Raw genomic sequence first — 121,896 nt, forward strand, 5'->3', positions numbered from 1 at the left:
TCATTCCTGGGTTTCTTCATAAGACCACTGGTAAATCTGCAGCATAAGTTAGAGACAAAGCACATCATGGACCATTAAGAACTTTTAGCAATTGAAGGCGGAAAGGGAGATCTTCTGCAATCAGTATTTAAAAGCCCTGTTATAAAACAATTGAAAATTCTCAGCACAGACCATCACATTTGATAAAGAAAAATATCAGTGTATAAAACAGAATAAGAACAATAAAATAAAATATGAATCAGAACGGAAAATGTAAAACAGAATGAAAATATGAACTGAACCCTTAGCCACACCTGATTCAGTTTTTCAAAATTCATGTGTGGGAGGATTTGAAGTCAGTATCAAAACCACACAGTATGGGCTTCCCTGGTGGCACAGTGGTTGAGAGTCCACCTGCCGATGCAGGGGACACGGGTTCGTGCCCCGGTCCGGGAAGATCCCACATGCCACGGAGCGGCTAGGCCCGTGAGCCATGGCTGATAAGCCTGCGTGTCCGGAGCCTGTGCTCCACAACGGGAGAGGCCACAACACTGAGAGGCCTGCGTACCGCAAAAAAAAAAAAAAAAAAAAAAAAAAAAAAAAAAAAACACACAGTATAATAATTGCATTTATTTTTTATTTTAACTGTAACTGTATAAAATACCTATAGGATTCTCATTGTAGTGTGGGTTGGTCACCTCAATTTATGCTTTTGCTGTATTAAGAAATTTCAAGTCAAAAATGCCTTTAGGTATCATCATAAGTAAACGTCTGATAGTTGGGCTACTTCCAAATGATTACAATCAAGACAGGGTGGAGACAGTGGGAGCGATACTCCTTACTGTGCAGTGGCTTAAGTTAAGTACTTTCTTGCCTCAGTGGACTACTTATTCTCTAAGCACATATGTAACTAAAACGACTGGTGTGCAAACAGTTTTATGTTTTTTAAATTTAACATAACACATAAAATGTATTGTTATATGTGTTGCTTAGTTTATGAACAGAGACTTCTTAAAAAATTTCACGTTTATTATCTTGCCTTGAAAAGAGAGCAAAGGAAGAGCAAAGGATTGTTTAAATTGTTAGGTTTTAGAAGACATTCTATGGGGTAAAAGAAGTACAGACTGTACCCCAAGACAGAGATTGCCTTCTTTAGTTTTGCTGTTTCTAAACTTTGTGCTGTTAAGCAAGATAACAGAGTTAAAATAGTAAGGAGCAGTTCCCATCCTATGATATTTTTCTGGGCATGAATAAGTCAATTAAGAGGAGGCCTCTAAAAAAAAAAAAGAGGCAGCCTCTATCTATGTTGTCTTATCTTTAGGAAGGATGGCTCATAGCTCCCAGTTCTGATGACAGAGCAGGAAAACAGACATTAAAATGCTGAATCTTGGTCTCACTGGGCCTCAAGTGGCTGAGATATTAGGTCCTACTTGCTCAGATGGCAACCTGAGCTCCAGCTGTCCTTCTCAAATTTCCCACCAGCTAGAGCCGACAGCAGGAACTTCTGCAGATGTTCCCCCCTGAATCTCAAAGTGTCCACTCTTCCCCCTTGGGGAGACTCCCACACTGGGACAGAGGGTTGGGAGAAAGACAGGCAATCATATTGCTTCCTGTGTTGTTTACTGAACTCTTTAAAATACAAGAATCTACTTTAAAAGCCTGGGTTCTAAAGTTGGTTTGTCCACACAAGTGTGTTAGGTCATGGGCGTGGAAGAATACGAAAATTTTAAAATAGAAACAGCTTATTTCTCCCATGAGTTCTGCACCAGGCCTAGACATTACAATTATTATCCCCAATTGAGAGATGAGGAAATTGAAGCTTAGAGAGTTAAATAACTTGCTTGAGGTCACACAGTAAATAAGTAGCAAGTACAGCACTTGAATATAAGTTCTACCACCTCCTGCCACACTGGCTTGGAATACATGCTTCCTAGAAAAGCCATTATCAAAGCCCTTAATGTCTAGGGACAAGAAGGCCACATAAGAAGAGATCAGGGGAAGAGAATGGTTATGACCCTATGCCCTCATTCTATCACATTCTTTCTGGGCCCTGTACCCTGTATTCTATATATTTGTCCATAAGTGTCTATGACTCTTGACTTCTTTAGTACTTCCTGTCCTCTTCTTAGGGACTGCCTCCATTTTGACGTTAGGCTCCCTCTTTCTCCCCCTCCCTCTGTCCCACTCCCATTAGCCCTTTGAGCTCTCTAGCTCCCAGGACATTTCTGGCCACTGGTCCAGGTCTGTGATTGCTGCCTTGCTAGCATTTTCAGCTGCCAGTGTTCTACAAAGACTCATTCTGGGCATGCCATAAGCATGGTTCTGCTTTCCTTGTCCTCAATTTCACATCGAGTCTCCACAGGTCCTGATTCTTACTCTGTCTTTTCTCAGAAATCTCTATCTAGGACTTTCTTTTTTTTCAATTGAATTTTTATTTTATATTGGGGTATAGTTGATTTACAATGTTGTGTTAGTTTCAGGTGCACAGCTAAGTGATTCAATTATACATATACATATATCCATTCTTTTTCAGATTCTTTTCCCATGTAGGTTTTTACAGAATATTGAGTAGAGTTCCCTGTGCTATACAGTATGTCCCTGTTGATTATTTTATATATAGTAGTGTATATATGTTAATCCCAAACTCATAATTTATTCCTCTACCCCAAGTTTCCCCTTTGGTAAACATACATTTGTTTTCGAAGCCTGTGAGTCTGTTTCTGTTTTGTAAATAAGTTCATTTGTATCATTTTTTTAGACTCCACATGTAAGTGATATTGTATGATATTTGTATCTAGGACTTTCAATACTTGACCTCACTATTGTTCAAATTCTTCCTCAAAGGATTAATGTGTATGACAGCTTATACTGCCACCCAAGCACCTGAGGGTTCGAGTTCGACTTTACGCTAGTGGAAATTTTTTTCCAAATTGCAAAGGTGTATGTAGTCAAAGGGGGATGGAATCAGAAAAATATGAATTTGAACCACAGAGTTTTCACTCACTACTTGTATAAACTCTAGGATAAGTCACCTTGTTGGTGGAACGCAGCTTTTCTACCTATAAAATAGTGCACTACAAGTTACCTAGTATATACTGTGATGTGCTGCTCAGACCTCCTCAGAACAAAAGCAATCATTCCCCAGTTGCTGGAAGCATTGGTGACTGACAGCTCTCAGCTGAGTCCCACTTCTGGAGCTGCCCTCAGCCAGTCCCTTCCCTGAGGGCCACCCACAACTAACAACTGGTCAGTTGGTCAATGAAAGGATATAGAAGTCCAGTCCCTCTGCCTCAGTTTAGAGCAGCCCTTCAGGAGCATCCCAGGTCAAGAGTTCCTCATGGAGCCAGCTGAGGTTTTTGCTGTAACTGCATTCAGAGTTCAACTCCTTTGTCTGCTCAGTCCTACATCCTTTGCTTCCCACAGGCGTTGATTCCACAAGTACTCCCCAATAAATTTCCTGCACACACATCTCCATCTCAGTCTATGTCGGGAAGAACTGACCTAAGATATAGCATATATTTTTTGAATGTTAAAACAACATCGGGACTTCCGGGTAAGATGGTGGAAGAGTAAGACGCGGAGATCACCTTCCTCCCCACAGATACACCAGAAATACAGCTACACGTGCAACAACTCCTACAGAACACCTACTGAACGCTGGCAGAAGACCCCAGACCTCCCAAAAGGCAAGAAACTCCCCACATACCTGGGTAGGGCAAAGCAGAGAGATTCCCGCACAGAGGAGCGGTGCCGAGCGGCACTCACCAGCCCGAGAGGCTTGTCTGCTCCCCCGCCAGGGCGGGCGGCGCAGGAGCTGAGGCTCGGGCTTCAGTCAGAGCGCAGGGAGAGGACTGGGACTGGCGGCGAGAACTCAGCCTGAAGGGGGCTAATGTGCCACAGCTAGCCGGGAGGGAGTCCGGGAAAACTCTGGAGCTGCCGAAGAGGCAGGAGACTTTTTCTTCCCTCTTGGTTTCCTGGTGCGCGAGGAGAGGGGATTAAGAGCGCCGCGTAAAGGAGCTCCAGAGACGGGCGCGAGTCGCGGCTGAAAGCGCGGAGCCCAGAGACGGGCGTGGGACGCTGGGGCTGCTGCTGCCGCCGCCAAGAAGCCTGTGTGCGAGCGCAGGTCACTGTCCACACCGCCTTTCCGGGAGCCTGTGCAGCCTGCCACTGCCGGGGTCCCGGGATCCAGGGGCGGCTTCCCTGGGAGAACGCACGGCGCGCCTCGGGCTGGTGCAACGTCACGCCGACCTCTGCCGCTGCAGGCTCGCCCCGCACTCCGTGCCCCTCCCTCCCGCCCGGCCTGAGTGAGCCAGAGTCCCCGAAGAGGCTGCTCCTTTAACCCTGTCCTGTCTGAGCGAAGAACAGACGCCCTCCGGCGACCTACACGCAGAGGCGGGGCCAAATCCAAAGCTGAGACCCAGGAGCTGTGAGAACAAAGAAGAGAAAGGGAAACCTCTCCCAGCAGCCTCAGAAGCAGCGGATTAAAGCTCCACAATCAACTTCATGTACCCTGCATCTGTGGAATACATGAATAGACAACAAATCATCCCAAATTGAGGAGCCAGGAGTCAGTGCTGTGCCTCTGAGGTGGGAGAGCCAACTTCAGGACACTGGTCCACAAGAGACCTCCCAGCTCCACATAATATCAAACGGCGAAAATCTTCCAGAGATCTCCATCTCAACAGCAGCACCCAGCTTCACTCAACGACCAGCAAGCTACAGTGCTGGACACCCTATGCCAAACAACTAGCAAGACAGGAACACAACACCACCCATTAGCAGAGAGGCTGCCTCAAATCATAAAAAGTCCGCAAACACCCCAAAACACACCACCAGACGTGGACCTGCCCACCAGAAAGACAAGATCCAGCCTCATCCACCAGAACACAGGCACTAGTCCCCTCCACCAAGAAGCCTACACAACCCACTAAACGAACCTTAGCCACTGGGGACAGACACCAAAAACAACGGGAACTACGAACCTGCAGCCTGCAAAGAGGAGACCCCAAACACAGTAACATAAGCAAAATGAGAAGACAGAAAAACACACAGCAGGAGAAGGAGCAAGATAAAAACCCACCAGACCTAACAAATGAAGAGGTAATAGGCAGTCTATCTGAAAAAGAATTCAGAATAATGATGGTAAAGATGATCCAAAATCTTGGAAATAGAATAGACAAAATGCAAGAAACAGTTAACAAGGACCTAGAAGAACTAAAGACGAATCAAGCATCGATTAAAAGCACAATAAATGAAATAAAAATTACTCTAGATGGGATCAATAGCAGAATAACTGAGGCAGAAGAACGGATAAGTGAGGTGGAAGATAAAATAGTGGAAATAACTGCTGCACAGCAAAATAAAGAAAAAAGAATGAAAAGAACAGAGGACAGTCTCAGAGACCTCTGGGACAACATTAAACGCACCAACATTCGAATTATAGGGGTTCCAGAAGAAGAAGAGAAAAAGAAAGGGACTGAGAAAATATTTGAAGAGATTATAGTTGAAAACTTTCCTAATATGGGAAAGGAAATAGTTAATCAAGTCCAGGAGGCACAGAGAGTCCCATACAGAATAAATCCAAGGAGAAATACACCAAGACACATATTAATCAAACTGTCAAAAATTAAACACAAAGAAATCATATTAAAAGCAGCAAGGCAAAAACAACAAATAACACACAAGGGAATCCCCATCAGGATAACAGCTGATCTCTCAGCAGAAACTCTACAAGCCAGAAGGGAGTGGCAGGACATACTTAAAGTGATGAAGGAGAAAAACCTGTAACCAAGATTACTCTACCCAGCAAGGATCTCATTCAGATTTGATGGAGAAATTAAAACCTTTACAGACAAGCAAAAGCTGAGAGAGTTCAGCACCACCAAACCAGCTTTACAACAAATGCTAAAGGAACTTCTCTAGGCAAGAAACACAACAGAAGGAAAAGAACTACAATAACGAACCCAAAACAATTAAGAAAATGGGAATAGGAACATACATATCAATAATTACCTTAAATGTAAATGGACTAAATGCTCCCACCAAAAGACACAGACTGGCTGAATGGATACAAAAACAAGACCCATATATATGCTGTCTACAAGAGACCCACTTCAGACCTAGAGATACATACAGACTGAAAGTAAGGGGATGGAAAAAGATATTCCATGCAAATGGAAACCAAAAGAAAGCTGGAGTAGCAATTCTCATATCAGAAAAAATAGACTTTAAAATAAAGACTACTAGAAGAGACAAAGAAGGACACTACATAATGATCAAGGGATCAATCCAAGAAGAAGATATAACAATTGTAAATATTTATGCACCAAACATAGGAGCACCTCAATACATAAGGGAAATATTAACAGCCATAAAAGGAGAAATCGACAGTAACACAATCATAGTAGGGGACTTTAACACCCCACTTTCACCAATGGACAGGTCATCCAAAATGAAAATAAATAAGGAAACACAAGCTTTAAATGATACATTAAACAAGATGGACTTAATTGATATTTATAGGACATTCCATCCAAAAACAACAGAATACACATTTTTCTCAAGTGCTCATGGAACATTCTCCAGGATAGATCATATCTTGGGTCACAAATCAAGCCTTGGTAAATTTAAGAAAATTGAAATTGTATCAAGTATCTTTTCCGTCCACAATGCTATGAGACTAGATATCAATTACAGGAAAAGAGCTGTAAAACATACAAACACATGGAGGCTAAACAATACACTACTTAATAACGAAGTGATCACTGAAGAAATCAAAGAGGAAATTAAAAAATACCTAGAAACAAATGACAATGGAGACACGACGACCCAAAACCTATGGGATGCAGCAAAAGCAGTTCTAAGAGGGAAGTTTATGGCAATACAATCCCACCTTAAGAAACAGGAAATATCTCGAATAAACAACCTAACCTTGCACCTAAAGCAATTAGAGAAAGAAGAACAAAAACATCCCAAAGTTAGCAGAAGGAAAGAAATCATAAAAATCAGATCAGAAATAAATGAAAAAGAAATGAAGGAAACGATAGCAAAGATCAATAAAACTAAAAGCTGGTTCTTTGAGAAGATAAACAAAATTGATAAACCATTAGCCAGACTCATCAAGAAAAAAAGGGAGAAGACTCAAATCAATAGAATTAGAAATGAAAAAGGAGAAGTAACAACTGACACTGCAGAAATACAAAAGATCATGAGAGATTACTATAAGCAACTCTATGCCAATAAAATGGACAACCTGGAAGAAATGGACAAATTCTTAGAAATGCACAACCTGCCAAGACTGAATCAGGAAGAAATAGAAAATATGAACAGACCAATCACAAGCACTGAAATTGAAACTGTGATTAAAAATCTTCCAACAAACAAAAGCCCAGGACCAGATGGCTTCACAGGCGAATTCTATCAAGCATTTAGAGAAGAGCTAACACCTATCCTTCTCAAACTCTTCCAAAATATAGCAGAGGGAGGAACACTCCCAAACTCATTCTACGAGGCCACCATCACCTTGATACCAAAACCAGACAAGGATGTCACAAAGAAAGAAAACTACAGGCCAATATCACTGATGAACATAGATGCAAAAATCCTCAACAAAATACTAGCAAACAGAATCCAACAGCACATTAAAAGGATCATACACCATGATCAAGTGGGGTTTATTCCAGGAATGCAAGGATTCTTCAATATACGCAAATCAATCAATGTGATACACCATATTAACAAGTTGAAGGAGAAAAACCATATGATCATCTCAATAGATGCAGAGAAAGCTTTTGACAAAATTCAACACCCATTTATGATAAAAACCCTGCAGAAAGTAGGCATAGAGGGAACTTTCCTCAACATAATAAAGGCCATATATGACAAACCCACAGCCAGCATCGTCCTCAATGGTGAAAAACTGAAACCATTTCCACTAAGATCAGGAACAAGACAAGGTTGCCCACTCTCACCACTCTTATTCAACATAGTTTTGGAAGTTTTAGCCACAGCAATCAGAGAAGAAAAGGAAATAAAAGGAATCCAAATGGGAAAAGAAGAAGTAAAGCTGTCACTGTTTGCAGATGACATGATACTATACATAGAGAATCCTAAAGATGCTACCAGAAAACTACTAGAGCTAATCAATGAATTTGGTAAAGTAGCAGGATACAAAATTAATGCACAGAAATCTCTGGCATTCCTATATACTAATGATGAAAAATCTGAAAGTGAAATCAAGGAGACACTCCCATTTACCATTGCAACAAAAAGAATAAAATATCTAGGAATAAACCTACCTAAGGAGACAAAAGACCTGTATGCAGAAAATTATAAGACACTGATGAAAGAAATTAAAGATGATACAAATAGATGGAGAGATGTACCATGTTCTTGGATTGGAAGAATCAACATTGTGAAAATGACTCTACTACCCAAAGCAATCTACAGATTCAATGCAATCCCTATCAAACTACCAATGGCATTTTTCACAGAACTAGAACAAAAAATTTCACAATTTGTATGGAAACACAAAAGACCCCGAATAGCCAAAGCAATCTTGAGAACGAAAAATGGAGCTGGAGGAATCAGGCTCCCTGACTTCAGACTATACTACAAAGCTACAGTAATCAAGACAGTATGGTACTGGCACAAAAACAGAAAGATAGATCAATGGAACAGGATAGAAAGCCCAGAGATAAACCCACGGACATATGGTCACCTTATCTTTGATAAAGGAGGCAGGAATGTACAGTGGAGAAAGGACAGTCTCTTCAATAAGTGGTGCTGGGAAAACTGGACAGGGACATGTAAAAGTATGAGATTAGATCACTCCCTAACACCATACACAAAAATTAGCTCAAAATGGATTAAAGACCTAAATGTAAGGCCAGACACTATCAAACTCCTAGAGGAAAACATAGGCAGAACACTCTATGACATAAATCACAGCAAGATCCTTTTTGACCCACCTCCTAGAGAAATGGAAATAAAGACAAAAATAAACACATGGGACCTAATGAAACTTCAAAGCTTTTGCACAGCAAAGGAAACCATAAACAAGACCAAAAGACAACCCTCAGAATGGGAGAAAATATTTGCAAATGAAGCAACTGACAAAGGATTAATCTCCAAAATTTATAAGCAGCTCATGCAGCTCAATAGCAAAAAAACAAACAACCCAATCCAAAAATGGGCAGAAGACCTAAATAGACATTTCTCCACAGAAGATATACAGACAGCCAACAAACACATGAAAGGATGCTCAACATCTTTACTCATTAGAGAAATGCAAATCAAAACTACAATGAGATATCATCTCACACCAGTCAGAATGGCCATCATCAAAAAATCTAGAAACAATAAATGCTGGAGAGGGTGTGGAAAAAAGGGAACACTCTTGCACTGCTGGTGGGAATGTGAATTGGTACAGCCACTATGGAGTACAGTATGGAGGTTCCTTAAAAAACTACAAATAGAACTACCATATGACCCAGCAATCCCACTACTGGGCATATACCCTGAGAAAACCATAATTCAAAAAGAGACATGTACCAAAATGTTCATAGCAGCCCTATTTACAATAGCCCGGAGATGGAAAGAACCTAAGTGTCCATCATCGGATGAATGGATAAAGAAGATGTGGCACATATATACAATGGAATATTACTCAGCCATAAAAAGAAATGAAATTGAGCTATTTGTAATGAGGTGGATGGACCTAGAGTCTGTCATACAGAGTGAAGTAAGTCAGAAAGAGAAAGACAAATACTGTATGCTGACACATATATATGGAATTTAAGAAAAAAATGTCATCAAGAACATAGGGGTAAGACAGGAATAAAGACACAGACCTACTAGAGCATGGACTTGAGGATATGGGGAGGGGGAAGGGTAAGCTGTGACAAAGTGAAAGAGCGGCATGGACATATATACACTACCAAATGTAAGGTAGATAGCTAGTGGGAAGCAGCCGCATAGCACAGGGAGATCAGCTCGGTTCTTTGTGACCGCCTGGAGGGGTGGGATAGGGAGGGTGGGAGGGAGACGCAAAAGGGAGGGGATATGGGAACATATGTATATGTATAACTGATTAAATTTGTAAAATAAAAAAAAAATAAAAATAAAAAAAAAAAAAGAAGTCCAACATAAAAAAAAAAAAAAAAAAACGTCGGGTATATAAAGCACAGTATTTGATATAGCGTGGACACTCAATATTTGCTACTTCCCTCCCCTTCCTATTGTTCTTTTCTCTCACTGATTCCTAATGATACTTGACCTAGTGAACCTAGGCCTTCTGTCAGGAGGCAATGTCCCTCCTCCCACCTGATCAAAGCTCCTTTTCACATACTAAGAGTTAAAAACATTCTTGGAAAGTCTTTCATCCTCTTGATGGGAGCCACCAAAAGTTTTAAGTTGGTCAATGACCAGGTCATATTTCTGTTTAGAAAGCTTACTTTGGCCATAGTGTGGGAGAAATTTAGGTAAAACTAGAGGCTGGGAAATGATTAACAGAAATAATGGTCTCCACTAAGAAGTGGCAATGAGGTGGGAGAGAAGGAGACATTTTATAGTTGGGTTTGGTAACGTTTGGTGACTGTTAGGATATGGAGTCTAAAGGAGAAGGACCTCTAAAGTGACGTTTAGACTTATGGTGTAGTTTCCAGGCATATAGCAATGTCATTCTCTAAGATAGGAAGTATAGGAGATGGAGATAACTTTGGATCAAAATTGGGAGCAAGTGCATAAGATTACTTTTTTGACTTGGGATATGTACAGTTGAAGTGGTTTTGGTTCACCCAGATGGAGATTTCCAGGGAGTACTTGAATACATAGAGCTGAATTTCAGAGGAGAGGTATAATCTGGAGAAAAACAGAAACAACAAAACCAAAAAAAACCTTAGAAGCCACTTTTCAAACTTCCTCATCTCACCCTCAGAAAGCTGAGGTTTAGAGGTTACCACTTCTGAGGGATTTGCCAGAAGCCACGTGGCCAGTTTTTGTAAAGCCATGACCAGAAATCAGGTCTCTTGGGTCAGTGTACCCATTCCCTGAGTTTCATTTTGCTCTATTTATATTTATGTTTCCTCAATCTAACAATGCCTACTATACAGTAGCTGTTAAAAGTGTTTGTGGAATGAACATACTAATTGCAACCATTCTTTGAGGTAGGGCTGGCCTCTCCTCTCCATGTCATCACTAAAACTATACCTCAGTGGCATCTTGGAAATCATCAGACCCAGAGAAGTCCTATTTAGCCACCAAATTTGCATTCCCTCAGGTACCTCCTGACCCATCTTCACTTCCTCTGAGAGCCAAATCTCTGTTGTGCAGGTCACACCAATGGGCAGGGTTTCTGTGGAGTCCACAGACCTGAATGGGAAAATTGATAAAAGCAAGAAGAATAGAAAGAAGGTATTATTTGGAGTCACAGAGATCATGTAATCAATTCCTTTTTATTCTACATTTGGAAAAACTTAGGCTAAGACCTTGTTCTGGATGATTTATTGAGGTTATCTTATTTAATCCCGGTGAAAAAATCATCCACTATTTTTACATGAGGAAACTGAGACTAGAAAGTTTACTTTTCCTGAAGTTCTAAAACTGGTGGATTTGGAACTCAAGCCCAAGGCTGTCTGGCTCCAAATGCTCTTTCCCTTATACCATGCAGCCTTCCAGAGGCTCCCATCGAGTGTGGTTCCAGGTCTTAAGTATAAGCATGGATACCAACCATGCCCATTCCAGTGCTTTCTCTAGGTACCAATAGGCCCTTCAATTTTGCCATCTTAGCAAACCCTGCAGAATTCAGTGCTCTGGGGTCTGGGAGAATCCAGGAGACCCTTATGAACATAAAATAGGTAATGGGTCGAGCCCAAGGGAGTGCCTAGTGGGCATCAGCAAATCTCAAAGGAAGGAGAGAACATTTTTGACTTCCAGCCTCAACTCTGCTGGTAACTTATTACGTGGCCTTGGGCATATCACTTCCCTCTCTTGGTCTTCTAACATTGAAGAAAATATGGGGAAATGCAAATTTTCTGGACTTCCCTGCTGATGATTTCCAAGTCTTCTCTGTAATAATCATCTCCATCACACAGGGTATGGAAAGAGGTTATGTATGGGGAAAGAGAGAAACTCATCCTTAAGAAGTGGTTTGGGGGCTTTGGAGTAGCAACAATTAGTTTGAATCTTAACAAATGAGTAGGAGTTTGTTAGGCAAACAAGGAGGGGGAGGGGAGATTCCAGGAAGTACAAAAGATTGAGCAAAGGTGCTGAGTGAGTTTGGGGAACTGCAAGTAGTTCAGGAAGGTTACAGCACTTGCTGTAAGGGAGGAGCCAGGTTAGAAATTAGACAAGAGACATCCACAGAAGCCAAGTCATGTAGACATTAATTAGTAACCTTGACGCCCTCTAAACAGTTTACCCTTGAAGATTGTAAGCATGGAGATGTCACAGTCAAACTTGTGTTTTAAAAAGACCCTTCTGCTCTGATTTCTGCCCTCTACCAGAGAATAGCACAGCAAAGAAAGGAGCTGCTCCTATTTCCTGGGAACTGGAATGGAAAGACATTTCTGGGACAGACCATCCAGAGCCACAGCCAGCCTGTAGCCCCTACTTATCTGTTATTCATGACAGCCCTCTTCTCTTCTTGATTGATTTGACAGAAAAATGGTAAGAAGAACACTGTTATCCACACCTCATAGAGCTGCAGAATTAATTAATTACCTCTATTGTTTTTGACAAACACCCCCAGGGGAAAGATTTTCACACTGTGTGATTTTCCAGCCAGGTTTAATAAAGACAGCCTTGCAGGTGGGGTCTTTCAAGAAACCACCAGACAGATCAAATAATGACAGTTCTCTGGGAATGAGGTTTTGAAAGAGTTCCAATCCCTTTCTACCCCTCCAGTGGCTTCCAGGCTGTTAGTTTTCACCATGATTGTGGGCTTTTGGTTTTAAAGGCAAGAGAGAGGCTAGAGAGAGTGGAGTGGGAGCAGAGCAGGTTAAAATGCCAGAAAGCTCACTGTTCTTACTGGGATTCAGCCATTTTTCTTGAATAAACATTCCTTGAATTGTTGTAAGCCTTTGGTTAATTTCTAGAATTCTGAAAAAGTTGATTCTGATCATTCCCCCCCACCCCACCCCCAGTTTTCTCATTGCTTTTACAGATGAGAGAGTTTTCGGAGGTCCATACTCTGCCATTTTTGCTCACATCTACTATTTAGGGGTGTGTGAAATTCTCTTTCTATTAAAAGGATTCTCATCTACTAGGTTGATTTTTTAAATTGTCATAAAATTTTTACATCTTTTCTTTGTTTATTGAAGTGATTGTATGCTTTTTCCCCTTTAATGAGCCATTGTGATTAACTGCATAAATAGATTGTTCAAAGTGAAACCATCTTTGTATTCCTGATATAAACCTATGGTATATCTTATTGGGTTAAGGAATTCCATTTGTTAATATTTTATTTAGAATTTCTATCCACAAGTGAGATCGGCCTATAATACAGAGAACTAAAAGAAGAATAACTATCATTTGGACAATTGAACTCAGAAAAGTCAGTAACCATGACGTGACTTCTGTGTACAAGAGTTGGCTGTAACTTTTAGTTGGTTCCTCTTGGGAAGTAGGTAAATCCATTTGAGGCTACACATGGCGAATCAGTTAGCGTTAGGATTAGATGAGTTGAAGAAGGCTGAAAAAAAGTGCTTTAAGCGAGATACATGTTTATTATTTCCTCAACTAAACTAAAAGAAGACAAGGGGTAGGCAGTTTACTTTAGTATGGTGGTTCTTTGGATATCTCTAGAATATCTGGGATAGCTCTAGGATATGGTGGTTCTACTATCCCTATGTTGTAACCCTTGTTCTCATGGTCCAAGTTGGCTATTGAAGCTCCATCCATTCATTTTTGTCCCAGGCAGCAGGATGAAGGAAGAAATGAAAAATACCTTCCCATTCATTCTCAGAAATCCCACACAATTTCTGCTTATATAGCAATGGCTAAAACTTAGCTATGTGTAAAGGAGTTGGGAAATGCACCCTTTAGATGAATGGAACACATCCAACTAAACATCAGGGTTTGTTAATTTGAGGAAAAAAAGGAAGATAAATATGTATTTAATAAGCAATTAGGAGTCTCTGCCACCCAGAGAATGGCTTGATCATGGAAGAGAGGACATATTTGTAATCAGATGTATGGGAAGAAGGTGAAAGTGTATGTGCTTACCTGAACATTTGCTTGGCAGTCAAAGAGAATGGGAAGGACATCTACCAACATTACGTGCTCATCTTATTTTCTCTGAGAACAGTGTCACGATAGAATTTATCCCTCACATTTATTAAAAGTTAAACTCAAGTTTCTTGGTCTGGGCGCTAATTTTACAGGTATGTTTACTTTGTAGAAATTTACCAAACACTTTTCAGAACATATGTAATATTCCAATAAAGAAAGATAATGATAAATAGTGACTGGGAGAAAGTACTGACTTTTAAAGTTTTGTTTCAAATCCTTCCCTAATTTTATCCATTTGAGCCACAACACTTTGAACCTGTTTTCTCTCCCCTTTCTATAGAAATATACTATTATTTAGCATATAAATATATTTATATTATTTTATTATCATATATAAATGCATAATAAATTTATATAAGTATATATATTTATCAGGATCATTTCTGAGGCCCACAGGTCTACCTATAAAACCTTGGTATTGCATTACATTAATTATCCCATATCTAGAAAAAATTTATAAAATAAAACCAAATTAATATTCAGAATTTTTCAATGAAATATTTCAAATTTCACAATTTTCTAACTTTCCAACTCACCCTGCAGAAAGTTCACATAGAAACACTTCTATCAATACCTGTAACATCCTTGAAATTTCCCGTACATCAGCGAGAGCAACCTATCAAAGCATGAATCTGGCTGTGCAACTTTCCTGCTCAAAGCCAAGCAATGGATTGCTAATGTTTTTAGAATAAAATTCCCAAGACCCTGCATGATATGGTCCCTGTTACCCCATCAGTCTTGTCTCTTGCTACGCTTTCTCTAGCTTTCCCAGACACACTAGTCTTCTCTCAATCTGAATCTCAGGAGTGGCAAGCTTCTCATGAAGTATGGTTTCCTGAATTCAGTTTTGTATCTTTGGTGCTGATACAAGGCAGGAGGAGGTGGGAATTAGAGCAGTGTCTCTATAGGTGCTGGTCTATGGATCTGTCCAATGGTACCAATAACTATCTCCAACTCTACTTGGAAATTCATAAGAGGATGGGGCTGATTCTCCTTCAGCCTCACCTCTCCAGAGCCCTCACAAGAGATTGGAGAAGGATCACTGGCTCTTTTCAGAGTACCTCCTGCCTTTCCAGTTTTTCTCATAAAAAGAACACCCTAGCCTACTATAAATGTATATAAATTTCTTTACTGAATTGTCCACGGGATCTCAAAAGCCCAGGGAACTTTAGCAAAAACAGCGGTCATAGGAATTTACATATAAAGCAGAATGTCACAAGTCTGCAAGTGAAGCTGATTCACCTTGGTGGGGAACCCTAAAAATTTGCCCATTAAATCTTGCCACCTAGATGCCAGTGTTTAGCTTTTCTTTTGATTCTTCAATTTACTCCAAAGCCCTTCAGTGAGATTCTCTCCCACCTTTTTTGTTTGGGTATCTTGCATACAACCAGCTGATACACGAGGCACAGTTTCTGCCCTTTCAATCCTTTCTCATCTTTTGCAAATACAAATGCCCTGGCTTTGCCCTGACATTGCTTGAAATTCTCCTTTGCTCAATCAAAGTTGATTTTGAAGTGGAGAAAAGTAAATTCTAGTCTAAAGGGTGAGGGAGAAAATGGGTCCATTCCATTCTGATTGAGTCGCCTTGTCAGTGAAATTTTGCAGCTGATTTTCTCACTAGTATTCCTAAGAAATAAGCAGACATCAGTCACATTAGGAAAATGAGATTTTTTTGGGGGGGGAGCTGTGTGGCATATGGAATCTTAGTGCCCCACCAGGGATCGTACCTGAGCCCCCTGCACTGGAAGTGTGGAGTCCCAACCTCTGGACCGCCAGGGAAGTCCCAGGAAAATAAGACTTTTCTTATTGATCTGACCTTGACTTTTGTGAAATTAAAGTCCCAGAATTATTGTGCTAAGGAACATTTGATTCTTTGAGAACTGGTTTATTTTTCAAGAGCCACCGCCCAAGATGGCTCTCTATTTTCCACCTAGAAATGTGGCAATAGCTTATTTTAGATACTTTTAAATTCAGACCTCTCCAGAAACCAGGTTGGTTTTTTCTTCCAGAGCATCCCTGCTTCATGCTCCTTTCCTCTTCCTTAAAGGCTCCTCCACACACCAGTCCCTGACCTATCTAATGTCTGCTCATTTTTCAGCCTCTGATTCCAAGGGGAAGTTCTCTCTGACCCTCAAAACCAGATCCAGTCTTCCTGGTTTGCATATGCTCAGCTCTCACAAGTTCATCTGTCTAGCAGTTGTCATATCTGACACCTGTCGCATTGTCATAATGGAAATTAAATTACCAATTTTCCTTTGTGCTGTCTTCCAGAGTATAATGTAAGCTGCATGAAGGCAAGAACTGTGTCTGTCTTTCTACATGCTATATCTAGAATGGTGTTTGAATCATAGCAGCTGCTCAATAAATACATATAACCACTTTTTAAAATAGTCTGAACTTGGTTGTTTGGACACTAACATCAAAGAATGTGCTTTTCCCCCCATTTACATCAGGACCATGTCAAACTGCCTTCTGTCACTTAAGGATGTTTTGGGAAAATCCCTCAGTTTCATTTTTATCACTTCTAGTAACTTAACAGTACAGTTCAATGTAAAACTCCCCTTTAACCTCTTCCTGTCACTCCAGCTCAGGCTTGCCTCGTGGTCCAAAAAGTCTATAATAGGGAGGGGGGTATGGTTTAAACTCCCCCACACCTCTCCTATTTTACCTCATCAATTTCCAGCTTCTCAAGTGGTTTTAGGTAAGGGAGGAAAGGACCAAACTCTTTCTTAGTTACTTGGCTTCTGTTAGTTATCTCTATTTCTCTGGATAATACTAATCCACTATAGATGCTTTCTCTGACAGCTATCTGAATATTGGCTTTTTGGTGGAGCATGAGTTTGAGTGTCTTGGTGGTGGTGGGGGTGATGAGTTCTCCACTGAAGAGTGCTGATGTGAGAGATGTTCTCTGGCTTTGCCTCTTCCTGCACTCCCCCGACTCAACTCCCACTGATGACGTACCATACAACCTCCTGCTTCTGAGACCTGCCTTCCTGGTGGCCAAGGTGTCAAGACAACTGAAACTTGGTACTTTCTGCAGAGTCCACTGTAGAAACTCATACATGTCAAGGAGTGAGTGTACAGGCTGCTTCTTCTTCTAGCTCCAATGTCGTGTTTCTACCTCAGGGAAGATTAATGGACCTACTGCCCAACTGGAGAGTAAGATGTTAATCTACACTTCCTTTGCACATCTTAAATCTCTCATGTAGTACTTTCAGGGCCCCCTTCATCTGGCATTGTGGAAAGGGGACCACACTCCTGAGGAGGGGAGGAGAAAGTCACAGGTCTCTCCAAACTCCAACAATCTTGATCCTGATGATTTTCTCCTCTCTACCTAGTCTTCTGCTTATATAGAAGGGGGATGAAGAGTGCTGAGTGATTGCTGGGGAAGCAAATTCAGTTCAGTCACCCCTGACTAAACCTAGACATTGTGCTATCCCTGATTTATTTGAAGCTCTACTTAGAATATGAGGTCTCTTTCTTGTAGCTCTAAATGAGAGGCATTTGGAAAATTCCTGCCAGGAACTCCATTACAAATATCTGTTGAGCCAGCACCCACGGAGGGCAGAGGGGCAGGGGATTGAGCTGCTACAGATGGACAAGGATTTAATCAGTAGTGCCTAATGGAAGCTCCATAAAAACCCTAAATAAAGGGGTTCCAAGTACTTCTGGGTTGGGGAACCCGTCCACAATTTGGGATAGTGGCGGACCCTAAACTCCACGGAGACAGAAACTCCTGGACTCAGGACCCTCTCAGACCTCGCCCTCCACCTCTTTCTCTGGCTGTTTATCCTTTTATCATAAATGGAAAGACCTTCAAGATGGCAGAAGAGTAAGGCGTGGAGATCACCTTCGTCCCCACAAATACATCAGAAATACATCTGCATGTGAAACAACTCCTACAAAACACCTACTGAACGCTGGCAGAAGACCTCAGGCTTCCCAAAAGGCAAGAAACTCCCCACTTACCTGGGTAGGGCAAAAGAAAAAAGAAAAAACAGAGACAAAAGAATAGGGATGGGACCTGCACCTCTGGGATTGAGCCGTGAAGGAGGAAAGGTTTCCACACACTAGAAGCCCCTTCACTGGTGGAGACGGGGGTGAGGGGGGAAGCTACTGAGCCACTGAGGAGAGCACAGCAACAGGGGTGCGGAGGAGAAAGCGGAGAGATCCCGGCACAGAGGATCAGTGCCGACCAGCACTCACCAGCCCGAGAGGCTTGTCTGCTCAACCACCGGGGCGGGCGGGGGCTGGGAGCTGAGGCTCGGGCTTCGGTCAGAGCGCAGGGAGAGGACTGGGGTTGGCGGCATGAACACAGCCTGAAGGTGGCTAGTGCTCAACACCTAGCCAGGAGGGAGTCCGGGAAAAGGTCTGGACCTGCCAAAGAGGCAAGAGACCATTGTTTCGGGGTGCACAAGGGGAGGGGATTCATTGTTTCGGGGTGCACCACCCAAATGAGCTCCAGAGACAGGCGCGAGCCACGTCTATCAGCGTGGACACCAGACACGGGCATAAAACGCTAAGGTTGCTGGGTCAGCCACCAAGAAGCCTGTGTGCAAGCAGAGGTAACTACCCACACCTCACCTCCCGGGACCCTGTGCATCCCACCATTGCCAGGGTCCCATGATCCAGGGACAACTTCCCCGGGAGAACACACGGCACACCTCAGGCTGTTGCAACATCACGCCGGCCTCTGCCGCCGCAGGCTCACCCCGCACTCCGTACCCCTCCCTCCTCCTGGCCTGAGTGAGCCAGAGTCCCCTAAACACCTGCTACTTTAACCCCGTCCTGTCTGGGTGGGAACAGACGTCCTCAGGCGACCTACACTCAGAGGCGGGGCCAAATCCAAAGCTGAACACCAGGAGCTGTGCAAACAAAGAAGAGAAAGAGAAATTACTCCCAGCAGCCTCAGGAGCAGCAGATTAAATCTTCACAATCAACTTGATGTACCCTGAATATGTGGAATACCTGAATAGACAACGGATCATCCCAAAATTGAGCCGGTGACTTTGGAAGCAACAATATATATTTTTTTTCTTTTTCTCCTTTTGTCACCGTGTATGTGTAGGCTTCTTTGTGTGATTTTGTCTGTATAGTTTTCCTTTTACCATTTGTCCTAGGGTTCTGTCTGTCCGTTTTTTTGTTATTGTTTGTGTTTCTTTTTTTTTTTTTTTTTTGGATAGTTTTTAGCACTTGTTCTCATTGGTGGATGTGGTTGGTTTTTTTTTTTTTTTGGTTTGTTGCTCTCCTCTTTCCTTTCCTATTTCTTTTTTAATTACTTTTTAATTTTTTTATATTTTTAATAATTATTTTTTATTTTAACAACTTTTTTATTTTATTTTCTATATTTCTTTCTTTTTTCTCACTTTTCTTCTGAGCCATGTGGCTGACAGGGTCTTGGTGCTCTGGGCAGGTGTCAGTCCTGTGCCTCTGAGGTGGGAGAGCTGAGTTCAGGACTTTGATCCACCAGAGACCTGGATCCACATAATATCAAACGGTGAAAGCTCTCCCAGAGATCTCCATGTCTACACTAAGACCCAGTTCCACTCAACGACCAGCAAGTTACAGTGCTGGACACCCCATGCCAAACAACTAGCAAGACAGGAACACAACCCCACCCATTAGCGGAGAAGCTGCCTAAAATCATAATAAGGTCACAGGCACCCCAAAACACACCACCAGACGTGATCATGCCCACTAGAAAGACAAGATACAGCCTCATCCACCAGAACACAGGCACTAGTATCCTCCACCAGGAAGCCTACACAACCCACTGAACCAACCTTAGCCATTGGGGGCAGACACCAAAAACAATGGGAACTACAAATCTGCAGCCTACGAAAAGGGGACCCCAAACATAATAAGTAAAATGAGAAGACAGAAAAACACACAGCAGAAGAAAGAGCAAGGTAAAAATCCACCACACGAAATAAATGAAGAGGAAATAGGCAGTCTACCTGAAAAAGAATTTGGAGTAATGTTAGTAAAGATAATCCAAAATCTTGGAAATAGAATGAAGAAAATACAAGAAATGTTTAACAAGGACCTAGGAGAACTAAAGAGCAAACAAACAATGATAAACAATACAATAAATGAAATTAAAAATTCTCTAGAAGGAATAAATAGCAGAATAATTGAGGCAGAAGAATGGAAAAGTGACCTGGAAGATAAAATAGTGGAAATAACCACTGCAGAGCAGAATAAAGAAAAAAGAATGAAAAGAATTGAGGACAGTATCAGAGATTTCTGGGACAAAATTAAATGCACCTACATTTGAATTATAGGGGTCCCAGAATAAGAAGAGAAAAAGAAAGGGACTGAGAAAATATTTGAAGAGATTATAGTTGAAAACTTCCCTAATATGGGAAAGGAAATAGTTAATCAAGTCCAGGAAGCACACAGAGAGTCCCATACAGGATAAATCCAAGGAGAAACATGCCAAGACACAAATTAATCAAACTATAAAAAATTAAGTACAGAGAAAAAAATACTAAAAGCAGCAAGGGAAAAACAACAAATAACATACAAGGGAATATCCATAAGGTTAAGAGCTGATCTTTCAGCAGAAACTCTGCAAGCCAGAAGGGAATGGCAGGACATATTTAAAGTGATGAAAGGGAAATACCTGCAACCAAGAGTCCTCTAACCAGCAAAATCTCATTCAGATTCTATGGAGAAATTAAAACCTTTACAGACAAGCAAAAACTAAGAGAATACAGCACCACTAAGCCAGCTTTCCAAACAATTGCTAAAGGAACTTCTCTAGGCAGGAAACACAAGAGAAGGAAAACACCTACAATAACAAACCCAAAACAATTAAGAAAATGGTAATAGGAACACACATATTGATAATTACCTTAAATGTAAATGGGTCAAATCCTCCAACCAAAAGACATAGACTGGCTGAATGGTACAAAAACAAGACTCAGGGACTTTCCTGGTGGTGCAGTTGTTAAGAATCCACCTGCCAATGCAGAGGACAGTGGTTAGAGCCCTGGTCCAGAAAGATCCCACATGCTGTGGAACAACTAAGCCTATGTGCCAAAACTACTGAGCCTGCATGCTGCAACTTCTGGAGCCTGTGCCCCTAGAGCCCATGATCTGCAACAAGAGAAGCCACCACAATGAGAAGTCTGCACACTGCAACAAAGAGTAGCTGCTGCTCACCACAGCTAGAGAAATCCTATGTACAGCAATGAAGACCGAACACAGCCAAAATAAATAAATTTATTTTTTCTTAAATGTTAAAAAAAAGACCCATATATATGCTGTCTACAAGAGACCCACTTCAGAGCTAGGGAAACATACACACTGAAAGTGAGGGGATGGAAAAAATTTCCATGAAAATGGAAATCAAAAGGAAGCTGGAGTAGCAATTCTCATTTCAGAAAACGTAGACTTTAAAACAAAGACTATTACAAGAGACAAAGAAGGACACTACATAATAATCAAGGGATTAATCCAAGAAGAAGATATAACAATTGTAAATATTTATGCACCCAACAGAGGAGCACCTCAATACATAAGGCAAATGCTAACAGCCATAAAAGGGGAAATCAACAGTACCACAATCATCGTAGGGGACATTAACACCCCACTTTCACCAATGGACAGATCACCCAAAATGAAAATAAATAAGGAAACACAAGCTTTAAATGATACATTAAACATGATGGATTTAATTGATATTTATAGGACATTCCAGCCAAAAACAACAGAATACACTTTCTTCTCAAATGCCCATGGAACATTCTCCAGGATAGATCATATCTCTTGGGTCACAAATCAAGCCTTGGTAAATTTAAGAAAATTGAAATCATATCAAGTATCTTTTCCAACCACAGTGCTATGAGACTAGATATCAATTACAGGAAAAAATCTGTAAAAACTACAAACACATGGAGGCTAAACAATAGACTACATAATAACCAAGAGATCACGGAAGAAATCAAAAAATACCTAGAAACAAATGACAATGAAATCATGATGACCTAAAACTATGGGATGCAGCAAAAGTAGTTCTAAGAGGGAAGATTATAGCAGTACAATCCTACCTCAAGAAACAGGAAACATCTCGAATAAACAACCTAACCTTACACCTAAAGTAAATAGAGAAAGAAGTACAAAAAACCCCCAAAGTTAGCAGAAGGAAAAAAAATCATAAAGATCAGATAAGAAATAAATGAAAATGAAATGAATGAAACAGTTACAAAGATCAATAAAATTGAAAGCTGGTTCTTTGAGAAGATAAACAAAATTCATAAACCATTAGCCAGACTCTCATCAAGAAAAAAAAGGAGAAGATTCAAATCAATAGAATTAGAAAAGAAAAAGGAGAAGTTACAACTGACACTGCAGAAATACAAAGGATCATGAGAGAGTACCTCAAGGAACTTTAAGCCAATAAAATGGACAACCTGGAAGAAATGGATAAATTCTTAGAAAAGCACAACCTTCTGAGACTGAACCAGGAAGAACTAGAAAATATGAACAGACCAATCACAAGCACTGAAATTGAGACTGTGATTAAAAATCTTCCAACAAACAAAAGCCCAGGACCAGATGGCTTCACAGGCGAATTCTATCAAATATTTAGAGAAGAGCTAACACCTATCATTCTCAAATTCTTCCAAAATATAACAGAGGGAGGAACACTCCCACACTCATTCTAAGAGGCCACCATCACCCTGATACCAAAACCAGACAAAGATGTCACAAAGAAAGAAAACTACAGGCCAATATCACTGATGAACATAGATGCAAAAATCCTCAAAAAATACTAGCAAACAGAATCCAACAGCACATTAAAAGGATCATACACCATGATCAAGTGGGGTTTATTCCAGGAATGTAAGGATCATTCAATATAGGCAAATCAATCAATGTGATAAACCATATTAACAAATTGAAGGAGAAAAATCATATGATCATCGCAATAGATGCAGAAAAAGCTTTCAACAAAATTCAACACCAACTTATGATAAAAACCCTCCAGAAAGCAGGCATAGAGGGAACTTACCTCAAAATAATAAGGGCCATGTATGACAAACCCACAGCCAACATCGTTATCAATGGTGAAAAACTGAAACCATTTCCACTAAGATCAGGAACAAGACAAGGTTGCCCACTCTCACCACTCTTATTCAACATACTTTTGGAAGGTTTAGCAACAGCAATCAGAGAAGAAAAAGAAATAAAAGGAATCCAAATCGGAAAAGAAGAAGTAAAACTGTTACTGTTTGCAGATGACATGATACTATACACACAGAATCCTAAAGATGCCACCAGAAAACTACTAGAACTCATCAATGAATTTGGTAAAGTAGCAGGAAACAAAATTAATGCACAGAAATTTCTTGCATTCCTATACACTAATGATGAAAAATCTGAAGGGAAATTAAGGAAACACTCCCATTTACCACTGCAACCAAAAGAATACAATATCTAGGAATAGAGTGACCTAAGGAGACAAAAGACCTGTAGGCAGAAAACTATAAGACACTGATGAAAGAAATTAAAGATGATACAAACAGATGGGGAGATATACCATGTTCTTGGATTGGAAGAATCAACATTGCGAAAATGACTCTACTACACAATGCAATCTACAGATTCAATGCAATCCTTAGCAAACTACCAATGGCATTTTTCACAGGCCTAGAACAAAAAATTTCACAATTTGTATGGAAACACAAAAGACCCTGAGTAGCCAAAGCAATATTGAGAAAGAAAAATGGAGATGGAGGAATCAGACTCCCAGACTTCAGACTATACTACAAAGCTACAGTAATCAAGACAGTATGGTACTGGCACAAAAACAGAAATGTAGATCAATGGAACAGGATAGAAAGCACAGAAATAAACCCACACACATATGGTCACCTTATTTTTGATAAAAGAGGCAAGAATATACAATGGAGAAAAGGCAGCCTCTTCAATAAGTGGTGCTGGGAAAACTGGACAGCTTCATGTAAAAGAATGAAATTAGAACACTGCCTAGCACCATACACTAAAATAAACTTAAAATTGATTAAAGATCTAAAGGCAAGGCCAGACACTATAAAACTCTTAGAGGAAAACATAGGCAGAACACTCTATGGCATACACAGCAAGATCCTTTTTGACCCATCTGCTAGAGAAATGAAAATAAAACCAAAAATAAACAAATGGGACATAATGAAACTTAAAAGCTTTTGCACAGCAAAGGAAACCATAAATAAGATGAAAAGACAACCTCAGAATGGGAGAAAATATTTGCAAATGAAGCAACTGACAAAGGATTAATTTCCAAAATTTACAAGCAGCTCATGCAGCTCAATGTCAAAAAAAAACCCAGCCCAATCCATAAATGGGCAGAAGACCTAAATAGACATTTCTCCAAAGAAGATATACAGATTGCCAACAAACACATGAAAGTATGCTCAACATCACTAATTATTAGAGAAATGCAAATCAAAACTTCAATGTGGTATCACCTCACACCAGTCAAAATGGTTATCATCAAGAAATCTACAAACAATAAATGCTGGAGTGGGTGTGGAGAAAACAGAACCCTCTTGCACTGTTGGTGGGAATGTAAATTGATACAGCCACTATGGAGAACACTATGGAAGTTCCTTAAAAAACTAAGAATAGAACTACCACACGACCCAGCAATCCCACTACTGGGCATATACCCTGAGAAGACCATAATTCAAAAATAGAGTGAAGTAAGTCAGAAAGAGAAAGACAAATACCGTATGTTAACACATATATATGGAATGTAAGAAAAAAAATGTCATGAAGAACCTAGGGGTAAAACAGGAATAAAGACACAGACTTACTTGAGAATGGACTTGAGGATATGGGGAGGGGGAAGGGTAAGCTGTGACAAAGTGAGGGAGAGGCATGGACACATACACACTACCAAACCTAAGGTAGATAGCTAGTGGAAGCAGCCGCAAAGCACAGGGAGATCAGATCGGTGCTTTGTGACCGCCTGGAGGGGTGGGATAGGGAGGGTGGTAGGGAGGGAGACGCAAGAGGGAAGGGATATGGGAACAGATGTATATGTATAACTGATTCACTTTGTTATAAAGCAGAAACAACACACCACTGTGAAGCAATTATCCTCCAATAATGTTGTAAAAAAAAATAGTCTTGTACCCCAATGTTCATTGCAGCTCTATTTACAATAGCCAGGACATAGAAGCAACCAAGTGTCCATCGACAGATGAATGGATAAAGAAGATGTGACACATATATACAATGGAATATTATTCAACCATAAAAAGAAACGAAATTGAGTTATCTGTAGTGAGGTGGATGGGCCTAGAGTCTGTCATACAGAGTGAAGTAAGTCAGAAAGAGAAAAACAAATACCATATGCTATATATATACATAGAATCTAAAAGAAAAGTTTCTGAAGAACCTGGGCAGGACAGGAATAAAGACGCAGATGTAGAGAATGGACTTGAGGACACGTGGAGGGGGAAGGGTAAGCTGGGATGAAGTGGGAGAGTGGCATGGACATACAGTAACAAATGTAAAACCGATAGCTAGTGGGACGTAGCCACATAGCACAGGGAGATGAGCTTGGTGCTTTGTGTCCACCTAGAGCGGTGGGATAGGGAGGGTGGGAGGGAGATGCAAGAGGGAGGAGATATGGGGATATATGTATACATGTAGCTGATTCACTTTGTTACAAAGCAGCAACTAACACACCATTGTAAAGCAATTATACTCCAATAAAGGTGTTTTAAAAACAAACAAACAAACAAATATTTGTTGAGGGAATGAGCCAATGGATTTGTTGTGCTGTCTGCTCCATAGGGAGCCTCTGCCCAAGCTGGGCTCCCAGGCACAGAGGTTACTGTCCTGGGAGGCATTCATTCAGGAGATCACATTTCTCATTTCATTAAGGAAGGAAAGAAACCATCCAAGGTACTGCCTATCAGGAACTGTGCAGACCCTCATTGGCAGATGGTACATCAGAGGCAGAAATGTCTGGGTAAAAAGCAGGAGTGTTGAAAGAAATAATCACTAGGGTGAAGTGGAACAGAGGAATGAAAAATTAAGAGATAGGAAGATAGTGGAATAGAAAATGAGGATGACAGAAATTTGGAAAGATAGAAGATGGAGGAGAGAGGAGAGAAGACTAAGAGGTGGACGTGATTGGGAGGGGACTGGGCAAAGGGACTGTGCTATAGCTTGCCCAGCTGGAGCATGGGGGGATGGATCTATAGCTTGCCCAGCTGGAGCATGGGGGGATGGATCTATAGCTTGCACAGCTGGAGCATGGGGGGATGGGTAGAGCAGCTGGTGGAAGAGGAAAAAGTCCTGTGGTTACCACTTTCCAGCTGGTACAGGTGTCTCTGGGCTAAATCTGTCCCCTCCCTCACCATGCAATCTTCTGAGAAGGTGGGGGGAGTGCAGGAGAATAGCAGGAGGTTGGGAGGAGGGGAAAGCCCACCTCTCCAGGTGCAGGGGCTGACACTTTAACAAATGCACTTAAATATAACCCAAAGGTACTGGAGGAGGTTGATCCTGTTATTCCTGGACAAGAAGTAAGGATAAATGATGGAACATTTCTACGACTGCTTTGCTCTCAGCAAGAGTTGTGTAAATACACATGGTCAAATAAGCCATTTAAATCTAAAACCCAATGAAGAATTTTGGAAAGACTTCTGCCGACACCCAGCATTGTTTCCTTAAAAAGAGTGTTCAGGGGCTTCCCTGGTGGCGCAGTGGTTGAGATTCTGCCTGCCAATGCAGGGGACACGGGTTCAAGCCCTGGTTTGGGAAGATCCCACATGCCGCGGAGCAACTACGCCCGTGCGCCACAATTACTGAGCCTGCGCGTCTGGAGCCTGTGCTCCGCAACAAGAGAGGCCGCGGTAGTGAGAGGCCTGCGCACCGCGATGAAGAGTGGCCCCCACTTGCCGCAACTAGAGAAAGCCCTCGCACAGAAACAAAGACCCAACACAGCCAAAAATAAATAAATAAAATTAAAAAAAAAAAAGAGTGTTCTGGAAAAGAGCTTGACACAGAACCAGGCACATAGACAACCTCCATCATTGTTAGTTCTTATTAAGCAGCTCCCAACACAGAGCCTCAGTTGCAGCATGGCCAGACACTTGCTAAATATGGGCAGGGAATGAATGAACTCATTGATCCAAGGGTCCAGGCTTAATTTGCCTGGTCCCACCTTCAGGGCCAATCCAAGATGTTTGTGCAGAGTCAGATATGAAAGCTGCATTCTCTCAATTCACAGGAGCTCCTGGCCTTGCAAACCTTCCATGTGTCACCTTGTGCTGCCTGTTGGAACAAGCTGGTCCCTGGTGGCATATCCGATGCACCGGAGGACCACGGGAACCTGGGAGGGGCCAATGGAAAATTTAACTTGAGAAGGGAAGGTGTGTGGTATCCAGGAGCAGAGTAGGGCAGGCAGTGGAGGAGCGAACCAAGTCCCATGCACAGGCGTAGAATCATGAAGCTAAGTCCAGAACAAGGAAGCTTAGGGACATTTTCTTGTGCCTTGAGGCTGAGAAAGTGGTCCATGGACAGCAGCATTAGCATCCTGTGGGGGTCTTGTTAGAAATGCAGAGTCTTGGTCTTCAACCCAGACCTACTGATTCAGAGCTTGCATGTTAACAAGATCCCAAGGTGATTTGCTACTGTTAAAGTGAAGGTTAGAGAAGCACTGGACTAATCCAAGACTTTTTTTTTCTTTGTTTTTAACATCTTTATTGGGGTATAATTGCTTTACAATGGTGTGTTAGTTTCTGCTTTATAACAAAGTGAATCAGTTATACATATACATATGTTCCCATATCTCTTCCCTCTTGCATCTCCCTCCCTCCCACCCTCCCTATCCCACCCCTCTAGGTGGTCACAAAGCACCAAGCTGATCTCCCTGTGCTATGCAGCTGCTTCCCACTAGCTATCTGTTTGGTAGTGTATATATGTCCATGTCACTCTCTCACTTTGTCACAGCTTACACTTCCCCCTCCCCATATCTTCAAGTCCATTCTCTAGTAGGTCTGTGCCTTTATTCCCATCTCACCCCTAGGTACTTCATGACCTTTTTTTTTTTTCTTAGATTCCATATATATATGTTAGCATACGGTATTTGTCTTTCTCTTTCTGACTTACTTCACTCTGTATGACAGACTCTAGGTCCATCCACCTCACTACAAATAACTCAATTTCATTTCTTTTTATGGCTGAGTAATATTCCATTGTATATATGTGCCACATCTTCTTTATCCATTCATCTGTTGATGGGCACTTAGGTTGCTTCCATGTCCTGGCTATTGTAAATAGAGCTGCAATGAACATTTTGGTACATGACTCTTTTTGAATTATGGTTTTCTCAGGGTATATGCCCAGTAGTGGGATTGCTGGGTCATATGGTAGTTCTATTTGCAGTTTTTTAAGGAATCTCCATACTGTTCTCCATAGTGGCTGTATCAATTTACATTCCCACCAACAGTGCAAGAGTGTTCCCTTTTCTCCACATCCTCTCCAGCATTTATTGTTTCTAGATTTTTTGATGATGGCCATTCTGACCCGTGTGCGATGATATCTCATTGTAGTTTTGATTTGCATTTCTCTAATGATTAATGATGTTGAGCATTCTTTCATATGTTTGTTGGCAATCTGTATATCTTCTTTGGAGAAATGTCTATTTAGGTCTTCTGCCCATTTATGGATTGGGCTGGGTTTTTTTTTGACATTGAGCTGCATGAGCTGCTTGTAAATTTTGGAGGTTAATCCTTTGTCAGTTGCTTCATTTGCAAATATTTTCTCCCATACCAAGACTTTTTTAAACTTAAACTTGCTGCCATGGAGCCAGCAGAGGGCAGTGCTGCAGAGCTCCCCAGAGCTGACTGAAGGATGACAGGAAACTTGTCTTCAGACTTCAGTTCACATGAGGTTATTCATGGTAAGAATTTTGGGCCAATGCTGGAATATCTTCTTTGCACAAAGAAAAATGGCTTGAGTTCACTGATAATCATCCCACTAACTTTTGAAATATATGAGGGTCTGGGGAACACATGAGAATCAGGTTTGATCACTGTACTAGATCTCTCAGAGAAGCAATTGTCGTGGCCGTAGTGTATGAGACATCCTCGAGGCAAACCTGGCTTCATGGGCATGTGACCTAAGCAATCAAACAGGGCCCTCTGCTCAGAAGGGTGCTGCGCTTGGTTCAGTACTCTGCTGTCACAATCTTGAAATTCTTTTTTTCCCCTTTTTTGTAATTTAATTTTTATTTTATATTGGGGTATAGTTGATTTACAATGTTGTGTTAGTTTCAGGTGTACTGCAAAGTGAATCAGTTATACATATAAGTATATCCATTCTTTTTCAGGCTCTTTTCCCATATAGGTTATTACAGAATATTGAGTAGAGTTCCCTGTGCTATAGAGTAGGTCACTGTTGATTATCTATTTTATATATAGTAGTGAGTATATGTTATATCCAAACTCCTAAATTATCTCTCTCCCTCACTTCCCCACCCCACCACCCGGCAACCACAATTCTGCTCTCGAAGTCTGTGAGTCTTTCTGTTTTGCAAGTAATTTCATTTGTATCATTTTTTTTAGATTCCACATATAAGTAATAACATATGATATTTGGAGTTGAAATTCTTAACAATTTTATCTTTCAACTTGTGTTTTAAGTGATGTCCATTGAGACAAGGGAGCACACACATGAGCAGGAGATGTGCTCACTATGCATGTCAGTCACTGTTCCTTGTGGCCTCATTCATGGTACCACATGAGTGCAGAATTCAGTGGATGCACAATGCACAGGAGTTCAGTGAGACTCAAAACAAGTACAAAGGAATTGTGTTACGGAAGCCACTGGCTTCCATAGAGTGCTGGTAGAATGTGTGTGGATGTATGAGCTATGAAATATAAACTGAGTAATTTCAATGATTCTACATACAAAGTAAATATTCTTGTATTTCTTTCAAAACTGACATTGCACAATATAAACAGTAAAATTCATAGTAATGATTTAAGATTTTAATTTTCCTTTACTTAGAACATCTTTAAATAGCAAGTTAAAAAATACCATCCCAAGTAGAGAGAGTCTGTGGAAGAAAGGAAAAAGCTTCATTTTGGTACATTTAATGGCACTCTTTTCCTGCATTTTGACCAAGTGTTCCTTCATTTTCATTTTGTACGGAGCCCACATATTTTGTATCTGGCACTGCCTCAAGGGATGGGAGAGGCAGAGAAGAGTTGCTGCTGGTGACCTAAGCTATCTAAGGTGGGATTTGCCGCAAGTTTTTAAGTAACTAGAACCAATAGAAACGTGATGCCTGGAGAGGTGTGCCTGTTCCTTAGCAGCCCAGGAATATGCTGATTTGTGATATAAAGTGACATTTCTTTCCTCTTACTACTTTCTCCAAAAATGCTCTTTTATTCCATTCATGTGTATGTGTGCATGCGTGCCCGTGTGTGTGTGTGTTTCTCCCAACAAAACCTCCTCCTCTGCCAAAATAAAGTGAAGGAAGAGGGGAGGACACTGCATACAGAAAAGAGATCTAGACAGCCTGATTGGAGGATGCAAGCTGATCAGAGGTCAGTTTGGGATGGGACTGCAGGCTGTGCTGAAAGAGAAGAGAGAGGGTGTCTTAGGGAGCCCAGGTCATCTTGTTGTAACAAACAAACCCAAACTTTCTTGTCATGCATGTCCAATGCAGATCAGACAGCCGGCTTCCAAGCAATGGCTTGAACCGAGGCTCCTTGCATTATGTGGTTCCACTTCTGAGTCCCTCACTTTCTGTTACATCAATTCTACCCACATTCTATTGGCTAAAACCAGGTACAGGGCCCCAGTTAGATGAAAAGGGAGCTGGGGAAAAGGGTTTTCCTATTGGCTGATGTATTAGTCAGGGTTTTCCAGAGAAACAGAACCAGTAGCACACCACACACACACATTTAAAGAGATTTATTATGAGGAATTGGCTCATGCAATTATGGAGGTTTACAAGTCCCAAGATCTGAGTTAGCAAGCTGGAGACCCAGGAGAGCTGATAGCGTAGTTCCAGTCCAAGTCCGAAGGCAGGAAAAACCAAATGTCCCAGCTTGAAGGCACTCAGTTAAGAGGAGTTCTCCCCTACTTGTGGGAGCATAAGGCTTTTTGTTCTTTTCAAGCCTTCAGCTGATTGGATAAGGCCCACCCACACTGGAGAGGATAATCTGCTTTACTCAGTCTACTGATTCAAATGTTAACCTCACTCAGAAACACCCTGAGAGACACACTCAGAATAAGGTTTGACAGATAAAATTATTAACCATCAAAGTCCAGAAAGAAAATGAAAGGGTTTGTTGAACACACAGTATTATCTCTGCCACAGAGGTGATGAGGGGAAGGGGAGGTAAGGCTGATTTGGTGTAAAAAGAAACTTGTCTGTGGTGGGACAGTTCATTGAAAGGGAAGTACATCCTTTAGTGACCCTCTCAGATCCAGGCCCATGGAGAACCTTAGAGGAGGAGAACATACAGCAAAAAATCCAGGTGTTATGTCGATGATGGGCCTGGTAGCTCTTATCTTCCTATAATGAAAGACCCTGGTGACAGCATTTAGTCGATTTGATAGTTTTTTGGATCTCAGGACACAACTAGGATGTGAAGAGCTGCCCACACAGCAACAATGGTGAAAAGAGGAGGAGAGGAAACTCAGCTCCCAATAAGAGGCTTGGGAAGGACCTTCTTTATGTGGTAAAGCTGCATACTCAATATATATGGAATCTAGAAAAATGGTACTGATGAATGTAGTGGCAGGGCTGGAATAGAGACTCAGACATAGAGAATGGACTTGTGGACACAGGAGGGGAAGGGGAGGCTGGGATGAAGTGAGAGAGTAGCATTGGTAGATATCACTGCCTTGTGTAAAATAGATAGCTAGTGAGAAGCTGCTGCATAGCACAGGGAGATCAGCTCGGTGCTTTGTGATGACCTAGAGGGGTGGGATGGGGAAGGTGGGAGGGATGCTCAAGAGGGAGGGGATATATGTATACGTAGAGCTGATTCACTTTGTTATACAGCAGAAACTAGCACAACATTGTAAGGCAATTATACTCCAATAAAGATGTAAAAAAATTCAGGGCCAAAAAAAAGAAAGCTGCATACTCAGTTCTGGGGGAGTAAGCCTGACCCCACATTCCCAGGAAACCTAATAAGTATGTTCCTCACAGAGGCTAGAACAAGACAAAACACTGAGAAGGAGACCAGAACTTGGTGGGGGAGGAGTTTGAGAGCTGGAACCCCAGGAGGTTTGGCAAGGATGTGGAAGCTAGAGTTAGAGACAGCACAAATTACCCCCCAGCCACGTAGGCACACAGGAAGCAGTGGTCCCAGGTGTTCCCCTTTGTATCTCCATGTTCCAGTTTGTCTAGGCTAATGGAGCAGGCATTGTCCGACAAATTTGGGGCACCTTTAGGAATCCACTTTGGCAATCATATCAAATATTTATTCCAACAAGAAAACATTGCATAATATATTTTGCCCATTTTTTGGTGGGAAGAATGCATGTAAATATGTATGTTAAAAAAAAACTAGAGGATATAAAATAAAATATTACTGTGGTTTAAAAAAGTTAATTTGAAAATCCTTGTAGACATCTCAATACTTTCCCCCATCCTATATAGCAAGACCTTCTGTTCTGGTTAGTATTATGGTTCCTGATGAGGGCAAGATCTTGCATTCTTGAAGTTTCACTCTTGAGTTAGAAGAGCTTATCTCAGATCCATAGGAGACCAAGAACAGTGGCTACCATGATCACTAGCCAAGTTGCAGTCCAAGCTACTCCAGAGGATGAGGCTGAAAGAACAAGAAAACACAAAAAATTTGGTGTCTTTATGAATGTGTTGAGAAGGGTCAAGGGTACTGGACATTGGCATGGGAGCTTATAGAGCAGGGGAATTATTTCCTCCTGCAATCCAGACCCGGTGTGCCTGGGACATCCTTTTCCCAGATTGAGCAAAGCTCAAACTCCCATATGTAAAGTATAAAGAGTACAGAAATCCCTTAAATATCACTGGCTTAGCTGAGTCCTGTACTTGAAAGTTACCTTGGCACATCTGTGGACCTGGGAAAGAATCACTCTCCTACACTGGGCAGCAATTAAGTAGGGCAGAGCTTCAGGTGCAGTTGATAATATGATGCTATGCACTAACTTTAGGGAAGGAAGTATTAGTTCCCTTCCCTGTTTCTCTACACTACTAACCATCAGTACCAAATAGGAGGAAAAAAGGGGTAGGAAAAAAAAAGAAAGGGAAATAAAGAGACACAGAAGGGGAAGGCAGGGGAGGGGAGGAGAGGATACTGATAAATTAGGGAAGAAGAATTAGGGATAATTTTCTAGGATAATTTGGATAGCTAAAAAGTGACAAGATGGGCTTAACCCTTCAAAAAATAGATGTATTATTGCTTTCATCCTCTCTGTGAATGAGCAGCCACCTTCATTCAATAAAGGACAGGGATTGTTTCTCTTCCTTTTTCTGGATCTCAGGATATGGTGGTGATAAAAAGGTGGTGTTAGAACCACCCAGCCAACTGGAGGTCTTATGGTCAGACACCAAAGTGTCATACTGGGTCTATGGTGGCAGAAAAGTAGGGCATATCAGGAAAGACTAGAAGAGACATGACCAGTTAGTTGGGAATAATACTGAACATACAGTTTCCATAGCTCATGTGTGGGAGCAGAGGTAAAGAAATCAGCACAGATGGGCAGAGTAGACTGGGTCCAAGAAGACCATGAAAGAGCTATGTCTCCAGGGGCCATGATCCCTGATGATTGGATATGACAGGGATCTCAGGTAAATGTTGGCACCACAGGTATGAGTTATTCTGGAGGGATTTGTACACCAGGGCTTGGGGATATGATTTCAGGTGTGTGGAGAATACAGGGCCTGAAATGCTGAAGATGGTGATCCAAATTTATTAAGTGGTTCCCAAATCCCTAGTGTCTCTAGAATTAAAAGGATTGGGCCTAAGTTAACTACCATTCATTGAGGACTTGTTAGATACCGTGCTAGGTAGTTATCTGTATTGCCTCGTTTAATCCTTATAACAGTATGAGATAAGAACTATGATTTTGTCTTATTTAAGAAGGACATGACTTCATACAGAGTGAAGTAAGTCAGAAAGAGAAAAACAAATAGCCTAGGCTAATGCATATATATGGAATCCAGAAAAATGGTACTGATGAACCTACTGGCAGGGCAGGAATAGACACGCAGATGTAGAGAAAGGACTTGAGGACACAGTGGGAGAAGGGGAGGCTGGGATGAAGTGAGATAGTAGCATTGACAGATACACACTACCAAATGTAAAATAGATAGCTAGCGGGAAGATGACGCATAGCACAGGGAGATCAGCTCGGTGCTTTGTGACCACCTAGAGGGGTGGGATAGGGAGGGTGGGAGGGAAACTCAAGAAGGAGGGGATATGGGAATATATGTATACATACAGTGATTCACTTTGTTGTACAGCAGAAACTAATACAACATCGTAAAGCAATTATACTCCAATAAATATGTAAAAAAAAAAAGAAGGACATGACTTGGAGAAGCTAAGTAACTTGTTTAGCTAGTAAGTGACAGTCCCAGGATTAATCCCAGGTAACTGACTCCAAAACCTATGCTCATAGCTACCCCACTATGGGACCTGTGTAGGCTTGAGAGAGAACGAGGAGTGATGATCTAATGAGAGGATCCTCCCAGGAGACAGAGAAATCTGAAACATGAAACCCAGAGTTTGCTTTTCCAACTTCATCAAGGAGCATACACCTCGGGAAGAGCAGAAAGTCTCTACCTTAGGATCAGGCTCTCCTGTTCACCACTTATTCTCGCTCATGCTCGTCCCTTGGCCTTTTTCTCCTTCACTGCCTACCAGAAATGCCTCTGTGTTGCTGTGCAACAGTGTCTGGACTGTTCCCCTACTTGCTCTTTTTCTCCCTGCTCACCCTGAAATCTCAGATTATCCTGCAAGGACACTGGCCTCAGATTCCAGGACCATGCACTGTTAGAGCATGGCAAGAGAAGGGGAAATCAGAGCCCCTGTGCCAACTGCCCTTTGCAGATGAGGACACTGAGCTCCACAAAGCCGAGGTGAGCTGCTGAGAGGCAGTGAACCCTCTCAGCAAGGCAGTGAAACCTTAGAGAACCCAAGTCTTCCATGCTTCACAGACACATTTGGGATTCTCCACTAATTTCTGTGCCAGGAGGCTGAATAAGATCTCCACACTTTTCTTCCTTCAAGAGAAAACTAGTTACCCTGTGCCCACCTCAGCTCCCCTGGCAGTATCTCTTACCCAGTACACAGGGTGAAGTGAAGTTGACTGTGTTATTTTGGCTGCTCACAGGATTGCTGACTTGGCAGGTATAAGACCTGGAGTAGTTTTGTGGTACATGGGTCACTTCAAGCACACTGCTCTGGAACTCTGTTGGAAGGGACTGTGCGTACCAGGTGTAGTTTACAGGCTGGTCCTGGATCACACAGGACAAGGTCAGGTAACACTTGTTCACTTCCTGTGTCTTCTTGACTTTTATTTTAGGCTTTGGTACAGGGTCTAAAAATGAATACGTTAAGATGAGACAATGGGTTTATGCATTTATGAAGCATTTATGCTGGGAGGGTTTAACCAACAAAGTACAAAGGGAGCCCCAGAGGACTGCAGGAGCAGTCATGGAAAAGAGGCCTCTGCAGAGGGAGCCAGTGAGCAGCTTTGACCTCTGGAGGCTTCAGACTGAAAGAGTTACTCCTTGGAGTGAAGCTAAGCTGGATCCAGAAGGGGAAGCCATGCGCCCAGAAACAAAAATGGGGTTATGACCATCTTTGGGCCAGAAAGAACAGCAGAGGTTTAGCATAGAGATCAGCGGGGTTGGACTTGATATCCCAACTGTCTGAGCTACTCAGGGCCCCTTTTCTAGCAATGGTCCACACTTGGCACCTTGGCCTATCAGTCCTTCATGGGTTCTTGGGCTCAGATTCAGCAAGAGTCCTGGGGTAAGAGGTACCACCCTATACCTTTCCTGGATGCTGGCAGAACTCCAGAGAAGAACCTCATGGAATTCACAGGCAAAGTCAGTAGTGATGAACAGCACTGCATCAGTTAACTTTGGTATCTCAGTGCCAGCCACAGAGCAGGTATTCTATAAGTATCTGCTGAAAGGGATAGGTGGATGGATGGATGGATGGATGGATGGATGGATGGATGGATGGATGAATCAGTTATGCGATACAAAAGACAAAACACTTGCTTTACAGTGAGACCAGCCTGTGTCCTGGACTTGGCCCTGTTAGAGTGACATTATGCAAGATAATTAACCCCTTGAACTTCCTTCTTGCATGTAAGATGACTCTGCTTCACAGCACAATGTTAGTAAGATACAATGCCATCGTCCATGAGGAAGTGCTTTTGCAGGGTGTAAGCGTTACATGCATGTTGGAGGTCACAGCATTATCACTGCTGTCATCCTGCAGCCAGATTGGTTGAGAGGTAATCCCATCATCTGCTCCTTCCTTGATTAGGACTGCTTTACCTGAAATCCTCTGGGGTCTTTTCCTTCTGGTCAAAGGTAAAACACTTACAGAATCAATACAGCTCAGATGTCATAGGATTAAAATGTGGCAGAGAATTGACCGAATCAGTGCTGGCCTCTGGGTTGTATGTCTTTGAGGGGCAATGGACACTCTGCCATCTGACCTCCTGAGCTCTAGATCCATCTCCTCCGTGAAACCCTATCAGATTGCTGGACTTCTCCTGCATACTTTACATGAGCAATCTTCACACTGTCTTTCATCATTTCCTGTGGTGTGGCCTCAAGTCTTGCATACCTTCCTCATTTCCCATGGTGAGCAGCAAAGCCCTGAGCACATTGTGGACAGAGACAGCTAGGGCAGACTGGCTCCAAGATGCCCCCTTTGAGTTGTCAGAAATTCCTGGGCTGGACTGAAGGATGATTCTTCTGCTAATCGCATCCTCAGTGTCTTATCCCTAGGCAAGTGCACTAAAGCCAAGCCAGCTTGTGGATTTTAAGATATTCAGAAATGTTGCAAGCTGGTTGTGAAACCGTTAGCATTTTGGAGGTGGCTGTGGTGGGAGTATTTACCACAGAATTTGGTAAATGATATAAATTTGGGATTTTTAAAAAAACCACTGTGAGAGCCTTTGACTCTTTCCTGTTCCCAGTACACCTTGAATGTTCAGGCCATATAACATGGAGGAAGTGAGTGAGAAGGGGATTTTAGCCTCTTAGACCGTTCTTCCTCCCCTTCAGCCCTTCTTCACTCTTCTAAACTCCTTGCATTGCTTTAAATAGTCTTATTTTTCTTTTTTTAAAGAAATTCTTTTTTGCTAAAGGTACTTCAAATTGGTCTCCATCACTTGCCATCAACAGAATCTTACCTAATGGGGCAGAGATGGCAAGATCTTTCTCCAAGTTCACACAGCTAGTAAGTTACTGACCAGGGTTTTAAACCCAGGTCTGTCTGACTCCAAGTATAATGTTCTAGCCCTTACTTCACATATACTGGTTAGGCTGGCGCTAGGAGTGGAAGTTTTTGTCCCACTCATTCAGAAAGGTAAAACCACTCTTGAACAGCTCTTGTCCAATCCTTTATCTCTTCTATCTTTTTCCTTATGTTTGATGAAGTCTTTGTTCAGTTATGTTATTAAGAAGAGCTCAGAACTGATTTGGGTTGGTCACAGGAGAGCATGAAGAGAATAGGGAGGAAACCATCCTCACTGTTTTCTTTATCTTCAAATCTTAGACTCCTTAATGTTAGAAGAGGTTTTAAATGTCCCAGAGTAATCTACTTCGAGTCTGGCTGGCCCAGCCTCACTTCCAAGTGGAACTGGCTCCGGGAGAAATGAATTAAGCCTATCCTGAGGTTTTTCTCTCCCCCTCCCAGGGAGAGTCCCCTCCCAGTGGTCTGTCCAGGGCCCTGGAGTGGGGACTTGCCCTTTGGTTCCCCTAACTCACCAAACACCATCAGTGAGATCTTCCATTCGTCCTCGTCCCCAGTGTCCTTCAGCACCATCAGGAGGTAAGTGCTGCTGTCCTCCTTCTGTACATTATGGATGTGCAGTGTGCCACTTTGAAGATCAAGCTTGACCCTGTCTTTAAATTTAGTATTGAAGTATTTAGGCTGACCAGAGTCCCATTCTACAATCTTCTGTTCAGTAGTATAAAACCAGGTGAGTGATTTGCAGTTACTTGGCAAACTGGAGATTGGCAGACTCACGTTGCTGCCAGAGATGGCATATTTTGAATAATCTGCCAATGAGAATCAGAGTGAGTGAGACACATTTTAGAGAAAGCAGAGCTGCCCAGTGGCCCAGGCTTTGGCCTGGGCTGGTGGAACAAAGAAGAAGGAAGAGCCCTTTGCTTGGGAGCAGTGAGTATGATCTTTATCAGAGGGCCTGACCCCTGATCAGGAACTCAATGAAAGTCAGAGTTTGAGAAGTGGGCATGAGGACAGGAGATGTGCTTATAATCTGTCTAATTCTGCCCTAGACGATAAAGGAAAAGGACACTGAGCCAGCCCTGGCTCTCTCTCTTACTCTCATAACAGGACATTTTCAAAGAAAATGATGACGAGTCACGTCTCCTCTCTGTGCTTGTGTTCCTTGTGGTTCAATTTAGTTCTCCAGCAGGAGGTAAGAAGTAAAGGAGAAACACGGTGAGAAATGAAAGGGAACCAGAGTTAGTCAGTGGTAAAGTATTATAGGAGAGTGAAAGCATTTTGTTAATAAAAATGTTGTGCTATTTTTCTGGCTTGTGATTTTTGTATTTGTCAGCTTTTAAAAAAACTTGTGATACACTAGGCTTTCTTTTCTCATTCTAGCTACATTCATTTGTGTTCCTATTTGTATTTACAGTTCTGTTCTCTTTCTCATGAGGGCACCCCATATTGTATAAGCCTCAGTTCTAAAAAACCTGGTTTCTTGAATGCAAGGAGAAAGAAAAGGTGATAGCCAGAAGACATAAGATGAAGGGAGGTCTGCTAACTCTCTCTGTGGAGGGAGGAAAACTAAGTGTAAATGTATAGGCTGAGAAAGAGCAGTAGAAAAAAGCTAATGGTAGAGGAAAGAAGAAATATGATCTATATCGCTCTTACCTCATATACTGTCACACAAAACTTCATATTGTTTAACATAGTATCTATACCTATTTACTTTCCACATGTCTATCATTTCCCAAAACATTCTTTTCAATAAAGATTCAAAATGCCTGTGTCCCCAGGTCTTTCAAGTTCCTAGTCACTAATCCTTCCAACCATCCATCTATCCATTCAACAACCAGTTATGGAGCATTTAATCTATGCCTGGTGCGTTCACAGACACACACAGGCATTTATCTCCACAGTGTTTCTGATTGATCTATTCCATACTTTATAATCTCTGACAGCCTAGGTCAGTGTTTTTCAACATTGGCATTATTGACTTTTTGGACCAGAGAATTCCTTGTTGTGAAGGGCTGTCCTTGTGCATTGTAGGATATTTAGCAGCCTCCCTGGTCTCTGCCCACTAGATGCCAGTAGCATCATTCCAGTTGTGACCATCAAAAATATCTCCAGACAATGCCAAATGCCCCCTGGGAGGAAAAATCTTCCTGCCTTCATTCTGGTTGAGAACTGCTGGCCTGGGTCATCCTTGATAGACTCTCCAACAAGTCTCAGACATATGCTTAGGGAGATAGCACAACCCACAATTAACTACTTTATTTCTCAGTAAGAAGTCACAGCCAACCACCAAGATGGCTTTTTCTGAATCATTACACATAACTGGTGAAGGAAGGAGGAAGGAAAGCTACAATATCCTGTGCATATCTATATCTTAGAACTCAGATCATATTAAAGTGATCCATTTAATGTCTATTACTTGCCTTTATCACCAGACCACATGCTTCTTAAGGACAAAAAATGAGTCTTATGAGTTTAACTCATTTTCTATTGTAGTATGATGGTTAAAATCATGGGCTCTGGGGACTTCCCTGGTGGTGCAGTGGTTAGAAATCCGCCTGCCAATGCAGGGGACACGGGTTTGAGTCCTGGTCCAGGAAGATCCCACATGCTGCAGGGCAAATAGGCCAGTGCACAACTACTGAGCCTGTGCTCTAGAGCCCACGAGCCACAACTACTGAGCCTGTGTGCCACAACTACTGAAGCCCACGTGCCTAGAGCCCGTGCTCCACAGCAAGAGAAGCCACTGGAATGAGAAGCCTGTACACTGCAACAAAGAGTAGCCCCAGCTCGCCACAACTAGAGAAAGCCTGCGTGCAGCAACAAAGACCCAATACAGCCAAAACTAAATAAATAAATAAAAGAAAAAAAAAGATCATGGGTTCTGGAATTAGACTATTCAAATCCTGGCCCACTTATTAGCTGTATAACCTTGAGCATTTTACCTAACATCTCTGCCTTTGTTTTAGTATTTATCTTACAGAGTTTGTGAAGGGGAAGTTCATGTGTCAAGTTTACTGAGTTAAAGGATGCCCAGATAGCTAGTAAAACACTATTTCTGGATCATCTATAAGGGTTTTTCTGGAAGAGATTAGCATTTGAATCAGTAGACTGAGTAAGAAGATCACCCTTACCAATGTGTGTGAGCATCATCCAATCTACTGAGGGCCAGAATAGGAGAAAAAGGCAGAAAAAAAGGCAAATTTGCTTTCTACCTTGAGCTGGGATATCCATCTTCTATTACCTTTGGACATCAGTGCTCCTGGTCCTTGGACCTTAGGACTTGGACTAAGAATTAGACCATTGGCTCCCCTGAAGCCTCTTTGTGGAAGGATGAATGAAGATGAGTCCACTGAGAATGAAGAACACAGAGCATATAGACTCAAATCATGAGTCTATATATTCTCAGGCCTGTGGATTTGTACTGGAACTACACCTGTAGCTTTCCTGGCCTCCATCTTGCAGATGGCAGATAATGGGACTTCTCCAAAGAAGTACATAATATGGGTTATGTTTCCATAACTGCATGGGCCCCATAATAAATCTCTTTCTATATATTTATATATATCCTATTGGTTCTTTTTCTCTAAAGAACCCTGACCCAGAGTTACACAAATAAATGCTTAGAATACAATTAAATTAATACAAATAATCAATACACATAAAGTATGTAGACTAATACTTGGAAGATTAGTAAGTATTCAATAAATGTCATGTATTGTTTTATTATTATTACCTACGTTAATTTTGTATCCATAACATCTAGTACTATGCATTAAGTACTGAGATGTTTAACAACTGCCTGTTGAACTTACTTTATTGTACCAAAACAGTGGTAAAATAAGGACTAGACTAATGATATATTTTTTAGGAATGACTGCCTATATGTGAATCTGGAAGAATGTTGAAGTAGGGGCCAAAAATCCAAAAACCTGTAGCAGCTCCTGAAGAAGCTTTCACTTGTAGGGTAGGTCTAAAAGTAAAAGACATCAGCATGCACAAAAGAAAAACAAAACCAGGTCTTTGGCTAGGACATGTGATGATAAGAAAGAGGTCCCAGCACCATGGTAAGACCAGAGAACTTATCTGAAGCTTCCTTGGGGAAGGAGGAATGAAGATGAACCCAATGAGGAATGAAGAATACAGAGCATATAGACTCAAGTCATGATCCAGACCCAGTTATACTACATACCATTTCTCCTTGTGAGAATGTAGTCTGCTTTATAACAATGAGATCTTGTTTGTCCAGGGTATCCCCAACATGCTCAAAAGAACTTCAAACTAAAGTGTGAGGGGGAGGGAGAAACTATAACAGGCACATAATCACTAAGACTGTGAGCTTCTCAAAGGCAAAGACCATGTCTTACTCAATTTTGAATCCCCACAAAACTTGGCTCACATTTGTTGTTTAGTACAGAATGAAAGAATGAATGAATGAATGACAGGGACAAAAAAGCATACATAAGTGTTCTCAGCCGTCTCCTCATGACCTCCTACTAGTCACATTTTTCTTATTTTTACTCCCATTTAGCTTTTTTTTTTTCTTACTTCTTAAGATTGATTTGGACTGAAAAGGCAGAGAGGAAAGGAGAAGATAAACCTCCTGAGGGACCACTCAGGTTGGTTTAGGAAATAGGGGTGCTATAGTATTAAGGCTCAAAAGAGTGAGAATCTCTGGGCAGCAGATGAATGGGATGGTTTAAGAAGACTGAAGAGGACAAGAGAGGTTATGATAGGAAGTATCACTATAGCTTATAAATTGGATTCCCTTTAACATCCTTTGAGAGACTTCAAGTAGAAATTTGAGTTACTATTTAATTACTTATGACCAATGAACTGTGTTTCTTAAGTATCATAATGTGCCCAAACTGGGCCAGTGCAGCCCTGTCTTATGGTTGGGTCCTGAATAAATGAATAAAAGATGACTATTATGACATAGACAGCAGAGGAGCAATGGAGAAGCTGCCCAGAAACTCTCAAAAGAAACAACATAAAAGAGTGTTGAGGAGACAGGAGAAGATGGCGGAAGAGTAGGATGCGGAGATCACCTTCCTCCCCGCAGATACATCAGAAATACATCTACACGTAGAACCGCTCCTATAGAACACCTACTGAACGCTGGCAGAAGACCTCAGACCTCCCAAAAGGCAAGAAACTCCCCACGTACCTGGGTAGGGCAAAAGAAAAAACAGAGACAAAAGAATAGGGACGGGATCTGCACCAGTGGAAGGGAGCCATGAAGGAGGAAAGGTTTCCACACACTAGGAAGCCCCTTCGCAGGGAGACTGTGGGTGGCGGAGGGAGGAAGCTTCGGAGCCGTGGAGGAGAGCGCAGCAACAGGGGTGCGGAGGGCAAAGCGGAGAGATTCCCGCACAGAGGATCGGGTCCCGACCGGCACTCACCAGCCCGTCCAGGCGGGGCTGGGAGCTGAGGCTCGGGCTTCGGTCGGAGCGCAGGGAGAGGACTGGGGTTGGCGGAGTGAACACAGCCTGAAGGGGTTAGTGCACCACGGCTAGCCGGGAGGGAGTCAGAGAAAAGTCTGAAGCTGCCGAAGAGACAAGAGACTTTTTCTTGCCTCTTTCTTTCCTGGTGCGTGAGGAGACGGGATTAAGAGCGCTGCGTAAAGGAGCACCAGAGACGGGCGCGAGCCGCGGCTAATAGCGCGGACCCCAGAGATGGGCATGAGATGCTAAGGCTGCAGCTGCTGCCACCAAGAAGCCTCTGTGTGAGCACAGGTCACTATCCCCACCTCTCCTCCCCAGAGCCTGTGCAGCCCACCACCGCCAGGGTCCCGCGATCCAGAGACAATTTCCCCGGGAGGACGCACGGCACCTCAAGCTGGTGCAGCGTCACGCTGGCCTCTGCTGCTGCAGGCTCACCCTGCATCTGTACCCTTCCCTTCCCCCGGCCTGAGTAAATCAGAGCCCCGGAATCAGCGGCTCCTAAATTTAACTCCGTCCTGTCTGAGCGAAGAACAGACGCCCTCAGGCGACCTACACACAGAGGCAGGGCCAAATCCTAAGCTAAACCCCAGGAACTGTGTGAACAAAGAAGAGAAAGGGAAATTTCTCCCAGCAGCCTCAGAAGCAGCAGATTAAAGCTCCACAATCAACTTGATGTACCCTGCGTCTGTGGAATACCTAAAGAGACAACGAATCATCCCAAATTGAGGAGGTGGACTTTGGGAGCAAGATACATTATTTTTTCCCCCTTTTCCCCTTTTTATGAGTGCGTATGTGTATGCTTCTGTGTGAGATTTTGTCTGTATAGCTTTGCTTTCACCATTTCTCCTAGGGTTCTGTCTGTCCGTTTTTTGTTTGTTTGTTTTCTTGTGTTTTTTTACTTTTAATTTTTTTCTTAATAATTATTTTATTTTTTATTTTAATAACTTTATTTTATTTTATTTTATTTTAGCCTCTTTCTTTCTATTTTTTCTCCCTTTTATTCTGAGCCATGTGGAGGACAGTCTCTTGGTGCTCCAGCCAGGTGTCAGGGCTGTGTCACTGAGGTGGGAGAGCCAACGTCTGGACACTGGTCCACAAGAGACCTCCCAGCTCCACGTAATATCAAAGGGCAAAAATCTCCCAGAGATCTCCATCTCCACACCAACACCCAGCTCCACTCAACGACCAGCAAGCTACAGTGCTGGACACCGTATGCCAAACAACTAGCAAGACAGGAACACAACCACACCTATTAGCAGAGAGGCTGCCTAAAATCATAATAAGACCACAGACACCCCAAAACACACCACCAGACGTGGACCTGCCCACCAGAAAGACAGATCCAGCCTCATCCACCAGAACACAGGCACTAGTCCCCTCCACCAGGAAACCTACACAGCCCACTAAACCAACTTTAGCCACTGGGGACAGACACCAAAAACAATGGGAACTACGAACCTGCAGCCTGTGAAAAGGAGACCCCAAACACAGTAAGATAAGCAAAATGAGAAGACAGAAAAACACACAGCAGATGAAGGAGCAAGATAAAAACCCACCAGACCTAACAAATGAAGAGAAAATAGGCAGTCTACCTGAAAAAGAATTCAGAATAATGATAGTACAGACGATCCAAAATCTTGGAAATAGAATAGAGAAAATGCAAAAACATTTAACAAGGAACTCGAAGAACTACAGAGGAAGCAAACAATGATGAACAACACAATAAATGAAATTAAAAATACTCTAGAAGGGATCAATAGCAGAATAACTGAGGCAGAAGAACGGATAAGTGACCTGGAAGATAAAATAGTGGAAATAACTACTGCAGAGCAAAATAAAGAAAAAGAATGAAAAGAACTGAGGACAGTCTCAGAGACATCTGGGACAACATTAAATGCACCAACATTCGAATTATAGGGGTCACAGAAAAAGAAGAGCAAAAGAAAGGGACTGAGAAAATATTTGAAGAGATTATAGTTGAAAACATCCCTAATATGGGAAAGGAAATAGTTAATCAAGTCCAGGAAGCACAGAGAGTCCCATACAGGATAAATCCAAGGAGAAACGCACCAAGGCACATATTAATCAAACTATCAAAAATTAAATACAAAGAAAGCATATTAAAAGCAGCAAGGGGAAAACAACAAATAACACACAAGGAAATCCCCATAAGGTTAACAGCTGAACTTTTAGCAGAAACTCTGCAAGCAAGAAGGGAGTGGCAGGACATATTTAAAGTGATGAAGGAGAAAAACCAACAACTACGATTACTCTACACAGCAAGGACCTCATTCAGATTTAATGGAGAAATTAAAAGCTTTACAGACAAGCAAAAGCCGAGAGAGTTCAGCACCACCAAACCAGCTTTACAACAAATGTTAAAGGAACTTCTCTAGGCAAGAAACACAAGAGAAGAAAACGACCTACAATAACAAACCCAAAACAATTAAGAAAATGAGAATAGGAACATACATATCAATAATTACCTAAAATGTAAATGGATTAAATGCTTCCACCAAAAGACACAGACTGGCTGAACGGATACAAAAACAAGACCTGTATATATGCTCTCTACAAGAGGCCCACTTCAGACCTAGGGACACATACAGATTGAAAGTGAGGGGATGGATAAAGATATTATATGCAAAAGGAAATCAGAAGAAAGCTGGAGTAGCAATTCTCATATCAGACAAAATAGACTTTAAAATGAAGACTATTACAAGATATAAAGAAGGACACTACATAATGATCAAGGGATCAATCCAAGAAGAAGATATAACAATTGTAAATATTTATGCACCCAACATAGGAGCACCTCAATACATAAGGCAAATACTAACAGCCATAAAAGGGGAAATTGAGAGTAACACAATCATAATAGGGGACTTTAACACCCCACGTTCACCAATGGACAGATCAACCAAAAGGAAAATAAGTAAGGAAACACAAGCTTTAAATGATATATTAAATAAGATGGACTTAATTCATATTTATAGGACATTCCATCCAAAAACAACAGAATACACATTTTTCTCAAGTGCTCATGGAATATTCTCCAGGATAGATCATATCTTGGGTCACAAATCAAGCCTTGGTAAATTGAGGAAAATTGAAATTGTATCAAGTATCTTTTCCAACCTCAACACTATGAGACAAATATTAATTACAGGAAAAGATCTGTAAAAAATACTAACATATGGATGCTAAACAATACACTACTTAATAACGCAGTGATCACTGAAGAAATCAGAGAGGAAATAAAAAAAATACCTAGGAACAAATGACAATGAAGACATGACGACCCAAAACCTATGGGATGCAGCAAAAGCAGTTTTAAGAGGGAATTTTATAACAACACAATCCTACCTTATGAAACAGGAAACATCTCAAATAAACAACCTAACCTTGCACCTAAAGCCATTAGAGAAAGAAGAACAAAACCCACAAAAGTTAGAAGGAAAGAAATCATAAAGATCAGATCAGAAATAAATGAAAAAGAAATGAAGGAAATGATAGCAAAGATCAATAAAACTAAAAGCTGGTTCTTTGAGAAGATAAACAAAATTGATAAACCATTAGCCAGACTCATCAAGAAAAAAAGGGAGAAAACTCAAATCAATAGAAATAGAATGAAAAAGGAGAAGTAACAACTGACACTGCAGAAATACAAAGGATCATGAGAGATTACTACAAGCAACTCTATGCCAATAAAATGGACAACCTGGAAGAAATGGACAAATTCTTAGAAATGCACAACCTGCCAAGACTGAATCAGGAAGAAATAGAAAATATGAACAGACCAATCACAAGCACTGAAATTGAAACTGTGATTAAAAATCTTCCAACAAACAAAAGCCCAGGACCAGATGGCTTCACAGGCGAATTCTATCAAACATTTAGAGAAGAGCTAACACCTATCCTTCTCAAACTCTTCCAAAATATAGCAGAGGGAGGAACACTCCCAAACTCATTCAACGAGGCCAACATCACCCTGATACCAAAACCAGACAAGGATGTCACAAAGAAAGAAAACTACAGGCCAATATCACTGATGAACATAGATGCAAAAATCCTCAACAAAATACTAGCAAACAGAATCCAACAGCACATTAAATGGATCATACACCATTATCAAGTGGGATTTATTCCAGGAATGCAAGGATTCTTCAAGATAGGCAAATCAATCAACATGGTACACCATATTAACAAATTGAAGGAGAAAAACCATATGATCATCTCAAGAGATGCAGAGAAAGCTTTCGATAAAATTCAACACCCATTTATGTTAATAACCCTACAGAAAGTAGGCATAGAGGGAACTTTCCTCAAAATAATAAAGGATATATATAAGAAACCCACAGCCAACATTGTCCTCAATTGTGAAAAACTGAAACCATTACCACTAAGATCATGAACAAGACTAGGTTGCCCACTCTCACCACTCTTTTTCAACATTATTTTGGAAGTTTTAGCCACAGCAATCAGAGAAGAAAATGAAATAAAAGGAATCCAAATTGGAAAAGAAGAAGTAAAGCTGTCATTGTTTGCAGATGACATGATCCTATACATAGATAATCCTAAAGAGGCCACCAGAAAACTATGAGAGCTAATCAATGAATTTGGAAAAGTAGCAGTATACAAAATTAATGCACAGAAATCTCTGGCATTCTTACACACTAGTGATGAAAAATCTGGAAGTTCAATTAAGAAAACACTCCCATTTACCATTGCAACAAAAAGAATAAAATATCTAGGAATAAACCTACCTAAGGAAACAAAAGACCTGTATGCAGAAATTTATAAAGACACTGATGAAAGGAATTCAAGATGATACAAATAGATGGAGACATATACCATGTTCTTGGATTGGAAGAATTGACATTGTGAAAATGACTCTACTACCCAAAGAAATCTACAGATTCAATGCAATCTCTATCAAACTACCACGGGCAATTTTCACAGAACTAGAACAAAATATTTCACAATTTGTATGGAAACACAAAAGACCCCAGATAGCCAAAGCAATCCTGAAAACGAAAAATGGAGCTGGAGCAATCAGGCCCCCTGACTTCAGACTATACTACAAAGGTACAGTAATCAAGAGAGTATGGTACTGGCACAAAAACAGAAATGTAGATCAATAGAACAGGATAGAAAGGCCAGAGATAAAACCACGCACATATGGTCACCTTATCTTTGATAAAGGAGGTAAGAATATACAGTGGAGAAAAGACAGCCTCTTCAGTAAGTGGTGCTGGGAAAACTGGACAGTTACATGAAAGGTATGAAATTAGAGGACTCCCTAACACCATACACAAAAATAAACTCAAAATGGATTAAAGACCTAAATGTAAGGCCAGAAACTATCAAACTTTTAGAGGAAAACATAGGTAGAACACTCTATGACATAAATCACAGCAAGATCCTTTTTGACCCACCTCCTAGAGAAATGGAAATAAAAACAAAAATAAATCAATGGGACCTAATGAAGCTTAAAAGCTTTTGCACAGCAAAGGACACCATAAACAAGACCAAAAGACAACCCACAGAATGGGAGAAAATATTTGCAAATGAAGCAGCTGACAAAAGATTAATCTCCAATATTTATGAGCAGCTCATGCAGCTCAATAACAAAAAAACAAACAACCCAATCCAAAAATGGACAGAAGACCTGAATAGACATTTCTCCAAAGAAGATACACAAACTGCCAACAAACACATGAAAGAATGCTCAACATCATTAATCATTAGAGAAATGCAAATCAAAACTACAAGGAGATATCATCTCACACCAGTCAGAATGGCCACCATCAAAAACTCTAGAAACAGTAAATGGTGGAGAGGGTGTGGAGAAAAGGGAACACTCTTGCACTGTTGGTGGGAATGTGAATTGGTACAGCCACTATGGAGAACAGTATGGAGTTTCCTTAAAAAAATTACAAACAGAACAACCATACGACCCAGCAATCCCACTACTGGGCATATACCCTGAGAAAACCATAATTCAAAAAGAGTCATGTACCAAAATGTTCATTGCAGCTCTATTTACAATAGCCCAGAGATGGAAACAACCTAAGTGTCCATCATTGGATGAATGGATAAAGAAGATGTGGCACTTATATACAATGGAACATTAACTCAGCCATAAAAGGACAAAATTGAGCTATTTGTAATGAGGTGGATAGACATAGAATCTATCATACAGAGTGAAGTAAGTCAGAAAGAGAAAGACAAATACTGTATGCTAACACACATATATATATATATATATATATGGAACTTAAGAAAAAAAATGTCATGAAGAACCTAGGGGTAAGACAGGAATAAAGACACAGACCTACTAGAGAATGGACTTGAGGATATGGGGAGGGGGTAGGGTAAGCTGTGACAAAGTGAGAGAGAAGCATGGACATATATACACTACCAAACGTAAAATAGATAGCTAGTGGGAAGCAGCCACATAGCACAGGGAGATCAGCTAGGTGGTTTTTGACCACCTAGAGGGGTGGGATAGGGAGGGTGGGAGGGAGGGAGATGCAAGAGGGAAGAGATATGGAACATATGTATATGTATAACTGATTCACTTTGTTATAAAGAAGAAACTAACACACCATTGTAAAGCAGTTATACTCCAATAAAGATGTAAAAACAGAAAAAGAAAAAAAACCTTGTGCACAGCAAAGGAAACCATAAACAAGACCAAAAGACGACCCTCAGAATGGGAGAATATATTTGCAAATGAAGCAACTGACAAAGGATTAATCTCCAAAGTTTACAAGCAGCTCATGCAGCTCAATAACAATAAAACAAACAACCCAATCCAAAAATGGGCAGAAGACCTAGACATTTCTCCAAAGAAGATATACAGACTGCCAACAAACACATGAAAGAATGTTCAACATCATTAATCATTAGAGAAATGTAAATCAAAACTACAATGAGATATCATCTCACACCGGTCAGAATGGCCATCATCAAAAACTCTAGAAACAGTAAATGGTGGAGAGGGTGTGGAGAAAAGGGAACACTCTTGCACTGCTGGTGGGAATGTGAAATGGTACAGCCACGATGGAGAACAGTATGGAGGTTTCTTAAAAAACTACAAATAGAACCACCATACGAGTAGATTGAACCTTTTCGGATGGCGGAAGAGTAAGAGGCGGAGATCACCTTCCTCCCCACGGATACACCAGAAATACAGCTACACGTGGAACAACTCCTACAGAACACCTACTGAATGCTGGAAGAAGACCCCAGACCTCCCAAAAGGCAAGAAACTCCCCACATACCTGGGTAGGGCAAAGCGGAGAGATTCCCGCACAGAGGATTGGTGCCGAGCGGCACTCACCAGCCCGAGAGACTTGTCTGCTCGCCCGCCGGTGTGGGCGGCACTGGAAACTGAGGCTCGGGCTTCGGTCAGAGCGCAGGGAGAGGACTGGGGCTGGCGGCGAGAGCTCAGCCCGAAGGGGGCTAATGTGCCACAGCTAGCCGGGAGGAAGTCCGGGAAAACTCTGGAGCTGCCGAAGAGGCAAGAGACTTTTTCTTCCCTCTTGGTTTCCTGGTGCGCGAGGAGAGGGGATTAAGAGCGCTGCTTAAAGGGGCTCCACAGACGGGCGTGAGTCGCGACTGAAAGCGCGGAGCCCAGTGACAGGCGTGGGACACTGGGGCTGTTGCTGCCGCCGCCAAGAAGCCTGTGTGCGAGCGCAGGTCACTGTCCACACCACCCTTCCGGGAGCCTGTGCAGCCTGCCACTGCCGGGGTCCCAGGATCCAGGGGCGGCTTCCCTGGGAGAACGCACGGCGCGCCTTGGGCTGGTGCAACGTCACACTGAACTCCGCCGCCGCAGGCTCGCCCCGCACTCCGTGCCCCTCCCTCCCGCCCGGCCTGAGTGAGCCAGAGTCCCCGAAGAGGCTGCTCCTTTAACCCTGTCCTGTCTGAGCGAAGAACAGACGCCCTCTGGCAACCTACACGCAGAGGCGGGGCCAAATCCAAAGCTGAGACCCAGGAGCTGTGAGAACAAAGAAGAGAAAGGGAAACCTCTCCCAGCAGCCTCAGAAGCAGCGGATTAAAGCTCCACAATCACCTTGACGTACCCTGCATCTGTGGAATACATGAATAGACAACAAATCATCCCAAATTGAGGAGCCAGGAGTCAGTGCTGTGCCTCTGAGGTGGGAGAGCCAACTTCAGGACACTGGTCCACAAGAGACCTCCCAGCTCCACATAATATCAAACGGCGAAAATCTTCCAGAGATCTCCATCTCAACAGCAGCACCCAGCTTCACTCAACGACCAGCAAGCTACAGTGCTGGACACCCTATGCCAAACAACTAGCAAGACAGGAACACAACGCCACCCATTCGCAGAGAGGTGGCCTAAAATCATAAAAAGTCCGCAGACACCCCAAATCACACCACCAGACGTGGACCTGCCCACCAGAAAGACAAGATCAGCCTCATCCACCAGAACACAGGCACTAGTCCCCTCCACCAGGAAGCCTACATAACCCACTAAACCAACCTTAGCCACTGGGGACACACACCAAACACAACAGGAACTACGAACCTGCAGCCTGCAAAAAGGAGACCCCAAACACAGTAACATAAGCAAAATGAGAAGACAGAAAAACACACAGCAGGAGAAGGAGCAAGATAAAAACCCACCAGACCTAACAAATGAAGAGGTAATGGGCAGTCTACCTGAAAAAGAATTCAGAATAATGATGGTAAAGATGATCCAAGATTCTATTTCCAAGATCCAAAATCTTGGAAATAGAATAGACAAAATGCAAGAAACAGCTAACAAGGACCTAGAAGAATTAAAGATGAATCCAGCATCGATTAAAAACACAATAAATGAAATAAAAAATACTCTAGATGGGATCAATAGCAGAATAACTGAAGCAGAAGAACGGATAAGTGAGGTGGAAGATAAAATAGTGGAAATAACTGCTGCAGAGCAAAATAAAGAAAAAAGAATGAAAAGAACAGAGGACAGTCTCAGAGACCTCTGGGACAACATTAAATGCACCAACATTCGAATTATAGGGGTTCCAGAAGAAGAAGAGAAAAAGAAAGGGACTGAGAAAATATTTGAAGAGATTATAGTTGAAAACTTCCCTAATATGGGAAAGGAAATAGTTAATCAAGTCCAGGAGGCACAGAGAGTCCCATACAGAATAAATCCAAGGAGAAATACGCCAAGACACATATTAATCAAACTGTCAAAAATTAAAGAAATCATATTAAAAGCAGCAAGGCAAAAACAACAAATAACACACAAGGGAATCCCCATCAGGATAACAGCTGATCTCTCAGCAGAAACTCTACAAGCCAGAAGGGAGTGACAGGACATAATTAAAGTGATGAAGGAGAAAAACCTGTAACCAAGATTACTCTACCCAGCAAGGATCTCATTCAGATTTGATGGAGAAATTAAAACGTTTACAGACAAGCAAAAGCTGAGAGAGTTCAGCACCACCAAACCAGCTTTACAACAAGTGCTAAAGGAACTTCTCTAGGCAAGAAACACAACAGAAGGAAAAGACCTACAATAACGAACCCAAAACAATTAAGAAAATGGGAATAGGAACATACATATCAATAATTACCTTAAATGTAAATGGACTAAATGCTCCCACCAAAAGACACAGATTGGCTGAATGGATACAAAAACAAGACCCATATATATGCTGTCTACAAGAGACCCACTTCAGACCTAGAGACACATACAGACTTAAAGTAAGGGGATGGAAAAAGATATTCCATGCAAATGGAAACCAAAAGAAAGCTGGAGTAGCAATTCTCATATCAGACAAAATAGACTTTAAAATAAAGACTACTAGAAGACACAAAGAAGGACACTACATAATGATCAAGGGATCGATCCAAGAAGAAGATATAACAATTGTAAATATTTATGCACCCAACATAGGAGCACATCAATACATAAGGCAAATACTAACAGCCATAAAAGGAGAAATCGACAGTAACACAATCATAGTAGGGGACTTTAACACCCCACTTTCATCAATGGACAGATCATCCAAAATGAAAATAAATAAGGAAACACAAGCTTTAAATGATACATTAAACAAGATGGACTTAATTGATATTTATAGGACATTCCATCCAAAAACAACAGAATACACATTTTTCTCAAGTGCTCATGGAACATTCTCCAGGATAGATCATATCTTGGGTCACAAATCAAGCCTTGGTAAATTTAAGAAAATTGAAATTGTATCAAGTATCTTTTCCAACCACAATGCTATGAGACTAGATATCAATTACAGGAAAAGAGCTGTAAAAATACAAACACATGGAGGCTAAACAATACACTATTTAATAACGAAGTGACCACTGAAGAAATCAAACAGGAAATTAAAAAATACCTAGAAACAAATGACAATGGAGACACGACGACCCAAAACCTATGGGATGCAGCAAAAGCAGTTCTAAGAGGGAAGTTTATAGCAATACAATCGCACCTTAAGAAACAGGAAACATCTCGAATAAACAACCTAACCTTGCACCTAAAGCAATTAGAGAGAGAAGAACAAAAACATCCCAAAGTTAGCAGAAGGAAAGAAATCATAAAAATCAGAACAGAAATAAATGAAAAAGAAATGAAGGAAACGATAGCAAAGATCAATAAAACTAAAAGCTGGTTCTTTGAGAAGATAAACAAAATTGATAAACCATTAGCCAGACCCATCAAGAAAAAAAGGGAGAAGACTCAAATCAATAGAATTAGAAATGAAAAAGGAGAAGTAACAACTGACACTGCAGAAATACAAAAGATCATGAGAGATTACTATAAGCAACTCTATGCCAATAAAATGGACAATCTGGAAGAAATGGACAAATTCTTAGAAATGCACAACCTGCCAAGACTGAATCAGGAAGAAATAGAAAATATGAACAGACCAATCACAAGCACTGAAATTGAAACTGTGATAAAAAATCTTCCAACAAACAAAAGCCCAGGACCAGATGGCTTCACAGGCGAATTCTATCAAGCATTTAGAGAAGAGCTAACACCTATCCTTCTCAAACTCTTCCAAAATATAGCAGAGGGAGGAACACTCCCAAACTCATTCTACGAGGCCACCATCACCTTGATACCAAAACCAGACAAGGATGTCACAAAGAAAGAAAACTACAGGCCAATATCACTGATGAACATAGATGCAAAAATCCTCAACAAAATACTAGCAAACAGAATCCAACAGCACATTAAAAGGATCATACACCATGATCAAGTGGGGTTTATTCCACGAATGCAAGGATTCTTCAATATACGCAAATCAATCAACATGATACACCATATTAACAAATTGAAGGAGAAAAACCATATGATCATCTCAATAGATGCAGAGAAAGCTTTCGACAAAATTCAACACCCATTTATGATAAAAAAAAAACCTGCAGAAAGTAGGCATAGAGGGAACTTTCCTCAACATAATAAAGGCCATATATGACAAACCCACAGCCAGCATCGTCCTCAATGGTGAAAAACTGAAACCATTTCCACTAAGATCAGGAACAAGACAAGGTTGCCCACTCTCACCACTCTTATTCAACATAGTTTTGGAAGTTTTAGCCACAGAAATCAGAGAAGAAAAGGAAATAAAAGGAATCCAAATCGGAAAAGAAGAAGTAAAGCTGTCACTGTTTGCAGATGACATGATACTATACATAGAGAATCCTAAAGATGCTACCAGAAAACTACTAGAGCTAATCAATGAATTTGGTAAAGTTGCAGGATACAAAATTAATGCACAGAAATCTCTGGCATTCCTATACACTAATGATGAAAAATCTGAAAGAGAAATCAAGGAAACACTCCCATTTACCATTGCAACAAAAAGAATAAAATATCTAGGAATAAACCTACCTAAGGAGACAAAAGACCTGTATGAAGAAAACTATAAGACACTGATGAAAGAAATTAAAGATGATACAAATAGATGGAGAGATATACCATGTTCTTGGATTGGAAGAATCAACATTGTGAAAATGACTCTACTACCCAAAGCAATCTACAGATTCAATGCAATCCCTATCAAACTACCACTGGCATTTTTCACAGAACTAGAACAAAAAATTTAACAATTTGTATGGAAACACAAAAAACCCCGAATAGCCAAAGCAATCTTGAGAATGAAAAATGGAGCTGGAGGAATCAGGCTCCCTGACTTCAGACTATACTACAAAGCTACAGTAATCAAGACAGTATGGTACTGGCACAAAAACAGAAAGATAGATCAATGGAACAGGATAGAAAGCCCAGAGATAAACCCACACACATATGGTCACCTTATCTTTGATAAAGGAGGCAGGAATGTACAGTGGAGAAAGGACAGTCTCTTCAATAAGTGGTGCTGGGAAAACTGGATAGGGACATGTAAAAGTATGAGATTAGATCATTCCCTAACACCATACACAAAAATAAGCTCAAAATGGATTAAAGACCTAAATGTAAGGCCAGACACTATCAAACTTTTAGAGGAAAACATAGGCAGAACACTCTATGACATAAATCACAGCACGATCCTTTTTGACCCACCTCCTAGAGAAATGGAAATAAAGACAAAAATAAACACATGGGACCTAATGAAACTTAAAAGCTTTTGCACAGCAAAGGAAACCATAAACAAGACCAAAAGACAACCCACAGAATGGGAGAAAATATTTGCAAATGAAGCAACTGACAAAGGATTAATCTCCAAAATTTATAAGCAGCTCATGCAGCTCAATAACAAAAAAACAAACAACCCAATCCAAAAATGGACAGAAGACCTAAATATACATTTCTCCACAGAAGATATACAGACTGCCAACAAACACATGAAAGGATGCTCAACATCTTTACTCATTAGAGAAATGCAAATCAAAACTACAAGGAGAGGGCCTCCCTGGTGGCGCAGTGGTTAAGAGTCCGCCTGCCGAAGCAGGGGATACGGGTTCGTGCCCCGGTCTGGGAGGATCCCATATGCCGCGGAGCGGCTGGGCCCGTGAGCCATGGCCGCTGGGCCTGCGCATCCGGAGCCTGTGCTCCGCAACAGGAGAGGCCACAACAGTGAGAGGCCCGCATACAGCAAAAAAAAAAAAAAAAAAAAAAAAACAAACTACAAGGAGATATCATCTCACTCCAGTCAGAATGGTCATCATCAAAAACTCTAGAAACAATAAATGCTGGAGAGGATGTGGAGAAAAGGGAACACTCTTGCACTGTTGGTGGGAATGTGAATTGGTACAGCCACTATGGAGAACGGTATGGAGGTTCCTTCGAAAACTACAAATAGAGCTACCATATGACCCAGCAATCCCACTACTGGGCATATACCCTGAGAAAACCATAATTCAAAAAGAGACATGTACCAAAATGTTCATAGCAGCACTATTTACAATAGCCCGGAGATGGAAACAACCTAAGTGTCCATCATTGGATGAACGGGTAAAGAAGATGTGGCACATATATACAATGGAATATTACTCAGCCATAAAAAGAAATGAAATTGAGCTATTTGTAATGAGGTGGATGGACCTAGAGTCTGTCATACAGAGTGAAGTAAGTCAGAAAGAGAAAGACAAATACTGTATGCTGACACATATATATGGAATTTAAGAAAAAGAAATGTCATGAAGAACCTAGGGGTAAGACAGGAATAAAGACACAGACCTACTAGAGAATGGACTTGAGGATATGGGGAAGGGGAAGGGTAAGCTGTGACAAAGTGAAAGAGCGGCATGGACATATGTACAGTACCAAACGTAAGGTAGATAGCTAGTGGGAAGCAGCCGCATAGCACAGGGAGATCAGCTCGGTGCTTTGTGACTGCCTGGAGGGGTGGGATAGGGAGGGTGGGAGGGAGATGCAAAAGGGAGGGGATATGGGAACATATGTATATGTATAACTGATTAAATTTGTTATAAAGCAAAAAAGAAAAAAAAAAGAACTACCATACAACCCAGCAATCCCACTACTTGCCATATACCCTGAGAAAACCATAATTCAAAAGCAGTCATGTATAGGGCTTCCCTGGTGTGCAGTGGTTGAGAGTCCCCCTGCCGATGCAGGGGACACGGGTTCATGCCCCGGTCGGGGAAGATCCCACATGCCACGGAGCGGCTGGGCCCGTGAGCCATGGCCGCTGAGCCTGCGCATCCGGAGCCTGTGCTCCACAACGGGAGAGGCCACAACAGTGAGAGGCCCGCGTACCGAAAAAAATAAATAAATAAAGTCATTGCAGCTCTATTTACAATAGCCAGGACATGGAAGCAACCTAAGTGTCCATCAACAGATGATGAATGGATAAAGAAGATGTGGCACATATATACAATGGAATATTACTCAGCCATAAAAAGAAATGAAATTAAGTTATTTGTAGTGAGGTGGATGGACCTAGAGTCTGTCATACTGAGTGAAGTAAGTCAGAAAGAGAAAAACAAATACCTTATGCTAACACATATATATGGAATCTAAGAAAAAAAAAAAAGGTCATGAAGAACCAGGGGTCAGACGGGAATAAAGACACAGACCTACTAGAGAATGGACTTGAGGATATGGGGAGGGGGTAGGGTAAGCTGTGACAAAGTGAGAGAGTGGCATGGACATATATACACTACCAAACGTAAAATAGATAGCTAGTGGGAAGTAGCCGCATAGCACAGGGAGATCAGCTAGGTGGTTTGTGACCACCTACAGGGGTGGGATAGGGAGGGTAGGAGGGAGGGAGATGCAAGAGGGAAGAGATAGGGGAACATATGTATATGTATAACTGATTCAATTTGTTATAAAGCAGAAACTAACGTACCATTGTAAAGCAATTATACTCCAATTAAAAAAAATTTTTTTAAAGTGTGTTGAGTAGAGCATTCATGGTTTCAGTATCAACAAATCAATAAAAAGCAGCTAAGGGAAACCTTGAAATATAAACCCAGTAGCCTCTCATGGGCTGAGACTCATGCTTGAGAATAGCAAAGGAAAAGTGAGTTTGGGGAAAAGAATCTGAAAAAGAATGAATATATGTTTATGTATAAATGAATCACTTTGCTGTACACCTGAAACTAACACAATATTGTAAATCAAATACACTCCAATATAAAATAAAAATTAATTTAATAAAAGCAAAGTGAGTTTTGCTATGAAATATCTAATGAAAGGGTGGGTTTAAAAAGCAACATGAACCTAAAGATAGAAACAGTACAAAGAATGCTTGATTTACCATAAAAAAAGGGAAAAAAATATTCTAGTCTTCTGGAAGGATTCTTTAATCCAATCACAATTTGAAGAAAGATGCATTAATATTACTAATATAGATTGTAAAAATTAATGCACAGCCATTGTAGTACAATTTGGTACATCAAGGTTATGGTTTAGTCTGTTGCAGAGGATTGTCTAATAAATTCAGATAGATAGATTCACTTATATTTTTCTTATATATAATATATTTATGTACTTTTTCAATTTTTAAAGTAAATTGAAAAAAAGCTTGATTTGCCTTCCTAACAATTCCATGTTTTAGAAGTAGAAAACTACTTAAAGAAAAGTACTATTCTGATTTAATTCTATCAAGAAGAAGTAGTTGGTTATGTGTGTGGATGCTTAGGATAAATTAACTGTGTTTACCTGTAGTTTATAACAGAAAATGAAGCAGATCTTTCCTGTGCTTACCCATGTTTCTTGTCTGTAGAGAAGCAAAACTAAAACAGGGGGGGAAATTCAGATCAAAGGAAGTTGTAATTTCATACAAAAAGTGTCTATCCAGGAAGGAGAAAGAGGTCCTAAAGGGGAAATTCTGATTATTCTAAAAACAAGTCATGTGATTTCTAGTAAAACTTTGAAGAACTGAAAGAGGTGAGTTTTAAAGATATTAATATAGAGTTACCTGGAGCTCTCTAATGAGATCAACTATTTAACAAACCTGTACAAACCTTTCAAGGAATTAATTTGTCAATAGTTATCAAGACTCCAGATGTGTGTCATGGTGGACAAGATGAACAGAGACAGTGCCATTTCCGGAGATGGAAAGTCTAATGAGTTTAATCGGCCAGATTGCAATGAGTAAATTGAAGGTGAGGAAGTCCCAGTGTTGTGGTGGCTTGTTATGCAGCAGTAGATAGCTGGAACAAAGATGGGGAGTTAGATTTTGGAAATGTGTTTGGAGAGTCTGGAGAAGTTTAAAAAGCAGTTAGAAATTCAGGTCTGTGTCTCAGGAGAGAGTTCTGGGCTTTGGAGTTTCCTTATGTTCTTATCAGTTCTTATCTACCTCAAATTGTATGTGGTCACGAATCACAGAGCAATTTCACATTCTTTATTTCTTTTGACCTTAACAATAACCCCTTGAAAAAATGGTGAGCATATCCATAACAGAGTGGAGAAAATTGAGGCTCAGGAAGCTTTCACAATTTATAGAAAGTCCCATGGCATGGAACTCAGAACATAGGTCTTCTGATTCCCAGTTCAAGCTGTTTCCACCACACTCTGTTTCCACCACTTGTACTGAAGGGAGACAGGGAAGATGCCTACTAGTGATGAGGGGGCCCTGAGGTCAGAGAGCTGAGAAACTCAAGTCTGAGGAGGGATTAAGGAGAAGATTTAAAACTACTTCTTAAATTTCTTCACAAGAACATCCCTTACTGGGGAGGAGAGAATTACTATACCCCTAGGAAGATCTGGACAGATAACCTGAAAGGAAGTTCTTTGATGTCATTCATTCATAGGATTAACAATTATTTATTGAGCCCATGCCATGTTCTAGGCACTGTGCCAGGTTCAGCACTGGACAAGGTCCCTGTCCTCACGGGGCTCAAGGAAACAGACAATCAAGCAGTTCACCAACCATAACTTGGAGACTGAGGTTTCCAGGAGGAAGTCACATGAAAATGGAATGCTAAGGGAGGAGCTGGAGAGAACAGAGTGAAGGAAATTTTAAGCAGAAGGAAAGGCATTTATATAGACCTAGAGGTAAGAGAGACAGGACCTCCTTCAAGGCAAAGAGCAAAGTTAAATTTAGATGAAATGTGGTTATGTGGTGAGGGAGTCATAAATTGAGGATAAAAGGACCATCTGTAGGCATAATCTAGACATAAAAATATTTAGACACATTGACCTAAGTCTAGAAAAGTCCTGAAATATTCCAGTTCTCTTGGGGTCTCTATCTTTCCCAACAATTGGATGAGTACTTCATGCCAGCCCCCACTCCCAAGGTCATATCAGTGTCCTATGAGTAGACTCAGTCCCATGGAGCCCACACAGCCATGAGTACCCTGAAGACATCATGTCTCTAGGCTTACATGGCCTAAGGGAGCAGAATTTGCCACCCTAATATATGTTTCTTTGGTATATTAATTGTTTTAAGCTGGTTATTTTCTAAGGAAAGGGAAGATGTGGTAAACATTCTGAAAACCATGTAGGAGTTACCCTTTTGTAAGAAACATTTATATTTGTAAGGGAAATTTTCATTTGTAAGGGTGTCTCCCTCTCTGTACCGGAAGAGGGCAGAGAGGGAGACCAAATCTCTAGAAATTCTTATCAACGGAGTTGACCAAGTCACTAGAAACTCTTATCAACGGAGAAGGCGCTAACTTATGCCTGCCTAACAACCTTACCCTTGTTTACTGTGCTTTTCCTGATAACCTCCCAGAACTGTCACCCTCAACATCCTCTTTTTTTTTCTTTTACAACTTTATTGGAGTATGATTGCTTCACAATGGTGTATTAGTTTCTGCTTTATAACAAAGTGAATCAGTTATACATATACATCTGTTCCCATATCCCTTCCCTCTTGTGTCTCCCTCCCTCCCACCCTCCCTATCCCACTCCTCCAGGCAGTCACAAAGCACCAAGCTGATATCCCTGTGCTATGCGGCTGCTTCCCACATCCTCTTTTGTCTTTAGCTGAGGATGGTATTTAAGGTGAGGGCTTCAGCCATTACGGCAAGTTACGCAGGTTTTCTGGGTTTCTCCCATGTACACAATATTAAACTCTGATTTTCTCTTGTTAATATGTCTCATGTCAATTTAATTCTTAGACCAGCCAGAAGAAACTAGAAAGTTAGAGGAAAATTTCTTCCTCTCCTAAACCAGTCATGAACCAGATCCAATGTATTGCCACCCTGAGAGGCCTTGCATGAGTGGCCAACAGGGTTTCCTTTAAGCATTGCTATCTCATCTCCCTAAAAGTTACATACTGTCATAATTCTATGACGTTATATTTGCTTCCCATACGAACATTCACTTTTACTCATTTTTTTCCCATAGTGGTGAGCATTAAAGCCCCTTAAATGAAAAAGACCTGAGTATTTATTAGGGGGAATAGTGAGAAAGACAATAGCTTAGCTCTCAATTCTCAGACAGGTACTGGAGGGCTGGGGAGATGTAATAGGGAAAGGAAAGTTAGCACACGAGGGGACCAGAACAAGCCCATGGCAGAAGAATGAACCTGAACTCTTAATCAGATGTTTGGGGGTTCCTCTTATACTGAGTCCTCTGTTCAGACTCTCACTCAGAGACCCTAGACAAGTTTCCTTTCCCACAGTTTTGATCTCTCTCTGGGACAATGACAACATCATTTACCTTTGCTCACGACACAACTCCTTGCATAGACAAAGGTCTCAAAGAATGCCTCAAGGAGCACAACACACCTGAGCATAAAATGTGGCGGCTATCAGAGTAGCTTCCTGTTATTCACAATGCAATTAGACTTTACAGAGGACAAGTCACAGCACTCAATATGAAGGGCCTACTTCCCTATCTCACCAAGGTCCTAATTTTCTCACGTCCCCTTGGGGAAAGAGATGGAGTCTGATTCTCCAGGCTAAGGATGGCTCCCTAACTCACCACAGCCCTGCTACTAGGATGAAAATACCTGCTGCCTGGAGCCCCTACTCCACTTCCAGGTGGAACCACACCCCATATTCCCTTTTCCGTCTGACAGGGCTTTCAGTGCACAATTAGAGGCAGACAATTGGTGGAAAGTACCTTGTATGATGGTTGCCAGGAACAAATGAGGCAGCAATAGAAGTTCCAGAGACAGAGACAGTTCCCACCTTCTGGAGCACATGTTACTCTCCAGAACTTCCCAGGAACTCTGGAGACAGGCCAGAACCAAGCTAGAAAGGGACCGAGGGCTCTCTTGAATTAGTGTCTTAGGGTTAGAGAAAAAAAAAGCACTGAGCTCTTCTCTCTATGCAGCAACTCGTGGGTGGGGCCTGGGCACCAGAAACAGGAAACCACATTTTTTTTTTTAATGCAAGCACAACGGAAATGAACCATTTTGTTTGAATGTGTGTTCGTTTTGTTTTCTAGTGAGAGGATCCATAGCTTCTACTGGTTTTCAGAGGTGACGGTGCTCAGAAAAGATTAAAGACCCCTGATAGAGAGTATCTGCTTTTGGTTTCCCAGTTAGGAATCACCCTGATTAATCCAGAGGCTAAAATTTGCAGGTACCCACCCAAGGGGATTTCTGGCCTGAGCCAACTTTAAATCATGTGAGGAGTAGATCATGTGTGGGTAGGCTGAGAGCACAAAGTGTGGGAAACCAGATCTACACAGTTTGAATACTGGTCTCCCACCCCCAGGCTCTTGTATTTCAGGCGCATCCCTCTTGTACCTAAATGAATTATTTGCCCATCCAGGACAATTTGGAGACCCATAAGGTAGCCACAGTCCCTGATACAGCATATTAGTAGCTATTTCCAAATTGGGGACATTTCTGATTCTCAACATGAAGATGACAAATAAAAACACTGCTTTCCTCAATCTCTGAACTCTTGTCTTGGAAGTAATTACCTTCCCCAAAGGATCAGCATGGGGAAATGGAGTCGGCTAAATACCGGAAATTGTATGACACTTGATCATATTGGAACCCTGTAAGGTGAGAAGGACAGGTATTACTACCTGCATTTCCAAACTGAAACTCAGGGTCAGACTTGCCTGAGGTCATGCTTCAGCTCCAGTCAACCCCAGTTTTCACTCAGATCTTCCCCCAACGTGGACAACAGTAAATACTTGGACTAGAAGATAAGATGAGACAGGAGTGAGTAGAATGAGCAAGGTTGAAGTGGAGTTAACTAAGGAAAACTTTAAAGTGAACCATGAAAAAGAAGCTGAGGAGGAGTAGGTGGAGTCAAATGACAGAACAGGGCAAGGGATGGAAGTCAAGGGCATGGGATTTGCTGAGACTGACTCTTCTGAGGATTTTTCAAAAGGGCTGTTGCCCAGTGGGTTTTTTTTTTTTTTTTTTTTTTGGTTTTTGGTTTTTCTCTTCATCTTTCTTTTATTTTAATTTTTGAATTTTATATTACTTATTTTTTATACAGCAGGTTCTAATTAGTTATCCATTTTATATATATTAGTGTATACCTGTCAATCCCAATCTCCCAATTCATTACATGACCACCACCACCACCCCACCGCTTTCCCCCCTTGGTGTCCATAGGTTTGTTCTCTACATCTGTGTCTCAATTTCTGCCCTGCAAACCGTTTCATCTGTACCATTTTTGTAGGTTCCACATATATGTGTTAATATACGATATTTGTTTTTCTCTTTCTGACTTACTTCACTCTGTCTGACAGTCTCTAGATCCAGCCACGTCTCTACAAATGACCGAATTTCATTCCTTTTTATGGCTGAGTAATATTCCATTGTATATATGTACCACATCTTCTTTATCCATTCGTCCATCGATGGGCATTTAGGTTGCTTCCATGACCTGGCTATTGTAAATAGTGCTGCTGTGAACATTGGGGTGCATGTGTCTTTTTGAATTATGGTTTTCTCTGGGTATATGCCCAGTACTGGGATTGCTCGGTCATATGGCAATTCTATTTTTTAAGGAACTTCCATACTGTTCTCCCTAGTGGCTGTATCAATTTACATTCCCGCCAAGAGTGCAAGAGGGTTCCCTTTTCTCCACACCCTCTCCAGCATTTGTAGTTTGTAGATTTTCTGATGATGCCCATTCTGACTGGTGTGAGCTGGTACCTCATTGTATTTTTGATTTGCATTTCTCTAATGATTAGTGATGTTGAGCAGCTTTTCATGTGCTTCTTGGCCATCTGTATGTCTTCTTTGGAGAACTGTCTACTTAGGTCTTCTGTCCATTTTTTGGATTGCGTTATTTGCTTTTTTAATATTGAGCTGCATGAGCTGTTTATATATTTGGGAGATTAATCCTTTGTCAGTTACTTCATTTGCAAATATTTTCTCCCATTCTGAGGGTTGTCTTTTCGTCTTGTTTTATGGTTTCCTTTGCTATGCAAAAGCTTTTAAGTTTCATTAGGTCCCATTACTTTATTTTTGTTTTTATTTCCATTTCTCTAGGAGGTGGGTCAAAAAGGATCTTGCTGTGATTTATGTCATAGAGTGTTCTGCCTATATTTTCACCTAAGAGTTTTGTAGTTTCTGGCCTTACATTTAGGTCTTTAATCCGTTTTGAGTTTACCTTTGTGTATGGTGTTAGGGAGTGTTCTAATTTCATTCTTTTGCATGTAGCTGTCCAGTTTTCCCAGCACCATTTATTGAAGACACTATCTTTGCTCCATTGAATATCCTTGCCTCCTTTATCATAGATTACTTGACATAGGTGCATGGGTTTATCTCTGGCCTTTCTATCCTGTTCCATTGATCTACATTTCTGTTTTTGTGCCAGTACCATATTGTCTTGATTACTGTAGCTTTGTAGTATAGTCTGAAGTCAGGGAGTCTGATTTCTCCAACTCCATTTTTCTCCCTCAAGACTGCTTTCGCTATTCAGGGTCTTTTGTGTCTCCATACACATTTGAAGATTTTTTTGTTCTAGTTCCATAAAAACTGTCATTGGTAATTTGATAAGGATTGCATTGAACCTGCAGATTGCTTTGGGTAGTAGGGCCATTTTCACAATATTGATTCTTCCAATCAAAGAACATGGTATATCTCTCCATCTGTTGGTATCATCATTAATTTCTTTCATCACTGTCTTATACATTTCTGCATACAGGTCTTTTGTCTCCTTAGGTAGGTTTGTTGGAATGGTGAATGGGAGTGTTTCCTTAATTTCTCTTTCTGACCTTTCATTGTTAGTGTAGAGGAATGCAAGAGATTTCTGTGCATTAATTTTGTATCCTGCTACTTTACCAAATACATTGATTATCTCTAGTAATTTTCTGGAGGCATCTTTAGGATTCTCTATGTATAGTATCATGTCATCTGCAAACAGTGATAGTTTTATTTCTTCTTTTCCAATTTGTATTCTTTTTATTTCTCTTTCTTCTCTGATTAACATGGCTAGGACTTCCAAAACTATGTTGAATAATAGTGGTGAAAGTGGACATCCTTTTCTTTTTCCTGATCCTAGAGGAAACACTTTCAGTTTTTCACCATTGAGAATGATGTTTGCTATGGGTTTGTCATATATGGCCTTTATTTTGTTGAGGTGGGTTCCCTCTATGTCCACTTTCTGGAGAGTTTTTATCATAAATCAGTGTTGAATTTTGTCAAAAGCTTTTCTGCATCTATTGAGATGATCATATGGTTTTTTTTTACATCTTTATTGGAGTATAATTGCTTTACAATGGTGTGTTAGTTTCTGCTTTATAACAAATTGAATCAGTTATACATATACATATGTTCCCATATCTCTTCCTGCTTGCATCTCTCTCCCTCCCACCCTCCCTATCCCACCCCTCTAGGTGGTCACAAACCACCTAACTGCTCTCCCTGTGCTATGCGGCTGCTTCCCACTAGCTATCTATTTTATGTTTGGTAGTGTATATATGTGCATACCACTCTCTCACTTTGTCACAGCTTACACTTCCCCCTCCCCATATCCTCAAGTCCATGCTCTAGTAGGTCTGTGTCTTTATTCCCGTCTTACCCCTAGGTTCTTCATGACTTTCTTTTTCTCAAATTCCATATATATGTGTTAGCATATGGAATTTGACTTTCTCTTTCTGACTTACTTCACTCTGTATGACAGACTCTAAGTCCATCCACCTCGCTACAAATAACTCAATTTTGTTTCTTTTTATGGCTGAGTAATATTCCATTGTATATATGTGCCACATCTTCTTTATCCATTCATCTGATGATGGACACTTAGGTTGCTTACATCTTGTGGCTATTGTAAATAGAGCTGCAATGAACATTTTGGTACATGACTCTTTTTGAATTATGGTTTTCTCAGGGTATATGCCCAGTAGTGGGATTGCTGAGTCGTATGGTAGTTCTATATTTGTAGTTTTTTAAGGAACCTCCATACTGTTCTCCATAGTGGCTGTACCAATTCACATTCCCACCAGCAGTGCAAGAGTGTTCCCTTTTCTCCACATCCTTTCCAGCACTTATGGTTTCTAGATTTTTTGATGATGGCCATTCTGACTAGTGTCAGATGATATCTCATTGTAGTTTTGAGTTGCATTTCTCTAATGATTAATGATGTTGAGTATTCATTCATGTGTTTGTTGTCAATCTGTATATCTTCTTTGGAGAAATGTCTATTTAGGTCTTCTGCCAATTTTTCGAATGGGTTGTTTGTTTTTTGATATTGAGCTTCATGAGGTGCTTGTAAATTTTGGAGATTAATCCTTTGTCAGTTGCTTCATTTGCAAATATTTTCTTCCATTCTTAGGGTTGTCTTTTGGTCTTGTTTATGGTGTCCTTTGCTGTGCAAAAGCTTTGAAGTTTCATTAGGCCCAATTGCTTTATTTTTGTTTTTATTTCCATTTCTCTAGGAGGTGGGTCAAAAAGGATCGTGCTGTGATTTATGTCATAGAGTGTTCTGCCTATGTTTTCCTCTAAGAGTTTGATAGTTTCTCACCTTACATTTAGGTCTTTAATCCATTTTGAGTTTATTTTTGTGTATGGTGTTAGGGAGTGATCTAATCTCATACTTTTACATGTACCTGTCCAGTTTCCCAGCACCACTTATTGAAGAGGTTATCCTTTCTCCACTGTACATTCCTGCCTCCTTTAACAAAGATAAGGTGACCACATGTGCGTGGGTTTATCTCTGGGCTTTCTATCCTGTTCCACTGATCTATATTTCTGTTTTTCGGCCAGTACCACATTGTCTTGATTACTGTAGCTTTGTAGTATAGTCTGAAGTCAGGGAGCCTGATTCCTCCAGCTCTGTTTTTTGTTCTCAAGATTGCTTTGGCTATCTGGCATCTTTTGTGTTTCCATACAAATTGTGAAATTTTTTGTTCTAGCTCTGTGAAAAATGCCAGTGGTAGTTTGATAGCAATTGCATTGAATCTGTACATTGCTTTGGGTAGTAGAGTCATTTTCACAATGTTGATTCTTCCAATCTAAGAACATGGTATATCTCTCCATCTTTTTGTATCATCTTTAATTTCTTTCATTTGTGTCTTATAATTTTCTGCATACAGGTCTTTTATCTCCTTAGGTAGGTTTATTCCTAGATATTTTATTCTTTTTGTTGAAATGGTAAATGGGAGTGTTCTCTTAATTTCAATTTCAGATTTTTCTTCATTAGTGTTTAGGAGTGCCAGGGATTTCTATGCATTAATTTTGTATCCTGTTACTTTACCAAATTCATTGATGAGCTCTAGTAGTTTTCTGGTAGCATCTTTAGGATTCTCTATGTATAGTATCATGTCATCTGCAAACAGTGACAGCTTTACTTCTTCTTTTCCAATTTGGATTTCTTTTATTTCTTTTTCTTCTCTGATTGCTGTGGCTAAAACTTCCAAAACTATGTTGAATAAGAGTGGTGAGAGTGGGCAACCTTGTCTTGTTCCTGATCTTAGTGGAAATGGTTTCAGTTTTTCACCATTGAGGATGATGTTGGCTGTGGGCTTGTCATATATGGCCTTTATTATGTTGAGGAAAGTTCACTCTATGCCTACTTTCTGCAGGGTTCTTATCATAAATGGGTGTTGAATTTTGTCGAAAGCTTTCTCTGCATCGATTGAGAGGATCAAATGGTTTTTCTCCTTCAATTTGTTAATATGGTGTATCACGTTGATTGATTTGCATATATTGAAGAATCCTTGCATTCGTGGAATAAACCCCACTTGATCATGGTGTATGATCCTTTTAATGTGCTGTTGGATTCTGTTTGCTAGTATTTTGTTGAGGATTTTTGCATCTATGTTCATCAGTGATATTGGCCTGTAGTTTTCTTTCTTTGTGACATCCTTGTCTGGTTTTGGTATCAAGGTGATGGTGGCCTCGTAGAATGAGTTTGGGAGTGTTCCTCCCTCTGCTATATTTTGGAAGAGTTTGAGAAGGATAGGTATTAGCTCTTATCTAATTGTTTGATAGAATTTGCCTGTGAAGCCAACTGGTCCTGGGCTTCTGTTTGTTGGAAGATTTTTAATCACAGTTTCAATTTCAGTGCTTGTGATTGGTCTGTTCATATTTTCTATTTCTTCCTGATTCAGTCTTGGCAGGTTGTGCATTTCTAAGAATTTGTCCATTTCTTCCAGGTTTTCCATTTTTTTGGCATAGAGTTGCTTGTAGTAATCTCTCATGATCCTTTGTATTTCTGCAGTGTCAGTTTTTACGTCTCCTTTTTCATTTTCATTCTATTGATTTGAGTCTTCTCCCTTTTTCTCTTGATGAGTCTGGCTAATGGTTTATCAATTTTGTTTATCTTCTCAAAGAACCAGCTTTTAGTTTTATTGATCTTTGCTATCGTTTCCTTCACTTCTTTTTCATTTATTTCTGATCTGATCTTTATGAGTTCTTTCCTTCTGCTAACTTTGGGGGGTTTTATTCTTCTTTCTCTAATTGCTTTAGGTGCAAGGTTAGGTTGTTTATTCGAGATGTTTCCTGTTTCTTAAGGTAGGATTGTATTGCTATAAACTTCCCTCTTAGAACTGATTTTGCTGCATCCCATATGTTTTGGTTCATTGTGTCTCCATTGTCATTTGTTTCTAGGTATTTTTTGATTTCTTCTTTGATTTCTTCAGTGATCACTTCCTTATTAAGTAGTGTATTGTTTAGCCTCCATGTGTTAGTATTTTTTACAGATCTTTTCCTGTAATTGATATCTTGTCTCAAATGTTGTGGTCAGAAAAGATACATGATACAAGTTCAATTTTCCTCAATTTACCAAGGCTTGATTTGTGACCCAATATATGATCTATCCTGGAGAATCTTCCATGAGCACTTGAGAAAAATGTGTATTCTGTTGTTTTCGAATGGAATGTCCTATTAATATCAATTAACTCCATCTTGGTTAATGTATCATTTAAAGCTTGTGTTTCCTTATGTATTTTCATTTTGGATGATCTGTCCATTGGTGAAAGTGGGGTGTTAAAGCCCCATACTATGAATGTGTTACTGTTGATTTACCCTTTTATGACTGTTAGTATTTGCCTTATGTATTGAGGTGCTCCTATGTTGGATGCATAAATATTTACAATTGTTATATCTTCTTCTTGGATCGATCTCTTGATCATTATGTAGTGTCCTTCTTTGTCTCTTGTAATAGTCTTTATTTTAAAGTCTATTTTGTCTGATATGATAGTTGCTACTCCAGCTTTCTTTTGCTTTCCATTTGCATGGAATATTTTTTCCATCCCCTCACTTTCAGTCTGTATGTGTCCCTAGGTCTAAACTGGGTCTCTTGTAGACAGCATATATACAAGTCTGGTTTTTGTATCCATTCAGCCAGTCTGTGTCTTTTGGTGGGAGCATTTAATCCACTTACATTTAAGGTAATTATCGATATGTATGTTCCTATTCCCATTTTCTTAATTGTTTTGGGTTTGTTATTGTAGGTCATTTCCTTCTCTTGTGTTTTTTGCCTAGAGAAGTTCCTTTAGCATTTGTTGTAATGCTGGTTTGGTGGTGCTGAACTCTCGGCTTTTGTTTGTCCGTAAATGTTTTAATTTCTCCATCAAATCTGAATGAGATCCTTGCTGGGTAGAATAATCTTGGTTGTAGGTTTTTCTCCTTCATCACTTTAAATATGTCCTGCCTTTCCCTTCTGGCTTGCAGAGTTTCTGCTGAAAGATCAGCTGTTAACTTTATGGCGATTCCCTTGTGTGTTATTTGTTTTTTTTTCCCTTGCTGCTTTTAATATGCTTTCTTTCTATTTAATTTTTGACAATTTGATTAATATGTGCCTTGGCGTGTTTCTCTTTGGATTTATCCTGTATGGGACTCTCTGTGCTTCCTGGTATTGATTAACTATTTCCTTTCCCATATTAGGGAAGCTTTCAACTATTATCTCTTCAAATATTTTCTCCGTCCCTTTCTTTTTCTCTTCTTCTCCTGGGACCCCTATAATTCGAATGTTGGTGCGTTTAAAGTTGTCCCATAGGTCTTGAGACTGTCCTCAGTTCTTTTCATTCTTTTTCTTTATTCTGCTCTGCAGTAGTTATTTTCACTATTTTATCTTCCAGGTCACTTATCCGTTCTTCTGCCTCAGTTATTCTGCTATTGATCCTTTCTAGAGTATTTTTAATTTTATTTATTCTGTTGTTCATCATTGTTTGCTTCCTCTGTAGTTCTTCGAGTTCCTTGTTAAATGTTTTTGCATTTTCTCTATTCTATTTCCAAGATTTTGGATCATATTTACTATCATTATGCTGAATTCTTTTTCAGGTAAACTGTCTATTTCCTCCTCATTTGTTAGGTCTGGTGAGTTTTTATCTTGCTCCTTCTCCTGCTGTGTGTTTTTCTGTCTTCTCATTTTGCTTATGTTACTGTGTTTGGAGTCTCCGTTTTGCAGGCTGCAGGGTTCGTTGTTCCAATTTTTTTTTTTTGGTGTCTGTCCCCAGTGGCTAAATTTGGTTCAGTGGGTTGTGTAGGCTTCCTGGTGGAGGGGACTAGTGCCTGTGTTCTGGTGGATGAGCCTAGATCTTGTCTTTCTTGTGGGCAGGTTCATGTCTGGTGGTGTGTTTTGGGGTGTCTGTGGCCCTATTATTATTTTAGGCAGCCTCTCTGCTAATAGGTGTGGTTGTGTTCCTGTCTTGCTAGTTGTTTGGCATAAGGTGTCCAGCACTGTAGCTTGCTGGTCATTGAGTGAAGCTGGGTGTTGGTGTGGAGATGGAGATCTCTGGGAGGTTTTCACCATATGATATTACATGGAGCTGGGAAGTCTCTGGTGGACCAATGTCCTGAAATTCGCTCTCCCACCTCAGAGGCACAGCACTGACTCCTGCCTGCAGCACCAAGAACCTTTCATCCGCATGGCTCAGAATAAAAGGGAGAAAGTAGAAAGAAAGAAAGAAAGAAAGTAAGTAAGTAAGAAAGGATAAAATAAAATAAAATAAAAAGTTATTAAAATAGAAAACAATTAATAAGAAAAAAATTTTTAAGTAAAAAAAAAAAAGAAATGGACAGAACCCTAGGACGAATGGTGAAAGCAAAACTATACAGACAAAATCTCACACAGAAGCATACACATACACACTCACAAAAAGAGGAAAAAATAATCAATCTTGCTCTCAATGTCCACCTCCTCAATTTGGGATGTTTCATTGTCTATTCAGGTATTCCACCGATGCAGGGTACATCAAGTTGATTGTGGAGATTTAATCTGCTGCTCCTGAGGCTGCTGGGAGAAATTTCCCTTTCTCTTCTTTTTTCGCACAGCTCCCAGGGCTCAGCTTTGGATTTGGCCCCGCCTCTGTGTGTAGGTCGCCGGAGGGCGTCTGTTCTTCGCTCAGACAGGACGGGGTTAAAGGAGCAGTTAATTCAGGGGCTCTGGCTCACTCAGGCTGGGGGGAGAGAGAGGTACGGATGCTGGGCGAGCCTGTGGCAGCAGAGGCCAGCATGACGTTGCACCAGCATGAGGCGTGCCATGCGTTCTCCCGGGGAAGTTGTCCCTGGATCCTGGGACCCTGGCAGTGGCGGGCTGCACAAGCTCCCTGGAAGGGAGGTGTGGAGAGTGACCTGTGCTCGCACATGGGCTTCTTGGTGGTGGCTGCAGCGGCCTTAGCATCTCATGCCCATCTCTTTGGTCCCCGCTGTTAGCTGCGGCTCACACCAGTCTCTGGAGCTCCTTTAAGTGGCGCTCTTAATCCCCTCTCCTTGCACACCAGGAAACAAAGAGGGAAGAAAAAGTCTCTTGCCTCTTTGGCAGGTCCAGACTTTTCCCCGGACTCCCTCCCGGCTAGCCGTGGTGCACTAACCCCTTCAGGCTGTGCTCACACTGCCAACCCCAGTCCTCTCCCTGTGCTCCGTCTGAAGCCCGAGCCTCAGCTCCCAGCCCCGCCTGCCCTGGCAGGTGAACAGACAAGCCTCTTGGGCTGGTGAGTGCCGGTCGGCACTGATCCTCTGTGTGGGAATCTCTCCACTTTGCCCTCCGCACCCCTGTTGCTGTGCTCTCCTCCATGGCTCTGAAGCTTCCCCCCTGCCACCCACAGTCTCCGCCCATGAAGGGGTTTCCTAGTGTGTGGAAACCTTTCCTCCTTCACAGCTCTCTCCCACTGGTGAAGGTCCCATCCCTATTCTTTTGTCTCTGTTTATTCTTTTTTCTTTTGCCCTACCCAAGTACGTGGGAATTTCTTGCCTTTTGGGAGGTCTGAGTTCTTCTGCCAGCGTTCAGTGGGTGTTTTGTAGGAGTTGTTCCACGTGTAGATGTATTTCTGGTGTATCTGTGGGGAGGAAGCTGATCTCCGCGTCTGACTCTTCAGCCATCTTGCCCCTCTCTCCCGATCATATGGTTTTTATTCTTCAGTTTGATAATATGGTGTATCACATTGATTGATTTGCGTATATTGAAGAATCCTTGCATCCCTGGGATAAATCCCACTTGATCATAGTGTATGATCCTTTTAATATGTTGCTGGATTCTGTTTGTTAGTATTTTGTTGAGGATTTTTGCATCTATATTCCTGAGTGATATTGGTCTATAATTTTCTTTTTTTGTAGTATCTTTCTCTGTTTTTGGTATCAGGGTGATTGTGGCCTCATAGAATGAGTTTGGGAGTGTTCCTCACTCTACAATTTTTTGGAAAAGTTCGAGAATGATGGGTGTTAGCTCTTCTCTAAATGTTTGATAGAATTCACCCGTGAAGCCATCTGGTCCTGGACTTTTGTTTGTTGGAAAATTTTTAATCACAGTTTCAATTTCATTACTTGTGATTGGTCTGTTCATATTTTCTTCTTCTTCCTGGTTCACTCTTGGAAGGTTGTACCTTTCTAAGAGTTTGTCCATTTCTCCCAGGTTGTCCATTTTGTTGACATAGTGTTGCTTGTAGTAGTCTCTTAGGATTCTTTGTATTTCTGTGGTGTCTGTTATAACTTCTCCTTTTTCATTTCTAATTTTATTGATTTGAGTCCTCTCCCTCTTTTTCTTGATGAGTCTGGCTAATGGTTTATCAATTTTGTTTATCTTCTCAAAGAATCAGCTTTTAGTTTTATTGATCTTTACTATTGTTTTCTTTGTTTCTATTTCATTTATTCCTGCTCTGATCTTTATGATTTCTTTCCTTCTGCTAACTTTGGGTTTTGTTTGTTCTTCTTTCTCTAGTTCCTTTAGGTGTAAGGTTAAATTGTTTATTTGAGATTTTTCTTGTTTCTTGAGGTAGGCTTGTATAGCTATAGACTTCCCTCTTAGAACTGCTTTTGCTGCATCCCATAGGTTTTGGATCATTGTGTTTTCATTGTCATTTGTCTCTAAGTATTTTTTGATTTCCTCTTTGATTTCTTCAGTGATCTCTTGGTTATTTAGTAACGTATTGTTTAGGCTCCATGTGTTTGAGTTTTTTACATTTTTTCCCCTGTAATTCATTTCTAATCTCATAGCGTTGTGGTCAGAAAAGATGCTTGATATGATTTCAATTTTCTTAAATTTACTGAGGCTTGATTTGTGACCCAAGATGTGGTCTGTCCTGGAGAATGTTCTGTGCACACTTGAGAAGAAAATATAATCTGCTGTTTTTGAACGGAATTTCCTATAAATATCAATTAAATCTATCTGGTCTATTGTGTCATTTAAAGCTTCTGTTTCCTTATTTATTTTCATTTTGGATGATCTCTCCATTGGTGTAAGTGAGGTGTTAAAGTCCCCCACTATTATTGTGTTACTGTCGATTTCCTCTTTTATAGCTGTTAGCAGTTGCCTTAGGTATTGATGTGCTCCTATGTTGGGTGCATATATATTTATCATTGTTATACCTTCTTCTTGGATTGATCCCTTGATTATTATGTAGTGTTCTTCCTTGTCTCTTGTAACATTCTTTATTTTAAAACCTATTTTATCTGATATGAGTATTGCTACTCCAGCTTTCTTTTGATTTCCATTTGCATGGAATATCTTTTTTCCATCTCCTCACTTTCAGTCTTTATGTGTCCCTAGGTCTGAAGTGGGTCTCTTGTAGACAGCATATATATAGGTCTTGTTTTTGTGTCCATTTAGCAAGCCTATGTCTTTTGGTTGGAACATTTAATCCATTCACGTTTAAGGTAATTATTGATATGTATGTTCCTATTACCATTTTCTTAATTGTTATGGGTTTGTTGTAGGTCCTTTTCTTCTCCTGTGTTTCCAGCTTAGAAAAGTTCCTTTAGCATTTGTTGTAGAGCTGGTTTGGTGGTGCTGAATTCTCTTCGCTTTTGCTTGTCTGTAAAGCTTTTGATTTCTCCATCAAATCTGAATGAGATCCTTGCCAGCTAGAGTAATCTTGGTTGTAGGTTCTTCCCTTTCATCACTTTAAATATGTCATGCCACTCCCTTCTGCCTTGTAGAGCTTCTGCTGAGAAATCAGCTGTTAACCTTATGGGAGTTCCCTTGTGTGTTATTTGTTGTTTTTCCCTTGCTGCTTTCAATATAATTTTTCTTTGTCTTTAACTTTTTCCAATTTGATTACGATGTGTCACAGCATGTTTCACCTTGGGTTTATCCTATATGGGACTCTCTGCACCTTCTCGATTTGGGTGGCTATTTCTCTTCCCATGTTACAGAAGTTTTTGACTATAATCTCTTCAAATATTTTCTCTGGTCCTTTCTCTCTCTCTTCTCCTTCTGGGACCCCTATAATGTGAATGTTGTTGCATTTAATGTTGTCCCAGAGGTCTCTTAGTCTGTCTTCATTTCTTTCCATTCTTTTTTCTTTATCATGTTCTGCAGCACTGAATTCCACCATTCTGTCTTCCAGGTCACTTATCCGTTCTTCTGCCTCAGTTATTCTGCGACTGATTCTTTCTAGTGTAGTTTTCATTTCAGTCATTGTATTGTTCATCTCTGTTTGTTCTTTAATTCTTCTATATCTTTGTTAAGCTTTTCTTGCATCTCCTTGATCTTTGCCTCCATTCTTTTTCCACTGTCCTGGATCATCTTCACTATCATTATTCTGAATTCTTTTTCTGAAAGGTTGCCTATCTGCACCTTATTTTGTTATTTTTCTGGGGTTTTATCTTGTTCCTTCATCTTGTACATAGTCCTCTGCCTTTTCATCTTGTCTATCTTTCTGTGAATGTGGTTTTCATTCCACAGGCTCCAGGATTGTACTTTTTCTTGCTTCTGCTGTCTGTCCTTTGGTGGATGAAGCTATCTAAAAGGCTTGAGCAAGTTTTCTGATGGGAGAGACTGGTGGTGGATAGAGCTGACTGTTCCTCTGGTGGGCAGAGCTCAGTAAAACTTTAATCCGCTTGTCTGCTGATGGGTGGGTCTGGGTTCCCTGCCTGTTGGTCATTTGGTGTAAGGGGACCCAACACTGGAGCCTACCCAGGCTCTTTGGTGTGGCTAATGGCAGACTCTGGGAGGTCTCACTCCAAGGAGTACTTCCCAGAACTTCTGCTGCCAGTGTCCTTGGCCTCATGGTGAGACACAGCCATCCCCCACATCTGCAGGAGACCCTCCAACACTAACAGGTAGATCTGGTTCAGTCTCCTATGGGGTCACTTCTCCTTCCCCTTGGTCCAATGCGCACACTAATTTTTGTGTGTCCTCCAAACATGGAGTCTTTGTTTCCCCCAGTCCTGTCAAAGTCCTGCAATCAAATCCCACTAGACTTCAAAGTCTGATTCTCTAGGAATTCCTCCTCCCATTGCCAGACCCCCAGGCTAAGAAGCCTGACGTGGGGCTCACGACCTTCAATCCAGTGGGTGGACTTCTGTGGTATAAGTATTCTCCAGTTTGTGAGTCACCTACCCAGCAGTTAGGGAATTTGATTTTATTGTGATTGCGCCCCTCCTACCATCTCACTGTGACTTCTTTGTCTTTGGATGTAGGGTGTCTTTTTTGGTGAGTTTCAGTGTTTTCCTTTTGATGATTGTTTAGCAGTTAGTTGTGATTCTGGTGCTCTTGCAAGAGGGAGTGAGAGCACATCCTTCTACTCTGCCATCTTGAACCAATCTCCCCCAGGATTTTGCTGAAGCATTTTGCTGAAGCATTTGATGTCTTAGCCAGCAGAGAATAGCAAAACCCTTTGCAACACCCTAGGATGAGGGGCTCTACTTTTGCTTGCTGGCCTCTTGCTGGTTCCAGTAGGCGGCAGTACAACACTGCAGGTGTCTGAGTAAGCTCCAGCTTGGACCTCGGTCTCCAGTGAAACTAAAAGAAATGGAGACCCAGGACGCTATCCTGAGGTAGGAGGTAAGCTTAATATTTAAGAAGCAAGCAGAAGAAAAGGATCCTGAAGAGGAAAATGAGAAGGATCCATCTGATAGACAGGAGTCTAAGAGAAAGCAATGTCTCAAAAAACAATACAAAGAAACAAGGAAATGATTTTCAAAATCCAGATTAGCAAAAAGTATGTCCAATGCATTTAGTAATTGTGTGGTCACTGGTAATGTTGATCTTGGTGAGCACTATTTTAGTGGAGGTAAATGCCAGATTCTCCTTTGCTCTTCTCCTTCTTCCTTCTATCTATTGGATATTTCTTGAGCTACATCTGAGGATGTAGAAATAAAAGCTTCACTCTTGTCTGCTCTTAAGCAGCTCACAGTCTCATGGAGGAACCAGCTAGAGAAGCAAAGCATTAAAATGTAGTTGTGAAACTATGGGTTCACTTAGAATGACTGCACAATATAACTCTGTGTTATCAGAGGAGGCTGCTGGGAGAGAAGTTAATAGGTGTGGTTCCTTTGAAGAACAGGGGAAGTATGTTACCTAATGACGATGAACAAGGGTAATTAATATCTGAGAAGCCAGAGAACTTAGCTAGTTCAAGAAACTGAGGATATTTTAGTGTGGTTGAAAGAAAAGGAAAGAAAACCAGGTCCATAGTGCTAAGGTTTTAGTGTCCAAGATTAGGAGTTTGGATTTTATCCTGAAGCCTTTTGAGGAGATGTAAAGAAAGGATTTGGGGCAGGGGAGTGTTATACTTCAATTCACAGGTTAGAAACAAAACTGATGAAGAGGAGAATGAGACTAGAAACAAGGAGATATTCCAAGGCTATTGGAAGAATCCAGCTAAGCAATAATGCAGGCCTTAGTTGAAGTGGGGTGGAGAAAGGGTGGATAAACGGAAGAAGTCAGATTCAGCAAAACTTGATACCTGGTTTTATATGCGAGTTGAAGGAGAGGGAAAAGGAAGAGTCTGGTTGCTGACTTGGGTGATCAAACCCAAGATAAGAGAAGGGACAAGTTGGGACATGAGAGATGAAAAGTTCAGTTTGGAACACATTAAGATTAAGATGTCTATGACAGAGTTGAATATATGGGTGTAGGACTAAAAAGAGTCACCTGAGCTACATACCAGATACATGTATAAGCAGCACACAAATTGTGGTTGAAGTCATACCATGTACTAGAAGGATCTTTTTTGGAAAGAAAATGTAAAGTGAAAAAGGGGCTGAGGAGGAGCATGCCCTGTGGCTTAGTCCATGCCAGCCACTATGTCAAAAATACCATTATCTATATGGCTTAAACAACACATATTTTTTCCTCACAGTTCAGGAGGCTGGGAAATCCAAGATGAGGGAACCAACGGACTCAGTGTCTAGTGAGAGTCCACTTACTGGTTCGTAGACGGGCATCTTCACACTGTGTTCTTACATGGTAGAAAAGCAGAGGGAGCTCTCTGAGGTCTCTTTTTAAAAAGTATTAATCTAGGGCAGGGCCAAGAGAGTGGAATTGGAAGACCCTGAGCTCATGGGCATAACAAAATTATAACTATTTACAGAGCAACTATTGATGAGAAAAACTGGAAGACTAGAAGAAAAGATCTCCTACAACTAAAGATATAAAGAAGGAGCCACAACGAGACGGGTAGAAGAGTGAAGACACGGTATAGTCAAGGCCCATAACCCAAGGTGGATGACCCACAAATGGGAGGACTATTATAATTGTAGAGGTTCTTCCCAAGGAGCAAGGTGTCTGAGCCCCACATTGGGCTCCCCTGTCCTGGGGTCCTGCACCAGAAATATGAACCCCCAGTATGTTTGACTTTGAAAGCCAATGGGGTTTACTTTCAGGGGTGTGACAGGATTGTGGGAAGTAGACATTCCAGTCTTAAAAGGTGACACAAAATTCCCTGTAATCAGGGACCCAGGGAAGAGGCAGTAATTTGAAAGGAACCTGGATCAGACCCACCTGCTGATCTTGGGGAGCCTCATGGAGAAGCAGGAGGCAACTGCAACTCACTCTGGGGACATAGACACTGGAGGCAGCCATTTTGAGGAACTCGTTCTACCATGTGGGAACTGGTGCTGGCAAGCACCATTTTGGAATCCTCCCTCTAGCTTGTTAGTGCAGGGACCTGGCCCCACCCACCAGCCTTTCAGCACCAGTACTGGGATGCCTCAAGCCAAGCAGCAAGCTGGTCGAGAACACAGTCCCAGCCACTAGCAGGGCTTCTGCCTTAAGACCTCCTGAGCCCACAGCCATCCCAGGACCAGACCCTGCCCATCAGAGGGCCCAGGACTACACCTCATACACCAGTGCTCCAACACTAACACTGGGAACACAAGGTTCCTGCAGTCAGAGGCTCTGGGGCTTGGCTGTGCCCACCAATGAACTGGTACTAGCCCCAGGACCACCCTCATCCACCAGTGGGCAGGCACCAACCCCACGACCTGCTGGCCTTGGCCCTAGCAGGCCAACTCCAGCTTCAAGACACATTGGACCCCTCACTCAACTGCCCTAGGATCAGCCCCACTCATCATAGGCCAACACTAGTCTTGGGACAACTTAGACCCCACAGCCAGTTGTGTCAGGAACTGGCTCTGCTCACCAGTAGACTGACAATAGATTTGGAACCCCTGGCCTCACAACCACCCATGCCAGACCTGGCTCTGCCTACCAGTGGGCCAGCACTAGACCCAAAACCCCCTTGGTTCCTGCAGCTATCAGCCTCATAGCTCAGCCCTGACAACCAGTGGCCAGCAGCTTCCACACAAGCTGGCAACCAACTGGACTGGGGGCCAGCCACATCTACCAGATTGCCCACAGTAGTCAGCCTGCCACAACAGAAGGACCCACATAGCCCAAATAGGGGGCAATCCTAGAGCATAGAGCTCTGGTGACCAGAGGGGAATATGCTACTGGGAGGCATAGGAGGTCTTCTCCAAAAGGTCACTTCTCCAAGCACAGGAAACATAACCAACATACAGATACATAGAAATAAAAACAGCAAATTAAGCAAAATGAGGTAACAGAGGAATATCTTCCAAATGAAGGAATAAGATAAAACCCCAGAAGAAGAACTAAGTGAAGTCGAGATAGGCAATCTACCCTATAGAGAGTTCAAGTTAATGATCATAAAGATGTTCAAAGAACTCAGAAGAAGACTGGATGAACAGAATGAGAAGTTAGAAGTTTTCAACAGTTAGAAAATATGAAGAAGACCAGAGATGAGGAATACAATCATTGAACTGAAAAATACACTAGAAGTAATCAACAGTAGATTAGATGATTCAGAGGAATGGATCAGCAAACTGGAAGACAGAGTAAGGGAAATCAGTGTAAAGGAACAGAAAAAAAGACTAAAGAATAAAAAGAAATGAGGTCAGTTTAAGAGACCTCTGGGACAACATCAAGCATACTAACATTCACATTATAGGGGTCTCAGAAGGAGAAGTGAGAGAGCAAGTGGCAGAGAACAAGTTTCATACAAGGTATCTCCCATAACGCTATCAGCTGACTTTTCAGCAGAAACTCTGTAGGCCAAAATGGAGTGGCCCGATATATTTAAAGTGATGAAAGGGGAAAACCACAACCAAGAACACTCTACCCAGCAAGTCTTTCAATCAGATTTGATGGAGAAATCAAAAGTGTTACAGACAAGAGAAAGCTAAAAAAGTTCACACCACACCAGCCTTACAAGAAATGTTAAAGGGACTTCACTAAGTGAAAAAGAAAGGCCACAACTAGAAACACGAAAATTATGGAAGGAAAAGTCTCATTAGTAAAGGCAAATATACAATAAATCAGCCATGTATAAAGTTAGGAGGGATGGTAAAAGACAAAGGTAATAAAAGCGTGTATATCTGCAATAAGTAATTAAGGGATACACAAAACAAAAAGATGTAAAATATGACATCAAGAACAGTTAGTGTGTTGGGGGGAGTGAAAATGCAGGGTTGTCAAATGCATTTGAATTTAAGAGATCAGCAACTTAAAATAACTATATGTGTGTGTATATATATATACAGATAGAGACAGATAGATAGTTATGTACAATGGGGGGAATATGGTCAATAACTAATACCTTTGTATGATGACATCATAACTAGACTTATCATGGTGATCATTTTGAAATGCATAGAAATACCAAATTGCTATGTTGTGGCACAGGAGCTAACACAGTGTTGTAGGTCAATTACACTTCAAAAACAAACAAACAAATCATAGAAAAAGATTAGATTTGTGGTTACCAGAGGCTGGGGTTGAGGGGAGGGGAATTGGATGAAGGTAGTCAAAAGCTACAAACTACCAGTTATAAGATAAATAAGTACTAGGAATGCAATGTTCAACATGATAAATATAATGACCACTGTTGTATGTTAAATATGAAAATTGCTGAGAGTAAATACTAAGAGTTTTCATCACTAGAAAAAAAATTTTTTTCTATTTCTTTAATTTTGTTTCTTTATGAGATGATGGATGTTCCCTAAACTTGTTGTAATAATTATTCATGATGTACGAAATTCAAATCATTATGCTGTACACCTTAAACTTACACAGTGCTGTATGTCAATTATATCTCAATGAAACTAGAAGGAAAAAATGACCACTAATCCCATTCATGAGGGCTCCATCCTCCTGAGCTAATCATCTCCCAAAGGCCCCACCTTCTAATGCTATCACACTGGAGATTAAGTTTCAACAGAAGACTTAGGGTGTTGGAAGGGGAGGGGCACACAAACATCCAGTCTATAGCATCCTGGCAATACTAATATTTAAAGAATTGTAAAGGAAGAGACATACACAGAGGAGATTGACAACAATTCACTAGAAGAGAAGGAAGAAAATTAAAGCGTCTTAAAGGAGGTCAGTAGGAAATTAGAGAATTTGAAGAACTGGGATATTAACAATGTCAAATACTGCAGAAATGAAATACGATAATGTTACAGGGATGTGTTCATTGCAACGTATATAAACAGGCAATTTATAGAGTAAGAATAAGAAAATGCTTAATAAACATGAAAAATGCACTCATTCTAGGAATCACATAAATGTAAATTAAACAGATATTGATAATATTGCCTATCAAATTGGAAAAAAATAATTGATAGATTCCAGTGATGACAAAATTAGAGGAAACCAGGCACATACACTGTTTATGGAAGTATAAATTGGTGCGGAGTTTTTGGAGAAATGTTTGGTGTTACCTGTCAAAATTTTAACTGTTTGATACCCTTGGTACTTTGTTCTACTTGTAACAATCTGTATACACACATACTGGCACAATTGCACAAGGATAAGTGAGACATAAAACAATGTTCATTACAACATAATTCACAATGAAAGAAGTTGGAAATAATTTACAAATACCAATCAATAAGAGGTTAAGTGAATAAATTATGGTATAAACATACTATGGAACAATATGGATCTGTAATACAGAATGAGACAAAACACATGGTATTGATCTAAAAGAAATCTGTTAAATATTGTTGAAGAAAAAAATTGTAGACGAATACACATGAGAGACTCCTATTTTTAAATTTTATTTTATAGAAATATAGTTAATTTACAATGTTGTATTAATTTCTGCTGTACAGCAAGGTGATTCAGTTACATATATACTTTTTTATATTTTTTTCCATTATGGCTTATCACAGGACATTAAATGTAGTTCCCTGTGCTATACAGTAGGACCTTGTTGTTTATCCATTCTATATATAATAGTTTGCATCTGCTAATCCCAAACTCCACTCCTGTTTTATTTCTACATCTCTGATTCTATTTCTTGTGCTCATTTTTATTACTGGCTGTTCCCAGAATTGTGTCCTTCATCCTTTCTCTTCTCACATATGGTCCCTGAATGATTTACTCTTTTTCTGTGGCTCCATCTATCCCCTGTCATGTTATTTATGATGGAATTTTTCTAATATCAAGAAGATAAAGTTGATATCAGTATAAGCAATTGGCATACCCATCTAAACATGCATTGACTCTAGCTCATTCAGTTAAAACTTCACAAGGGTGGCATATTTTTTGTGCATCTGAGAATGTTCCTTCTTTTCCCTTTTACTAAATGATAACTTGAAGTGGCAATAGAGTTCTTGGACCATCATCTTCACCTTCCTCAACTCTGTAGATGTTATTCAAGTCTTTTATGACATTTTTGCAGCAGAAAGTAGAATTTTCAAGTCTGGTGGTGCTGGTAGTTCTCCCCTATCCAGCTATCTGACTGTGGAAATCACCACCATTTACCTCCTGGATGTATAGTTCCCTCACAGGAGAGTGAGTCTCAAGGCAGGCCTCATTCTTCACTCACGCTTGTCTGGTCTACACAGCTTTATCACTCTAATAAACAAGCTCAGCCAAAGATGCTTTTCCTCCAAGTCTGAGAGGTAATCTCTAAACCCTTGGAATGTCAAGCCTGATAAGAGTATCTTTGTTTGCCAGGGGAGTTTGCACCTGCCAGATAGTAACAATGTGATTTAGGTTAGGGGATTTGAGCCACATCAAAAACGTGATTCAACGTGGGGACTTTGGGTTATATATATCAACTCAGCTTCCTGAAGGGCTGAAAATTGGAGAAGCAATATCGGAGCCTGAATGATGAACCAACACTGACTCTGGACACCAAGACTGGAGTAAGCATCCCTGACTGACAATACCTCATGTATACTGTCATTCATCACTGCCAGGAAGAGTTAATGCTGTTCATGACTCCATGGGAAGAGGACAATTGGAAGATCCATGTTTAAAACCCTCCTGGACTCTACCACAAACATCCCTTCCTTTGGCTTATTTTAATCTGTATCCTTTCCCTATAATAAATCATAACCATGAGTATAGAAGATTTTGGTGAATTTTTTTTTAACAAATGGAGAGAGAGACCCAGAGAGGTCAGCACAGCAAAGAGCTCACACAGTGGCCAAGTGGCAGAATGAGGATTCAAACCTAAGCCCTGCTGTGTGCACTAATCCCCTGGGCCAATTCTGTTCTTGTTCACAGGAGCCTGTGAGGGTGAGGCTCATTTTGCTGCTCTCCAGAACTGCCTGGAGAGCCTGGTATTTCCACCTGGTTACAAATCTCGAACCTTTCACATGTGAGGTGAATTCTAGTGAGTTATCAAAATAGAGTGTGGTTTTGGGAAGCCCCTGAGCTTGTAATTAGTGTCAGAAGTGAGGGAGTTCTTAGGGACTGCCCCTAACTTCAGTTGGCTAACCTTCACACAGAGACTTTCTGGAGGTTTAGAAAATGTAGACTGAAGTACAAAGACCTTCTCCCCTTTTGGAGAAAACAGTGGTTTTCTACTTTTCTGTGAATGTTCTGGAAGGCAATAAATTCCATTCATTTATCACACTATTCTCTAGTCACCCTCCACTGCTCCCATTATTTGAGTAGAACAGTTTATAACTCTGATTGTGCTGTTATATTCTCAGAAGGTAAATTTCTTGCATGTTCCAGTAAACATGCCATCTCCCTTTAAGATAAAATTGACAAACCTTTATCTAGACTAAAAAAAAAAAAAGAGAGAAGACTCAAATAAATAAAAACAGAAATGAAGGAGGAGACATTACAAATCACACCACAGAAATACAAAACATCACAAGAGACTACTATAAACTACTATATGCCAACAAACTAGATAACCCAGAAGAAATAGATCAATTCCCAGAAATGTGCAACCTGTCAAGACTGAATAATGAAGAGATAGAAAATTTGAACAGACCAATGACAAGAAAGGAGATTGAATCAGTAATCAAAAACTTCTCAACAAAGAAAAAGCCAGGACCAGATGGTTTCACTGGTGAATTCTACCAAATATTTAAAAAAGAATTAACACCAATCCTTCTCAAACTCTTCCAAAAAAATTGAAGAGGAGAGAACATCCCTAAACTCATTTTATTACACTAGCATTACCCTGATAGCAAAGCCAAATAAGGAACTACAGGAAAACAAAACTACAGGCCAATATCCTTGATGAATATAGATGCAAAGATTCTCAACAAAATACTAACACACCAAATTCAACAACATATTCAAAGGATTATACATCATGATCAAGCAGAATTTATCCCTGGGATTTCAACACAGGCAAATAAATAAATGTGATAAGCCATATTAATAGAATGAAAGATAAAAATCATATGATCATCTTAATAGATGCAGTAAAAGCATTTTAAAAGCTTCAGCATCTTTTATAATAAAAATTCAGCAAATGGGGTATAAAAAGAATGTACCTCAACATAGTAAAGGCCATATATGACAAAACCATAGCTAACGATATACTCAGTGGTGAAAGGTTGAAAGTTTTCCTTCTAACATTAAGAAAGTGGGCACAAATGTGCCCATTCTCACCACTCTCATTCACTGTAGAGCTGAAAGTCCTAGCCAGAGCCATTAAACAAGAAGAAATAAAGGCATCCAATTAGAAAGCAAGAAGTAAACTTGTCTAAATAGTCGTAAAGATTCCACCAAAAAAACTGTTAGAACTAATAAAGGAATTTAGTAAAGTTGCAGGATACAAAATCAACATACAAAAATCAGTTGCATTTTTTTAACTAGCCACAAGATTTTATTGTAGGGATCAATACATATATCTTTCTGAGAAATAGTTTGAGCTGTTCACTTGATGGTTATGAACACAACAGGATCTGTTTTATTGGTATATTTTTGGTTTGCTTGGCAAGGGAAAATCATGAGTCATTTTTATATATTAACAATGAACTAGCTGAAAAATAAAGAAAACAATCTTATTTATAATAGCATCAAAAATAGTAAACTATTTAGGAATAAATTTAACCAAGGAGTTGAAAGATTTGTATACTGAAAATCACAAGGTTTTGATGAAAGAAATTGAAGACACAAATAAGTGAAAAAATATCCTGTGTTCATGAATTGGAAGATTTAATATTGTTAAAATATTCATACTACCCAAAGCCATCTATAGATTCAGAACAAACTCTATCAAATTTCCAGTGGCATTTTTCATAGAAATAGAAAAATTTATATGGAACCACAAAAGACCAAAAGTAGCCATAGCAATCCTGAGAAAAGAGAACAAACCTGGAGGCATCACATGTTCTGATTTGAAACTTTATTTCAAAGCTATAATAATAAAAACAGTGTGGCACTGGCATAAAGACAGACACATAGACAAGTGGGACAGAAATGAGAGTCCAGGAATAAACACATGTATATACAGTCAACTAATATTTGACAAGGGAGCCAAGAATACTCAATGGGAAAAGTATAGTCTTCAATAAATGGTGCTGGGAAAACTGGTTATTTACATGCAAAAGGATGAAATTAGATCCCTATCTTATACCAGTCACAAAAACTATCAAAAGGGATTAAAGATTTAAGTGTAAGACCCAAAACTGTGATACACCTAGAAGAAAACATAGCTGAAAAGCTCCTTGACACTGGTGTTGGTAATGGTTTTTTGAATATGACATCAATAGCACAAACAACAAAAACAAAAATAAAGAAGTGGAGCTACATCAAACTAAAAAGCTTCTGCACAGCAAAAGAAAGAATTGAAAAGGTGACCTACTGAACTGGAGAAAGTATTTGCAAACCATCTGATAAAGGGTTAACATCCAAAATATACAAGAAACTCATGCAACCTGCACCCCAATGTTCATTGCAGCACTATTTACAATAGCTGAGATGTGGAAGCAACCTAAATGTTTATTTACAGGGGAAAGGATAAAGAAGATGTGGTACATATATACGATGCAATATTACTCAGCCCTAAAAAAGAATGAAATCAATCCATTTGCAGCAACGTGGATGGACCAAAGATTGTCATACTGAGTAAAGTATGAAATAAGTAAGTCAGAGAAGAACAAATATCGTATGATATCACTTATATGTAGAATCTAAAAAAATGGTACAAACGAACTAATTTACAAAACAAAGAGTCACAGAAGCAGAAAACAATCTTATGGTTACCAGGAGGAAAGGGGGGAGGGTTAAACTGGGAAATTGGGATTGACATATACACACCACTATATGTAAAATAGATAACTAATAAAGACATAATGTATAGCACAGGGAACTCTACTCAATACTATGTAATGACCTACATGGGAAAATAATCTAATAAAGAGTAGATATCTGTATATGTATAACTGATTCACTTTGCTTTACAGCAGAAAGTAACACAACATTGTAAATCAACTATACTTCAATAAAAAAATATATATGGAACTCATGCAACTCAATAGAAAGAAATATTATTTAAAAATGGGCAGAGGACATGAATAGACATTTTTCCCAAAGAAGACACATAAATGACCAACATGTCCATGACTTATTAGCTCCATGTACTTGGATGTCAAAATCTCTTTCCAGATTTGGGAAATTCTCAGCCATTATTTCTTTTTGCTTGTTTTTTGTGTTTTTTTAGAACTTTCTTATTTTTTTAACATCTTTATTGTAGTATAATTGCTTTAAAATGGTGTGTTAGTTTCTGCTTTATAACAAAGTGAATCAGCTATATATATACGTATATCCCCATTACTCCTCCTTCTTGTGTTTCCCTCCCACACTCCCTATCCCACCCCTCTAGGTGAACATAAAGCATCAGCCTGATCTCCCTGTGCTATGTGGCTGCTTCCCACTAGCTATCTATTTTACATTTGGTAGTGTATATATGTCCATGCCACTCTCTCACATCGTTCCAGCTTACCCTTCCCACTCCCTGTGTCCTCAAGTCCATTCTCTACATCTGCATCTTTATTCCTGTCCTGCCCCTAGGTTCTTCAGAACCTTTTTTTTTAATTTTAAATTCTATATATATATATTAGCATACAGTATTTGTTTTCCTCTTTCTGACTTCCTTCACTCTGTATGACAGACTCTAGGTCCATCTACCTCACTACAAATAACTCAATTTCTTTTCTTTTTATGGCTGAGTAATATTCCATTGTATATATGTGCCACATCTTCTTTATCCATTCATCTGTCAATGGACACTTAGGTTGCTTACATGTCCTGCCTATTGTAAATAGAGCTGCAATGAACATTGTGGTACATGGCTCTTTGAATTATGGTTTTCTCAGGGTATATGCCCAGTAGTGGGATTGCTGGGTCATATGGTAGTACTATTTGTAGTTTTTAAAGGAACTTCCATACTGTTCTCCATAGTGGCTGTATCAATTTACATTCCTGCCAACAGTGCAAGAGGGTTCCCTTTTCTCCACACCCTCTCCAGCATTTATTGTTTGTAGATTTTTTGAAGATGGTCATTCTGATCTGTGTCAGGTGATACCTCATTGTAGTCTTGATCTGCATTTCTCTAATGATTAGTGATGTTGAACATTCTTTCATGTGTTTGTTGGCAATCTGTATATCTTCTTTGGAGAAATGTCTATTTAGGTCTTCTGCCCATTTTTTGGATTGCGTTGTTTGTTTTTTGACATTGAGCTGCATGAGCTGCTTGTAAATATTGGAGATTAATCCTTTGTCAGTTACTTCATTTGCAAACATTTTCTCCCATTCTGAAGGTTGTCTTTTTGTCTTGTTTATGGTTTCCTTTGTTGTGCAAAAGCTTTGAAGTTTCATTAGGTCCCACTTGTTTATTTTTGTTTTTATTTCCATTTCTCTAGGAGGTGGATCAAAAAGGATCTTGCTCAGCCATTATTTCTTTTTTTTTTTTAGATTTTTTTTTAATTTTATTTTACAAATTTAATCAGTTATACATATACATATGTTCCCATATCCCCTCCCTTTAGCCATTATTTCTTTAAGTAAGCTTTCTGCCCCTTTTTCCTCCTCTTCTCCTTCTGGGTCTCCAATCATATGTAGATTGTTTATTTTCATATTAGCCCATAATTCACATAGGCTTTCTTTGCTCTTTTTCATTGTTTTTTCTTCTCTGAGAGAATGATTCAAAGGACCTGTCTTCTAGTTCACTAATTCTCTGTTTGGTTGAGTCTGTTGTTGAAGCTCTCTATGGACTCTCAGTTTAGTTACTGTATTCTGCAACATAGGATTTCTGTTTTGGGGTTTTTTTTTTTTTTTAATGGTTTCTATTTCTTTGTTGAACTTTTCATTTTGTTCATGCACTGTTTTCCTAATTTTATTTAGTTGTCTCTCTGTGTTTTCTTAGAGTTCACTGAATTTAAGAAGATTATTCTGAATTCTTTGTCAAACACTTTGTAAATCTCTATTTCTTTAGGGTCAGCCTTTGGAGCTTTATTAGTTTCCTTTGATGGTGTCATGTTTCCTTGATTATTCATGATCCTTGTGGCCTTGAATTGGTGTCTGCACATTTGAGGAAGTAGGTACCTCTTCCAGTCTTTAAAACTAGCTTCAGCAGGCAAAGCCCTTTACCAGTCAGCCGATCCAGAGATCCAGAGATCCTGAGTGGGGCTTGCTTCTTGAGTCCTTGTACTGGCAAGTATGGTGCCTGGGTCATCATGCTGGCAGGCCTGGTGCTTGGGTTCATTTGTGCCTGGGTCCATGGTTTGGGCCCGGAGCCTGGGTTCACTTGGGTGGGTCTGATGCATAAGTCTGTGGTGGGGAGCCTAGGATCTGTGTCCAAATGGGAAGACCTGTCTTCTAGGACCACAGGGGCCAAGCAAGGCTACCAAGGCTAGTCAACCAAGGCTAGTCTCATAATTTGCCTGCAGATTCCTTTGGATTTTCTACATCAGCAGTAATGTGATCTAAACCAAGGCTACCAAGGTACCAGTGAGATGAGCCTGACATCTGGGTCTAAAGGAACCAGTCAGGTGCTGGGATGGGCCAGGAACCTGGTTTTGTGGGAGCCAGCCTGGAGGCTGGGGACATGGGGATTGGCCTGGACCTAGGGTGATCCTGGAGCATGAGGCCACAGCTGCTGGCCTGAAGGTTGTGTCTGAGGGAAGTCATCTGGCACTGGGGCAGACCAGGAGCCTGAGTCTGTAAGAGAGTATCTAAAGTCTAGGTCTGCAGGGACCAGCCTGGCACTGGGGCAGGCTGGCAGCTTGGGGTGTGGTAGCATGGGCCCAGCTGGAGTCTGGGTTCATAGAAGCTTAGATTCCTAGGAGCTGGTTGGGAGCTGGGACCACAATAGTCATGAGCTAAGGGAGCTGACTTGCTCTGGGGTGGTCCAGGAGGCTGGGTTTACTGGAGTCCACCAGGAGTCTATTGTCACAGAAGCTGCCTGGAGCCACTGGAGTTGTTCAAATTGATGTTTCTAGGAAGGGACAGGCACTAAAAAATCCTACACCACCATCTGGCTCATTTTACTCCTGTCTCTTCTAAGACTGAATTTTTCTATACATTTGCTAGTCACAATACCTGTGTGTTCTTTTTGTGAGTTTTTACTAACTAACTGCATTCGTTTGCCCAATTTAGCCATGGAGTCAATACTGACTACTTACATGAGATCAGAGCTGGTCACAGATTGTCAGGGGCACATGGTAGCAAGTTCTTCCAGTGTGCTTTCTAGTCTTAGTATCAATTTGATGTGATTTTCATCTTAATGTGCTAACAGAGTCTACCTTCTTTACATCAAAATATAGTATTTTATATAAAAATCAACCTTAATTTCCACAAAATGGCTCCCAGAGTGATTTGTAAATCTGTTTATACTAATTTGCACAGCTGCTAAGTAACTGAAATATGTTGAGCTTCTACCAAATCCCCCCCTCCTTTTTTTGAAAAAGAGTTACATTACAGTCAGCCTTCCATATCCATGTTTCTAGAACTCACAGATACAGAGGGTGATTATAAAGGACTTGAGCATCCAGGGTATCTTGGTATGGAGTGGGCAGTCCTAGACTCAATCTCTCATGGGTACCAAGGGACTACTGTATATGATTATAATGTCAGAATTTACAATTGGTGGCATGAGCTCTGTGAAAACAGAGACTAGGTGTAGCATGTTTGTCAACATCTCCATGTTTGTCAACTTACACACACCCTCAGTCTCCCACCTACCTCCCCCATCCCTCTTACCTAAGCCTGGCACATGGCACACATATCTGTGCCAGCAGATAGCAGCAAAGAGTCAGGGGATCAGAGATGAGATAACAGTTAAGAGTGCTGTGGCCTACCTGAAGGGGTCAGGTGTCTTTTCTGCAGTGGGGAGAGAGCTGGAACATCAATGCAGAGGGCAGAGGGCAAGTGCAGAGGCACAGCAGGCATATGGCTCACCAGCATTCCTCACATAAAGACTGGGACTAGGGGATTTCCCTGGCGGTCCAGTGGTTAAGACTTTGCCTTCCAATGCAGGGGGTGTGGGTTTGATCCCTGGTCAGGGAGCTAAGATTCCATATGCCTCCCAGCCAAAAAACTAAAACATAAAAACAGAAGCAATATTGCAACAAATTCAATAAAGACTTAAAAAAAAAAAAAAGACTGGGACTTCATCTGTTTATGCTTACGGCCCAAGACCTGGCTCTTTATAACTGATTAGAAGCTCTTTTAAATGAATTATAATTAAAATAATAGCTAATGTTTACTGAGGACTTACTAGGAGGTAATCTTGAACTATGTCAAGATTAGTAAACAAGTGTTAACCTGTGAGCCAAGTTAGAAAAATATCTTGTATATGATATGGTTGTTTGCTGGAGTCCTGTTCACTCCTTTATTAGTTCTCATAATTTGCCTGCAGATTCCTTTGGATTTTCTACATCAGCAGTAATGTGATCTAAAAATATGATAATTTGTGTCTCCTTTTCTAATCCACAAACATTTTTTATTTTTCTTGTTTCATTGCTTTGGCCAAGACACCAGTTAATTAATAAATAGTAGCAGTAACTGGAGAAATTCTTGCCTTATTCCTGACTTTGATAGTATTGCTTCTAAAGGCTCACTACCTAAATATGATGTTTGCTGTAGTTTTCTACAACTTTTTGCAATTATGAGTGAGTACTGAATTTTACCAAGTTTTTATTAAATCTTCTGAGATTTTACCAATTAACAAGAAGTCATTTTTAAAGATTCCACCATTATTTCAATAAGAGAAAGATAGATATATATATTAGAAAGGCTATAAAAACACATAATCAGACTACTAATTCCAGAGAAGATGAAGTGGGCACATTTCTCTCTACTTTTCAAAGTACAGATAAAAACCATGGACATTATATATAAAACACAAACACAAGAAGATTCTAAAAGGTGGAGAGAAGAAGTACTGGTTAGGGACAATAAGATCCAAGGAATGACATGGTGGTTAGTTCCCTGGGTTTCCTTTTTGTCATTTATATACCTTGGGCTGTGTGTTAAACAAGTCTGTAACCCAGAAATGTCAGTCCCAAGAGAACTCTTCTCTCTCTTGGCAAAGGATGAGAAAAGAGATGGCCTAGCAAGACAGAAGCCTTTAGGCAATGATCACCTTATTCTGGCCAAATGCCATTGGAAAAATGTGGGACCCCACACCATCAGCTAGGCCAAGAGGAAGGCCTAGACCTCCGTCTCTCTTGGCAGTAAGGAGGAATCCCTCCTCTTCCCAACTGGGGTGACATCAGAAGAGGCTGAGTGGGAAGACTGAACTTCCATTCCCACCCTGAAGTAATGAGGCACTACTTCTCTCTCTTGCTTGGGGTGTTATTGAGCAAGGACAAGGGAAATTTTGGATTTTCACAACTACCCAGTTGTAATAACATCACCTACCCCACCACCACAGTGTCAAAAATCACTCTTCATACCAAAAACCAGGAAAATATCAACTTGAATGAAGAAAATGCAATCAATAGACACCAAAACCAAGATGACAGATGTTGGAATTATCTGACAAGGATTTTAAAGCAACCATCATAAAAATGCTTCAACAAGTAATTATAAAACCCTGGAAATGAAAAAAAGACAAAACCACTAGAAAGTCTCAGCAAAAGAACAGAATATATGAAGAAGAAACAAAGGGAAGTTTTAGAAGTGAATAATGCAGTAAATGAAAATTAAAAGTCACTTAATAGGCTTAATAGCAAAATGGAGATTATAAAGGAAAGAATCAGTGTACTTGAAGATTAAAAATGTGCAAGCTGAACAACAGAAAGAAAATAGACTGAAAAAAATTAACAGAGACTCAGAGTTCCATGGGGGCAATAATAGAAGATCTAACATTCTTGTTATCAAAGTCTCAGAATGAGAGGAGAAAAAATAAGAATGTTGGGCTAAAAAAAGAAAAACTATTCAAAAAGTGTTGAAATTTCTCCAAACTTGGCAAAAAGCACAAATCTACAGATTCAAGAAACTGAACGAACCCCAAAGAAACTCAAAGAAATACATACCAAGACACATTATAATCAACCAGCTGAAAACAAACAAAAAAGAAAAAAAATCTTCATAACATAGAGAAACAACACATTAACTACAGGGGAAAACAATTTAAATGACTGCTGATTTCTCATTAGAAACCAATGCGGGCAAGAGGAGTAGCATAACATTTTTCAAGTGTTGAAAGAAAAGAACTGTCAATCTAGAATTCTACACCCAGGGTCAGCAAGATCAAGCACCTTACAAAAGGTGGTAAAAAGGGAGCCAAGAAGAAAGTGGTTGACCCATTTTCTAAGAAAGATTGGTATGATGTGAAAGCACCAGCTATGTTCAATATAAGAAATATTGGGAAAACACAAGTCACGAAAACTCAAGGAACCAAAATCGCATCTGATGGCCTCAAGGGTCATATTTTTGAAGTGAACCTTGTTGATCTGCAGAATGATGAAGTTGCATTTAGAAAATTCATGCTAATTACTGAGGATGTTCAGGGCAAAAACTGCCTGACTAATTTCCATGGCATGGATCTTACCCATTACAAAATGTGCTCCATGGTCAAAAAATGTCAGACCATCATTGAAGCTCACATTTATGTCAAGACTACCTATGGTTATTTGCTTCGTCTATTCTGTACGGGTTTTACTAAAAAACGCAACAATCAGATTTGGAAGACCTCTTAAGCCCAACATCAGCAGGTCCTCCAGATCCACAAGAAGATGATGAAAATCATGACCCAAGAGGTGCAGACAAATGACTTGAAAGAGGGTAAATAAATTCATTCCAGGCAGCATTGGGAAAGACAGAAAAGGCCTGCCAATCTATTTATCCACTCCATGATGCATTTGTTAGAAAAGAAAACATGAAGAAGCCCAAGTTTGAATTGGGAGAACTCATGGAGCTACATAGTGAAGATAGTAGTTCTGGAAAGGCTACTGGGGATGCAGCAGGTGCTAAAGTTGAATGAACTGATGGATATGAGCCACCAGTCCAAGAATCTGTTTAAAAATCAGGCTTCTAATGGGGACAAATAAAAGATCTTATTTGTGAAAAAATAGAATTCTATGCCCAGGAAATGAAGGTGAAATCAAGACATCCTCATTGTGAAGGAAAACTAAAAGTATTTGTCACCAGCAGACCTACCCTAAAAGAATGGCTAAAGGAATATCTTGAAACAGAAAGAAAAAAGAAGGAAACTTGGAACATCAGGAATAAAGAAAGAGCAATGGAAAGAGTAAAAATATGGGTTAAATATCATGGACTATCCTTCTCCTCATTTCTTTCTTTTTATTGGCTGCACCAGGCGGCTTGCAGGATTTTAGTTCCCCCACCAGGGATTGAACCCAGGCCCTGGAAGTGAAAGTACTGAGTCCTAACCACTGGACCACCAGGGAATTCCCTATCCTTCTCCTCTTGAGTTTTCTAAATTATATTTAACAATTGAAGCAAAAATTATAACATTACCTGATATGGTTCTCAATATGTGGAGAGGATATAGTTAAGATAAGTTATTAAGGAGTGATGGTAAATGAATCTTGTAAGGGTAATGTTTCTACATGCTAGTTGAACTGGTAAAAAGCCAACATCAGTAAACCATAAGTTACGTAGGTTTAACATAATGCCTTGAGCAGCCATTTAAAAATCTATTCAAAGAGATACACTCAAGATACACTATGGATAAATCAAAATGGAATTATTTTTAAAATATTCAAATAACCTACAGAATGGCCAGGAAAGTAAAACGGAGGAATAAAAAAACAGGAGAAACAAGAAGAAAACAAACAATAAAATGGCAGACTTAAGTCATAATATATCAATAATTACATTATATAAATCAATGGAACAGAATAGGTAGCCCAGAATATACCCACACAAGTATGATCAACTGCATTTTGACAGAGGTATAAAAGAAATTCAAAATAGACAATTAATGAAAACACACTGTATAGCACAGGTAACTTCACTTAAGGTACTGTGGTAACCTAAATGGGAAGGAAATCCAAAAAAGAGGGAATATATGTATATGTATAGCTGATTCATTTTGCTGTACAGCAGGAACTAACACAACATTGTAAAGCAACTATACTCCAATAAAATTAATTTTAAAATAAAAAGCAATTCAATATAGAAAGGACAGTCTTTTCAACAAATGGTGCTGGAACAATTGGACAACCATATATTATGGATATAGGTCTCTTGTTGAATAAATGTATTACAAATATGTTCTCCCACTACGTGGCTTGACTTTTTACTATTCTAACGGTTTCTTTTGATTAAAAGAACTTCTTAATTTTGCTGTACTATACTCTAAGCCTTCATTTTCTCATCGTAAACTAGGCATTATGGTAGTATTTCACTCACAGGGTTGTTATGAGGAATAAATAAAAGAATGCAGGTACTCCTGGTACTTAGCAAAGCTCAATAGATATTATTATTATCCCCAGTGCCACCCTTTTGTTCTCCATATAACCTTCTATTTCCTTCCATGTTCTCTATTCTGAATCTCTGAAAGGTCACATGGTGTAACAGAAAATGATGGCCACATGGAGAAAACTGAGATGACTCATTCTCAATCTCATGACCCCACCTACTTAAAATCCCAGCAGGGGAAGAGATATAAGAAGGTGACTACAAGAGGGAAGTGGGTTCATTTTAGTGACTGACATACAAAGAGCAATATGCTTGCTTCCCCAGCATGCTTCGTCTTCACCTTTCTCCTCTGCCAGCTCACAGGTGAGTCCAGCAAGATCCTCCTGTTTTCCTGACTGCCTACCCCATCCTGCATGTAGCTCCAGGCTCCTGGTTCCACTCTGGGCCTCTGGTTCAACTTAGGAGGCTCTGCTCCCTCATCTAATATTGTTTTCTTTTTTTTTTTTTTACATCTTTATTGGAGTATAATTGTTTTACAATGTTGTGTTAGTTTCTGTTTTATAACAAAGTGAATCAGTTATACATATACATATGTTCCATATCTCTTCCCTTTTGCATCTCCCTCCCTCCCACCCTCCCTATCCCACCCCTGTAGGTGGTCACAAAGCACCGAGCTGATCTCCCTGTGCTATGCGGCTGCTTCCCACTAGCTATCTATTTTACGTTTGGTAGTGTATATATGTCCATGCCACTCTCTCACTTTGTCACAGCTTGCCCTTCCCCCTCCCTATATCCTCAAGTCCATTCTCTAGTAAGTCTGTGTCTTTATTCCCGTCTTACCCCTAGGTTCTTCACGACATTTTTTTTCTTAGATTCCATATATATGTGTTAGCATACGGTATTTGTTTTTCTCTTTCTGAGTTGCTTCACTCTGTATGACAGACTCTAGGTCCAGCCACGTCTCTACAAATAACTCAATTTCGTTTCTTTTTATGGCTGAGTAATATTCCATTGTATATATGTGCCACATCTTCTTTATCCATTCATCTGATGATGGACATTTAGGTTGCTTCCATCTCCTGGCTATTGTAAATAGAGCTGCAATGAACATTTTGGTACATGACTCTTTTTGAATTATGGTTTTCTCAGGGTATATGCCCAGTAGTGGGATTGCTGGGTCGTATGGTAGTTCTATATTTGTAGTTTTTTAAGGAACCTCCATACTGTTCTCCATAGTGGCTGTACCAATTCACATTCCCACCAGCAGTGCAAGAGTGTTCCCTTTTCTCCACACCCTCTCCAGCATTTATTGTTTCTAGATTTTTTGATGATGGCCATTCTGACCCGTGTGAGATGATATCTCCTTGTAGTTTTGATTTCCATTTCTCTAATGGTTAATGATGTTGAGCATTCTTTCATGTGTTTGTTGGCAGTCTGTATATCTTCTTTGGAGAAATGTCTATTTAGGTCTTCTGCCCATTTTTGGATTGGGTTGTTTGTTTTTTTGTTATTGAGTTGTATGAGCTGTTTGTAAATTTTGGAGATTAACCCTTTGTCAGTTGCTTCATTTGCAAATATTTTCTCCCATTCTGAGGGTTGTCTTTTGGTCTTGTTTATGGTTTATGGTTGTGCAAGGGCTTTTATATCCTGTGGTTTCTGACTCACAGAGGGTAGGAAGAGACTGGAGGGAGAGGAGAAGGAATGACTTTGAGAGTTGACTACCCTTCTGATTGTCCCAGGGAATGAAGGGCTGAAAGAAGTGGTGTTGGGTATCAGAAAAACCTGTGTCCTAATCTGGATTCTGCCATGAAATAGATGAAGAATGTCATCTTCCTCGGACCTCAGCCTTCCCTCATTTTGAGGGTAATTTAAAAAAAATAAGAGATGGTACAGATGTATATTTATTTACTTAGAAATATATATTTTAAATGTTTTAATTTAAATATATTTATAACATTTATACATATACTTCTATGTTTTATATTTATGTAAATATAAATATGTATTATTTAGAAAAATATTTTAAATTATTATGCATTTAACAATCATACTGATGGCAGAGAACATTTGAATTTTCTCTCTTAACCCAAGTAACACAATCAGTCTCTACTTAGAAAACCAACTCATAGGTAGGCACTTTATATTTAATGCCAAGAAGGACTGAGGACTTTTCTATGCCTGTCACAGGTATTGTAGTCTTTCAAGATGTTACTATCTTCAGGACTCTCAGGAAGGACCAGGAATCCCATAAGTTAGGAATATCTTTCTGGTCATCAAACTCATGGAGAACCACCATGAAGTCTCCCTCTGAGGATTTGGTGTGGCTGATTCATTTATGTGTGCTCCAGGCCTGCCAGAAGAGACCTGCCCAAGCCCACATAGTAAATCAGGCCTCGCAATCCTCTCCCCACCACCACCTGGTGTCTTGAACTGTTAAGCATCAACAGACTCTCACCCTCCGTGAGTTTGTTAAAAGTTTGCATTTTTAGGAAGCACCTGGTCCTGGAACTGACCCTTACTTTAAAAAACATTCCTTGAACGGAAATGGTGATCAGAAGGGGAACTTGGGGACGGCGAAATTGGGGAGGACGTGGCAGGACTTTTCAAAACCCAGGTGCCCACCTGAAACATGACCTGGGGCAGCGGGGTGCAAGTTGCAAGTGTGCGCCCTGCTCCAGGAGGCTGTGGCAGCCTGCGTGCTATACATTCCGTGATTGAAAGAACAATCTGAGATTGTCATAGAGCCTCCAGTGGGCAGGACGGTGAAAGCAGTGCTGGCCCTGGAGAAGAACTCCTGGGTTTGACTTAGCAGCTATATTATTGTGGATAAGTTTCTTAGCCTCTGAACCTCAGTGTTTACAAGTATGTAACAGAAAATGAAACTTAACTTGCAAATTATTGTGATGTTTTAAATAAGATATCAAATGCAAAACAATATAATAATAATCACCATTTATTAAGCTCCTATTACATCCAAGGCATTTTTCATACAATCTCCTCACAAGTCTACAAGATAGATATTATTATCCCCAAAACTTAGGCTCTGAGAGGTCAAGTGTCTTAGGCAAGATTACACAGCTATTAAGAGGTAGAACAGAAACTGAGTTTCCAAAGCTAGTGCTCATTTCATCACACCAAACTAACAGCCTAATATTGTACCCTCAGAAAAAGTGCTCAATGAATGTGTATTTGAGATGAATCTTCCCCAGAGATTCCTTCCCTCTCCAGGTACATGAGGCCAAGGTAGGCACTGGAAATGCCTAAGAAGAGTAGGGAACTCCATTTCCAGGACGTGAATGCACCAAACAAAAATTACCCTGGCCAAATTCAGAGGGACCAAGGAACAACTCTTGCAGCCTCAGTATTCTCATCTGGAAAATGGGCAAATTTTTATAATTATAGGATACAGTAGGGTTGAGGAGACAGTTTATAAAAGGAAATCAGAAAAAGCGGGAGAGGAGGTATTGGGGAGGTGTTGAAAAAGACCAGAAGAGACAAACAAGAGGAACGTTTCGGAGATGAGTGAGGGGCAGAACAGTAGGGAACTTGAATGTGAATGTTGCAGGTTAGAACTGGAGTGTTGGCAAAGGTGGCTGGTGAACTGGGAGGCTTGTCAGCCTCTGTTCCATGTACATCTTACATGGTACTGATTGTAAATGCCCTTTCCAAGTACATTAATTAAGGGGAATTTGGGTAAAGAACAGTAGTTTCCAAAGTCGTTTTTTTCTTTTTTAAGCAGTGGTTTCCTTTTATAAAAAGAAAACTTACACAGAAACAAACAACTCTGATGCATAGAATTGAAGCCTCCCTGATGGCGGGGGGGTGGGTTCCATAGCCTCCACCCCATCCCCTACCCCCTTGACCTCCATCTAAGCTCCCAAGAGGTACACTGAGGCACTGCCACAGACCTCAAAGGTAACAGGGGCACAGCTTGGGAAACCCTGCCTTAGGAGCCCTTGTTACTAATCCTGGCCTTCCACTCACTTGGCACACATCACTATAACCTTCAGAGCACCAGACTCTTCATCTATAAAATGGGATTGGACTAAGTAGTCCCTAAAATTCCTCCTAGATTTGAGATGCTCTCGTCCTTGGTTTCCATGGTGAGGGTGGCATGACACGCTGGTGCATTCTGATAGAGGCACCCAGTACTGGAAGAGGTGCTCGGGGACTGGTCTGGCAAGCAGGAGGTGGACTTTACACACTCCGCTATGCCAAGGTCTTCCTCCTAGGTCACCATTCCTTGATTCTGGTTGTACTGATGGTGTCCCTTCCTCCTAATTTGGCTCCTTCCCTCCACTCAACACATGAGCCTTGGGGGAACAGGTTAAGGGGAGGAGGTGACAGCCAAAAGGAAAGGAAGGTGGCAAAAGGGAGGAGCTGTTGTCCCTTCTTGTTATGAAGAGCATCTTAGGGCTGAATCTCCTGGTGCCAAAAATACCTGAGACTTGGCCAGGGCAGAAAGCAGAGGGTCTCCTGCCCCAGCTCCCTCAACCTCCAAAAGTAGGTTGGTGGGGATGCTTCTGCAGGAATTATCTCCCTGCGTGGTGACTGGACTTACTCTTACTCTGTGAATTAGCCAGTGACTGGTGTATAGGTGTTAGGGTCCAGACCACCTTCTAAGAAGCTTACCTTACTGAGAAGCCATCCAAAGAAGTTTTGGGAAATCTCACTTTTAGCCATTCTTGCAGAAATGAGACCAAAAAGTGGGAAGCTTTCTCAAAGCCTGTCTCTTATAGCACTACTGCCTGTGGTTCCCTCTTGCTTCCCACCATGTCTCAGACTGCTCTGTACTTCTCAAAATGTTTTCACATCTGTATTCACAATTCATCCTTCCCTAAATCCTGGTGAATAAAGGTTATTCTTTTTCTCCTATGAGAGGTGAGAACGCTGAAATTCGAATTTACGTTTAGGACGTAAACTGGGGATAAGCTGATATTCAAAATGATAGTGGAAGGTAGCAGTGGAAAGAATGCAGGCCTCTAGAGGAGATGGGGGAATGAACTACCTTCTCATGTCACTTCTGCCAGTTTCCAGTTTGGGGCCTTGGGAAAGTCACTCAGCATCTTGGAGCCCCAATGTCTTCATCTATAAAGTGCAGCTTAAACTTTATCACATAGAGTTGACTTGAGGATCAAGAACAGGAATACCCATTAAACCAAGTATTCATTCCTGGAGTTATTATTACAGAGGAACCAGAATGGAACCCAGGTCTCCTGACCCCCAGTTAGGCCAGACCTCTAACTTTTTTACACTGCTGCATGTTGCCTGGGAGAAGAGGCCATCTCCACAGGTCCCTGGATGAGACTCCAGACCCCATCACCAGGTGATCTGGAGCCTAATGCCTGTAGATCAGTGATCCTCTAACTCACAGCAAAATGGTATGTCTGGTCACCACCCAGGGGAATAGCTCCTCATGGGGAATTTCAAGTGGAAAATGAAGTGACATTCATGGTGGAATTTCAGGGGGTAGGTGTGAGAAAGAATTGAAGACTTCCACAGGGAAGGGCTTTGAACTAGGATTTATGGGTCTTAAATAAGATTTAGATGGACAGAGAAAAGGATAAAGCACCAATAAAAGCGTGAGTTAGGACGTAAACTGGGGATAAGCTGAGGAAGGAGCCCTGGCTGCTTGTCTGGTGGTAGTAAGTGGGTGGCAGTCCAAGGCTTAATATCTTCCCATAGCATCAACTTTTGCTGGCCTAGGAACAAAAGCCCTAGGTTTCTCTCAGATACAATCAACCTGGGACATGCGATACCCCTGAACTAATTACTATGCAGAGGAATGCTACCACTTGAGTTGAGGTACCCAAACCATATGGCTGCTACAAAATGAGGAAGGATTGAAATGAATGCAGAAGAGGCAAGTTACAACATTCACCACATTAATCCAGGTGGGAGGGTAGATGAGTCTCATGGGGCCCAATCCTCCCTGGCCTTGTAGATAGGTGTTAGTAGCTACTCATTCTCTAGGGCCTTCTGATGACTCAGGTCATGTTACATCCCCCACCCCCATCATGTGTTCCCTAAGTACTGTCATTTCCCCTTTCACAGCACATGTTGTTACTTATTTAATGACTCTCCCCCAACTCCATGAGTGCAAGGATCATGACTATCTTGCTCCCCAGTTATACTCTCAACTCCTAAACAGTGCCAGGCACAAGTATGGAACTAAACAAATTCTTGTTAAAGGAAGGAATGACTGAATGAGCAGAGCATGACTTACCTAGACATGGTAAAACCCTATAAGGCCACACACCGCAAGTGGAGAAGCCATCAGAGAAAGGGGAGCTTCAGTTCAGTCTTAGAAGCTGAGAAGAGAAGTGTCTTGTTTCTGGACCCCCTTTCACAGTCAACTGGGAAGAGGAAACAAAACTGGTTAGGACTTAACCAACCCAGGCCCTTAAAGTCTGAGCTCATATTTAGGGAATAGCATGGAACTATTTTCTTCTTTTATGACTCTTCTCCTCACCCTGAAGATACAATAAAGATAGAACAATATCCTCCATCTAGGTTCATGTTGGCAATTTGCACTGTATTGTCCTCTAATTTCATTCTAACAAGGAACAATGAATTTGGAGATATTTTCTTATATCTCCACACAATTAACATTTCTTAAAATGTACCCTAGGAAGATAGCACCATGTATATAAAGATGTGAAAAGAACAATTAATTATTCATGGCTTAAGTGCACGCACACTTGCTAAAACACTAAAGCCACATCCTTACAATTTTGTCACCCCCTTGACATATACATGTCCCCCAAACCTCACATGAAAATTAAAATACTCAAAGGTGCCCTAATCCAAGAATTGCACCTACTTGGGGGCAAGTGATATCCAGTCTTTACTTGACTGCAAAATATTCACCCCTTCCATCTCATGGTTGAAGTAAGAGAATGAATATATTAATTGATAAATCAAAAATTCAAATAAGACTGGTTTTGTGTATAACATTTACTGGAAATATTTTGACACCCCATGAGATGATCAAAGAGAGAGTAATGAAAAACCATCCTCCCTTAGTATTAGTGAAGCAGGGAGGGCAGCTTTTTGGAAAATCAGCTTACTTAACAGGATGATTTGATAAAGGCTTGAGTGATCCAATGTATATATGCATATATATAAATTATAGAGGGAAAATGTTTGAAAACAGGAATCAGCTCCTAAAAGGCATTTACTCAGGAAGAGAAACCAGTACTTTTAGAGATAAATTTAGCAAAAAATTTGGTCAAGATCCAAGACCTGTTATCAAGGGGCTAGGTCAACATTTGGTAGCACCAGATTCCCTTACTCTGGGGGTACTGGTAGAGCAGCTTGTACTTGAAGGAAGGTCACCAAAGGACTTGAATGGTAAATCGGGATTCCATGAGACCCCAGGGCTTCAGAGTTGACACTTGAGCCCTTGAGGGACCTGAAGAAAGGGACTAATGGAAAGGACTGGAGCTGGTACAAATGCCAAGGGACCTTCAAACTGAGCCATAGTGGAAAGAGTCCAGGCTCCAGGGCTGAAGTGACATTGGGTTAAATCCTCAAATTATCACCTGCTAGCTTTGTGCCCTTGGAAAAGTTACTTAGGTTTTCTTGAATCTCATGTTTGTTTTTGTTTTTTTAATCAAATCCAGTTAACAAACTTTTGCTGTGGGCTTCCCTGGTGGCGCAGTGGTTGAGAGTCCGCCTGCCGATGCAGGGGACACGGGTTCGTGCCCCGATCCCGGAAGATCCCACATGCCGCGGAGCGGCTGGGCCCGCGAGCCATGGCCGCGGAGCCTGTGTGTCCGGAGCCTGTGCTCCACAACGGGAGAGGCCACAGCAGTGAGAGGCCCGTGTACAGCAAAAAAAAAAAAAAAAAAAAAAAAAAAAAAAAACTTTTGCTGTAAAGGGCCAAATAGTAAAATTTTAAGCTTTGCAGGCAGTATGATCTCTGTCACAACTATCCAACTCAGCCTTTGTAGTGGAAAAGCAACCATAGACAATGTGCAAAGGAAAGAACATGGTTGTGTTCCAATAAACCTTTATTTTCAAAAAGAGGGGGCAGGCCAGGTTTGGCCCATGGGCTATTTAGTAGGTTGCTGCTCAGTTGACCACTTCTGGAAGCTTCTTCAGCAGCCATTCTTAACTGTTTTTCACCTGGAGCCACAAAATCAGTGATGGTTGTTTGCAAGTCATGCTTTCTGAGGTGAATTAAGATTGCAGTGAAACAGAAATTTGGGAGGCAGGGAGCAGTAAAGCCCTACTACAATTCCTGATAGTTCAGGTTAAACATCACAAGGTAGCCTGGGCATATTCCAGAGCTCCCAGTCACTCACCCTTTTCCTTTCCACTCAAGGAAGGATATTGGAATTCAAGTGAATGAGAACCTCATTTGGGGATGATCTTGAATTCACTCCCATCCACCATAAAATAGAAAGATAAATCATCCTCAAACTTCTAAGCTACCACTATCTTTAAAGACTTACAGCTTGCCTCCCAGTGCCCTGGTTTGTGCTTAAGAACCTCTGTCCCAGGTCAGATAGACTGCTACCTTCTTCATCTGCAACAAAATCAGCTCTCCCAGGAGCAATCTGGGAGTCCTAAATGGAGCTTGGACAGTAACCTCCCCACTTGTCACCCCACAGGAACTTGTCAAGGATGCAGCCGACCTCATGGTCTACCTCAGAGCTTGGTCTTTTCAGCCAGAGATCTCTGGGAATGGGGTGGGTTTGCCTGTAGTCACCCCTTTCAGGCAGAGAGTTCTGACCTCAGTGCCTTTGTGTGAGTGAGGCTCCAAAGGGTTTCCAAGGACTGGTTGAGTTAGACTGAGAGGGTTTCTTGGGACCTTTCCAGGACCCAGAGGGAGTGAGTAATTGGTGGCAAGGGCAGGAACTCAGCTTTATTTTATGGTTCTCTGTTTCTGCAGGGCCAGCAGCCTCTGGAGTACTGAAGAAGCTAGTTGGTGCCCTTGGTGGGTCTGTGACTTTCCCACTGAATCGCTCAGTAGATCAAATTGACAGCATTATCTGGGTCTTCAACACAACCACTCTCGTCACCATACAGCCAAAGTTGGCAGACAAAAAACCCGTTATCATAGTGACCCAACATCGTAACAAGGAAAGGGTGAATTTCCCACATGAAGGCTACTCACTGAAGCTCAGCAAACTGAAGAAGAATGACTCAGGTGTCTACCGTGCGGAGATACACAGCTCAACCTTCCAGGATCCCCTAACCCAGAAGTATGAGCTGCGTGTCTATGGTGAGCAGAATCAGTTCCAAAGGCGGATGACTGCCTTCTTAAAATGGTGAACTCCCTGATATTGGAGCTGTTCAGACAAAGGCTAGATAAACCCTTGGCAATAAAGTGGAAGAGGGAACTCGTGCATGGATAAAGTAGATATAACCAACCCTTGAGGTCCCCTCTTAGATATTCAGTAAGAAGGGTTGTGGTGCAGCAGATAGGCTTTATGAGAAGTGACAATCATGCAGGTCAAATGTTGGCTTCTCTACTTACTAGTTACATGGCCTTAGCCAAGTTATTTGATCTCTTTGAAACTTAGTTTCCATATCTGTAATGGGGAATAAAGTGATACCTATCTTAGAAAGATTATCAGGTATAACTATCAATCACACCTCTTCCCGTGAAGATTCTAACCAAATGAGAAATAGGCACAAGAATCAGAAAGGAAGATAAAAATATCAGCTTTATTTTTTCTGGTAAAGCTGGATAATAAAAATACTTTCCCCCAAGTCTAGACTTTGGTGCCTATTCAGGGAAAATGAACTTATGAAACAATTACTCAACCAGCTAAAAGAATAGCTGCCTCTCTCACTGAGCTGCAATATCGGGACACCAGGAGATGGGCCTGCAGGTTTGCTGGTAGGAGGTGTGTCCTCCAGGTGTGTCCTCCATATAGATATAGTTGAAAAGAATGGATGACATGCATTCTGCAGGCAAACTAGTGGGGGAGGAGGGGTGAGGGCAAACCACATTTAAACAACAATCATAACAGCTCAAACATGTAAACAGAGAAATGTAGATGAGGGATGTCAGACTCACCATCTCAGCAATGAAACAATTGTTCATCCTCTGAAAGAGTGAGCACAAGGTAGAGAGGGGAACCAGAAGTGTTGCTCCAATACCTTTGTTCTCTCCTAGAGAGTAAAGTGAGTCTCTTCAAGGAAGCCTGAGGACAGGGGAATAGGGAGCCTCCAAAAAAAATAAAACTAATGAACATCTAAAATGATTTTAACACAGTGCTTGCCATATGCCTGTGCTTAGTAAATGGCAGCTCATTCTTGTTGCATTGTAATTATTTCTATTATTATTGTTGTTGTTTTATGGCTGTGGGCAATCTGACCTAGATAGTTCTCTTCCCCGGATAAGAATGAGAATTCTGCTCTGAATTGCTGCTTCCTCTCCACTCTGTAGCACACCAGGGAGATTCAGGTCCAAGGTTTACAAGAATAATGTAGAAAAAATGAGAGCTATGGGCATAGTTTCCACACTTGGTTGTCTATTTCTCTTTTACAGAGCACCTGTCAAAGCCCAAAGTCATCACAGGTCTGCAAAACAATAAGAATGGCACATGTGTAACCAATCTGACATGTTCCGTGGAACAGGGAGGAGAGGATGTAACTTACAGCTGGAAGTCCCTGGGACAGGTGACCAATGAGTCCCATAGTGGCTCCATCCTCCCCATATCCTGGAGGCAGGAGAAAAGGGACATGACCTTCATCTGCATGGCCAGAAACCCCGTCAGCAGCAACTCCTCAAATCCCATCTTTGCCTGGAAGCTCTGTGAAGGTGACTGTCTCTCCTCTCTCTCCAGGAGCCCCTGGTCTTAGGACCTATATCTTCTTCAGCTCCTGGTCCCCCATGGGAACAAGCCCTTTGTGAAAACTGGAAGCCCTGGGGAAGTCATCAGACTGGGAGGAAGGTTGCAATTGCTCCAAAAGTTGGGTCATTTCCCTAGCTGACTCTTCTCCCTGCCCTGTGCTTCCACCCATTCTCTCTTTAAAGGTGCTGCTGGTGGCCTGGTTACCTCTGTGATCCTCAAACTCCTGTTGTCACTCATCCTGCTCTGTCTCATTGCATTGGTGATCATTATTTTGATCATGCGAAGAGAAAGAAGAAAAGGTAGAGCATGAACTATTTTTGTCTTCACCCTCAAGCATGCATTTTCTCCTTCATTCATTCAACAGTATGTTGGACTGTGTGCCAAGCTTGGTGCTAGGCACTAAGGATGCAGAAATGAAGAATCCATCATCTCTGTCCTAAAGGACAGCACCAGCCATCTGTACTCCTTAGTTCTGGAGTGGAGAGAATACCTGAGCCCTTAACTTCTCTCCTAAGACCAAGGCTCTCCTAGTTCCTTCTCCAGTGCCTGCCCTTCTCCTTCCCCCCAGAGGGACTTACTAGTTTATCCCTCCTGCTGACACAGGTCACACACTGTTGACTCTGCTCCCCTGACTGGGAGGCCATGGCCTTCAACTCTGAGGTCCACAAACCAGCACCGTCCGTTCAGCCCATCCCTGTCAGAACCCCCAATCCATCCCAGTTCTCTCCATTGGATCAACTCCAGAGACTTCTCTCTACTCCCCACCTCAGTCTAGATACATTACTCTTGGAGAAGCCTTTCTCCAGGCTGTACCCCATTCTCTGTGTCCCTAAACCCTGCAGATTTGTCTTCTCGGGTTCCCACTGATATGGCCCACTCAGGGTATTGAGGAGGGACCTAAGCGTTGGTTGGGTACGACCTGCAGACTTTGAGATATTCTCTCCCTCCTGTAAACACAGTAAAAGCATTTCTGATCTCCTCTGCTTCCTCTTTTGGCTGCCTTTGTCCAGAAATTGGGAAGTGAAGTGATGAGGGTGACCAGTTCATCTTGGGGTTCCTGGGTTTAGCACTGAAAGTCTCATGTCCTGGAAAACCCTTCAGTTACACAGAAATCAGGATGGTTGGTCACCCTAAGGGGATCATCCAGATGGTGGGCCAGTGGGGGTGGCCAGTGGAAGGAGGAGCCAGCTCTGATTCTCTCCCAACTTGGTTTCAGAGTCCATTGAAGAGAAGAAGGGACTGAACCTTCATCCAGAAACCCTTAACTACTCCCCCGCTTTTGGAGAGACCTCGGAGTATGACACAATCTCTTACTTTAATGTGAGTTCTTTCCTATCTTTCCTGGGGCCTGATTCTCCTCTCTGAGGCCCTCCTTGTTTTACTTGAGATTTTTCCATGGATTTGGGCAACATGGGAAATGGAAATGTATAACCCTTTAAACCCAATGTACCTGTGTCTCCCCCAAGTCTTCATGGATTCTCTCTTGTGCAGGAACTGGTGGTCTCTGGAGCATCTGGTTCTGACCCAGCCAGTAATACTCACACTGTGATCTACGGAATCACTCCTTCCCCTCCACTGTTCAAAATGGCTACTCAACAGACCCAATTCCTTTTGCATAGGATGGCGGGTAGAGAAATGTGACTTTGACATGCTGTTTGAGTTATAGTGTCAGAAAACTGGCTTTAGAGATGCCATTTCCTCTGAGGCAACTCAAGGAACCATCAGGAGGGGGCTGAGAGGGTCCATGGTGGCTCTGGGCCCTCACTCAAGGCTTCCCAAGTGTGGGTCGCCAAGCTGCAGTGAACAAACACAAGGTTAGTTCAAAGAAAACTCTTTGAAAAGAAAATCCTAAGACTAAGGTTTAAAGAAATACAAATAACAAGAGACAATTTGGAGACAAGAACTAGGTACACAGCTTCAAAAGGTCCACTGGCAAAAATCATTGCAGCCGAGGCTAGGCTTGCTCCTTAGGGGTCATAGTGCCCTTTCCACATTGGCCCACTTAATGAAGAAATAAAAGCACTTTGGAGCTTCAAAAATCTTAGTTTTACTCCAGCCTTCAGTGTCTCCTGATCAGGATGCATCTTCTTACACTTATCCACAACTTTTCCAAGAGGAGATATTCTGTTTCCTCTTCGAAGTTGTTGGTGTCCTGAGAGCTCCTTCCTTCCTCACAGGGGTGACCTCTTTGTGCTTCACTCAGCCCGTCTTCTGTCAAAATTGATCACTTTATCACCATCCTCCCTCTTCCCCTGCTCAAGACACATTCCCTGGAGACCACAAGACTGTCCTAGATGTTCAGGAATAAATTTCACTGACCCAGGATATTTTTCTCCAGCCTAGAAGGAGCTTTTGTTATTGCTGTCATTGTTTTGGGTTTTTTTGTCCCTTTAGTCATCATTTCTGATTTGCTCCATAAGCTCTTTTGACTGATGGAAAAGTTTATTTCCAACATTGACAATATGATTTCAAATTATCCTTTAATCACTTTAGGAGGCTCATAGCTTATGGGACTTATAAATCTTACATATTTATTAAGTAATTCAACCAAGATACAGTTTTCTTCTCTTTTAAAATTTATTTATTTTATTTATTTTTGGCTGCATTGGGTCCTCGTTGCTGTGCGCGGGCTTTCTCTAGTTGTGGTGAGCAGGGGCTACTCTTCGTTGCAGTTAGCAGTCTTCTCGTTGCAGTGGCTTCACTTGTTGCGGAGCACGGGTTCTAGGCACGTGGGCTTCAGTAGTTGCGGCTTGCAGGCTCTAGAGCACAGGCTTAGTAGTTGTGGTGCAGGGGCTTAGTTGCTCTGTGGCATGTGGGATCTTCCCAGACCAGGGCTCGAACCCTCATCCCCTGCATTGGCAGGCGGATTCTTAACCACTGCGCTATGAGGGAAGCCCGCAATTGCTTCTTGAAAAAAGTCATTAATAATTACAATAGCAGTCACTGACAAGAGCACTTCCCACTCCCCCATTCCAGCTCCAGAACCCTCTCTTCTCTCTCACTATCTCCTCCCACCTCTGTTTTCCCTTCTCTGGATTCTGGATGTCTTTTTGGCCTTGTCTATGTGACCCAGGGGTTGGTGATGATTTCTTTTGTTTGTTTTTTGTTTTTTAACAGAGCACTGTACCAGAGGAAAATGCAGTAAATACACTTTATTCCACTGTGCAAATACCCCCAAAGGTAAGAAGCTTTAGAGCTGAGTTTTATCTTAGCTGTCCCATCCTCCTTCCTGTTTCAAGTTTAGCTAGAATTTCTTGGGCCCCAGGGATCTCATTTTCCTTGGTACTAAAAGGCACACCAGGATACCCATTCCCTTTGCTTAAGGTTACACAGGTATGTGGGGAATAGAAAAGAATTGTGTTTTAGGAATGAAAATGGGGGTAATGTGGAACAAATAGAGTAGGAGAGAGGTTGCAGGCGGGATCAATAGGGAAAATCAGCAGGATCCTGACTGAGGGCATGGGAAAAGTTCCATGGCTTAGGCTGTGCCTGGGAGAAAGGGATGGCTGGGTAGACAACTCCGGCTTGTTTCTGAGCCTCTAGTAAACTGGAAGCAGGAGAGTTTTCCTCTTCTTTTCCATGGTCTAGCTATGTTACATGTGATTTGCAACTTCTCCTCAGTCAAGCTACTAATGTAGTAAGCTTTTAAAGCTTATTCCTTCACAGATCACACTTGGCAGAAGCAGGGATACCTTCCTGTCTCCTCTCCCAACCACATCAGAAAAATGAGGATGGGTAAAGCACTTTGCCTAGTAATAGGAAAGGTTGGTTTGGATAGATTATTAGAGGGAAAGTTGAGTTCATTAAGCATTCAACAAGATAAATGTGGGTTAGGCTTGAGGCGTAGTTTTTCTAAGGTCAAAATGATTAAACAGTGGGAGAAAGCATAGCGAGAGGTTTGGGTTGGGTACCCTTGGCAATGAAGAGTGTCTGGGATGGTGGGGTCTCCTGGGGGGATCCATAGTTCTGCTCCTCTCCAGTGTTCTGCATCCTTATGTCTGCCCAGCAGGTGGAGAAATCCCACTCACTGCCCACGTTGCCAGACACACCAAGGCAATTTACCCATGAGAATGTCATCTAAGCAGCCATGTGCTCCAAAGAAAATGGTCAAAAGAATTCACTGACTTAACCAAAAACATCAAGGAAGAATGAAGGACACTGACTTCCTTCCAGAACAAAGTATCCCTTAGGCTCCTTCAGACTTAAGAGTTCCTAATCTGGGAATTTCCTGGTGGTCCAGTGGTTAGGACTCTGTGCTTTCACTGCTGAGGGCCAGGGTTCAACCCCTGGTTGGGGAACTAAAATCCCACAAGCAGTGTGGTAAACCCCCCCCCAAAAAAAGAGAGAGAGAGAGTTCTTAATCCTACCCACTGCTGAGAAATGTCTTCATATCCAGAATCCCTCCTGAAAATGTGACTGGGAATTTATCAGCCAACTCAAAGCAAGGGCTTAGAAGCATCACTGTTGAAATGTAAATGCAGCTTCACACATTTGAATGACAGCTCCCATTCCAGGGTTTGGAGATGAGGAATATACCAAGTGTTTGGTTGCCAAGAGAGCAAGAACTTCAGAGCAGCCAGCTGATGTTCCCCGCAGAAGCAGAAGACAGCAGTCAGAAATGGATTTATTTACTGACTCATCAACGACGTGCCTGGCACTGTGCTGAGCTTACTGTGATTTTCGTCAGATGTGCTCTCTGTTCTCCTGAAACTGACCCTTCATGAACTACTTCCGTGGGCAGTGGCAGCAGACCTGACCACTGATTCCCAACACCCAGGGGGTCAGGTGTGGATCCACAGGACTTGGGAGTCAAAGCACACAAGGACAGAGAAGCCAGGTAGAAGACTCAGTTTGGCTGAGTGGAAACTCAGAAGTGTGATTGACCACTGCCCCAGCTTCATTTACACTTTTGTACTGCAAGGGAGAAACCCAGGCCTTAGGCCGCCTATGCACGAGCCCATCTCAGTGGAAGAACTGCGCCTGAAGACATATTTTGAATCTATTTATAGGAGACTTGCAAACATTTAAAGTTGTTTAATTCATTCAATGAATATTTATTAGGAACCTCTGTTAGGTCAGTCTAGCAAATAAGACAGACATGATCCCTGCCTCCATAGAACTCACCTTTTTAATGAAATGAGAAACATGTGACGGGAGAGGGTTGCTTTGGATGTCTTCCTGGACACACATCTTGAATGGAAATGTTGGAAAGGGATCTGAGGTCTCAGGTCTAGGGGTGTGAAGTGTTTCCTTTATTCAAGGGAAAACAACTTCTGCATTGGGGGAGTACAGTGCCTCACAAGCAGTGCAGCACTCTTCCTGAGGGATTTTGGACAAGAGTGAGTTTTATAGAGTTTTAGAAGAGGCAACTTAGAAACAGGGCATGATTGGCTAAGAGGTAGGGATTTCCCTATAAGTTCTAGTTTCTAGGGTAAGGTGAGCTAGGGAAAGCCGAGTTGGAGGATTGTGATTAGTGGATGTTAGGTTCCTGGACAGGTGTTTCCCATAAGTGCAGTCTGACTTAGGCTTAGATTCATGATGTGGGCTGGACCACTGGGGCAGCTGCCATTTTGTGGGTCCAAATATATGAATTATTAGAAATAAGGTGAAGAAATGTGCATTAAAGTTTGTGAAAGGAGAAAATATCTGCTCTGTGTGGAAAGGCCCACAAGGGAGAAGAGCAAGTCCACTGGCTGACAGCCAAGCTGAGCTTCCAGCCAGCAGCCAGCGCCAACCGCCAGCCACGAGAGGGAAGCCATTTTGGATATTTCATCATTCTTGGCACCTCAGCCAATACCACGTGAAGCAGAAGAACCAGCAAGGCAATCCAGAGAATAGTGAGAAATTTAAAAATTGTTGTTTTAAACCATGAGAGAGAGAGAGAGAGAGAGAGAGAGAGAGAGAGAGAGAGAGAGAGAGAGATGGAGAGAGAGAGAGAAAGAGAGAGGAAATATCTAGAAAAAAAACCCTTCAGATAGGGCTTCCCTGGTGGCGCAGTGGTTGAGAATCCGCCTGCCGATGCAGGGGACTCGAGTTCGTGCCCCGGTCCGGGAGGATCCCACATGCCGCGGAGTAGCTGGGCCCGTGAGCCATGGCCGCTGAGACTGCACGTCCGGAGCCTGTGCTCCGCAACGGGAGAGGCCACAACAGTGAGAGGCCCGCGTACCGCTAAAAAAAAAAAAAAAAAAAAAAAAAAAAAAAACCTTCAGATATAAAATGGCCAATGTAAGAGATAATAAGCCTTCAAGAAAAAAACTAAAAGGGAAGGGACCAAGAGAACAGTCTGAGGCTGATTTGAGGGGAAACAAATGTTGTGCGTAGGAGGCAGTCCCCCAGCTCTGAGGAACCTGGAGGAGGGCCCAGCTGGCCTCCACGTGGAGCCGTGCAGATGTAGATGAGAAAAAATAATTTTCCTCTGCCCTTCTGGGTTCTTGGCTGAGACCCCATAATAAAAAGATTAACAGAAGAAAAACAAACACGTTTAATAACAAGTATTCCTCCTATATACATGTGAGATACCCAGGAAAACTGAATAAACTTCCCTGAAATGGCCTCTTCCATCACCATCTCCAGACAAAAGAAGACGGAGGTGGGGGCAGTTATGGGAGGTTATCAGGCAAAGCACAGTACCACATGGATGTTATGCAGTTTTAGATCACTGCCTTCTCCGTTGATGAGTTTTTAGAGATTTAGTCACCCCCCTCCTCCTGGCACAGAGGAGATACCCTTGCAAATGGAGATTTCTCTTGTAAATGTAAATGTCTCTTACAAAAGGGTAAGTTCTACTCATTTTCAGAGCTCTTCTTATGTCTGTTGTTTCTTAAAAGTAATCAGCATAAAATAATCCTTATGCCAAAGAGACATATTTTTGAGGTGACCAATTCTGCTCCCCTTCACAGATGTGTCCTTTCTGAGACACCACATCAAAGAGAGTGTGATTCACATATAAATATTGTAAATGTCTGTATTTATTACTACAATTACTTTTTTAATAAAATAAGCATGTCTTGAGGAAGATTTTTTTTTCTAATTCTCACAAAGATTGGTGTGGGGTGGAGTGGGGTGGAGTGTAGCTATAACAGCACTTGGAGGGGAGAGTGATCTACATTGGAGCCAGAAGGGGAAGCTACCAACTGAATATATGTGTGACCCACACTGATGCCACCTCAGCTGTGACACTGTACCACATCTTCATGGCCTAGGGTGAAGCCAGTGTGGCATTCATCATGGCACAAAATTTAAGGGAGCACCAAAACACTCAGCCATCAAGGTAAATAATATTTTTGTGCAATATTTAGAAAAATAGAAATTAATGTGAAAAATCCATTACGGGTGAAGGAGTGTTTTCCTTCTTTCCCCTCTTAGTTCTTTTGTCTAGCAATTAAGATGGCATAAGGCAGATTAACAGGAGAAAATCAAATTTATTACATGCACAGTAGGAATCCATATAAGTATGAAGAATTTCAAAGACAGCAAGACAAGGTGAGGTGTGTATATATTCTGGACTAAGGAGAAGGAGGTAGGGGTCTGAAGTTTCAAGGGGAAGTAAGGTAACTCACAGGAAGATAAAAAGAGTTAATGTTTGGTAAACAAATGTTTACTGGGCCATTAAAAGATAATGGGACACAGGACTTTGACTAAATGGGCTTTGCTAGGTTCTACCACTGTCTGCCACTCCTTTATATAGTTATCTATGGTGATAGCATCTTCCTGGACAGGCCTCCTATCTTAAAGTCTTTTAGGCAGTAAGGGGTAAGTTCTAGGTTCTTCCTGAGACACCAAGATCTACAACAGAGAAAAGGTTTATTCTTGAGGCAGCCAAGTGGAGAGACAGGAGAACAAATCTCAAATCCACCTCCTCAAAGGTGAGGGGCTCAGGTTATTTATGGGGTAAGAAAGCAGGGTGGTCTGAAGCATGGGGAATGTGGGAAAAGGTGAATGGAAATAAGAAAAAAAGGTGAGATAATCATCATTCTGCACACCGCAACTAAACTACAGGCTTCTTCATAGGATGCATATTCAGAAAACGGATGCATGCATGTCCTGAGGGTGGAGTTTTAGACCCTCTGATGTTAAAAGGTCACCAAGAGGACACTCATGCATGCCCAGTTGGAGGGCCAGAGGTCTTAACTGGCTCAACCTCCAACTGAATATAGCTAACTCCAAATTCCTGAAAAACAGTTAAGGCAAACATCTTATCATTTAGTCTACATGACTCTTGGAGAACATGAAAGTTTTTGTAAAAACTATTAAAGCAAGCTTGATCAGTGAAGGCAAGTTACAAGTTTAATGGATCTAACTGATGACTAACCTTGGTAATTTTCAGCTCAAAATAATCTGCATGCCAGAGTGGCACATCTTGGGGTGGTCTGCTCTCTGCCCCATCACTGTGATGGACAAAATATCAAAATTTTAAATAAAGAAGTTCCATGCCAAGTCAGATTGGAGACTGAAGGAAAAGGAAAAATTAGTAATACTGATTCTGTCTTTAGTCAAAATTTTGATACTTTGTTCTCTGAGCTGCTCTGTTCTCTCTCCTTCAGCCCAAAGCCAGGTGGGTCTTTAGGCAAGAGTGTGAGTCCCCCATTATTCTAAGTGGAAAAAAATACTAATTTACAGTATTCCCTAAACTGAGATGACAACCTCTCTGGGTGTTTTCCTGACTCCACTGGAGAAAATGTGTCACTGAGATTCCACTAGCATTTTGCACCTGCCTAAACCTCCCAACAACAAGTGAGTCTTCTAAGACTCCCCTCTCTCCCCACACATCCCCAGTCTACAATCCCTTGCTAGGGACCAGTTAACTTTCGTGTAAATTTTGTCCCATGGGTCCTTATATGACTCCTGTGGGACCAGCTCATCTGGGGTATGTATGTCCAGTTTACAGATGTTGAAACTGAAACCAAGACAAACTAGGAAACTTGCCTGAAGTTTCACACTTCAGTATGCAACCAAAGCTAGAACAAAAGCAGTGCCCTCTCCACCACCCATTATCTACTGCAGAAGAAGATGGGGCTCAAAGCTTGAGAGGGGTGGTGCCCCCCCTTCCCAACTGTAGGTGGAGGAAAGGACATAGCTTTGGAGACCATCAGGACTGGGATTGAGAGCCCTTACTAGCAGAGTAACCCTCACCAAAGACTTGGGTTCCATGAGCTTCTAGTTTCTTATCTCTAAAACCCTTATAGGGCTTGCAATGTGACGATTATATGAAACAAGTGCTTGGCCTGTAGTTGGAGATTCACATATGGTGCATGATGCTTAGGGAAGAAGACAGTACATAAAAAAATGGTTAACTTCCCAAAAGTCAACTCAGAATAAGGTAACAGGGCTTCCCTGGTGGCGCAGTGGTTGAGAGTCCGCCTGCCGATGCAGGGGACATGGGTTCGTGCCCCGGTCCGGGAAGATCCCACATGCCATGGAGCGGCTGAGCCCGTGAGCCATGGCCGCTGAGCCTGCGCATCCGGAGCCTGTGCCCCGCAACAGGAGAGGCCACACAGTGAGAGGCCCGTGTACCGCAAAAAAAAAAAAAAAAAAAAAAAAAAAAATAGTTGTGGCGCACAGGCTTAGTTGTTCCACAGCTTGTGGAATCTTCTGTGGACCAGGGCTCAGATCTGTGTCCCCTGCGTTGGCAGGCAGATTCTTAACCACTGCACCCCCAGGGAAGTCCAAGAGTGGAAGAAATTTTAAAAAACATTCCATGAGGAAAAGCAAAGGTGTTGCCCACTATGAGGGGCAAGGGAAAGTCTGAGACCCACATGTTGGGGGTGAGGTGGAGGAGAATGGAAAGTGCCTCCTCTGAGTGAGGATGGGTGGGGAGAGGTGAGGAAGCCCCTCCACGATGATCAGAGGAAAATGTTACAGAGAGGTCGGCTTGAGGTTGGAGGAGCTTCAAAGGGGATGAAGATTAAGAGGGGGAGAATTTTAACTGCCAGCTTTCAAATGCATCCGTTCTCCCACCCCCTCTCTCCTCTGAGCCAGTTTAGATAGTAAAACAATTAAAATTACTCTCCCCCTTCCTTTTTTTTTTTTTCCCACCAGTGATGAAGTTGGGCCCAGGGATAACAATAGATCTAGAGTCTGGACACTCAAGATCTTTCCCAAGGCCAGATGCAGAAGGAGACCTCACCTCAGGAGCTCAACCAGCAGACAAAGGAAACCACCAGCTGGTTAGGTGAGAAGTCACACTTCACGTCAAGGTCCAACACTTGCAGCCCCCAGTGCTGTGTGGTTTGGGGCTTGTGAGCTGTAAATACCGGGTTCTCAAATATAGAAATACAGAAAAGGAGTCTACCATTTTAGGCAGGTATTCATTTGTTCATGCATGCCTTCATTATTTACTCATTCAGCAGGGCTTAATGAGCACCACTCAGTGCCAGGCCCTGTGCTGAACACAGAATATAGCAGTGAGCCCAAAACAAAGTTCTCTGCCATCATGGTACTTAACATTCTAATGAAAGAGGCTGTGATATTGTGATATAATAAAAAATATACGGTGGTCTTACACTTTCTTTGCACACAGTGCCAAAAACCCTTGAAATCTTCAAAGTGAAGTGATTTTTTTGGTAATGAGATGACTGGTGGCAAGGAGGTTCCTGGATAGCCTCAGGCTGTTGGCTGGTTGCCAGGGAAATGAAGTATGTGATTAGAGGGTTGGAATTTCAGCCCCATCTTCCCCCGACTCCCCTACTCTCCCACCTCCAATCTCCAGGGATGGGAGAGGGGCTAGAGATAGAGTTCTGTCACCAGTGTTCAATGATTTAATCAATCATGCCTACATAATGAAGCCTCCAAAAAAAATCCCCAGCCAAAGGGGTAGAGAGCTTCCTGGTTGGTGAACACATGGAGGTTCTGGGAGAGTGGTGAGCCTGGAGTGGACATAGAAGCTTCACACTCCTTCCCACATAACTTTGCTCTGTCCATCTCTTTCATTAGTTTGTTCCCGAAATGTATCTTTTATAATAAACCAGTGATGAAATAAAAATTCACATTTTAAGGCAAGACAAGAAAAAATTAAGCATAAATCTTTTTCTCTGCCCTTTGGCCTCCTCCGCGCCCCCCCCCCATGACCCCTAGTGTGTATTGTGCAGCGGCATTATGTGTTATATGTTAACCAGACCTCACCAATGGCAGAAATACCTACTCAACAATAAAGATCAATTTTTCTCCTTCTGGCACCAGCCATGTCACTCCTTAGAAGATAACATTATTGAGCCCCTACCCTAAAATACCTTCAGAGTCAAACATAATTTTCACCAGGCAACTTTTAACAACCTTGTGGCTTTTTGTCTTTATAAGTCCCTGACTCTTTCTCTTCCCTGGAACACTCTTACACTCTCTTGGGTTTACCCAAATCTATGTCTCCTGAATTGTAATTCTTAAGACCCTAAATAAGCTCTATTTTTTTGTTTTGTTTTGTTTTGTTTTTGGCTGTGCTGCGTGGCATACCCTGCAGTGGAAGTGTAGTCTTAACGCCTGGACCACCAGGGAAGTCCCTTAAACTCTTTTCTTATTTGCAGGCTCCTGCATTATTTTTGGTTGACACTAGGCAGAACAAAAACCAAGGGGTGAACTGGCTTAGAGCACCAGGGAATAAAAATAAAGGATTCTTAATTAAAAAATGAGAAAGGAAAGGAAAAGTCCATGTTCCCAAAGGTGGTTAATCACTAATCTGAATTACTTTTGCCACCCTGAAAACTGGGATGAGAGAAAGAGAGAGCGAGAGAGAGAGAACAGCTCTGAGTATTATATATCTCCTCCTGATCCTATAACCATGAGCAAGGAGCTTAGCTTCTCTGAATCTCAGTTTCATTATCTAGAAAATATAGATAATCATTTCTACCTCATAGGTGTGTAGTGAGATTAAAGGTTAAAGGTAATCATACATGAAAATGGTTTAGCAGAGCATTTATTACATAATAATCATTCAACAAAAGTTGCCTAGTATTAAGTAGGTCACTGCCTGATCATGCACATTCCATTTGGAACTAAACCTCTACCTTTAAGTATATAGAATAATTGAAGACCTGGGACTAGCTGTTAATCAAATAATTAAAATACTGAAGCATGTCATAATAGGTGGCAGACCAGTGCTCACAGACCAAGTGATGTACCTAACACTCTCCAGCAAACCCCTTGCTGTTTTCTGCATTGTTTGTTTTCTGGTCAAGTGCCTACTGGTCAAGCAGTGGTTTGAGGCCCTGTTCGGCCCACACCCTCCATTTGTCACACCTTCCATATCACTATGGCAGCCACAGGGCTCTGGAAGTCCCCACCAGGATGTAAGCTTCATAAGGGTAGGGAATTTTTTTTTTTTTTTTTTTTGCAGTACGTGGGTCTCTCACTGTTGTGGCCTCTCCCATTGTGGAGCACAGGCTCTGGACACGCAGGCTCAGCGGCCATGGCTCACGGGCCCAGCCGCTCCGTGACATGTGGGATCTTCCCGGACCGGGGCACAAACCCGTGTCCCATGCATCGGCAGGCAGACTCTCAACCACTGCGCCACCAGGGAAGCCCCAAGGGTGGGGAATTCTTGTCTGAAGACTTCTCTGTTCTGTCCCCAGAGCCTAGATCAAAGCCAAACTTCTCCTATTTAAACATTATACACAGAATTATGGAGCTGGAAGAGACTCTAAGGATCACTCAATGTAAACTCTTAACTTCACAGATGACAAACAAAAACAGAGAGAAAATGAGGAACCGTGGTCTGAAGTTCTGGGTGCAAGACCTCTGCATGCAGCACCCTCTGAGCAAGTGAAACTAGACTAAGCAGAAAGGAAAAGAAAAAAGCTGTTCTTCAAGTGACAATTCCACTTAGCAAAGTAGAACTCAATGTGGGTGAATCTAATTTTTTCACACATACAGCAATTGGTGAACCTGAGAGTACAGATTAGTCTAATCCTCAAGGAGAGAAGATAATTTCAACACAGAGGGTAGTGGTGCAGAAGGAAGGTATTAGGTCATGATTAACCATCTACATTGCAAATATAGAAGATACACGGATATATCTTGTTGAGCAACAGATACCAGAGGACAGACACAGGAAGCTACTGTTGTTTTGGAAATTTACCAAAAACTCACTTTCAGAGAAGTGGTATCTCCTCAAAAGTTCAAACAGAAGAAAATGCCAAAGTGGTGTGCCAAGTTAGCAGTTCACCTACACCTGTTGTCAGCTGGTTGTATCATTACAAAGAAGTCACTGCTCCTCCCAACATATCCCAGGATGAAATGATGTGAAGCTGGAATTCCATCATGGTACTCTTTTCCTTGGTCCTGAAGCTTTGAACAACTTTTCTAACTGCTCTGTGCCTAATTCAGATTCCGTAAACAATAAATTACTATATGCATTAAAAAAAATAAAGGAGATTGGTTCAAGATGGCAGAGTAGAAGGATGTGCACTCACTTGCTCTTGTGAGAGCACTGTAATCACAACTAACTGCTGAACAATCATCAACAGGAACACACTGGCACTCACCAAAAAAGATACCCCACATCCAAAGACAAAGGAGAAACCATAGTGAGGTGGTAGGAGGGGCGCAATCACAATAAAATCAAATCCCATAATGGCTGGGTGGGTGACTCACAAACTGGAGATCACTTATACCATAGAAGTCCACCCACTGGAGTGAAGGTTCTGAGCCCCACATCAGGCTTCCCCTGGGGGTCTGGAAACCGGAGGAAGAATTCCTAGAGAATCAGACTTTGAAGGCTAGCGGGACATGATTGCAGGACTTTGACAGGACAGGAGGAAACAGAGACTCCACTGTTGGAGGGCACACATGAAGTAGTGTCTGCATCGGGACCCAAGGAGAGGAGCAGTGACCCCATAGGACACTGAACCAGACCTACCTGCTAGTGTTGGAGGGTGTCTTGCAGAGGTGGGGGGTGGCTGTGGCTCACGTGGGGACAAGGACACTGACCGCAGAACTTCTGGGAAGTATCCTTGGCATGAGACCTCCCAGAGTCCGCCATTAGCCCCACCAAAGAGCCAAGGTAGGCTCCATTGTTGGGTCACCTCAGGCCAAACAACCAACAGGGAGGTAACCTAGCCCCACCCATCAGCACACAAGTGGATTAAAGTTTTACTGAGCTCTGCCCACCAGAGCCTCTACCCACAACCAGTCCATCCCATCAGGAAGCTTTCTCAAACCTCTTAGATAGTCTGATCAACCAGAGGGCAGACAGCAGAATCAAGAAGACCTATAATTCTGCAGCCTGTGGAAGGAAAACCATATTCACAAAAAGACAGACAAAATGAAAAGGCAGATGAAGGAACAAGATAAAACCCCAGAAAGACAACTAAATGAAGTGGAGATAGGCAACCTTCCAGAAAAAGAATTCAGAATAATGATAGTGAAGATGATCCAGGATATCAGAAAAAGACTGAAGGCAAAGATCAAAAAGATGCAAGAAATGTTTAACAAACACCTAGAAGAATTAAAGAACAACTAGAAGAATTAAAGAACAAACAAACAGAGATGAACAATACAATAACTGAAATGAAAAATACACTAGAAAGAATCAATAGCAGAATAGCAAAAGAACAGATAAGTGACCTGGAAGACAGAGAGGTAGGATTCACTGCTGTGGAAAAGAATAAAGAAAAAAGAATGAAAAGAAATGAAGACAGCCTAAGAGACTTCTGGGACAACATTAAATGCAACAACATTTGCATTATAGGGGTCCCAGAAGGAGAAGAGAGAGAGAAAGGACCCAAGAAAATATTTGAAGAGATTATAGTTGAAACTTCCCTAACATGGGAAAGGAAATAGCCACCCAAGTTCAGGAAGCACAGAGAGTCCCAGGCAGGAAAAACCTATGGAGAAACACGCCTAGACACATAGTAATCAAACTGAAAAAATTAAAGACAAAGAAAAATTATTGAAAGCAACAAGGGAAAAAAATGACAAATAACATACAAGGGAACTCCCATAAGGGTAATAGCTGATTTCTCAGCAGAAATTCTACAAGCTGGAAGGGAGTGGCATGATATATTTAAAGTGATGAAAGGGAAGAACCTACAACCAAGATTACTCTACCCAGCAAGGATCTCATTCAGATTCAGTGGAGAAATCAAAATCTTTACAGACAAGCAACAGCTAAGAGAATTCAGCACCACCAAACCAGCTCTACAACAGATGCTAAAGGAACTTCTCTAAGTGGGAAACACAAGAGAAGAAAAGGACCTAAACAAGAAACCCATAACAATTAAGAAAATGGTAATACATACATACTGATAATTACCTTAAAAGTGAATGGATTAAATGCTCCAACCAAAAGATACAGGCTTGCTGAATGGATACAAAAACAAGACCCATATATACACCATCTACAAGAGACCCACTTCAGACCTAGGGACACATACAGACTGAAAGTGAGGGGATGGAAAAAGATATTCCATGCAAATGGAAATCAAAAGAAAGCTGGAGTAGCAGTACTCATATCAGATAAAATAGACTTTGAAATAAAGAATGTTACAAGAGACAAGGAAGGACACTACATAATGATCAAGGGATCAATCCAAGAAGAAGCTATAACATTATAAATATATATGCACCCAACATAGGAGCACATCAATACCTAAGGCAACTGCTAAGAGCTATAAAAGAGGAAATCAACAGAAACACAGTAATAGTGGGAGACTTCAACACCTCACTTACACCAATGGACAGAGCATCCAGACAGAAAATTAATAAGGAAATACAAGCTTTAAATGACACAATAGATCAGATGATTTAATTGATATTTATAGGACATTCCATACAAAAGCATCAGATTACACTTTCTTCTCAAGTGCACACAGAACATTCTCCAGGATAGATCACATCTTGGGTC

The 121,896-nt window shown here is 41.3% G+C and overlaps 2 protein-coding genes and 1 pseudogene across 3 annotated transcripts; 2 read left to right on the top strand and 1 right to left on the bottom strand.

Annotated features, from left to right (window-relative positions):
• Positions 1-33,009: 33,009 nt before the first annotated feature.
• Positions 33,010-89,092, bottom strand: CD48 (CD48 molecule). Its single transcript, XM_060120604.1, has 4 exons — positions 89,008-89,092; positions 38,258-38,551; positions 35,584-35,841; positions 33,010-33,089 (listed from the first exon to the last, which is right to left on the bottom strand). The coding sequence occupies exons 1-4, from the start codon at positions 89,090-89,092 to the stop codon at positions 33,010-33,012; spliced, it is 717 nt and encodes a 238-aa protein (XP_059976587.1).
• A 4,018-nt stretch (positions 89,093-93,110) lies between these two features.
• On the top strand, positions 93,111-93,886 carry LOC132483089 (small ribosomal subunit protein eS1-like; annotated as a pseudogene).
• Positions 93,887-95,558: 1,672 nt separating this feature from the next.
• On the top strand, positions 95,559-110,145 carry SLAMF7 (SLAM family member 7). 2 transcript variants are annotated; one of them, XM_060088336.1, is made up of 7 exons: positions 95,559-95,613; positions 104,150-104,482; positions 105,758-106,030; positions 106,247-106,363; positions 107,281-107,384; positions 109,182-109,244; positions 110,074-110,145. In XM_060088336.1, exons 1-7 carry the CDS (start codon positions 95,559-95,561, stop codon positions 110,143-110,145), a joined length of 1,017 nt encoding a protein of 338 aa, XP_059944319.1. The 2 variants fall into 2 exon arrangements, with proteins under 2 accessions (XP_059944319.1, XP_059944320.1); XM_060088337.1 differs by lacking the exon at positions 106,247-106,363.
• The last annotated feature ends 11,751 nt before the right edge of the window (positions 110,146-121,896 follow it).

This window comes from Mesoplodon densirostris, chromosome 2 (assembly GCF_025265405.1).
Source record: "Mesoplodon densirostris isolate mMesDen1 chromosome 2, mMesDen1 primary haplotype, whole genome shotgun sequence".
In the NCBI taxonomy this organism is placed as follows: Eukaryota; Metazoa; Chordata; class Mammalia; order Artiodactyla; family Ziphiidae; genus Mesoplodon; species Mesoplodon densirostris.

What these genes read in the sequence shown, in the direction of transcription:
- CD48 (XM_060120604.1), bottom strand. Translation starts at nt 89,092, where the DNA reads ATGACCCAGGCACCATACTTGCCAGTACAAGGACTCAAGAAGCAAGCC. An exon ending in ATCTCTGGATCGGCTGACTG is followed by an intron (nt 38,552 to 89,007) that starts GTAAAGGGCTTT and finishes TCTCATTGGCAG; the next exon opens with ATTATTCAAAATATGCCATC. An exon ending in GATCTCACTGATGGTGTTTG is followed by an intron (nt 35,842 to 38,257) that starts GTGAGTTAGGGG and finishes ATTCATTTTTAG; the next exon opens with ACCCTGTACCAAAGCCTAAA.
- SLAMF7 (XM_060088336.1), top strand. Translation starts at nt 95,559, where the DNA reads ATGCTTGCTTCCCCAGCATGCTTCGTCTTCACCTTTCTCCTCTGCCAG. An exon ending in TGCCTGGAAGCTCTGTGAAG is followed by an intron (nt 106,031 to 106,246) that starts GTGACTGTCTCT and finishes CTCTCTTTAAAG; the next exon opens with GTGCTGCTGGTGGCCTGGTT. An exon ending in ACACAATCTCTTACTTTAAT is followed by an intron (nt 107,385 to 109,181) that starts GTGAGTTCTTTC and finishes GTTTTTTAACAG; the next exon opens with AGCACTGTACCAGAGGAAAA.